The sequence below is a fragment of the Podarcis cretensis genome (genome assembly GCF_951804945.1).
Source record: "Podarcis cretensis genome assembly, chromosome: 13".
Taxonomy (NCBI): Eukaryota; Metazoa; Chordata; class Lepidosauria; order Squamata; family Lacertidae; genus Podarcis; species Podarcis cretensis.
In genome coordinates, this window is record NC_137182.1 from 2,233,737 (window position 1) to 2,361,405 (window position 127,669).

The 127,669-nt window shown below is 44.0% G+C and overlaps 4 protein-coding genes across 10 annotated transcripts; 2 read left to right on the plus strand and 2 right to left on the minus strand.

Moving 5' to 3' along the window:
- Positions 1-2,226: 2,226 nt before the first annotated feature.
- On the minus strand, positions 2,227-11,743 carry HUS1 (HUS1 checkpoint clamp component). 2 transcript variants are annotated; one of them, XM_079950023.1, is made up of 8 exons: positions 11,670-11,743; positions 11,427-11,554; positions 11,179-11,355; positions 10,429-10,536; positions 9,068-9,142; positions 7,462-7,561; positions 3,380-3,499; positions 2,227-2,610 (listed from the first exon to the last, which is right to left on the minus strand). In XM_079950023.1, the coding sequence occupies exons 1-8, from the start codon at positions 11,719-11,721 to the stop codon at positions 2,528-2,530; spliced, it is 843 nt and encodes a 280-aa protein (XP_079806149.1). In that variant the 5' UTR covers positions 11,722-11,743; the 3' UTR covers positions 2,227-2,527. The 2 variants fall into 2 exon arrangements, with proteins under 2 accessions (XP_079806149.1, XP_079806150.1); XM_079950024.1 differs by lacking the exon at positions 9,068-9,142.
- Positions 11,744-11,981: 238 nt separating this feature from the next.
- On the minus strand, positions 11,982-34,939 carry SUN3 (Sad1 and UNC84 domain containing 3). Of its 2 annotated transcripts, none has more exons than XM_079949879.1 (13): positions 34,844-34,939; positions 32,678-32,818; positions 31,785-31,882; positions 26,403-26,493; positions 23,595-23,650; positions 21,510-21,598; positions 18,117-18,145; positions 17,280-17,451; positions 16,728-16,812; positions 15,378-15,493; positions 14,295-14,462; positions 13,671-13,763; positions 11,982-12,217 (listed from the first exon to the last, which is right to left on the minus strand). In XM_079949879.1, exons 2-13 carry the CDS (start codon positions 32,791-32,793, stop codon positions 12,101-12,103), a joined length of 1,230 nt encoding a protein of 409 aa, XP_079806005.1. In that variant the 5' UTR covers positions 32,794-32,818; positions 34,844-34,939; the 3' UTR covers positions 11,982-12,100. The 2 variants fall into 2 exon arrangements, with proteins under 2 accessions (XP_079806005.1, XP_079806006.1); XM_079949880.1 differs by lacking the exon at positions 34,844-34,939 and adding an exon at positions 34,605-34,745.
- Positions 34,940-35,116: 177 nt separating this feature from the next.
- Positions 35,117-55,058, plus strand: LOC307200876 (uncharacterized protein C7orf57). 3 transcript variants are annotated; one of them, XM_079949917.1, is made up of 10 exons: positions 35,117-35,138; positions 35,581-35,637; positions 39,289-39,486; positions 40,530-40,653; positions 40,810-40,966; positions 46,335-46,382; positions 47,694-47,794; positions 49,286-49,401; positions 50,095-50,245; positions 54,275-55,058. In XM_079949917.1, exons 2-10 carry the CDS (start codon positions 35,583-35,585, stop codon positions 54,315-54,317), a joined length of 993 nt encoding a protein of 330 aa, XP_079806043.1. In that variant the 5' UTR covers positions 35,117-35,138; positions 35,581-35,582; the 3' UTR covers positions 54,318-55,058. The 3 variants fall into 3 exon arrangements, with proteins under 3 accessions (XP_079806043.1, XP_079806044.1, XP_079806042.1); XM_079949918.1 differs by lacking the exon at positions 35,117-35,138 and having other exon boundaries at positions 50,095-50,112; XM_079949916.1 differs by lacking the exon at positions 35,117-35,138 and having other exon boundaries at positions 40,530-40,647.
- Positions 55,059-59,177: 4,119 nt separating this feature from the next.
- On the plus strand, positions 59,178-69,354 carry UPP1 (uridine phosphorylase 1). Of its 3 annotated transcripts, none has more exons than XM_079949963.1 (8): positions 59,178-59,248; positions 60,485-60,547; positions 62,666-62,783; positions 63,012-63,170; positions 65,432-65,546; positions 65,636-65,845; positions 66,408-66,554; positions 67,633-69,354. In XM_079949963.1, exons 2-8 carry the CDS (start codon positions 60,501-60,503, stop codon positions 67,770-67,772), a joined length of 936 nt encoding a protein of 311 aa, XP_079806089.1. In that variant the 5' UTR covers positions 59,178-59,248; positions 60,485-60,500; the 3' UTR covers positions 67,773-69,354. The 3 variants fall into 3 exon arrangements, with proteins under 3 accessions (XP_079806089.1, XP_079806090.1, XP_079806091.1); XM_079949964.1 differs by lacking the exon at positions 59,178-59,248 and adding an exon at positions 59,871-59,918 and having other exon boundaries at positions 60,480-60,547; XM_079949965.1 differs by lacking the exon at positions 59,178-59,248 and adding an exon at positions 59,993-60,123 and having other exon boundaries at positions 60,483-60,547.
- Positions 69,355-127,669: the final 58,315 nt, after the last annotated feature.

Genomic DNA, 127,669 nt, shown 5'->3' on the forward strand with positions numbered 1-127,669 from the left:
CAGTTTGCAAAGCCTTCTGGAGACACAGAACAAACAGCATGGACCCACACAGACAGACAGACACACATTCTGCCAGAAAAAGAGAAGGATGTTATTCCAGGGCCCACCTATGACAACATAACAGTTTGCATCAACTCCCAAAGCTTTTAAGTACAGGAGAAAACATGGTCCAGCTATTCACGGAGTGCTAACCAAAATATTGTTTCTCAAAGCACAGACAAAGCACACTTGCATTGCCTTGTAATTCATTCAGCTTAGGGACGCCCCCCCGCTGTGCCTGCCACATCACATAAAGTTGAGGCTGTGTAGCGGTTTAGTGAAATGTATGTTCTGCCTTCTGACGCCATTCTCTACTCCAAGGGAAGGAGGGTGGCTGCATGATTTATTCATGCCTTGAGAGAGACATTGGACTCCTGTCAGTGCCAATTTTTCATTTTTAAAAAAATTGTTATTTCCATGGCTGATTGGTGGCCACTGAATCTTAGCAAGTGTAAGTATAAATGAGAAGAGTTCCTAAAGTTACGGTTCCTATGCCTGAAAGGAAAGAGGATTACAAATACAAACAAGCCTGGTCCTTCTTTTCCTTTCCCCTTTTACTGCTGCAGATATGAGAACAGGAAGAGGGTGGGAGTGTTTGAATTCTGCAGCTTCCTTGTGGTTTAAAGACATAGATCTCGAGTGCATGCTTGCCCCACAAGTTGTTGAAATGGAACACAGAGTGCCAGGGCGCTACAGATAAAATGGTGGGCCCTCTAGGAATTTCATCACGTTTCAAAAAATATTGCATTAAAGAGGCAACATACGATGCCTTGTGAAATTTTAGAATTGTCTAATATCAATATGCAGCACTCCAAATTTTTCAGGTAATCTTCCCAGAAATGTTAAAAATATAGAGACAGTCCAAACCTATTACATAAGTACTTTGAAAGGTGAAAACACAATATTGGTGGGAGTTCCCTTTTAAACTTACAGTAAAGGCTGATGGGTTTCTGATGGCATCTATGCTTCAAGAGGCTAAATTTATTCTGGCCAGCCTGAATCTGTCACAAGACAGACATCTTGGATAACAGCTCCATACAGGATGAGTCAGGAATCCTGGGAACCAGTGTGTTCTAAGAGAGACAAATCCTGTTGCCTCCGAGTGCCTGTCTTGCTCCAACCCTGCCATGCCTAGAGACAGCCAGTCAGCTCATGCATTCATAGCAGTAACCAGAGGGGGAATGACTATTGAGCGGAGCAGAGAAAATAAACGCCCTGGTGCATCTGAATCAGTGCAACCGGATGCCTTCATCTGCCCCAGCTGCAACAAAGCATGTCTCTCCCATATTGGTCTCTACAGCCACAGCAGGCGCTGCAACCTTTCAACCATTTGATTTCACCCCCAAAACACTCTCCTTCATTGTTTCCTAAGACAGCTGGATGCCAGCAATGAAATCCAATGGATTAGCAAGGTGTCTAGGACACAGTTTAGGAGGTTTGTCTAGCTCAGGGGTCAGCAACCTTTTTTAGCCATGGGCCAGTCCACCATCCCTCAGACCTTGTTGGGGGGTGGACTATATGGGGGGGGGAAACAAATTTCTATGCCCCACAAATAACCCAGAGATGCATTTTAAATAAAAGGACACATTCTACTCATGTAAAAACACGCTGATTCCCGGACCGTCTGCGGGCCGGATTGAGAAGGCGATTGGGCCGCATCCGGCCCCCGGGTCTTAGGTTGCCTACCCCTGGTCTAGCTAAATTAGTTCTTTCACACCTTTAATTTCAGAGAATTAAAAGAATCTAACACAGAGCTCAAATACAGGAATGGGTCTAGCTTTCACCTCACATCAGAGACTAGCCTACCTTAATAAGCTTTTGATGCCCAAGCCTGAATTAAATTCTAGCGCCTACAAACCTCTAACAGTATGATACATTTTTAGAATTACTTTACATACCTATAAACTAGTAAACTTCATTTATTGCTTAGAAAAGATGATCCTCTTAATGATAAACATTGTTGCCAAAAATATATATATATTGCCCAGTTAAAGTTTCTGATGTGTGTGCCCTGACCCTAGAGGTCCATAGCTACTTGGAAGTCAGAATCCTAACTGGGATCAATCTGTTGCCTAAATGGAAGCTCTGAGGGTACTGGAGAATTTTAATATGACTGAAGTGACCTATATGCAGTAATGAATGATGGAATGGACAGGAGGCATAGAATATATGGAACTGACAGGTGACTGAGAAACAAGATTTTTTTAAAGAAAAAACCAACAGTTCTTTTGCTGCATGGAGAACCAGAATAACTAAAGATTTAATGGACTGTTTCTTTAAAATATATAGCCCAGTCAAACAGATTTTTTTATTACTTCTTCTATTTACCAAATATAAGGTATTAAATATACAGTTCTCTGCACAGAATCTGATTACAAAAGGGGTTTAAACAAGCATAGCAAGCACTCGTGTCCCCCACCCCGTCTTCCTGTGCCTTTGAGAAGACACTGCAGCATTGAAAACAGGTGAGCTGGAACAACTGTTCAATTCATACAAGGGCTGGAATGAAATATTGAAGAGAAACATCTTCGTGGAGCAAGATGAAGTGAACAATCCTTTTGCTTGCAATATCTGCAAAACACAAGTCCATATTTTAAACTTCAAAGGATGACAGAGGGCCCAAAATATCACGTTCAACAATAGCCAACATTCTCCAGTTTTGAAGGCCAAACAGATGCAGAGGCCAAGCTGCAGGAGGTCTGGAATATTTTGAACATGGCTACCATCAACCTCCAAAAATTTTTAAAACTGTTTTTCCCAACCAGGAGAAAGACAACAAAAAGAAAAGCTGTGTCAGGTCCTCCCTCCTAGACAAAAGGCACTTTCAACAACAGCCACTTGACAGCAGACCTGACTCTGCCTACAGATGCATATGCCCTGCTGGAGCTGGGCAAGGGAGGGCTGAGGTGAGTTACCGTACATAAACATGATTCATACATACATATATAATTTTATTCGTATGCCACCTTTCCACAGTTAAAACCATGCTCAAGGTGGCTTACAACATGGTGTGTGTGTGGGGGGGGAAACAGAACCAAATTACAAATATAACCAAAGTAGTCATAAACAATAAAGAAATATCAAAATATACACAACCAAATTTCCACATAAATCATAACATCTAAAATAAAGATAAGAAAAAATTACTATCAATAACAGCAACAATCCCCCCATGGTGTCCGGTTTGGCCCTAAGAATGCTGTCCAAATACAGTGGTGTGTGGAAATGTTGAAATTTGCTTTTACAGGAAGGATATGGCAATCCCTTCCAAAGACGTGACCATCTTCTTCATAGAGTGGCAAATGACTTGTTCAAACAACAGGCCAAAAGGGTCACTTACTACATAGGGCTTTTGTGGGATTCACTTGCTGTCCTGCAAGTAACTGGAGAAGTCTCTTGATGTCAATGCGGGCCTCGGCCATGGTCTCGAGATCTCTCTCTTGACTCGACTTTTGGGAGCCTACAGAAATTCACAAAAAATAGAAACTTTTATTAACTAGAACAAGTTTTTTAAAGGGTTGTACATAATTTCCATTAACAGTTTAAGGCTGTAATCTGTGCATTTTACTTCCAAGTACAGTGGTACCTCGAGTTACAAGCGTCTCAGGTTACAAACACTTCAGGTTACAAACTCCGCTAATCTGGAAGTTACCTTGAGTTGAGAACTTTGCCCCAGGATAAAAACGGAAATTGTGTGCTGGCAGCGCAGCAGCAGCAAAAGGCCCCATTAGTGAAAGCACGCCTCTAGTTAAGAGAACGGACCTCGGGAATGAATTAAGTTCGTAACTAGAGGTACCACTGTACATATGAACATGATCAAGCAGCCAGTATGTACTCTGTTCTATTCCTCATTGTGACAACCACCTCATACTTCCATTTCAGAGAGAACAAACCAAGGCTAGTAGCTAACTTGTCAGCAGGGCAGTGGCTCTTTTTGGGGGGGTGTTATTGGGTTATTGTTCTTATTTTGTTTTTATATATTGTGATCTTTTCTGTGAACTGCCTTGAGACCTCCAGGTATAGGGGAGCATATAAATTCAATAAATAAAAAATAAAGTAAGTACCACGTGAGACCACATCACAGCTCCAGTCTCAGCCACTGGGGAGGGGTGGACCCAGAGCCAGTTCACACGGATCCCTGCATGAAAGTAAGTCTCTGGTTAGCTGTAGGAGCTACCAAAGCTGCCAGAAGTGGCTGAAGGAAGAGAGGAAGGAACTAGCAGTGGCAGGCACTGATGATGAACGTGTTGGAATGGGGCTCACTGACACTGACTACAGTAATATTCAGACCCTGTACTGCATCCAGCCAGAGGCTTCTGTACGCACAGAGATTTGTTCATAGGCAGAGGTGCTGTATTGGCACACCCACACCCCAGAAAAAAATCACTTCATCACAACAGCCACCAGCTGAGCAAGTACCACACAAGAGCAGCAAGCAGGCAGGCAGGCAGGCAGGCCCCTGAAAAGTGGGGACTTTGAGGGCTGTGTGGGCACATGAAGGCTGGGAGAAGTTAAAAGCCTCCATCGGTAGTGGAAGCGAAGACGGCAGCAGAGACACCAGCTGCCCAGTCATCACCCATCTCAACTTCTTCTGAGGCAATTGTTATCCATACAATCTGCCTCTTGTGTCTCTCACCCCACACAACTCTCTGGAGTAATCTGGGGTGATTTTTGCACCCCCTGGGCCTGGGCAGTGGGGACCAGTTTCGCCAACCCCATGGTATGTCTCTCTTCATAGGCTCCTGTGTGCACTGGTCATCATTGCAATACATTCAGGAAAAGGAGAAGACTAGTGTGTGTTACCAAAATGATTTTTCATAGTGCATCAGGTAATAAGCAGGACCACCAGGAGCCCCCAGTTTTAGTCATCATGTTTACCATGAAGTGTGTGCAACCATCTTCTGTCACACCTAACAAATCCTAGCCACCATCCCAACCTTGGAGCTGTGGTATCTGTCTGTGGAGATTATCTCTGCAAGTTGCACAGAACTTCAGAAACCCATCACAACTATGGAGAGCAATCCCTGCCCCAGCTGCAAGGATGGGAAGGAAACTGGCTTCAATTATGTACTTTCAAGGTGCTCCGAGTATCTCCGAAGCACAGGAGCAAACTGAGAAGCCCCAATCTTCTTCACAGATGCAAGAAAAGGAACTCTAGTACTGTGCCTTAAAAGGGCACCAGCAAATCAAACTAAGCCCAACCCTCCCTTGCCGCCATGGAGATCAGTGGGATATTTTGCTTCTGCGCTACAAACAACCATCTCTGTGTCCATATTGGATCTCTGGAAGAGGTGCAAACTGTTTCGGCAACTGCACCCGACTTCTGAGACCCTTCAAAGGACTGTGCAACTGCACTTACAGTCTCCACCTCTCTCTATACAGTTCAAGCTGCAGAAGAAGACTAGAAGGAATTCCCAAGTCTGGAGCTGGGAAAAGGAACAGGATATTGTGCTATGATCACGGCACTTCTCCTTGCTTCTCTGGTAGTGCACCCCGTCCCTGGCTGGAGACAAGAGGAGCAGGCAGCCGTGAGATCTTGCAGTATAACTCAACGAGAGTTCTGTGAGATCTTGCAGGAAGCTGCCACTTCTTCTCGCTTCTCTGGTGGTGGCGGCAGGGGTGGGGCACCTGCGAGAGTGCTGCCCCTTGGGATTCCACCCCCAAGGCAGCTGGCTTAGTCCCCTTTATGGGTGGCCCAGCTCTGGCTGTGATAGCATATGAGATCAGGAACAACACCTTGCAGGAGCAGCAAGAGCCTGGCAACCACACCCGCGCCCTTCCCGCTGTCTCCCGACTTGGCTAGAAGGCTGGCGGGGGGGGGGGGGGAGAAGCCTGCTCCTCCCCGTCGCCAGCCCCGCAAACTCGGGAGACAGTGGGAGAGGCGCAGCGCGCCCTCCCACTGTCTCCCGACATGGTTTGGAGGCTGGCGGAGGGCTTCCTCCTCCCCCAGCCCCGCAAGCTCCCAGAGCGATGCCAAAGCTGCACGCAGCTTCAGCATGGCTCTGGGTCCCGTTCTGGGGGAGGGGGAAGCTCGGGCTTCCCCCGACCCAGCCCCGCGTCTCCAGCCGGGAGACGGTCGCGGGGGGCTGCTTTAGCCCCGCGCGCGCTCTCCCGGCTGGAGAGGTGATGCTCGGCTATGGAGGCTCCTGCCATATGCGCGCGTCACCTCTCCAGCCGGGAGAGCACGCGCGGGGCTAAAGCAGCCCCCCGCGACCCTCTCCCGGCTGGAGAGGTGAGGCGCGCTTATGGCAGGAGCCTCCATAGGCGCGCATCACCTCTCCAGCTGGGAGAGCACGCACGGGGCTAAAGCAGCCCCCCCGCGACCCTCTCCTGGCTGGAGAGGTGACGCGCGCCTACGGCCGCTGCTCCCTGACCTGCTCTTTGGGGCTGGTGGTGGGCTTCCCCCGCCAGCCCCAAAGAGCAGGTCGAAAGGAACCTGAAGCCTGGAGAGCAAGAGGGGTCGGTGCGCACCGACCCCTCTCGCTCTCCAGGCTTCCAAGGTAGCCGCCTGAACACACCTTAAACGGCACCTTGTTTTAGAGCGGGAAAACAAAAGGGGGAAAATTCTCCCACTCTCTGCGCAGCGCTTCCTGCCGCTTCGCTGAAGGGGCGCTGGGCAGAGAGCAGAAGAATTTTTTTCCCTTGTTCTCCCCCCTCTAAAACAAGGTGCGTCCTATGGTGCGAAAAATACGGTAAGTGAATTCTCATAAAGTGGGGAATGCTCTCTAAGCACCCTCTCTGCCGCTCTCTCTTCAATCCATGCAAAAAAATACTAGAATTGAAGCTCTGGGGCTGGCAGGAGGCTGGAGGACATGTGGGAAAGTGGCTGCTGTTGCTGTGCTACCGTGCGCATCAGCTGTTAGTCAGGGAGGCTGAGCAGTGTAAACAAAGCCCTGCTACGCCTCTGGTCTCTTCTGGGCTTCCTCCGACGTCCTCTTCAGGCTCTGTGGAGGGTCTTCTCACCAGCCACAAGGGCTCTCCAGCTCTCTCCTGCCATTTCCAGGTTTGAATTGATTGATTGATTTCATGGCACTGCACGTATATGTGGTCCCCTGCGAGTCGTAATACACCTGTATTTTCCCCATTCATGATAATTAACTATGTATATTAGTCCATTGTTTGAAGCTACAATGTTATTTCAATTATTTGACCTGCAAATCTGTATTTCCTTCCTTTCACTTTGTTACTGACATCTGAGCGTGTGGAAAGAAAACTATTAAAGACAGACTCAAGCTAGCTCTATTTTACAACAACTATAAAACTGGCTAAAAATTGTTGGTGATTACTTTCAGAGCACTGCAAACCTATGCATGGTTACTCAGAAGCAAGCCCTTACTGCCTGATAAGTGTACACAGGACTGTAGCTTTTGTTGTTTACTTTTGTTAGGATCTGTTATCTGACAAGAAAAGAAAATTGCTTACCCCAGGGAGGATTCCCAAGGTCTTTAAAGTGGGTTGTAACACACACTAGATCAGTTTCTATTTTCAAGTTCATTTCTCCATTTAGATTTGCTTCTATTACCTACAATGTAAACAAAACAGTTCATATGCTTTTCACAACTACTAAATGTATTCTACCAACACCTGTTTGTCAAGAGAATGCACTTATAACAATTAAGGTTCTATTCCTAAATACATGCCTCCAGACACATCTATAAATAAATGGTGACAACTCTGCTTAAGAGCTCTGCATCAACAAATCACTAAGCATCAAAAAGTCAGTTATATAAATTAGGGAGGTGTGTAAAAATATCATCCATGTGATGGTCTCTAGTACTGTGAACAATAGAACAAAAGTGTCCACCGACTCGGACAAATAAGTAAGCCTAGCCTTCTCTGGTGCGGTTAACCAGAAGACTGATCTGCAGATTCGGCAAGTGAAGCTTTCCAGCGCCGAGATAACACCACAATCTACTAATGATTTCAGATCAAGCTGCTGTTAAGACACAAGAGCAGGTAAAATTCTTGATAGCCAAAATTCCATAACTACAAGTTAAACATGCATTTCATAAACATGCAAAAAAGAGGAAAATATTGTACATTCACGAAGTCAGTTTGGCAGGGATAACTAATTTGTATAGTCTTAGGGACCAGACAGTGGCCTGGGAATTATTGGCACCATCTTGCAATGAAGGCTGTACAGGTATGCAGGACATGCAACCAGGTAAAGCATTCTATATAAAGTGTTTATGCTCAGGGCTTTTTTCCAGTTGGCACGTCTTAGGTACTTTGGCTGGGTGATCCCCCCTCTAAAAAGCACAATAACTTTGGGTGGATGCTCCCCTAAAAAAGGTCAAGTTCTGACACCACTTTTTCTAGAAAAAAAAGCGCTGCGTATGCTTACTTATCACTTACAAAGTCTAAAAGAGATGGAATGTTGCAGCGTGGATCCTTTTTCCTTTCATTACTTACTGGCATAGGCCAATGGTTTTCAAGTGGTGCCACGGTGCCCTAGGGTTCTTTGAATGATGGTCAAGTTTTAGTTTTTACCAGGTATCCCACAAGGAACTGAAGAAGTTGGTCAAGGAAGCAGTGGATTCAAAAAGGTTGAAAACCTCTGGGTTGAGGGATCATATAGGTATGATATGCTAGTTATTTCCAGTGGCTCCAATTGCTTACCAGCTGTGTACTCAGAGAGCAACCCTGGATAACTAAACCTTGATGGGAGTCTTACGTGCAAAGTATCAAGTGAGAGCCAAGACCAGACACCATTCACACAATTAGCAACCGCAAGATGGTATTTTCTAAAGTAAATACCCAGCACCGGGTATCCAATCTGGATCAGTACCATAGTGGGGGTAAAGAATTAAAGCCCTCCAGCTTCCCCCAAGGTCCCAAACTAGATTAGCCACACAAGCCTGCTATTTACTATTTTAAAAAGTAAGAAAAAATGCACAATTTCCAGTTGTATGAATGGTGTCTTGTCCAGTTTGATCCAGCGGTTACAATGATTGCATAAAAACTCATTCCAAGTGATGCATCTCTCTCCCCCCACTTCTACTCCCACGTTAAGAATATAATAACTTACTATAGAATTGGAGAGGTTTTTCATTCTCTCCACAACACTCCTCATGGTCTTCAGCGCTGGTAAATAAATGCTGACCTACAAAATCAAATCAACTGCCTTGAAAGTGCAGATGAGCCACGCCTGCCCCACACTGTTACTGGGCAATGACCCCCAGTGTCAATTGAAAAGGGATATAGTCACATGCAAGGGCACAGTTCTATATAGCAACTACGAGAATGTTGAAGGGCGTAAGACTGTGCGAAACTAGATTGATAATGAGAAAGGTTTGCAATAGAATGAATATATCATTATAAGCAGAAAGTGAAGATTCCAGCAAGGCTTACAATGAACTATATAGCACAAAATTATTGTTGTTGTATTGAAGAATGCTAAGCAGCTGGCCACAGGCTTCTGAATAAGGTCCTGTTTCAAAGAACTTCCTCAGATAACTGTAAAAAACATTATTCACAAGGGAATGTTTACTCTCCCTTTCTTCTAGTTAGAATAAGATAATTAAAGTTTTGTTTTATGTTTAGTAACTTATTTGGAGAGAGATACATTTCTGAAGTCCTTGCAGTTGTCAAAACTGTAATCAGGGCCTTAAAACACTTTTGAGGAGATGAGTTTTTGGCTGAAATATGGATGCCTCCTTTAGCAATGAATTGTACGGGTGGTATGTATATTTGTTAACTGCTTGTGGGGAATAAACAATTGCTTCACATTAAGTGCAAACCAAGCCAATGAAAGAAAAAAAAATGAAGTAAACTCAGATTGCATTACGTGAAAACACATTTGCTTCTGGCTGTGAGAGTTTTGGCTCTGAAAATATTTCAACTGCTCCAAGTTCGTGTTGTTTTTAAATGGTCAGCACTCTAGAGCGAGGACCAGTTGGTAGGTATGTTGGCAGCCAAGTGTTAAGCTGAGTATTGTGAAGAGGGTGTGAATGGTACATTAGTTAGGTTTGCAAGTCATATGAATGGGCAGCAGTGCATGAAAGAGTGAATGTGGAATGGACTCAGGAGATACTGTAAAGCACACTGTAAATTTTCACTGGTCTCCAATGGTGAAATACACATTCTCTCTAAAAAGAAGTTTTTGCACTAATTGCAATCCTTGGTAGAATAATGGCTGTAATTCAATTGAATAATGGCTGTAATTCAAACATGAATAATGAAAAACAACTTTATGTAAACTCATCCTCAGTTTACATTATCACAATGTGCTTATTAGCCTACGTCACTTTTAGATTGAATGAAATCAATCATCTTAACTAAAAGGAAATTAATTTTGTTGTTGGAGTGGAATACCTTTGAGATGGGAAGTATTTGGAATACTGTTTAAACAATTTAATTTTGATATTGTGGAAACTGAAAGGGGCTCACATCAAAGTCCGGCACACTTGGTTCCCTGAAGTCATTCCACAGCTTTCTTGGGATAATACCCACAGGAATGTCGTGAGTCACGACACGGCTAGTGCTGGATAAAGAAGGCTAGAGAGAAGAAAACAAAAGGTTACATAACCAAAATTCATGACAGTAAATGCTGTAATCCTATAAACACATATGGAAGAATGCCGCCTTTCTTTAAAAAAAAAAAAAAGGGGGGGGAGGGCTATGGCAGAGAAACTTCAGGTGTTCCAGGATGAGCATGATTATCTGGATCAACTTCAGTTCAGGCCTAGTTTTGGGACTGACTCACCCCCGGGATGAGTGTGGGGACAGGAGGTACTGATCAGCCTGGATACTCCTACTCTCAGCAGCTTTTGATCCCATTGATCATGGTGCCCTCATCCCAACTGCTCAGATGGGGCTCCAAGGCACAGCTACAGGGGTTTCATGTCTACCTGCACAGGGGAGTCTAGAGAACAGCATTGGAGGAGTGTGCTTTGGTCCCCTAGTACAAATGCTATGGGGCTCTGCAGGGCACTATTTGGTCCCCCACACTATTAGAGCCCTGCAGGCAGCCCTGGGGGGCGGGGCGGGGCACTGGGACCTCTTCCCACCCTGGCTTCCACCATCTGGAGCTCCACCTGCCGCCCAGGGGAAGGAATGCAGGCTTTCCTCCTGAAGGGGCTTTTAGCGACCTCACTTTTCACCTTTCCCCCCCCGCCCCCCGCATCCATTTCTCCTCACCAATTCTACGGCTACAGTGAGGCAAGGACAGCGCTTGTTCGTCAACTTGATTTTCACCGCCTTCGCGCTCTGTGCCGTTTTTAAGGCTCTGGACAGGTTTTCCGGCGTCACCTCCAGATAAATTTCATTTTTTTCTGCGGCCACTCCCTCCATCTGGAACTCGTCGAAGACATTCCCCTGGAAGAGCGGGAGCGGGTGAGGCCGGGGCGCCCGGCTTGGGGGTCCCGCCGCCCCCGGCCCCGGCTTACCTGGCGGACCTCGCACCACAGGCGGGCGCCCCCCGCCGCCCCTCGGGCGCCCGCCACGAAGACCAGCTGCTCGGCCGTCAGGCGCAGCGCGCACGCCTTGGCCAGCCTGGCCACCGTCGCCACGGCGCCTGCGGGAGCGAGCGAGGGAGGAGAGCCACGTTAGCCCCGAGGCCGCCCCGCCCGAAAGCGGCGCCCACCCCCCCCCCCGCCCCGGCCCCCCCCCCCCGCCCGCCCGCCACTCACGGCTGAAGTGCGCCAGGCAGCCGGCCTCCGAGATCTTGGCGCGGAAGCGCATGGCGGGCGGCCCTTTCTCCCCGCCTCCCTGGGGGGCCGGAAGTGTAGCCCAGGCCTCGGCAGCCCCGCCCCCCCCCGCAGGTCGCTCGCAGCCACTTCCTTTCGACCCCGAGTGCTCAGAAAAGCCTGAAAAGAAAAGCCATCCTATGGAGGACACCTCCACCCCCTTCCCAATTTTTGTTCCCTCAAGATCTTAACATTCAGCTATGCATTCTCTATGCAGTTATGAAAGTGACAAATAAAGCAACTTTCCACAAGCTGTTAACTGTTGTGGCATATTTCTTTTATAACGGAAAAAGCAGCACAGCAAATTCTCTTGAGTTCAGCGCTCTGAGGCTTGGGCCTTATTTCTGCACCAGCGGGCTCCCTTCGCAGAGCCTCTAGATGTACTGCAGGTTTCCATGCACCCTGAAGCGATAAATGCAGGTGTAGCTTGGGTGTCCCCAATTGCTCAGCACTTTCAGTTTCACATAACTCATAGATTCAGACGATTCATTCTGAAAGTAAAGAAAGTAAGCATATTAATTCTTGCCCTATTGGTGCAGCTGAATGAAATTATCCATCAGTTAAGTTTTCCCTGACATAAAATATAAGATAAACATATAGCCAGGCTTCCAGATACAGACTTCTGTTTTTCTGACTTTTACCCACAAGGTATTGGTGATCATAAAGACACACAGATCACATGGGCCAAGAGTATTCATTACCACCTCTCCTGGTATGCCCCACAGAGGAACCTACTGTAGCAGGAACCCCCCCCCCCCCAATCATTCAGCTTGTACAAACTTCACACGCACTCATACACACTACATACGCTACGCTTCTGTTATAAATTCATAGAAAATCAACCATACATCGGATTTGCACTGTTCCACTTTTATTTTACTCCATGAAGGAAGGACTACAAAATGGGGAAGGTTTGATACAGGGCAGCCATAATCCCTTGAACGTCCCAGCACATCCACAGGAGCCCTGCCCAGTTGCTATGCCAACCCTGATGGTCCTAGACAGAAGACAATCAAGATCACAAAGAACTTGCATATGGGAGTGGATTCAGCATGGACTGGAACAAAGGACAATGATCAGATCTTCCCTCAGGGGGCAGGAAACTGCGACTACCTTTTGTCTTCTGAAAATGACTCATGGGGAGGGAGAGAGAAGGGAACCAGCCAGGTGACCGGACACTCAGGTTACCACCACAACTCCTCCCTCCACCCCTCTTTCTGTAATGTATGCATGATGTTTCTAGGGGTGGGCTTGACCTACAGGATGGGAATTTCAAAAGTTTTTATAAGGTCTTGCACACCATTTTTCTGTGTCTTTCCTCTCTCCTGCAAGTGAGGGGAACACCCTGTTGCAACAGTTCAATAAAGGCCCAGGCCTACAGGCTGCTGATTTGCTCCAATTTACTCTGGTTGGTTGGTGTCTTTACTTTTTGTCCAAGGGAGCCCTCGGATTTTCCCGGTAACACTACGGTCTGCAAATAAAAACATCCTGAAGGTCCCAGGCCTCAGAGAGGTTAGGCTGGCCTCAACTAGAGCCAGGGCTTTCTCGGCTGCAGCTCCAATCTGGTGGAACGCTCTGTCACAAGAGACAAGGGCCCTGCGGGACCTGACATCTTTCCGCAGGGCCTGCAAGACAGAGCTGTTCCACTAGGCCTTTGGTCAGGGCGCAGCCTGACTCCCTCCTCTGGCAACCTGCACAGAATTTTGCTTAACGGTTGCCATTAATTTGATTTTAATTAATTTTTATAATGAAATGTTTTTAGAATGTTGGATTATTTGATTGTTTGATTATTTGATTGTTGTTAGCCGCCCTGAGCCCGGCTTCGGCTGGGGAGGGTGGGATATAAATAAAATTTATTATTATTATTATTATTATTATTACCCAACTAGCTAACAACTGCATTTATTAGAATTTTGTGGCGATTTCCCATCATATTCAACATACCTTCAGTTGGAATGTTTGGATTAAATCTCCTTCAGTGTCATAAAGAAACTGGCCTAGGAAAGTTCCCTGCTCCTCCTTTTCCTCTTTTAGTCCCTTGAGGGGGGACAGTAAAAAGCATACCATCAGCACTCAAGAAATAGGTTAGATCAGAAAACAAATGCACAGTTTCCAATGACAACTATGCTAGCTAGCAGCCCACATATCGGCCACACTTGCTAGGGCTGATGTGATTTGTAAAGCAGCAACATCTGGAGGGCCAAAAGTTCCCCATAACTGGCACAAACCATTTACAGCATGTTTACTCAGAAGTAAGGCCTACCAATGCCCAGGTAAGTAGATCTAGGATTTACTTTTGATACATATGCTTCTGCTGATAATGGGTTAGCAAGAACGTTCAGGATCCCTGAACTGTAGCTGCATGCACATAAGATGTTGAAAACATTGGGAAATTATTTCAGCTAATTTCTTTAAGTTATCAATACAATTAAAAATACTACTGTTTAAATGTTATAGAGAAATGTTAAAGAGAAAAAATCCAAGTTGCATGTTATAATAATCTCATAATTTGCTTTGAAAAATACTCATTCCCTAACTCAAATCTGAAAACTGGAATATTACACTTACATAAATGGCAAAGTCTTTGGGAGCACTAGAAATCTCTCCTGTTGGGGAGACCTTCTTAGAAATATGCTCTATTGTAACAGATTTTGGAATAATTTCCTTGGCTAGCCTGACAACCGCTTCACCTTGATTCCCAGGGAAAGACCAGCAGTTTCCAGGGTGGTAATTGGGCTGCAAGAGAGCAGAGAAATTCTGAATGGGTTATATATTATGTGGCTAAGGTTATAGGTGCTATAATTCAGCCAAAGCAAATGAATTTAAACTTGTAGTTAAACATGTAGTTAAAATTGACATTAAAGGCAATTTACTTCAGGTTACGTTCCAAGGCACTGCGTGTTTAAGTGAAATCATGTATATTTGAAACACCATTGAAAAAGCCAGCAAACAGTCAAAAGTCAGACATTAAGCATCGCTGCCCCAGTCCTGTGGAACTCTCCTGCAGCAGAAATTCACTGGGCTTCCTTGCATTTGACTTTCAAATGTCTCTTGAATACTTTTTTTTATACCAGCAGGCCTATACAGTTCTTTAAATGGTGCTTGAGTCATTCTATATTGCTTCTAAATGGATTTCTATGTTGCTGTACACTACCCCCCATTTACATGCGTTCAATATGTGCATGACTTTAAAAATTAAATATCCAGAGAAAACATCCCACCATTAATTTTCTTTTACCATCAATCTTTTATTTGACTTCATGCTCTGACATTTATCTTATAGCTCCCATTGTCCCTTTTCTTTGCTACTGTCGCACTCATGACTCATTTCTCAGCTTGTCTACAAAACTGCATAGCTCACACTGCACAGTATTCTGTTTTGAACACTAAAAGGCAAGATGAGCCCTGAAAAAGTTGTGACTCGAGGCAATTTTCAAATTAATCATTCCTAAATCCCAGAGAATTTAGCAAATGCTCCTTAGGATTTTACAAGAGCATTGGCCTGCCAGGCATAAGCAGTGACAAAGGTTTTGGACAGAAAATACTGAAAAGGAATAAAATGGTTACCGGTACATAAGTGGAAAAAGTAGTGTAGAAAGAAAATATCCAAAATAAGAAAACATGAATACTTTCTTGAAAGTTGATTTCTACCTCAAGAATTACATCTGGAGACCTCACAAAAGGAAGCATAACGAAGGACATCCAGGAGTATTTCCCTCCATCATGGCGGTAGCTTCTAGTAGTTCTGGACTGAACAATGTTGGCACCTAAAATCAAACACTTGTAGAATAATACTTCTGATATTTCAGGCACACAACAGTAGTATAGCTTGTCACAGAAGACTATGCAGAGAGTCTAGGCTCTGCCAAAGTGCACGTGTGTGTTTACTTTTAGCTGTGCGAGTGGCTAATGGAGGCAGTTTGTCCACAAATGCACTTTCTCATAGTCTAGAGAAGGAAAACACACTGTGGAGATGGGAGACTACTGAAAAGGCCATTTATGCATGGGAGGAATTTTTAAAGGCTATGTCCCCAGTCGGTCTGTTAAAGGTAAAGGTACCCCTGTCCGTATGGGCCAGTCGTGTCCGACTCTAGAGTTGCGCGCTCATCTCGCTCAAGAGGCCGGGAGCCAGCGCTGTCCGGAGACACTTCTGGGTCACGTGGCCAGCGTGACTAAGTGGCATCTGGCGAGGCAGCACCAGCGCCGCACACGGAAACGCCGTTTACCTTCCCGCCGTAGCGGTACCTATTTATCTACTTGCACTTTGACATGCTTTCAAACTGCTAGGTGGGCAGGAGCTGGGACCGAACGACGGGAGCTCACCCCGCCGCGGGGATTCGAATCACTGACCTTGCGATCAGCAAGTCCTAGGCACTGAGGTTTTACCCACAGCGCCACCCGCGTCCATAGTCGGTCTGTTAAGTAAAGGTAAAGGTACCCCTGCCCGTACGGGCCAGTCTTGACAGACTCTGGGGTTGTGCGCCCATCTCACTTAAGAGGCCAGGGGCCAGCGCTGTCCGGAGACACTTCCGGGTCACGTGGCCAGCGTGACATCGCTGCTCTGGCGAGCCAGAGCCGCACACGGAAACGCCGTTTACCTTCCCGCTGGTAAGCGGTCCCTATTTATCTACTTGCACCCGGAGGTGCTTTCAAACTGCTAGGTTGGCAGGCGCTGGGACCGAGCAGCGGGAGCGCACCCCGCCGCAGGGATTCGAACTGCCGACCTTTCGATCGGCAAGCCCTGGGCGCTGAGGCTTTAACCCACAGCGCTACCTGCGTCCCAGTCGGTCTGTTAGTAATGCATAATAATAATAATCAGGAAAATGTCAGCAGGCCTTGCCCTCCCAATTTAAGGGCAGAATACTGCATCTTACTGGTGGAAACTGCTTACCAGAACTAACATCGTAATGATCACAGTGATATTGACAGACTCCTGTGTTTGAATAACAAAAAATGTCCAAAATACCATGGGCAAGTTTGTTTAACAACTGTTTCTAATACCTGCTGATTTGAGGGCATAGTCAGGCATTTGGACGTCATCTTCATCCAGCTTTTCCATTAGTTTTTTAAGCATCTTTTCAATACTCTGTCAATGGATAAGATATAATTCATTTATCATTACCACAATAGGAAAACTTTAAAGAAACAATGGGCAACCTGAAGAATAATATTAAATTGTGACTGCAGTTTTTCAGAAATCAAAAAACTATAATTATTCATTGGGGGGCAGGGGAGGCAACCTGCACCTTAGAAGGTGCAGATAATAAAGGGTTGTCGTTGGCATTTCTGTTATTGTGCCTGACTATAGCATAGGTAGAATGAGGCCGACACTCTTGCCTCCCTCCCTTGGAATGTTGCTTGTTCTTCAGCTTCATGAAGCTAAGAAATCACAAGGCAAAAGGTTGTGCGTATGTGCTGCAGTGTGCAATGGAGTGGCATAGTGTTACCATCCAACTTATGGTACAGTTGTCAAGTAGGTATGGTACAGTTGATTAGAGTAAAATAGATACAAAAGTCTGACAGTTGTTTACAAATCACATTACTTCATCTTACCCATCTTGTAATGCCTTTGCTAGTATATCCTTCCAGTACTTTACTGACAGCATGATGGGCAATGTCCTTCATACCAGATCTCACATCATGAAGCCGCAATTGTAACTTATTCACCTGCTCCTTCAGAGGTGCAATTTCAAGTGCTTTTCTTTCCAAGATGTTATTTGCCTTGCTGGGGGGAAATAATAGAGGAAAGTACCATACAAAGCACTGTTCCTTTAGTTGTGCATATATGTTCTGGAGTGCATGTGTCTGAGGCTGCTTTGCTGCAATTCTAAGAATATTGTTACCTGCATTCTTTTATTGCTCTTGCATAAGCAAAGATGCATGTCTGGGACCTAGAAACTAAAGCATTTTAAACTTACTTTGCAGCCTGTGGTCTGTTTCATTGAAAAGGGGCCGAAATGGTGAATCAGCTGCTTCATATAGCTGAATGGAATAAAGTTAATATTCCTAGGCTTCATTAATCTGTCTAACAATGGGACTTAATACTCAGCTAGTAGGGCTCTCTATGTGCTAGCCCCATGTTTTTAAAACCGGCACCAGCCATTCTTTCGTTGTTAGCCCCCCCCCCCCATTAAAATATAATTAATATATCCTCTTACCAAGTCCCTTCAGACCTGGGTATGGGGAGTGCAGTTGACTAAATGGGACACAGCTGTGGGCAGCCTGAGGGCAGTCTCATAATCTTTGTGAGACTTTTGTGGGTGAGCTGTGAGTTTGTTTAGGCCCTGGGTGGGAGCCAGGGGAGAGGGGGAAGGTGTGTCAGGTGGACAAGGAAATAAGGTACAGGCACTTGCCAAATATTTACATAAATTATTTTAAACTTGTTCTTACATTAGGGATCTCAGATCTTGTGTTTCACCCTGTATATAAAAAAGGGGGGAAGAAGCAAGTTTAATTAGAAACAAGCTTACACCAAAGAGATCATTGCACAAAGGCAAGAAAGTAAAATAATGGAAATAAGAGTCTCATGCTTCTCATTACACCAATATCCTATGCACATTTGGGTCCCAGCAAATGGTCTTGAAGCAACTAATGCAGTAGCTTTGTTGAGGTTAAGAGAAGTTAAACAATCCTTTGGAGGGATAAGCAAACTAACTCTTATTCTGAGTAAACATGTTTAAATTGGATTTTATAATTACCCCCCCCATTTTTAAATAATTCAGCCACTGATGCCAAAGACAAAACACCCAGTGGCTTTTGGGTGGGGTCAGATCTAAGTAGCCCATGCCAGAAAATCTTGGTGCAGGAAAAAATGCTGGGCCATACTAAACAATATGCTAACTGAATTAATCTAGCTGATCTGGTTTGGCCCTTAGAGCAGTGGTGCGTGGTGAAATTTTTTGTAGGGTCACAGAGGCACCAGCTTGCAAGGGTGATGGGGGGGGGGCAGCATCGCATGCCTGCATGAGCCTCGCACCTCCTTCCCTAAGCTGGGCAGAAGCTTCATGGGCTCTGGGAAGGAGGCGCCAGGCCTCTGACAGGATGCAGAAGGGCTCTTGGACCTTGTTGGAGCATCATGCCTCCCCAGGAGGGCTGTGCTATATCATCCGATACCAGGTTTTAGATCAAATTGTGATAATCGTTTTTTAAAAAAATGTGCTTGCAATTTATCGCATATCGTGTTTTTTGTGGTATTAAAAAATCACAATACTGGAAAAACCAGGAAGCCGATGCTTCTTCCTGTGGATGCTAACTCCACCTCGGTCAGCTCTTCCCTGCCTCCCGCAGCAGCAAGAAATTGCTACAAATGACTGCAGCCGGCTGAGTGAAATATTGCCCAGCAGAGCTTTGAGAACCGGTTAGCTCTCCACCTCCCTGCCTGGCCAGCCAGCCAGCCGGCAAGCAGCGACTTCTTCCCGCCAGGCTCCTGCTTCAGGGCGCCAGGCTGGGAGTTGGCTTCAAGCCGGCAGTTCAGACTTCGGGAGCCCCTTTTACTACCCCTTCCTTTGGCATTTGGCCCTCTTCTGCCCCCCCTCCACCTGCCTGTGTGTCCGGGTGTCTGCCCCCCTCCCGATGGCGGGGTGGGGGGCGCAGCCACCAGCCGGGCTAAAAGCACGGCGTTTTTTTATTAACCCAGCCAACAGTTCTCACTTCGTTTTCTGTAAGCTGCAGCCGCCCCCTTGTTAAAACTGCCCTGACTCCCCCAGCGATGCTTCTTTCGGAGCCAGGCCAGGGCTGCGCAGAGGCTGCTTGAGCTCACTCTCTCTCCCCTCCTTGCTCTGTGAATGAGCCCCAATTCGCCTTCCCTGCCCCCCCCCTCTCTGTGTTTTCAGATGTTTCTTCAGAATAAAAGGGGGGGACACCCAGTGTTTGTTGTGTGTGCCTTTCTTTGGGGTAGAAGCAGCCCACGCTGCCAGCCCCAAGTTAACTCTGTGAGTCTTTGGCTCTCCCCTCCCCTGACGCCAACATGAGGGAAATACGCTCTTGAGATGCTTGTTGGCTTGCAAGTTGCTTCAGAGTAAAAGGAAACCCCGCTTTGCGTTTGAGCCTCTTCTGGGTCTCCCCCCCTCCTTATGCTGCTCATTTTCTCCTAGATGGCTACGCCAAGAGTGGACATTGACGAATGCCCTCAGATGGGGTGGAAGGCATATTAGGCATCCTTCCCAATGTTGAAAGAGCTTGCAAATAAGTTTTTGGCTATCCCAAGAACAAGTGTGCAATCTGAAAGTGTGTTCAGCTTGGCTGGCAATGTTCTTCAAATACAAAGGGCATCACTACTGCCACAGAACACCAAAATGCAAATTTCACTTGCAAAAAAAAAAAAATACATTCCATTTAATAATTTTGTTCTGTAAAATTTTATCCATGCTTTCCGGTTTGGCCTGGTTTATAAAAGAAATGCAAATTTTCCTCAGAATTAAAATATAAATTTTGTTTATATTTTGTTCTGCTAAAATTTATCCATTCCATTCTTTCTATTTTGGCCTCGTTTAGAAAAGAAAATTAACAAACAATCAAATAACTGGTGTTGTGCGATGTATACATTCAACTAAGACTCGATAGTGAATTATTTTTGAGTATCTAAAAGTGTGACACTGAATTTGCTTTTTTCTTGTTTAGTAATATAATTAAATTTTTAGGGAACCTTTGGTATCTATGCTACTAATTACTTCCACAGCTTTAATTTTAGAGAAAATGTACTATTATTGGTACAGTAGTACTATAACATGTTGTAACAATATGTTAAGTAAAATTTTATCAGTTTTAGAGTTAGACCCATAAGTAATAGCAGTTGCCAGCACCATGTTCACCCCTACATAGCTCCAGCCTTATTTTAGATATCGTAATGTTGAAAACCAGGTATCGCCCAGCCCTACTCCCTACCTAAGCTGGGCAGAAGTTTCCCGGGCTTTAGGAAGGAGGCTCAAGGGTTTAATACTTTTAATACTCTAATTTACCAGGAACATTTAGTGGACTAGGCTAGTCCCCCTAGTCCATTGACCGCATGCCACTGCCGTGGAGATAGTCCTCATTGCATTCACCCCCTTACTAAGGTATTTCCTCAAAGTTCAAAATCAGAAGGTTCTGCAGCTGACCTATAATCTGCCTTTAGTGCAGGGATCTTGCCAGTACAAACGTGATAAAAAAAAAAGCTAATGGAAGCATCACTGAATGCTCACAAAGGTAAGGTGCTCTGAGGATGAGACTCACTAATATTAGCCAAGCTGGAAATCTTTGGTTTTGCCAAAATTAGGGTCGCCACCTTTTTTACTGGCCCTGCTCTTATGCATTTAAACTGACATAAGCTGGTAAGCTGTCCCTGGCATGAAGTCAGAAAAAGCTTCACTGCAGTGCTATTTTTTGAAAGAAATAGTTGCTGGAGCTCACCATGAACTTTCCTCTTGTTCTTTTAGAACGGCAATGGCACCCACCTGAGAGGTGCCAGAGTTGAGCTCTAGTGAGCTCCGGCTGGAAAAAAAGCCCTGCTTCACTGGCTTAGGTATGCTAAACGCTTTAGTTGAGATTTCTGCATAGCAGGGGGTTGGACTCGATAACTTTGGGGTCCCTTATGGTTCTATGAAACAGATGCAGGATTAGAAAAAGGTGTAATCCTACTCTCAACACAAAAGAGATCATAAGACATTCTATCTGTGAAACCTTCAAGGACAGCATTTGTTCTGGCTGCAAATTGAAATGAGATAATGCATAAACATAATTTGTGCTCTATAATTTCTCATATTTTACCTAGGGAGATTGTTGTAACAAAGCAAAACAAAAAATCACCTGGATGAGATCACAAATAGAGAAGTCCCTCCATTCTTCTCCAAAAATCTGAAATTTATTTCCATCAAATAGTCCCATGTAGGTAGCACCTATTAATAATAGTAATAAAAACCCTCTTTGTATTAACAAGATTGATTATTTTCTTCCTTCTCAGCAGATTAAACATGGCAACAATCTCAGTATGTCATCCTAAATGGCGGTGATTTTTTTCTAGAAAAATAGGTGCCAGCACTAACCATGAAGTTGTTGCAGTACCTCCTGGAAAAAGCGCTGCTACATGGGTAGGTTAACATGGCTTTATCTGTTTCTTTTATTTCACACATTGTGTTCCCAAGTAAAACACTTGGAGCAGTGCAGGGGTTAAGAATGCAGAAGCCAGGCAAGAACAAAGGCTCTCTCATCAGCACTAGCGGAAACCAGAGTTAAGGTAACTAGACTGAGTACTGGGTTAGGACTGTGGAGAATAGAGTTCAAATCCCTTTGCGTAGCCAGGGAGTCAAAGGGGGTTCTTAAGCCAGTTGCTATCTGCACATGCTACTCAGGGTAGCCTTGAACCATAACTCAACTTCTTAACAAAAGTAGACTTTTAGACTTTTCCTTTCATAAGAATAAGGCCATCCTGTCACCCAAATTGTTTTCCACCCAATTCACCATGAGGGAAGGAAATGGCATGCACTGGACATCAGGTGGGGCCTCAGGGTGTACCTGACTTACACAGAGCCCTTAAGAAAATCAGAATCCTTGTCTGCCTCCTTCAAACAGGAGTCCCTGAGTAGGAAGGTACCTTGACACTATCAGCAGGTCAGGCAGGGACTGAATCATGCTTGCATACCAGGCAAAAGCCCAGAGTCCTCCAACAGGCATCAATATCACTTAGTGTGTGGAATCACCACCACAGCTTTACACACCTGCACCCCGCTAGAATCTATATGCAGGGCAATCACCTGGGCTCACCTGTCCACCTTCGCTTAAGTGGACAAATGTGCTTCTGCAGAAGCAGCTTCCGGCAGGAAGATGTTCCAGTGGGTTGTGGCTTAGGTTCTCCTCCCACATGGAGCAGCAGATGAAAACTGGCTTACATCCTGGTCCTGTCAGCTCCACCTTGTACGTATTCCCACCTAGGTCAAACCTAGGATTAGGGGGCAGCTTCTCTCAATCTGCATTTGCACAGTACTCTGGAAAGGTCAGACAACTCTGCTGTCCTCTACCTGCCGCTAGCAGCTTTGCTCATATCTGGCGGTTACAGGAAGGCCACCTCCCATTCTGGCTGGTCTTAGCAATGTTTTATTTTTTAAAAAAATTAGCCTGCCTCTAGAAGATGAGTTAATTCATTCATGTATGTGCCATTCTATGCTGACCAGAAAGACATTTCACAGTAACTCCAACTTTCCATTCCCTGCTCTATAAAATCACATGAGTAATAGCTAATACATAGAAGGACAGGTAACCAAAGTCCTCTTTGTGCCCATCAATTTAAGGTTACTATCCTCAGCATGCTGACAAACCTGCAATCCTAAACACACTTCATAGTGAGTAAGCCCCACTGGGAGTTACTTGCGAACAGACGTGCATAGGCTAGTGAAAGGTAAAGGTAAAGGACCCCAGGATGGTTAAGTCCAGTCAAAGGCGACTAGGGGTTGCGGCGCTCATCTCGCTTTCAGGCTGAAGGAGTTGGCGTTTGTCCAGACAGCTTTCCAGGTCATGTGGCCAGCAGGACTAAACCATTTCTGGCACAATGGAATACTGTGACGGAACCCAGAGCACATGGAAATGCCATTTACCTTTCTGCCACTGCGATACCTATTTATCTACTTGCACTGGCATGCTTTCGAATTGCTAGGTTGGCAAAAGCTAGGCCAGAGCAATGGGAGCTCACTCCATCGTGGGGATTAGAACCACCAACCTTCCGATCGGCAAGCCCAAGAGGCTCAGTGGTTTAGACTACAGTGCCATCCACGTCCAGCATAGACTAGTACAGTAAGTTCCACTGAATTATGTGAATCTTATCTCCTTGTAAACATGGCTAGCCATAATGTACACCAGTGCATACTCAGTGTATACTTAGCCCTGTAGGAAGAAGCGCACCAAAAAACAGTAGGAACAGGGTCACCCAAGACACAACTTTCCGAGCAGAGCTCGCCCTGCAAAGCGACAAAGAGAATTATTTTAAATTACATTCAAGTCATATAAAACTTTGAGCAAACAGCTAAGTTAGCTATTCCATCTTAGACACCCCAGAAAGCCCAGACTGTTGGTTCTATTATGGGCTTGATGCTGTTTACTGCTTTCAGGTATACTGTACAATAATCTGGTTCTAATTTCAATAAGATGGCTCCTCCAGATTTTTTAAGCATTCACTCCGATTTGCTTGAACAAATCTTACTCATCCTGTCTTTATTGAGCTTTCATTTTGATTTGTTTGCAGGGAGGTTATACAACAATGAACATTCATTCTGATTTTCTGGTGGGGTGTTTTTACATTTCCATTTATCATTTATTTATTCTACACTTGTCAATGTATTTCCTCACCACTTTCCTGCTTCTTTTTTAAAAATGTGGAGACAGGAGAAAGTGCTTTAACTGTTCACATCTAAATTTCCTGGTATGCACTTCAATCTCCTGCAAAATAGTGAGTTTAGAGGCATCTAGCTTGATAGTGAAATAGAGTTAGTGGATGCAACCTGGAGAGGTTCCCTTTACCTTTTAAAGCCTGCCTCCTTCTCAACCCCAATTAAGTGTTAGAAAAGCTCATGGAGAAATTGGCAGAACACATTTCCCCTGTTTTGAATGAATCCTGTTTCTGCACAAAAGCATTCATTGGCTGGCACAAGTGCATATATCTGGAGCGACTCTCCAAACTAAGGGTGGCTGGCATCGCTTTGCGGTGGTTCCAGTCCTACTTGGATGGTTGTTCTCAGAGGGTGTGACTTGGGGAGTGCTTTTCAGCCCCGTGGAACCTTCAATGAGGGGTTCCGCAGGGCTCAATCCTATCCCCCATGTTGTTTAACTTCTACATGAAATCGCTGGGTGGGGTTATCCGGAGGTTTGGAGTACTTTGTCAGCAGTATGCTGATGACACTCAGCTCTGTTTCTCCTTTACATCTGCAGTGGAAGTACTGGACCCGTGTCTTGCCTCGGTCATGGACTGGATGAGAGCCAACAAAGGGAAGCTCAATCCAGATAAGACAGAGGCACTGTTAGTGGGTGGTTCCCTAGACCAGATGAGTGGGAGATCGCTTGCTCTTGATGGGGTTACACTTACTCTGAAGGAGCAGGTTTGTAGCTTGGGGGTCCTCCTGAATCCTTGAGACTCAGGTGGCCTCAGTGGCCCGGAGTGCCTTCCATCAGCTTCGGCTGGTGGCCCAGCTACGCCCCTATCTGGACAGGGACAGCCTAACTACTGTTCTCTACGTTCTGGTAACCTCAAGGTTAGATTACTGAAATGTGTTATAAGCAGGGCTGCCTCTGAAGACGGTTCAGAAACTTCAGTTAGTGCAGAATTCAGTGGCCAGGTTGCTCACCAGAGCAAGATGGCTTGAGCATACTACACTGATCCTGGTCCAATTGCATTGGCTACCAATTAGTTTCTGGGCCAATTCAAAGTGCTGGTTTTGACCTATAAAGCCTTAAACGGCTCAGGACCACAATACCTCCAGGACTGCCTGCTTCCATATGAACCTACCCGAACCCTGAGATCATCTTCTGAGGCCCTCCTTCGTGTGCCTCCTCCTCAAGAGGTCCGGAGGGTGGCAACACGAGAATGGGCCTTTCTCTGCAGTGGCTCCCCAGTTGTGGAATGCTCTCCCAAGGGAAGTTCACTTGGTGCCTTCATTGTACACCTTGAGGTGCCTGGCAAAAACGTTTCTTTTTAACCAGGCCTTTGGTTGATCTGATTGGCGTCCGATGCTCTTTTAAATTGTGGTTCTTTTTTGGTGTGTGTGTGTGGGGGGGGTTATTGGGTTGTTGTTTTTATTTTGATTATATATACTGTGGTTTTTATGTTGCTCTTTTCTGTGAACTGCCATGAGACCTCTTTATATACGGTAGTATATAAATTCAATAAATAAGAATAAGCATGCATCATTGTTCGTTCCTGTGGATATCTCTGTGCAGGTGGAGGACTCAAGCTGAGGAACCAGGTATTGCTTACTCCTTTGTCAGTCCCCCTTTGTACTGGTACATCAGTGCAGTGCAATGTATCACCAATATTAATACCTTGCAAAGTACAAAAATGGCACAGCGGCATGGTGCTAACACATGGCAAAATACTTTGCATGCCTCAGAAGGGATTCCACTTGTTACAAAGAACGTGATTTTTCCTTCCAATGCAACAGAAGCCGTAGGGGCCCTAATCTGGATCACGACTGTGGTAAAGGGTTGAAGCATCTCCTGCTCCTGCAACCCTCCTGATCCTGATAAGCATCTCCAGTAATGTAATGTAGTAATGAAAGGGGAGGGGAACCACATGATTAACATCACATCAAATTTGACTGTAGGCTGTACCATAATTTGTTACTCCAGTTATTATGTTATGTTACACCTCACAATGTGGTCCCTAAATATTCCTGGGTGGTCCGCACAATAAGGGATGTATATTCTTCACTGGGCGATCTCAAGTCATCTCAGGCAGCGGGCGGGAGCACGGGCAGCATCTGTGCTGGCCCAGGTGTGAACGAAGTGGAGTTAGTTTACGAGTGGGTCTTGAAAGGATGAGTAGGTTTACTTGTGGGTCTTGCTTAAAAACATGGGAGAGTACTGTGTTACAGTGCAATTCTAACCATTAGAAATAAGTCATATTAAATTCAGTGGGGCATACTCCTGGGAAAATGGGGTTAGGATTGCAGCCTTTTTTCAGTTTGTTATTCAGAAAACATTCCCGCCCCTCATATTTACCTTGATAAAGTGATGCAGACTCTTTTCACTAAGCAAAATGGAGTTATTAGGCTCAGCCCTATCAAATTACAGATGAGTCTAGTGAAACTTTCTGGAAAATACACACAAGAGGACAATTAAACAATGCAATACATCGTTAGAATGACTTTACAAAGCTCATGCTATGCAATTTCATGTTTGCTGTATTGGTCGTATTTATTCAGCAGATGCAGTTAATTTGTTAAGACCATACTTGCTGGCAGTTTTCCAGGAAAATGGGGAGGGGGTACATTGAAATCAATAGGAATTGAATGTGCTTAACTTTCATGAGATCACACCTTATATTACAGACATACTAGTGAAAATTACTGGAACATAATTTACAATTTGTTTTTTATAAATTGAAAAGATATAGCAAAGCTAACCTATAACGGGAGCCAAGTATGGGAAATGTAATTTTCCCACAGCTGAAGAATCTCTTATTTCTGTGAAATTCTAATTGTATTTATTGCCCTTATCCAACACAGATCCATTCTTCAGTATATAACATCAATGCAATTATTTCAAAAGAAGTGTTCTCTATTTTCAATCATGCTATTGTATTGACAAGCTGTTTGAACTAATGTTTATTAGCTTCTTTAATCAAGATTTGAAAAACAAAACAAAATCCAAGATTAAACTCTTTAGACACCAGAAAAAAATATGAAAGTTTATGTCAACCAACTCCCCCACAGAAATGCTGCAAACCCATAGCATTATGAAAATAGACAGTAAATTTGGATTAAAAAAGAAAATATGTAATTGTAGTGGCCCAATATGACTTTAGAACAGAGTCACAAAATGAGCTCTTGAGCTTCCAAAAATATTATTTAGAAATAAAAGGATAAGAGCAAAAAGAAACACTGTTTCAAGGGACAAACTACTTTAATTTAGTCAACCTGACCATTTTGAATCGTTTTTTCTGATTATGCTTTGGTATTTTTTGTTTGTTACACAGGACTGGAAGATGTGAAATAGTGAAGGAAATCTTAGAATCATAGAGTTGGAAGAGACCACAAGGGCCATCGAGTCCAACCCCCTGCCAAGCAGGAAACACCATCAGAGCACTCCTGACATATGGTTGTCAAGCCTCTGCTTAAAGACCTCCAAAGAAGGAGACTCCACCACACTCCTTGGCACCAAATTCCACTGTCGAACAGCTCCTACTGTCAGGAAGTTCTTCCTAATGTTTAGGTGGAATCTTTTTTCTTGTAGTTTGGAGCCATTGCTCCGTGTCCGCTTCTCTGGAGCAGCAGAAAACCTTTCTCCCTCCTCTATGTGACATCCTTTTGTATATTTGAACATGGCTATCATATCACCCCTTAACCTCCTCTTCTCCAGGCTAAACATACCCAGCTACCTTAGCCGTTCCTCATAGGGCATCGTTTCCAGGCCTTTGACCATTTTGGTTGCCCTCCTCTGGACACGTTCCAGTTTGTCAGTGTCCTTCTTGAACTGTGGTGCCCAGAACTGGACACAGTACTCCAGGTGAGGTCTGACCAGAGCAGAATACAGTGGCACTATTACTTCCCTTGATCTAGATGCTATACTCCTATTGATGCAGCCCAGAATTGCATTGGCTTTTTTAGCTGCCGCGTCACACTGTTGGCTCATGTCAAGTCTGTGGTCAACCAAGACTCCTAGATCCTTTTCACATGTACTGCTCTCAAGCCAGGTGTCACCCATCTTGTATTTGTGCCTCTCATTTTTTTTTGCCCAAGTGCAATACTTTACATTTCTCCCTGTTAAAATTCATCTTGTTTGTTTTGGCCCAGTTCTCTAATCTGTCAAGGTCGTTTTGAAGTGTGATCCTGTCCTCTGGGGTGTTAGCCACCCCTCCCAGTTTGGTGTCATCTGCAAATTTGATCAGGATGCCCTTGAGTCCATCATCCAAGTCGTTGATAAAGATGTTGAATAAGACCGGGCCCAAGCAGAACCCTGTGGCACCCCACTAGTCACTCTTCTCCAGGATGAAGAGGAACCATTGATGAGCACCCTTTGGGTTCGGTCAGTCAGCCAGTTACAAATCCACTGAATGGTAGCATAGTCAAATCCGCATTTTACCAGCTTCTTTACAAGAATATCATGGGGCACCTTGTCAAATGCCTTGCTGAAATCAAGGTAGGCTACATCCACTGCGTTCCCTTCATCTACCAGGCTTGTAATTCTGTCAAAAAACGAGATCAGGTTAGTCTGACATGACTTATTTTTCAGAAATCCATGCTGACTATTGGTGATCACAGTATTCCTTTCTAGGTGCTCACAGACAGTTTGCTTAATGATCTGCTCCAGAATCTTCCCTGGTATTGATGTCAGACTGACTGGGCGGTAATTATTTGGGTCCTCTCTTTTCCCCCTTTTGAAAATAGGGACAACATTTGCCCTCCTCCAGTCTGCTGGGACTTTGCCTGTTCTCCAGGAATTCTCAAAGATGACTGCCAGTGGTTCTGAGATCACATCTGCCAGTTCTTTTAATACTCTTGGATGCAGTTCATCTGGCCCTGGAGACTTGAATACATCTAAACTAGCCAAGTATTCTTGTACTATCTCCTTAGTTATTCTGGGCTGTGTTTCCTCTGCTGAATCATTTGCTCCAAATTCTTCAGGTCGGGCATTGTTTTCTTTATCGGAGAAGACTGAGGCAAAGAAGGCATTGAGGGGTTCAGCCCTTTCTGTGTCCCGTTTGCATTTCACCATCTTCTCCTCTGAGTGACCCCATTGTTTCTTTGTTCTTCCTTTTGCTACGAACATACCCATAAAAGCCTTTTTTGTTGCTTTTAAACTCTCTAGCAAGCCTGAGTTCATTCTGTGCTTTAGCTTTTCTGACTTTGTGTCTACACGTGCTGGCTATTTGTTTGAATTCCTCTTTGGTGGTTTCCCCCCTTTTCCATTTTTTGTACACATCCTTTTTTAATCTTAACTCAGTTAAAAGTTCTTTAGATAGCCACCCTGGCTTCTTTAGGCACCTTCCATGTTTCCGTCTCATTGGTATTGCCTGAAGTTGTACTTTTACTATCTCCCTCTTAACAAACTCCCAGCCATCATGAACTCCCTTTCCTTTTAGTATTACTGTCCATGGGATCTCACCCAGCACTTCCGTAAGTTTTATGAAGTCGGCTTTCTTAAAGTCAAGAAATTGTGTCCTAGTATGCTTGGCTGCTCCTTTCCGCTGTATAGTAAACTTCAGAAGAGCATGATCACTCGCGCCTAATGATCCTTCCACTTCTACCCCACTAACCAGGTCATCAACATTGGTTAGGACCAGATCTTAAATGGCTGTTCCTCTTGTTGCTTCTCCCACTTTCTGGACAACGAAGTTGTCTGCAAGGCCAGTGAGGAATCTGTTTGACCTTATGCTCTTGGCTGAGTTTGACATCCAGCAAATATCCGGGTAATTGAAGTCCCCCATTACTACTATCTCCCTTCCTTTTGCATGCTTGGCCATCTGTTCCAGGAAGGCATCATCTATGTCCTCTGTTTGGCTTGGGGATCTATAGTAAACTCCCACAATGAGGTCCCTGTTATTCTTCTCTCCCTTAATTTTGACCCAAATGCTCTCACTTTGGCTTTGAGCTTCTAAATCTTGGATCTCTTCACAGGTATACACATCCCTGACATATAACGCCACTCCTCCTCCTTTCTTGTCTGGTCTGTTTCTCTGAAATAGACTGTATCCCTCCATTATTACATTCCAATCGTGGGACTTATCCCACCAGGTTTCAGTGATGCCTATTATGTCATATTTAGTTTGCTGTACCAAGAGCTCAAGCTCATCTTGTTTATTTCCCATGCTTTGCGCATTAGTGTACAGACATTGAAGTCGATTAATCATTCCCCCGTGTCTCTTATTTAAGGATTTTTTCCTCCCACCACTAGGTCTGCGTGCTGTTTGCTCCATTTGGTCTATGACATTTAGATGATCATCTTCATCAATTGATAGACCCCTACCTTCAGGAGCACTGTCTCCCTTGCCCACATTAGTCAGTTTAAAGCCCTCCTGATGAGGTTTCTGAGATTTTTGGCAAAAACATTCCTCCCAACTGTTGTGAGGTGAAGCCCATCGCTTGCCAGAAGTCCATCTTCAAGAAACTGCAGTCCGTGATCTAAGAATCCAAACCGTTCCTGTTTACACCATTTGCGAAGCCAGCTGTTCACTTCCACTATTTTTCCCTCTCTCCCTGGGCCACGTCGTTCAACTGAGAGGACAGATGAGATGACAGTTTGTGCATTTAATTGCTTCAATTTCCTGCCCAGAGCCTCATAGTCTCTTTTGATCTTCTGGAGGCTATTGCTTGCAGTGTCATTGGTTCCCACATGAACCAAGAGGAAGGGGTATTTGTCAGTGGGTTTTATGATTCCTTGCAGTCGTTCAGTTACATCTTGGATCTTAGCCCCGGGGAGACAGCACACTTCCCGAGACATCTTGTCAGGCCCACAGATCACTGCTTCTGTTCCCCTCAGTAGGGAATCCCCTATCACCACTACACGCCTCCTCTTAGGTTTGGTCGGGGTTCTTCCGTGAGCTGTCCGTTCCAAGGTCACCTGCACATTCCCTGAGGACTGACTTTGCTGCTCGTCTTCATATACCTGATCGACTGTAATGAGGGAGAGATCCTCAAATGGAGTCTGCTCTTCGTCTTCCATGCTAGGGGAGAGGAACTCAAAGCGATTGTGTATTTCTAAACAATCAGAGCGAACCCTGGGCCTCCTACTTCTTTAGAGTCACGTTTCTCCATATATCTGGCTCCTGTGTTGGTGAACTAGCCTCCTTCTCAGGGGAGTCCCCTGTCTCCTCCTTGGTGGAGACGGTGTGCTCTGTTGCTTCCAAGAAGAGCTCCAGCTCTCTAATTCTTTGGAGTGTAGCTACACATTCCTCCAGTTGCTGGACTTTGTCTTTTAAGAGGGCAATCAACATGCAATTGCTGCAGGTAAAGCTGCCTGCAACCTTTGGCAAGATGGCAAACATTGCGCAGGAACCGCAGGCGACTGCAGCTGTTCCCTCACTCTCCATCTTGAGAACGTGTCGTTGGGGGTGGCTACAGAGGTCCTCCATCATAAGAAGCGTGCAGAGAGGACAAATAACTCCCCCCCAAAAAAAACCCTAGGTCTCCCCCAACAAACGTTTGAGACTAGCTCCCCTAAATCTAAAAGATGGATCAAACACAAAGAAACACACACACGAGAAAACCCTTTTTGCTCCTTCTTCAGCTGCTGCCCTGCAAGCTCTGATAAGCTCCTCCCTCACCTGCCTCAACAGAAACCCTGCCCCCTCTTGTCAACATGTTGGTTCAACATCTGGGTTCACAAACCATAAAAAATGCAAAAGCCCCCTTATAAGTGAGTAATAACTACAACTGAACTTACTCTTGGGTGGGCATGGACACTGAACATTTTTCCCTTTATGAGAGAAGAGAGGGTGGCTGTTGGTGCAGCTGCAAGGTGATTTTTTTCCTTGGGACAAACTACAAAATGAAAAAAAGTGTTAGAGCTCAAGAAATGCCCAGGTGGATTTGACCAAAAGTCTTGTGTTCCAATGCTTCTGGAAGAACCTAAGCAGGGCATGAAGGTGATGTCCATCCTCAGTATCTGCTGTTCAGAATATACTGCTTCTATACACACAGATTAATTTAGCTGCTATGGCTGGTACATCCCTGAAAGGCTAAGCTTATTCCGTTCTTTTTAAAATCCATTTAATCTACAGGTCACAATTTCGTCTGTCCTGAACCTGAACGAGCTTCATTGAATGACCCCAGCTTCTAAATTATGAGGAGGTTCTGTTTTATTGTACTAATTTTACCTGTCTTTACCTATGTATTGCTTTTGATATTTCTACATTGTTTCATGGCATCTTGGATGCTAACACAGACATTATAAGAAATATAAATAAATAATTAGAAAGGAAAACAAGTTTTTTATCCACTATCTATAGCAGGGTGGTGCAACCTCTCAGACACAAGAACACGAAAGCCACACACTGAATTAAATTTCCATATTGTAAATTAAAGTGTTTGTGTTATAGTTAATGTTATTTAAAATATTTAATTAAATATATATAAGTAGATACATGTAATAGATTTAATATCCTTAAATAACATGACATACAAAGTAATGTCTGTGCCATGCAGTCCCCAGCCCCAAGCTACTACAGCTGGACAGCTATTTGGGAAGAATAAAGAGAGAACATTTCACCACATTTGTCATATTGTATGTTTCTTGAATACTGAAATAAATTAGTTAATATTCAAAATCATGCATACCTCTCCAAAAGTTGTTGGGTGTCAGCGTCTGAGGTGTCATTGTTACAGCCATTGTTTGCTTCATTAGAGTCTTCTGTTGAATAGATACTCCCTGAGCTCTTTGGGATTCTGTACATATTTTTATGCGCTTACTCCTTGATGCTAAAATAATATGAATAAGGAAATATATAAAAGGGAACTAAAAAGAATTGCAGTGTAAAGGTAAAGGTACCCCTGACCGTTAAGTCCAGTCGTGGACGACTCTGGGGTTGCGGTGCTCATCTTGCTTTACTGGCTGAGAGAGCCGATATTTGTCCGCAGACAGCTTCCGGGTCATGTGGCCAGCAGGACTAAGCCTCTTCTGGCGAACCAGAGCAGCACACAGAAACACCGTCACAGGGATTTGAACCGCTGACCTTCTGATCGGCAAGCCCTAGGCTCTGTGCTTTAGACCACAGCACCACCCGCGTCCCTAATTGCAGGGTATACTGACCTAAAATAGCTAACAATGTGCCATTTTAAATGTGGGTGAAATGTTCATAACTGTATATATAAACCATATGTCTGAAACACCGCAGAAAAGGTCCTGAATAAATTGACCTCAAATACTTCTCTGCAACATCAAAGTGGAAAACCTCCCCATTGTCTCTTTCCTCACAAATCCTGTCCTCACAAATCCGGTGTTAAGGGCACATTCAAGATATGAACAGGGTGTGAGCCTGTGACCTAGGTTCTAGGGCTTGCCAATCAGAAGGTCGGCGGTTCGAATTCCCGTGACGGGGTGAGCTCCCGTTATTTGGTCCCTGCTCCTGCCAACCTAGCAGTTCGAAAGCACCTCAAAGTGCAAGTAGATAAATAGGTACCACTCCAGGTGGGAAGGTAAACGGCATTTCCGTGCGCTGCTCTGGTTCGCCAGAAGCGGCTTAGTCATGCTGGCCACATGACCCGGAAGCTGTCTGCGGACAAATGCCGGCTCCCTCGGCCAATAAAGCGAGATGAGCGCCACAACCCCAGAGTCGTCCGCGACTGGACCTAATTGTCAGGGGTACCTTTACCTTTACTTTAATAACAAAAGAGTGGCCAAAACCCAAATAATGCAATCAGGTAACTTGCCAGACAGGAGATAAACAACACACTCAGGATTCTGTTTTAGACCACCCCTTCTGTGATGTATGTATGATGTTTCTGGGGTTGGTCTAGAGTTTGAAGGTGGGCAATTTAAAAAGTCTATATAAGGGCTTGCATGCTTGTGCTCCCCCCCCCCCATGTGTGTGTGTGGGGAGAACCCTGTTGCAACAGCTTTAATAAAGATCAGGCTTACTAGCTGCCTTGCTTCTCAATATTCTCTGGTTGGCCTCTGTTATTTTCTCGTACCAATAGGGAACCTATAAAAAGTATATGGACTCTTGGGTACCCCAAGGGAAAAGGAGGTTTTTTACTTATATCAGTGTGAATGAAAAACATGTCAAACATGCCATTACTATTATTGGAGGGGCACTTTCTACTTGAAATTAGACTTGCAAAAAGCATTTCTTCACCTTAAGCCGGACCTAAAATTACAACAAAAGTATAATTTCCTGAAACAAGTACAGTAATCAAACAAAAGTAAATTTAAAGGAATCCTGTTGAAGTTTTACATATCAAAACTCCTTGAAAGGATTTGTACAGAACCAAGAAGAGGGGTCGCAAAAAGCCTCAAAGAGACCAAGAGATATATTTAAGGGAACCAGACTTGGTCTTGGTTGATCTTACGGAAATGCAGTGGCAGCATGCTGTCATGAGGGCCGGCCCCTGCGCTCTGGGCCCTGGGCTGGGGCTGCACAGAGGTGGCAGAGAATTTTGTGGGGGCCCCCGGGGTGTGGGGCCAGCGCTTTGTCACTCCTGTTTCCTAGAAGAAGCCGAGCTTTCTTGGTGTGAGAGCTTCTCGTGGGGACAAGATTAAGATCACCTCTCAGCAGTGTGTATATGGGGACACACACGAGTGCTGGCTGTGCACGTGTGAATCCAGGTACACCCTCGTGGTAACGCGCTCCTGTTTGGACAAGCCACCTCAGAGGCTAAGGGAGCTGAGGTGACTTCCATCTGCCTCGGGGCTTTTAACGTCTCTCGCGAGTCCTCCTCGACTCCAGGGCTTCGCCCTTTTGTAACCCGCTTGGAGGCCGGCGGGCGGGCGGCCCGGCGGCTCACCTCGCCGGCTGAGGAAGCCCCCTGCCGCTGGGGTGGCCCTCCGTGGGGCGCCGGCGAGACCCCCTTGCTCCCTTGCTCGCTCGCTCGCTCGCTCGCTCTCCCTCCGGCCGCCTCGCCTCCCTCCCTCCCTCCCCCGCTCGGCCTCCCGCTCCCGGGGCGCGCGAAGCCGCCGTTGCCGGGCGACGGGATTGTTTGCGGCCTCCTCCGCCTCTGGCTCGCTCTCGCGGCGGCGCCGGCGGCCCCCCGTCCCACTGTCTTCCCCGGGGCGAGCTCCCTCGGCTTCGCCCGGAACCAGGCGAGAGAGGGCGACCGGGGAGGAAAGAGTCTCGCGGAGGGAGGGTCTCCAGCCGGGCGAACCGCCTTCGGAGCGGCCCCCCCCCCCGGCAGCCTTAACCGAGGCCCGTCGGAGCGGCCGTCGGAGGAGCCTCCCCGGCTGGGTCGGGGGTGGGCGGCGTCTCCTTCGGGAGGGTCAGCGGGGAATCGGGTTGGCGGACCCGGGGAGTCCGAAGGGAACCCGAGTCGGGCAGCCCCGGAGCCCGTCTCCGCAGCGACGCTGTGGCGAACTGGGCACTTGGCTCAGGATGCTGCTGCGAGCTGGGCGGGAAAGTTCGCGCAAAGCCTTTCGGATTCAGAAATGGGGCGGGGGGGGGGGATCGGCCGGCTTGCCTGGCTTCTTTGGCAGGGATTTGGCCAAATGCTTCCTTTTGAAAACGCCCCCTGTTCTCCCCCTTCCGCAGGTATGAGGAATACCAATAAAGAGCCCCGTGGACCCCCAAATCGATACGCACCATGTGGCAAGTACACAGTTTATAAATGTGATATTTCTCATGTAAAGCCTTTCAGAACTGCACTCTTTTTTATTTTAGTGAAAATAGCTTACATTTGAATTTGATAGGACGCACAGAGCAAAGTATAATGACTGTGGATCAGTGTCTTCAGCGCAAAATAAAGGCAAGAGGCAGGTGCAGAAAATGGTGGTCCAGCCCCAGCCGTCCAGCCCACCCCCAGCTAGAGGCTCATGAACATCCAACTATTCTGCTTTCTATATGCCAATACTTTTTCAGTCTTAAAATCAAGCTATTACAAGTTCATTTTCTGTTTCACACGATTAAGTCCATAAGAACTTTCCAATCCTTAATAAATGTCAGTGATTTTTCTTTAATTAACTTTGCCATCTCAGCTAAGTCGAATAATTGTACCAACCATTTCCCCATAGTAGGTAGGGCTGTATCTTTCCATCTTTGTGCATATATCTTTTCTCAAACTTTAGTTCGGGACTATATAATACCTTTCTCAGAACTAGATCCTGTGGTGTTTACAGTGTTTAGACATCTTCATTTTGTACAGTAAGCTCACTACTTATGCACATTTAACTCGTGTGCATTCAGCTTTACATGCTTGGCAATTTAAAAATAAAAGGGGAGGCAGGCAACCAGGAGAAAAGCTCCTATTCTCTCTTCCATGCAGGGGTGCCAGCTTGAATAAAATACTGGGGGAGCCCAGGTAAGCCACGCCCCACATAAATGTGGTGTGCACACACCATTTGAATGGCAATGCCCATCAACTTTGGGGGGTAGCTGCCCCCTCAAATAACTTATTGGTGTGCCAAAGGGACCTTGACCCCTAGGAGTTGGCTCCTATGCTTGCACACATACACATTCTTGTGCACACTTCTTGTTGTGTCCAGGAGGGAAAAATTGACCAAGATTCTAGTTTGGAGGAGAAGACTAAAAGAGGACCAACAGAAGCAGTCATGGAGCTGCTTGGAGACAAGAAGAAACAATTTGACTGGTGTGTTTTTGCAGTAAAGGGCAGGAAAAGAAGACCAGAAAAGTGGCAGTAAATGATGCCTTTTGGATCAATGAGGAACAGTGTAGAGCTAAAGGAGAAAGCCAGGAGGGTTACAGCAGCAGCCAAGCACCTTGCGGGGTTCACAGAAAGAGCTTGGGGGGTATGTGTGGCCATTGGGCTGCAGGTTGGGCTATCCTGATGTAGAGACATTTCTATCTGACTTGGTATTGAAATGCCCTTGATCTTTCTAACTGATGAACAGTACCAGGAGAGGCAGCCAGGCTTTTAATTGTGTGGGTTCCTGTTATATTAGGTCATTGGTTTTTGTAGTAATGGGGAGTAGAAGTTATATAAATTATTCTTTATAAATGGGGGTTTTTTTATTAAAAAAACTGGAATAGTTTCCCCGTTTTTCATTGTTTTTTATAATTATAATTATTACTTATTGAATATATTTTGTTGTTGTTGTTTAGTCGTTTAGTCGTGTCCAACTCTTCGTGACCCCATGGACCAGAGCACGCCAGGCACTTCTGTCTTCCACTGCCTCCCGCAGTTTGGTCAGACTCATGTTTGTAGCTTCGAAGACACTATCCGACCATCTCGTCCTCTGTCGTCCCCTTCTCCTTGTGCCCTCCATCTTTCCCAACATCAGGGTCTTTTCCAGGCAGTCTTCTCTTCTCATGAGGTGGCCAAAGTATTGGAGCCTCAGCTTCATGATCTGTCCTTCCAGTGAGCATTCAGGGTTGATTTCCTTAAGAATGGATAGGTTTGATCTTCTTGCAGTCCATGGGACTCTCAAGAGTCTCCTCCCGCACCAGAATTCAAAAGCATCAATTCTTCGGCGATCAGCCTTCTTTATGGTCCAGCTCTCACTTCCATACATCACTACTGGGAAAACCATAGCTTTTACTATACGGACCTTTGTTGGTAAGGTGATGTCTCTACTTTTTAAGATGCTGTCTAGGTTTGTCATTGCTTTCCTCCCAAGAAGCAGGTGTCTCTTAATTTCGTGGCTGCTGTCACCATCTGCAGTGATCATGGAGCCCAAGAAAGTAAAATCTCTTACTGCCTCCATTTCCCCCCCTTCTATTTGCCAGGAGGTGATGGGACCAGTGGCCATGATCTTCGTTTTTTTGATGTTGAACTTCAGACCATATTTTGCGCTCTCCTCTTTCACCCTCAATAAAAGGTTCTTTAATTCCTCCTCACTTTCTGCCATCAAGGTTGTGCCATCTGCATATCTGAGGTTGTTGATATTTCTTCCAGCGATCTTAATTCCGGCTAGGGATTCATCCAGCCCAGCCTTTCGCATGATGAATTCTGCATATAAGTTAAATAAGCAGGGAGACAAAATACAGCCTTGTCATACTCCTTTCCCAATTTTGAACCAATCAGTTGTTCCATATCCAGTTCTAACTGTAGCTTCTTGTCCCACATAGAGATTTCTCAGGAGACAGATGAGGTGATCAGGCACTCCCATTTCTTTAAGAACTTGCCATAGTTTGCTGTGGTCGACACAGTCAAAGGCTTTTGCATAGTCAATGAAGCAGAAGTAGATGTCTTTCTGGAACTCTCTAGCTTTCTCCATAATCCAGCGCATGTTTGCAATTTGGTCTCTGGTTCCTCTGCCTCTTCTAAGTCCAGCTTGCACTTCTGGGAGTTCTCTGTCCACATACTGCTTGAGCCTTCCTTGTAGAATTTAAAGCATAACCTTGCTAGCATGTGAAATGAGTGCAATTGTGCGGTAGTTGGAACATTCTTTAGCACTGCCCTTCTTTGGGATTGGGACGTAGACTGATCTTCTCCAATCCTCTGGCCACTGCTGAGTTTTCCAAACTTGTTGGCATATTGAGTGGAGCACCTTAACAGCATCATCTTTTAAAATTTTAAATAGTTCAGCTGGAATACCATCACTTCCACTGGCCTTGTTATTTGCAGTGCTTTCTAAGGCCCATTTGACTTCACTCTCCAGGATGTCTGGCTCAAGGTCAGCAACCACACTACCTGGGGTATACGAGACATCCATTTCTTTCTGGTATAGTTCCTCTGTGTATTCTTGCCACCTCTTCTTGATGTCTTCTGCTTCTGTTAGGTCCTTACCACTTTTGTCTTTTATTATGGTAATCTTTGAACGAAATGTTCCTTTCATATCTCCAATTTTCTTCAACAGATCTCTGGTTCTTCCCATTCTGTTGTTTTCCTCTATTTCTTTGCATTGCTCGTTTAAGAAGGCCTTCTTGTCTCTCCTTGCTATTTTTTTGGAAATCTGCATTCAATTTCCTGTATCTTTCTCTATCTCCCTCGCATTTTGCTTGCCTTCACTCCCCCGCTATTTGTAAGGCCTCATTGGACAGCCACTTTGCTTTCTTGCATTTCCTTTTCATTGGGATGGTTTTTGTTGCTGCCTCTTGTATAATGTTACGAGCCTCCATCCATAGTTCTTCAGGCACTCTGTCCACCAAATCTAAATCCTTAAACCTGTTCCTCACTTCCACTGTGTATTCATAAGAGATTTGAATATATATATATATACTGCCCTATCTATACCTGGAGGTCTTAGGGTGGTTCACAGAACAAAATCAAATTAAGTTTATACCACTTAATATAATACATATCTCAAAATGTGATGTTCATCTTTTTGTTTGTTAATGCAGATTGGTACTATCACGTGCCACTCAAGCGATCAGAGGAGTCTGTTAATTCTGAAGCTCAACAACAGCCAACATCCCAGATCCCAGGTCTCGGTGATTTTGGAGATCCTCACAGTGAGATTACATTTGGGGGGCGAAGGAAGTGGATTAAAGACACTGACTCGGAATATGTAAAGCTGGCAAAACAAGGAGGCCGACCTGGTAGTTAAAATTCATATGAATCTTATGGCGATTTCAGGAGGCTTGTACATATAAATGGTCTGGAAAGTGCTATAAGAAATTTGGGGACATTGGGGAGGATAAAACACACAAAATATGGATGTTCCATGCCACCTTGAAAGCTGTGATGTTGCAGAAATGCAGGTTCTTTTGTTTTGAAAGAACCCACAATTTTAGCAGTATTCTGTAACCTTTTGTGGCAATCTTGGTTGAATTCATACTTAACTAAAAATTGCACATTTACCTTTGAGTAAGGCCAATTGAAATCAGTGGGCTTACTTCAGAGTAAAAGTGCATTGAATCAAGCTGTAAATGCATCACCTTACCTGAAAGCAGCTATCAGAGGAAACTTGCACATTTTTTTCCAAATAAGTAACAGCCTCAGGGAACAATTTTATTTGTAAATCAGCATGGAGGGGAGTTAACCCAGGCATAAATGCAGTTGCTTTTGTGTTTTTATTTCTGTATATTGGTTTGCTCTGTTAGTAAGTAGAGATCTTCTGACAAATGATTGTTTCTCTTGAATTCAAATGAAAAAAAATATGAAATCATTTGATCTGTTTCCCTTCCCTCCTTTTCTGCCTCTATTTGGATATTTTCAGTATTCTTTTTTGTAGTGTAGGGAATTGGGGAAGGCAGGCAGATTTGTGTGTGAGCCATGGTGCATGAGTGTGTGTGAGAGAGAGAAAATAAGTTTCCCTGTCTACTTAAAAAAATTTCATGCTTGAAACATTTGTTGGGAAGGCACATTGGTTAGAGCAGCAGTGGAGACGACCTTCTCAGGGCCAAGGACCACCTTCCCTCAGGGAAATGTGATTACAGGCTGCATACTAGCGGCAGGGCCAGCACCAGGAGATCCTGTCGTAGGTCTCTGCCACCTAGTATAGTTTGCCCCTGAATCTCATGGGGAGGGATAGAATGGAGCATTTTTCATATTGCCCTCTTGTTTTAAGAATGTCCAGAAAACTAGTTATCTACTTGTTTAAAAAACCAAAACTTAAATAACTTTGTCTCCTTCACTTAAGACTTGTTGAGACATTTTACACCTACGCCACGGAAAGTGTCTCTGGGGTCTTATGGTGCACCTGAGTGGTATACGCATCATGGCAAACCAGCAGCAGCAACAGCAGCAGCCGCTGATGAGTCTAAGTAAGTACCCTGTCTTCATGCTAATCTCTTTTGGGTGACTGAGGAAGAGTGGAGTTGAAGAATGTTGAAAGGAAGAAAATGTCACAGCATTTGGAAGCACCTGGAACCTTTCATAACAAAATACTTCACAGTAAATGGTAAAACTGTTTTCCGCAGGCCTCGAGTTTCAGCTATGCCAGACTACATGATCCATGAGGAGTTTAAGGCTGATCAACCTGCCAGCTATGAGCCTAAAAGAGGGCCTTTTGATTTTGATATGAAAAGTGTTTGGCAAAGAGATGCTGAAGACAAAGAGAACAAAGAGAAAAGAGAGGTATGTGAACCTCTCTTGGTTGGTGAGGGGGTCAGGACAGCAGCACCTCACGCAAATCCCAATGAACTAGCACGTCCGGTGTTTTGTATTTCTCTGCCTAATAATGTGGGTCTCTGTCAAATTTGCAGTTGAAAATATCTTCTTCTTCTTCTTCTTCTTCTTCTTCTTATTTGTATACCGCCCTGCATCCATAGATTTCAGGGCAGATCTATATCAGGTATTGCTATGGGTGCCAATCAAAAAATGGCCGCCATGGGGAAATGACATGGCATAACACAACACAGCTGCCATGGAGAGTGCGGCATAAGACAAAATTAGAGAGTACAGTCATGGTGAAGCTTTTCCCATGACTTTATTTCCCCACCAAAAAGGTTTCACTTATTGATTTTCTGTCTGCTACGATGCAGAAATGCCTGTTTCCCCCCAGTGCCAACCCTAAACCAAAGCCTAGGCTGCCATCCTGCATCCACTTACCTGGGAGCAAGCTCCATTAAATAAAAAGAAACTTACTTCTGAGTAGATTACATTATACTGTAAGTTAACTATACAGTGAATTCTTAATGAGTGCTTGATCTTTAACTGCTGTACAGCAAGTGACATGCCTCTTTGCAAATGTTTCAAATTTTCCTTTTGAAGTTTTCTTTTGAAGTTAACATCCACTCAAACATTGTTTTCCTGCTTCTGTCTTATTTTTTAGTTCCTGGAATCTCTGTAGTTTGTCCTCTTGCTTTCCCTAGCAGCCAGGGTGCATTTTGTTTGTGGTGGCTTCATCTGAGATCAGGTAGTTTCTAGAGGTTATTTTCTGCAAATACTGTTAAACAATGTTTGTTGTTGTTTAGTCGTTTATGGGGTCACGAAGAGTCGGACACGACTAAACGACTAAACAACAACAAACATTGTTTAACAGTATTTGCAGAAAATAACCTCTAGAAACTACCTGATCTCAGATGAAGCCACCACAAACAAAATGCACCCTGGCTGCTAGGGAAAGCAAGAGGACAAACTACAGAGATTCCAGGAACTAAAAAATAAGACAGAAGCAGGAAAAGTGCACTAAAGGGCAGGGTGGAAGAGCAGCTCTTTAGGACCCAGCGTTTCCTGTTATCAGCTCACTTATCAGTCACAAATCCGTCTTCACTCATTGGCTAAAAACATTGATAGGCAGGAGCAGCCAGACTGGCTCATTTCATAGAATTTGTGGAAGTGTTTAAAAATGATCATATCCCCTTTGGGGGCCAGGTGCGCGATAAGTTGGTCCAGCTGCAGGCATGCTTGGAGGAAACTGATCACTTGGATCCATTCCACTCTGGTTTCAGGCCTGCCTGTGGCACTGAAACCACATTGGCCACTTGGGTTGATGACATTTGTTGGACATTTCTAAGAAGTAGTTATGGGAGGCTAGCATTTGGTGTCCTGTAGTGTCCCATAGGGTCGCATCTTGTTTCCCATGCTATTTAACATCTATATGAGGTCTCTGGTTCTGTGATCAGGAGATTTGGAGTGGAACGTCATCAGTATGCAGATGACACCCAGTTCTATCTCTCTGTTTCATCTGAATCAGGAGAGGCAGTTGAGGTGTTAGACAAGTGCTTAGAGGCAGTGGTTTGGATGTGGGCCATTAAACTGAAGCTGAATCCTGAAAGTGGTGTTATGTGTCCCAAGTTCTGATGTCCAGGAGGTGAGAAGATGGCTTGTTCTGGTGAGAGCAGGTCCACAGCTTGGGGGTGTTTTTTGAATTCAGCGCTGACACTGGAGGCTCAGGTGGCCTTGGTGACCAGGAGTGCCTTTTCCCCCAACTGTGACTGGTTCACCAGCTATGATACCTTTTAAACAAAACAATTTGGTCACTGTACTCCATGCTGTGATAACTTCCAGATCATATTGTTGCACTCTGTTCCGTGTGGGGCTGCCCTTGAAGTTACAGCAGGAGCTTCAATTAGTCCAAAGTGCAGCGGCCAGATTACTGGCTGGCGTTCTGTTTCGATCTCACATAACCCTTGTTTTAAAACAGCTGCACTAGTTGACAGTTAGTTTCTGAGCCCATGGTGTTCACAGTGTTTATAGCTCTGATTGACTCAGGCCCCAAAGCAGCTTACAATCACAAAAATTAGGTGGGTCCTAAAAATATACCTGTCCGTAGGAAGAGCTCTGCTGGACAAGGCCAATGGCCCGCCCACTCCAGCCTCCTGCTGTCATAGTGGTCAACCAGATGCCTGTGGGAAACCAGTTATTACCCAACTTTCACCCTAAGGTCACATAATAATCACTGCCATGGGGCCTTAGGATGAAAGGTGAGTAATAAATGAAAATAATAATAATATTTTTTTCTATTGAATTACACAAGTTTATTTGCACTTAACATGAAATGTCGCCATATGATGCTGTTTCATTCAGAACCAAGCTGTGTCCTGGAACTGGAAAGAAACTATCAGTGGCTAAATTGATGTTGGCTCTGTATAGACTCCAGAATCCTTAAAACTAGACTAGTTGCAGACCCTTCCTTTACCTTCCAGCCCCAGAATGTGTTGTAGGACTTAACAACACAATCCTCATATATAATGTCTTCCATGAACTGCAGCAGATTTGGGGGCTGGGGTGCAGACACTTGTACTTTTTGTCACTTTTAGAAAAAGTTGGAGTGTGCCTACAGTTTATAGAAATCAACTTTTTTTTGGAAAAAGTATGGTATTTGGGTGCTAAAATCTACCATATATTTTGGATAGTCGTTTTTCTGTATGTCTCTGTTCTCTATGGGTCTGGCTACCTCTCAAGATACTGTATTGTTGCCAAACTCTGTACAAGGGTTCCCGAGGGGGAGATGGCAGTTTTCATCAATGTTTGAATGCCAAGGCACCATTTTGAATCAAGATGGCGGATCAAAGCATGACTTTGGTGTGAATTTGCCTGGTTTTTGACGTAATGGGTCCAGACTACACCAATTTGGATGGTTCTGAAGATACTGTTGTCCCATTTGGCAGGATAGTTCCTACCTGCACCAGTTTGGGTGCCTCTTGAGATATTGTCACCAAACTCTGCATCAGGGTTCCTCATATGGAGGTGGTCTCATATTCATCTGTCTTTGGACACCAGGCACCATTTTGAATCAAGGTGGCAGACCGAAATGTGACTTTGGTGTAACTGCTCAATTTGGTAGGATGGGCTCAAAGTACACAGATTTTTATACCTCTGAAGATATTGCTACCCCATTTTATAGGACTTTGCCCAATTTGGAATGACAGTTCCAACCTGCACCAATTTAGATGCCTCTTGAGATAACATCACCAAACTCAGCAAGACAGTTCCCAAGGTAGAGGTGGTGATCTAATGTTACAGTTGGACACTGGGCACCATGTTGACTCAAGATGACGGATTGATATATGACTTTGCCCAGTATAGCATGACAGGTCCAAATTACGCAGAATTGTACACCTCTAAAGATACTATCACCCTGTTTGGTGGGACTTTGCCAAATGTGATGTGACGTTGCCAACCAGTGCCAAGCTTAGATGCCTTTGAAGAGATAGCGTCAGCACGATCGTTCCCAAGGTGGAGGAGGTGGTCTATGTTTAGATGCCAGATGACACATTGAATCAAGATGACAGGCCAAATTAACGCTAAGTAAACATTAGCTCCCTTTTATTTGGGGCTGGGTCAAGCATTCCCCAGGGAAGGGTGAAGCCCGGGTGGGTAAGTGGATAGCTGTGCACAGCCCTAAAACTCACTAATTACACTATCCTTTGAAAAATCACAATATTTTGGGGTTTCTTCAGATTCCTAGTGAAGAATATAGTGTGAAACAATTCCTTTGAAGGGTGTAAATTTCTTATGTAACTTGGTTGAGGTTCCTGCATTGCAGGGATTTGAACTCGATGACCCGGGGGGGGGGGGTGGCGTTCCAACTCATTCTGTGATCCTGGTTATGACTTAAGATGCTTTTTGTATCATTGTAATTAAGCTGACAAACTAATAAAATTGTTATCAGGTTTGTTGGTTTTCTTTTTATTTCCCTGCTTAATTTATACAAATTTTGTGAAACTAAGACCTTGACTAAATGGGAAAGAGATTTCTCTGTTCAGGGATAGCTTCTTGTGCCCTTTGAGGACATTCGTGGCAACAGCAGGACTGGGGGAAGAAGTGAAGCAGGTGAGATTTTTGCTCTCTGCACCAGCATCCTTGCTTAGTAACATCGAACCATAGTTTGGCTTAGCACCGCATGCAAACCAGGTCATAGTATCTTAATTTGGTGCATTTGTCTCCCAGCTCTTTTAAGGATCCCTCTGAAGTAATATTGGGCACAATTCAGCAAAATTAAGCATAGTAGTTGATTTCAGTAGCAAAGTTGTTTTGATTAAAACCTCTCCCACTTAATTGGGTGAAATTAACTTTGAATGGATAGTGTGGCTTTGGTCCTTCAACAGGAATCACATATACCGTAAACTTAATTTGCCTGATGGCCAACCCTTATGGCTATACCTTGAGAAATAATTGCTGAAATCTTGGATTTAAATTTCATTAGCTTTCTGAAACTTTCATTTTATTTATCTTATCAGAAGCAAGTCCCATTGGGTGCAATGGGCCTAACTCTCAGATAAGTACATTACTGGATTGCAGTCATAAACTATTTTCAGATACCTGCTTATTTAGAGTTATGGGTTTTAATTGTTTTGTCAGGGTATAAGAAATACTAGCCAGGAGTACTGTTTAAAGTTCAGCCTCCTTAGTTTATTCTGTCAGGGAAAAGTGTGTTGGTTCCAGTTAAAGAAATAAGTCCTTAAGGACATATCACAGTACAAAAACATTTTAATCCCAGAGGGTTCTTCTCAGGTCTCATTAAAAACATGGAAGCCTCTTGTGCATTCTAGATCAGGTTATTCAAGTGATTATAGATCCATTCTTTTCAGCTTCCAGAATATATGTTCTTTTTTCTGAACATTATTATTATTTGGGAGTGTTTTCAGGAACACTGGTTATCTTTTTATATTATTATTAAAGCTTCCACACTGTTTCTAAAGAGTATGGAACTAGATGCAAAATGGGATAATCAGGAACAAAGGGATCTGTTGAGGGTTACCTTTTTTAAAAAATTAAAAGCAGTATCAGAATCTTGCTGGAGCTGTGGCTCAGAGAGGAGACATAATATTGTGTACATCATTTTCATGATTTAAATTTTACCTCACCCCCCCCCCCCAGCAGAAAAGTTCTATTCTTTCTGAACTGAAGTTTGTACGGAGGCAAGTCAGGTAGTATACACTTTATGTGACCAAGCTGATCATTTTTGTAAAACATTAAACACTCTTTCCTAATCTCTTTTCTGTTATCTTTAAGATCTATTACTTAAATTGTGTTTTTGTTTTTTAAATCCCAACAGGAAAATGGAGTACAAGTTGAGGGCTCTCCAGGCAGCACAAAAGAAGAGGTGAGTTTTTCTGAAACTAGAATTGGATTTGATAAAAGACAGAGGGAAAATCTCAAATTGACCATTTTAAAGACTAAGCCAAGAAACAGGTATTTGGCGATTCCATCAGCACATCATTGCAAAATCTTTCTCCAAGTTACTGTTGTGGTCTCCCCTCCTTTTAAAAGTCAGTGTTGATTCCTGGATGCATTTGTATTTTTAGTAGTTTTCTAGCCAGCTTCAAAGTTTCAGATTCTGGTAAAGAATAAAACTGGTTAGCATGAAAAGCTTTTTAGTACTGTTCCAATCAGTGTTCTTTTAGTATTCCAATCAGCCTGACTAAGGAGTTCACTCTGTGGTGGAGGGGCTGGGATGGGCACGTGTAAGCTCATGTTCCACTCACGATCTCTTACCTTGGTTAATAAATTCTGAAGTTTCTGTATGCATCACCCTGTGTGTACTCAGGTTTTGTCATTCTGAAGTATGCACCTGCTCGAAAATGTGAGCTTTTTCTCAAAACCTGAGACTAAACTTGACAAGATTTTAAATGTGTTCTTGTATTTAACATGCAGGATGGTAATCGTAACTGTAATCACAGCAGGTTTATAAAGCAATTTTACCTCTCTGCTTTCCTCCCAAGGGAAACCCTTCCTCTGGTATTTGCTTTGTAGGGTGAGGAGGAAATCCTAAATTGTCACCAGTGGGGGATTTCCTTCCAAATCTGCACACAAAATTTAAAGAGGCATATAACAGCACGGGCAGTTTGGCCCTTATATTTTAAGATAAAGCTTACAATTTTAGCATTCAAATGGCACATGCCACTGGTAATCAGAACCTGAATAAACGCAGGTAGTGCAGACACAACATTGCAAATGTGAACTTGCACACATGCTCCTTCCAGCACCTTCTCACTTCAGTGTACATATTTAAAACCTGCATGTTAAAGGTGCACTTAACCTTGCATTAAGCCCTAACAGAAACCAAGCAACCTTAACCACACTTTGGAAGTAATGCTAAGGGTCAATCTACATCTTCTGTTACAACTGATTTGAATTGGGTTTATAGCATATGGGGAACGGGTCCAGTCTTGATCAGCCCAACTCAAAAGTTCTAGGCATCACATATCAAACTTCTTTATTTCTCAGCCTAGACAGATCAGATTACTTTGAGTGACAACATCACAAAAACAGGAGCCTAATACAGGAGCCATGTACAGATTGCTACAGAATATATTGCAGGGAATATTCTTTCTTTTTAGCTGTTATTTCAACCTGTTTTAATCACAGGTATATGTATGTCCATTACTGAATTAGCATTATCTTTTTTACACAGATAAAGCTTCCTGCTATAACGCCAAGATACCCACACAGAACACCACAACCTATTGCAACTAAAGAATTTCATGGAGGAAACCGACTCTACTTCCCTCCAATGTTAGCTAAATATAATTGCTGTGTTTTAAATCCAGACCTTACAGATGGATGTGCAAGTACTCAACTTGCCAGTGTAAAGCTGTGCATAAAATTGTTACCCTTTGCTCCAGTTCAGTTTGCTGTATGAATTAGTGTATTGCATCATAGTGATGGCTATATGCTGATCTTAACAATAAGCATATAATCACAATAAGATATAGTTGGTAGGCATTGGGGAGGCAGTATGCACACTTTTTTAAAAGTGTAGTTTATTAAAAACTACCTTAGATTATCATATGTACACTGTATCAGTTATTTGTCAGTGTACCAGATGAGAAGCCTCGTTGGATGTCATGTTACATGACTGGTAATCTGGAACAGGTGAAAATGGAGACCAGAGTACACCTTGCTTTATTTTGGGAACATATTCAAGGGCGTAGCACAGCTTCTCTGCACCCAGGATGCGTGTGTGTGTGTGTGTGTGTGCGCTGGGGCGGGGGCAGAGTGTGGCTGCGCGAGCCCAAGTCCTCACCGCTCACCAAGCCACAGTGGTCTGAGCCGGCAGCGAGTGAGTCAAGGGGAGGGAGAAAGGCTCAAAGCCAGTTCACAGTGAGGGCAGACCAGCAGCGGTTGCCAGAGGCTCTCACCTCTCCTTGGTGGGTGGTGCTGCTGCTGCCATCCTCCTCCCTCTCAGCCAGCCATGAGGAGAAGGAGGTGCTGCTGCTGCTGCTGCTGCAGCCCTGAAGGCCCAGCCAGGGCACAGCTTGGTGAGGGAGGGAGCCTGTCGTGGGGGTGCCTGGTTGTGCCATCTTGCGCCCTCTCAGCAATGCATGCCCCCCCCCAATGCTATGCTCCTGATATCATTTGGGATTGCTGTAGGCTTGACGTCTTTCGATCACATAAGTTACTTGTCTTAGTCATTCATATTTACCAGTAGTTCCTGTTTTGACTGGGGTTACTTGAAACAACTTTTTCTTCACTGCTGGATGTTGAGAAGGTGTGCATCAATGTATGTTGTCCCTCTGTGAAGATTTGCACGTGGATCTGTTTTACCAGCTGGCATTCAAAGCTGGTTATACAGCTGGCATACTTCTACTAGAGGCCTTTTTGCCACAAAGCCAGAATGCTTCTAATGCCAAAGGAAGCTTCAAAAACACTTTTTAATATAGCACAGAGACCTGGTGTTTAAAAAACCTCACCAGACTTGCTCAAACGTTTGGATCCACCTAATGTAATTCTTTGGCTCTCTGCTTCTCTGTATGTTTGCATTGGGATGCTCTGATGACCATCAGGTTCCCCAGTACATATATTTGTTGTCAACACTAACAGTAAATTACTGTAAGTAACTGTTGAAAAACCATGGCACCAGGTACCATTTGGACTCACGGCACTCTTCTAAAAATGTCAAAGACTTTTATTTGCCTATTTTAAAAAATGGTTATCATAGTAAAGAAAAAGAAAAGATGGGTACCAGTTTTGATAAAAGGCTTCTTGTTTGGTGTTCTCGTATAGGCCTGCTCACAAAAAAAACGAACCTGTAAACTTCAGCAAACTGATCAGCAGTGGTTATGGAGATGAGTGGCTTCAACAGCGTGATGACTGGGAGAAAAAGAACTCGCAGCCTAATGGTAACATTTTAGACTTTAAAAAAAAAGCAGTATTTACTGACCTAAGTCTTTCTTTGTAACGTAGACCTATGCAAATATGTGTATTAATCCCATAAAACATTCCAGTAGATATATGGAAATTGGGCTTCAACTCATAGCTTATTCATTGTATTGCCTACAAACCCGGTATATTGTTTATTCGGGACAAGTTTTGGGGATTTTGTTTCTGTTCAGATAGAGTAGAGCTAACTTAATCTGCATTCATTCTGCAGTATTTGTAGAGCATATAGAAAATAAACTGCTTGAGTGCTGTATGTTATACACTAAACCTTTACACAATTTTATATGCAACTTCTGTAAACTCCAACGGAAATTGCTTCCAGGGAAGCATGTACTGGACTTTAGTCTGACATCATTCCTTATGCCAAATAATAATTCCACTTAAAGATGCAAGGTAGCATGGGATAAATGGCACCCAAATATAATATTTATTTTAAAATGCTCCTTTTGAAAAGACTTGCCTTCTAATAAGATAATAGCATTTACGGAATGAAGCCTGTGCAAATATCCTATTGTATTCAAAAGCTTTTGGACACCTTTTTAGCTCATTTGTCCCCTAACAAATACCTTGTAAGACTATTAAAGCAACCGAGGCTTATTTTATGACATGAATGCATATTAAAGAAGGAATTCCTTTTCTGTTGTTTCTTACAGATTCTCTTCTTCCTCCAAGTGAGTACCAGAAGAAAATAGAAAAGAGGCAGAAAGCTAGGAAACACACATTGTCATACAAAAGAAAACCTAGATCTCAATCTGGACTTGAAATGGGGGCCCAGCCTAAGAAGCCATTCTTCAACCTCAGAATGTATGCCACCCAAAACACTATCCTACCAGCCCATTTCTGCCTTAACAGATCTAAGAATTATTCATTTCCAAACATATACAGTCTTTTTCTTTAATTGTCAGTAGAATTTAACAGTGAAGGAAAGTAACCTTTTTAAACGTAAAGCTTATTACAAATGTTTTTAATATGAATTTTTACTTCTAGCTTAATTAATTAATTGGGGAAAAACCTTTTGCTTTGTATAGAGCAGTGGCTTGTTTCTCTTTTCCACCCATTCGCTGTTATCCGCTGGCAGAGATCTCCTTCGGTGTCCCAGGGGTGGGCGCTCTCATAAATTCTGCAGCAGCCTCTCCTGTCACTCCTCAACACTTCCCTTAAGTTCACTTCCCTCAAGTCTTTGCAATTGGGTATTAGCAGACCTAGAAGAAAATATTTTCTTCTCAATTTTTATTCTTGGGCATATCCAAATAGAGGGCAGTAACACTGCATTTATTTTAAATTGGTTGAAAGTTTTGCTTTGGAAATTCATAATAAAATACAATGATACATTCTACACAAGGTCCCCAATCATGAGAGGGAGATCAGCATATATGCAGTGATGCTTACCTCATTTTTTTCTGCACTGCATCACTGGCTGATTTTAAAAACACTAGAAGCATAGAATTGTAGAGTTGGAAGCGACCCAGGGGATCATCTAGTCCAGGCATGGCAAATTTGGCCCTCCAGCTGTTTTGGGACAACAACTCCCATCATCCCTAGCTACCAGGACCTGTGGTCAGGGATGATGGGAATTGTAGTCCCCAAACAGCTGGAGGGCCAGGTTTGGCCATGCCTGATTCTAGTCCAACCCCCTGAGTAGCTGCTTACAATGCATTGTGGGATGCTGCTGTTTGGAGAAACAAAATTAAAGTCCTACAGCACTTGCTTATTTTCCACTTGTGCCTCACTGGATGAGGCCATTATGCAGAAGGCTGCAAACTCAAGAAGAATCTAGAGTTCATGATGTAATGCACATACACAATAGTAGGGCTGGAAGGCGTATGTAGTTCAAGTGTTTCCATGTATATAGAATTTATCACATCCAAACTGTTTAGTAGAACTTAATTCCACATTTCAGAAGCTCACAGGTAGGAAGGTTATATTTGTGTTGTAGTGTCTGTAGAGAATGGATCAAGCATAGTTACAATATCAACAGTGATTTCCAAAGGGACCATGTATGTGCTATGTTGGAGAAGGTAAGAAAAGGCAAGAAAACTGATTAGCCAGGATGGCTGAGACAAGGGGAGAGTTGTTCTATGGAGTTTATTAAACTTGTTCATGCAGCTGAGGTCTACTAAAGCAAAGCAGAATACTTTTAGAAAAGGACAATAATCCAAATTAGGACAATGAACTCTTGTGTGTCAGAATAACAACTCTGTTATATGCCTCAATTATTACATAAACCCATCATTTTAAAAATTATGCTGCAATCCCATTCAGCCAATGTTTCTTTATATTCCTGAGCAGGCATGCATGGGATTGCACTGTGATGCTCTAGTCCTGTACACTTACCTAGAAGTAGGATCCACTGACAGCAGGGGTTTTTTTTCCAAGTAAAGGTGCACAGCATTACATGCCATGACTAGAATCATACACCCAGCCTAGGAATTTAGTTTAAAGGTATTCATAATCTACCTGCACACATGGGATGCCGTGTGCTTGGCAGGCTAATGGACCCCACATCAGCACCATCTCCATTGGTTCATGTGTGCTGGTTAAACATGGAATTTACTATTCTAGGACAGTATTTCCATAGTTGTTTTTTTTTTGGGGGGGGGGGTAACGTGGAAGTCATCAATGTAATAGAATACTGAGGATATAAAAAAGTGTATTTTTGTTATTTTAAAGAACTTCAGTACTACCACTTAGAACAGACCTCACATGCAATTCATCAAAACCGTTAATAGAAAAATAAACAGAGCAATAAAACCCTATTTCTATCTAACCATAAAACTCACTAAAACAAGCCCTGCTCAAAGAGCCCCAATTATCTAGCATTCCAATTTAAACTCCAAATGCCTTTCTAAACAGATGTGACTTTGAAGCTAGTTTAAGTGAAATTGGGGAGGGCATCTCCCCAAGGATTGAATTCCATAGGTAAGGGGCCAGGGCAGAGAAGACCCTGTTTCTTATGACCACCAAACTAATACATTTTACTGTAGGCATCTCAACAGGGTCTCCATATTGCTGCAGGTGGTCCCTAAGGTAACCTGGTCCCATGCCATTTAAAGCAGGGGCGGTTAACCCTTTTCGGGCCAAGGACCACATTGGCCCATGGTCATCCTTCCAGGGGCAAAAGTTGGTGTGGTGAGCACTGGATTTCTCAGTACTGCCTTCCAAAAGACTTTCCCGCCAACTCTGCACTATTTTAAAGCATTTTTAATCATGCATTATTACATACAGATACAGGCTGCAGGTTTGCCACCACTATTTTAGAGCTTCCTTGGCAATCACCAGCACTTTGATTTGGACTGGGAACAAACTAGCAGCCACTGTAGCTGGCACAATATTGATGTCACATAACTGATTGCTTGGCCCCCACAAATAGATGGGTAGCCACATCTAAAACAGTGCTTGAATAACAATAGGAGGTTATCCAGAAAGGGTAACAACAGGCTTATCAACCTAAGCTGGTTAAAGGCTCTTCTGGATACCACATCTAATTCCCTGTGTTAGCAGAGAGCCCAGAAACACACCCAAGGTTGCACACCTGACCCTTCAGGGGAAGAAGTGCAATTCTAGTATCTGAAGCTGCAACCAAAAGCGCTTGCATTTCATTTCTTTTATTGATTTGGTTGCATTTATGAATTGCTTCCTATGTAACCTCTTGAAGTGGTTTAACACTAAAAGCACCAACAAGAAAAACATACAAAAAAATCATATACGGTATGGTTGCATCTTATGAGGGGGCAGGGTATGTTCTGGGGTGGTGCATATATGCAAAAATGGGCTGGCTGCCCCACCAGCCTTACCTTCCAGAGCTGGTGTGCCGAGCAGGTTGATGTTTTGTTGTGTTCTTTAGATTTTGTTGGAGTGGCAACCCAGTCAGATGGGCATCATATGTTGTTATTTTGTGACCCCTGGGGCCCCTTCCAACCCTACAATTCTATGCTTCTACCTCCCTCCCCTCAAGCAAAGCAGATTACTTTTAAACTCTCCAGGTTGCTTAACAGACAAGTCCTCCTCAGCATGAAGGCTCTGGGATGCTCTCAGGGCCTTCCAGGTTTCCATGCAAGAGCTCCCCATATTTCATTTGACAGTCATTTAGATATTTGAAGCTGGCTGTCATATCTTCTCTCAGTCTCCTCTTTCCCAGGCTAAACATATCCAACTTGCTCAACTATTCCTCAGCCGGTTTGGCTTCTAGACCCTTGATCATATTGGTTGCCCTCCTCTGCACACCTTCCAGCTTGTCAATATCCTTCTTAAATTGTAGCACCCAGAACTGGACACCGTATTCCTGGTGTGGTCTGACCAAGGCAAAATAGAGCTGGACTCTTACTTCCCTTGATCTGGACACTATACTTCTGTTGATGCAGCCTGGAAGAGCATTGGCTTTTTTGTTGCTGCATCACATTTTAGGCTTATGGTCATCTAAGACCCCTTGTTGTTGTTTAGTCGTGTCCGACTGTTCGTGACCCCATGGACCAGAGCACGCCAGGCCATCCTGTCTTCAACTGCCTCCTGCAGTTTGGTCAAACTCATGTTAGTGGCTTCAAGAACACTGTCCAACCATCTCGTCCTCTGTCGTCCCCTCCTCCTAAGACCCCTAGAATGTACTATTAAAGCAACACTGTTCACACTGAAAAGGAAATTAGAAAGAGGAAAGGCAGTCCAAATGTACAAGGAGCAACCCAATTTCATTGCTGTTAGTTCATTTCAATATTACACAAGCAGGGCCATCCTTCATTGACCTCAGAGAATCTTTTTTGTACAAGAAAAAAATTGATATTTAATGTCTTTGAGTGAGAAAAAAAAATGCTCATTTTTCTGTCACCTCTTGTTTTTCAGATTCAGAGACATCCCAGCCAGAATCAACACAAACAGACAATGAGTAAAAGCAGATACTTCATAGAATTGTCAAAATTCTCACTATTTCAAAACAGCACTGAGTGCAGAAGACTATAATAGAGCTTAGGAAGCAGGCTTCAATAATTATATGTTGATGTGTTAGATATTTAAACAATGGACCACATTCATTCCTGTTGGTTTTTCTGTTTGTTTCAGTAAGTTTGCAACTGACATGAGTTTGGTCCAATAATCTACCCCAGTAAGTTTTTAAAGCCTGGATGCTTGCTTCTGCTATTAATGCCTCCGCCTGTATCTGAACCTGCTTTCTGCTTCTACTTTTCACCCACTTCTACCAAGGTTTGCCTTGTAACCTCATGTTCTAAAGCTACGTGGGCTGCTTGAGAGTTGGTGAACAGTAGCATCCCTGCAGTCCCGGGACCTGGTTAATGGATGCTTTGCTATGGGGTTGCACTACTGAAGAGAGTCTGTAGTGGAACAAAACACTTGAGACCAGTTTGAGCAACATAACCTTTGCAAAGCTGAGTCTTTATTTTTCTGCTTCCAAGTGTTGAATGGGGTAAGTAAAAAGCCAGATTGTTGTGATGTTTTATATATTTTGAACTTGTATGTATATTGGCATTGAGATTATTATTCAGGAGGTTGGATTGAAATGATCGTTTTCAACACCATTCTCATTTTGTTCTGTTGTATACCTCACATCATATAAACTTGCATATATACTTGGAATTCTGTTTGAATAAACATCATAAGAGAATGATAACAATTGCCTTTTAACTATTTCTTAAAACATTAAAGTGGTTTTTTTATCGACTAGGCACATTAGCCAAGACAATTTATGTTACAACATCAAAGGACAAAATTATGATGTAAAATCTACTCAAAAGTTACATTTCACCTAAAACAAAGAGCATATCAAATGAGAATATCACATAGCTTCTGGAGTACTTGAGTCCTGTGTCCAGTTCTGGGAGACACACTTTAAGCTAGAATGTGTGCAGAGGAGGCAACCAGGAGTCTGGAAACCAAGCCCTATGAGGAACAGTTGAGGAGTTGGGCATGTTGAGCCTAGAGAAGAGAGGAGATATGGTAGCCATCGTTAAACATCCAAAAAGTTGCCCCATGGAAGATGGAGCAAGCTTTGTTTATGTTGCTCTGGAGAGTAGGACCTGACCCAGTGGATTCAGGTTACAAGAAAAGATTCTGACTAAACATCGGAAAGAACTTTCTGATGGGAATAACTGTTTGACAATGAAACAGACACCCTCAGAAGACGGTGGACTCTCCTTCATTGGAGGTTTTTATGCAGAGGTTGGATTGTCATCTTTTGCAGATGCTTCAGTTGCAATTTGATGACTCAAGTTCTCTTTCAATTCTACAATTTGATGTTTCGCTAATAGCTGGTGCAGTAGTGAGTGACACAACTGGTTTTATATATCCAGTCCATTTTGCAATGGTCAGCAACCTGGCTGTCACATTCTGCACAAGCTCTAGCTTCTTAACAGGGTCAGATTTAGGAGTGTGAGTGTGCATGCACTGGGCGCTGAGCCGAGGGGGGCACCATCTCAAAGCCAGGTAAGCGAGGCACTGGGATTTGGGAAGGAGGCATGAGCCCTCAGGCCTTCTTCCCCAAGCCGTTAGTGCTTTCCCAGCCAGGTGCCTCCTTACTCACCTTTTCAGTACCTCCTTCCCAAAGCTAGGCGCTTCCTTACCTGCCTTTTGGAAGGCTGGGCAGGGGCACCAGTTTTTGGCCTCGCACAGGGTGCCATAGTACCCAAGTCCACCACTGTTCTTCATCTTCAAAGGCAGCCCTATGTATAATGCATTGGAATAATCTAGCCTGGAGGTTACTAAAGCACAGCTAGCAGATGTCAGGCTGTCCCTGTCCAGAGAAGGGTGAAGCAGAGCTGCCAGTAGCAGCTGATGGAAGGTGCACTGTACCACTGAGGCCACTTGAGGCCCAAATTGCAGCAATGGACCTGGGAGTGCCCCCAAGCTATGCAGCTGCTCCTTCAGAGGGAGTGTAACCCCATTCAGAGCAGGGCTTATCCCACTCATCTGGTTTAGGGAACTGCCCACTAACAATCTTGTTTGGACCAGGCTTCAGTTTATTGGCTCTTATGTGATTCATTACTAAGGCAAGACATTGGTCCAAAATATCCACTGCTGCACCTGCAGGTGTAAAAGAAGAGTAGAGTTGTGTGTTACCAGATGATTGCTGGCAGCATGCTTCAAATCTCTGGTTGGCCGCCATTCAGTGGTTTCATGTAGATATTGAACATCATGGGGGATAAAATTGAACACTGCAGAACCCCACACTGAAGGCTCTACGGGGCTGAAAAGCACTTTCAGAGCATCAGCCTCTGAAAATGACCTTCCAAGCAGGATTGGAACTACCAGTGTTGCCATCCACCCCCAGTTCAGGCAGCTACAATAGGAGGATACCATGTTCAAGGAGACTGGAAGCCACTGAGTGACACACTCCTGACAAAAGTCATTATATGAAGCAGCCAAGGCAGTTTCAAGGTCAAAACTGGACTAAACCCACGATTGAAATGGAAAATGGAATGCAACATGGAATAACTCAATAGTTTTTTTCTTACTTAGTAACTGGTTTGTTGCTATTGCTTTATCATACGATGGCTATGCATCATAGCTGATTATACAATTTAATTTAAAATTTATAATGAAATATTAAACTGGAGGCACTTGTTCCTTTCTCCAAAACCTTCATCTCCAGGACCATTTTTACATAGCTTGCCATTTAAGAACTGAGTTGTGCTGCAGGATGGTGTATCAGCCACTAGCATATGAACATTTCTAAGATAAGAAAATGTCTTTATAGTATCTGCTCACCAGACATGCAAAGACTGAAAAAGCAAAGCTAGTCTTGACACAGCTCGGACTACGCCTCAGGGCCATGTGGAGAGTGGCAGGTGATGGGGGCAGCAGCAAACAAATGTTAGGACCTCTGCAGTCAGAGGAGCTGGCTGAGCTCCTCTGTTTGCAGATGTTCATTTAGCTTCTTCTCAAACAATGCTTTATTCTAAACCAGCTTCAGTCTGATTTGAGAACTAGCTATGTTCAACTGGCAGTTGAAGCCCGAATTTCCTGCAGGTGGGTGGTCTTTCATATCCCCCGCATTGCCTATGGCAAAATTGGGGGGAGGGGAGAGATGGTAATAATGATGATGATGTTTCTGTCTCTACACAGCTCTCTCTGCCAGTAAAAAGACAATCCAAGATACTTGCTTGCACCCACAAAGGGAGGGAGTCAATGTGTCTCTGTGCCCCTCTGTAAAATGCTTTCCCATTAAAAACAGACATCCCAGTTCAAGAGCATTCTAGGGCTGCTTTGCAGCATATGCAACGGTGAGTTTTTCAGTGTGATCCTAACCATGTCCTACTCAAACACAAAGCCTATTAAATTCAGTTGGACTTTCTCCCAGATAAATGGGAATAGGATTGCTTACCTCCATTACTTGAGAAGAAAGCCTGTTAACTCATTGAAACTTACTTCTGCACCATGGGCTGTGATCTTATGCATTCACATTTACTTGGAAGGAAGATGACAGCCATATGGAGTTTGGGATGAGTTTGGGGCAGGGAAACCAGTCAGTCAATTCACCTCAGGTTAAGACATGATCCCCACTTCCTCGCCACCCACAGGTGTCGGCAGACAGCGTGGAAACGTGAAAAAGCAGGTGAGGAACCCAACAATGTTCAAACTCAAGCTGAAACACGGCGGGGGGCGGGGGAAGAAACCTGATCTCCCTGTTTTAAGCTGGTAATGCCAGCCTCTATCTCTTTCTCCGACCAAATTAAAATCCGATTGCCTCTTTTTGGACGCTCACTCAGAGGCAGCCTGTAAAAGTGTCCTGCATGCCTACTTGACCTTCATTTCCCTGCCAGAGGACGAGGTGGTTGTGCTTCGAGAGAGCGCGTTGGAAGGGGCTTTCACACAAGTACACTGATGAATGTGATGTAAGGAGAGGTGACCTCCGCAAGGCGACAAGGACACTCGACCCTTTCCAGCAAGGCAGGGTGTGTGTGTGTGTGTGTGTGTGCTGGGTACACTGGCTGACCCACACCTGTCCCCCCCCCCCCCATGTGTTCTTTCAGTGCCTGGGGGTTGTCTGAATGCCTGGTATGTTTCTAACTGCTTGCCACCGAACTGGAAAATGTCCAGCCACTTATGCTGGGGCCGGACATTGTCTGCCCAAAATAATCCAGCTAGCCTTTTCACAAGTAAATTATAGGAGTGTAGTTTCGCAATTGTCTAGGAAGTTTATTCCGCTGATCATCTTACATTTTGCCTAATCTCTAGATCGCTACTTAATATTTGTGATCACAGCTGATAGTTCAACGTTTTTTTCTGTTGATGAAATTTTTGTTTCTTTAGAGGATGTTTGCTAGTTAAAGGAATTGCGGTGATCTCAGGCGTCACTTTGTGTGATGTCATTTCAGAATTTCCCCCGCTGCCTCCTGCAGTGCTTCCGGCATATTGTGTCCAACTACCAGCTAGATTCTGAAGGAAACTTCAGGAAAGTCCACGCCCTGAACAAGGAGACATTTCTGCTGGCCTTGAGAGCACCTTCCCCTGCATCTTTGGGCTTGCAAGTTTAGAGCAGGTCTCAGAGAGAGAGGCGCTGTTCCCCCAGGCCGGATCCTGCCCTCCCCGAGTGCTCTAAATAGGGAAGCGCGGACCATTTTCCTCGGGCTTCGCAAGAGAACTGCCTCGCGCTCTTCGGAAAGCTCAGCCTGTGGGGCCTCGCCGGCCCAGGAAGCGCTCCTGCCAAGTAGCCGCGGCGGCGGCGGCGGCGGCGGGAGGATCCCTTTCCCGAGCGCTTGGCAGCGCGGCTGGCCGTGTCTCCGCCGCCCGGGAGGAAGGGAGGAAGGGTCGGGTCGGGTCGGCATCTCTGCTGGGCTCCCGGCTGCTGGCCTCGCTCCTCCTCAGGTAGGCGCCTCTCGGGTCTCCTTTCCCGGCCAGAGGCCTCCGCGGGGCGAAGGGCGGGCGAAGGGCGGCGAGGCGGCGGCGGCCCGAGGGCTTGTCCGCGCCGGCGCACCTGCCGCCCCCCCCCCCGGCCGTGCTCCTTCCCCGGCTTCCGACGAGCCCGAGCCGGGCAGGGGCTTGGAGGGGGCTTCTTGCTTGGCTCTGGGATCCGCCCAAAGCCCCCGCAACTCCCCGCCCCGCGTTCAAGAAGGGAGGAAATGCAATAGGAAGGCCCAGGTTGCGTCATGGGAAGCGGGCTAGCCGGGTGTTTTGTGCTTTGCTGGATGCGGCTGTTGCCCCACTCCTCTCATTCCACTTTGCTTTCAGCAGCCCAGAGGGAAAAGATGCAGCCCCACGGATGGTTGCTGAAAAAGCATGCTCACTGCATTTCAATTAAAATAACTTGTGGACAAAGCACCTCTATTAAAACAGGCCTCTCACGGACTGGAGCAGGAAAGGAAAAGCAGAGGAAGGGAAGGGAAGGGAAGCGGACACCTTTTCTGCAATGGAGCAACTCCCACTGGGGACAATTCGGAAACTTCCATTGGTCCAAAGTGCAGCAGCCAGATTACTGGCAGACCCCCTGGAACTCCTGTTTTGGTTGCTATTTTGTTTCAAAGCCCAATTCAAGGTGCTCAGATTAGTGTTTAAAGCCCTAAACCACGCAGCCCCCAAACATCCGAAAGACCACTTCCTTCCCTACTGCAAACCCTCTTGGGTGCTAAGACCGGCCGGGGGAGCCCTCTTGGTAGTTCCTGCGCTCCAGACTCTCAGCCGGCTGGCTTGGGAGAGGGCCTTCTCTGTGGCAGCCCCCAAGTTGTGGAGCTCCCTCCCTACAAAGCTACATCTGGCAACCTCATTATACAGGTTTCTGTGAATGCTGAATGCTTACCCATTGACACCAGAGATGTATATCTGCAGGCCCCATCTAATTTTTTGTAGTTGCATTTTTAATTGTAAGTTTTTAAACTGCATTTTAAATTGTAACTTGCCCTGGGGCATTACAGTGAAGGATGGGTAAGAAAGTAAAATAATGAGAGCAATCATAATACTGATAGTAACCAGTAATAATAATAATAATCTATTTCTGTCCATTTCTGTCTATTTCTGTAGCTGGCAAACCATCTTGTTCCTTATACAATTTTTCACAGTGCTGACCATGTGATGTATATGTCCCATTTCTTAAATTTCCTTCCTCAGAGTCTGACTGAATATCATGGCTTCTGGGGATGTTGTGGAGAAGACCATGAACACATCTTCCACGTAAGAAGTGAATCAAGTGCTATTTAAAAGGTTTAGGTATAAATTGCCTCATAAATGTGGGAGGGGGAGTAGGGGGACATTGCTTTCAAACTTCCATTATATTGCTATCACAGAAGTGGGAGTGGATAAGACAGGATGTGGGACAGGGACATCTGCTTGTCATTGTGCCTTTTCTTCAATTGCTCCACCTGTTCTTATACTTACACTTACTTGACTTTCAAGTAACCTTTAAGAACATGATTTATTGCTGTGAAACCTTTGTTTTTAAGAAATCTTGTCTTGATTGCCTTCTAAATAACAATCATGCAGTTGTGCCCATAGAAATGTAATTCTGTAAACAGCAGATCAATGAATTAGGGAATTTTGCACATGAGGGCTAGAAAGTATTCAGGCCTTTGTTTGAATGGATGTGGAAGAAGCTGTGGGATTGTGCCTGCTAGCCTTACACCTTAGTGCAATCCGTGTAATGTCTGAAAGCACCTACATGCATATTAACTATGTACACAGAAACCTCCCATACATCACGTTGTGTATGCATAGAGAGCATGGTCAGCGGGCGTGACGGGTATAATCCTGCTCCCTCATCACTGCATTCTGAAGGGTAGCTACAGTGGCGTAGTGTGGGGGGTGCAGGGGGGGCCAGCCGCACCGGGCGCAACATTTGGGGGGCGCGCGCTCGCACTCGCAGCTCTCTGCCCCTACCTGGCTCACTCACTCTCTCTCACTGCAGTGCTGGCTGTGCGAATCCGATCCGAGCTGCCAGGTCGCTGCCCACTGTGGAGGGGGAGGGTGCCAGGCATGCGTTGCGTTGCGGAGCGGAGAGAGAGCGAAGGAGGGACTATCTGGGGGAGGGACAGTGCAGCGGCCACCCAGCGCAGCGCTGAGCGCGGGAGAGAACCACACCTGACCAGCCCAGGCAGCAGCAAGAAGAAGCTGGCAGCGGTGGCAGGTTAGGGGTTAGGGGCGCAAATTACTTGCCTTGCCCTGGGTTAGGGGGCGCAAATTACTTGCCTTGCCCCGGGTGCTGACAACCCACGCTACGCCGCTGGGTAGCTACAAGAAAGGAGATCCCAACCAAACCACCCCACAACACACGATGCCTCTGAAAGGAAAATAAGCAATCTTTACTAATTTTGAGATGCTGAACGCAAAAAACAAGGGGGGTGGGTGGGATCTGTTGATTGGTTCCTGTTTAGAAGATACAAAGATGGCCATGCACAAGCAGCCCAGGCCACACTGAGTACAGAATTTCATTTGGTAACACTGCATTTCAGGCTTCTGGTTGCGACATGCGGTGCCATCTTGCACCAGCTCATCAGGTACACCAGGACCAATGGCATGCAGTTGAGTAGTGCAGTTGAGTCATGACATTGTGGCTTTATGATTGCAGTGTGGCATAACGGTTAGAGTGTTGGACTAGGAGCTGAGAAAGCTGGCTTCGAGTCCCTACTCAGCCATGAAGCTCCCTCGGTGACCTTGGAGTCAGTCACCATCTTTTAGCCAAACCTACCTCACAGGGTTGTTGTGAGGAGGAAATGGGGAGGAGGAGGAGAAGCATGGACACCATAACAACAACAACAATAATAGTGGTAAATAAATAAATAACTAAGCAATCATTAGTATAAAGCAAAGTATCAACTGGTGAGCAAGTCATCTGTGTGACTTTGTGGGCTACTCTCCCACTTAGCCTGCGTCCTGAGTTCTACACAAGGGATCCCTGCAGTGTAAATCCCCCCGTCGTGATGCCTCGTAAATGTGTTAATAGTGCAGATAACTCTTGTTACATTTGCGGGGAAGTGACACCTGCAAGCCGGATAAAAGGCCATCACTCCAGTGGTGAAAAATGCATATCAGCTTTATTCTGGATGGCGACAGAACCAACTCCAGCCCATCTCCTTCCCTTCTCCCTGGTTCCTTCACTGAGTCCCTGGGCAGGCACAGCTGAGTTAGGTGGGCCCAACTCCACTCTTGGTAATACGATATGTGAGACAATTCTAAACATTCAAGGCTGTGATCCAGAAGAATCCTAATTGTCCAGATGTTATACTTGTTGCCTTGTTTAAAGATGCTCGTTCTACTGCTATAAATTCATACTAAGTTTCTCCCTTCTTTTGACAGGGAAACCCCCATTCGTGTCCCAAATCAACATCTTGAGAAGATGAGCGATGACATCCTGTACCATTTTGCTCTGGGGACTGGCACCCATGACTTCCCTGCCTTGTTTGGAGATGTAAAGGTTTGGAGATGTAAATGGTGCTGGTGACAACAAGGTCGCAGGGTTGATTCCCATGTGGGGCAGCTGCACATTCCTGCATTGTCTAGTGTGAATTGTTAAAAGGTGTCTTTGTAGCATGAACAGGCTTTTCATATTTCTGTTTTTTAAATGCTTTTAAAAATGCATTGTTAAATATTTCCATAGTTAGCGTTAATATTCTTACAGTTTCCTCTCTTTGATCTTGCCTAGTTTGTGTGTGTTGGAGGAAGTCCTTCGCGAATGAAAGCTTTTATTACCTACATAGCTGAAGAGCTGGGAGTTGGCAGCCCAGGCCAGGACTACCCCAATATCTGCGCAGGAACTGATCGTTACGCGATGTACAAAGCAGGGCCTGTGCTATCCATCAGTGTGAGTGGGCCAGATATTTGTGGGCATGCAATACATTGTCTATCAATTAAAACTGAATTTTCTCTTTTAAAAATATCTCTAAATGATCATTAATGCATTATTAGATTAGATTTGTATATATACAACCTGCATATGTACAATTGACAAAGGACACAAAACTGTGGGCTAATGGGGGCTTTGGGCTTGTGCTTTGTGTTCCTCTGTAGCACTGAACTACAACTCCCATCACCCCTAGCTAGCAAGGCCAGAGCTCAGAGATGATGGGAGTTGTAGTCCAACAACATCTGGAGACCCACAGGTTGAGAACCACTGCAGAGGCTCCAGGACAGGGCAGCCTCTCACAGTGGAGAGGTTCCTTCTTTTGGCTTCCAGGCAGAAACTAAAACCATCCGAGGGAGCTTTCTGGCATGCCCAAACTCAGCACTAAGCAGGAACACTCCTCCCCTGTCAGGAGATGGGTGATCCTTAGCACTAGGCTCAGGAAAGCATTCAGATGTGCCAACCAGCTCCTTGCAGAATGCTGTTGCACCCAAACTCAGCGCTGAATAACAGAGAGAAATCTCTTCCCTTCCCTTTTAAGCACAATCAGTCTTAAAGAGGAAGAGGAAAAATGTAACTGTGTTACAATGATCACAATAAATTTTGCATGTAAAACACATATTAGTTACTATCTCATCACATTTTCTTAATGGTAAAAATGGTAAAAAGAAAAGAATAAAGTTAAAGAAAATAGATTTTTCTTTTCATTTGTTGAGATGGAAAAAAGCACATGTTTTGTGGTCAACATTACACACTAAACCAATGTACATTTTATTGTCCTAAGCTCACCTGATTTTCCTCCTAACATAAAATGTCTTGTCAGTTCACCAGATGAGAAGGCAAAGCTATCACACTAAAGGGTCATTAACCTGTTCTTTCTTTTCTTGCAGAGGTGCTTAACTGAGCTTCAGGGGGCGAAATAGAGAAACCCTGAGTCACCTTGCATGTCATACTTCTGATTGTTTTTATCCACATGTAAAATGCCATTGTGAAAACCTGTTGCCAAATGATAAAATTTGGGGAAATAACTTTAAAATTTTATAGAACATGCTAACAATATAATGGGACGCGGGTGGCGCTGTAGGTAAAGCTCCCGTCTTTCGGTCCCAGCTCCTGCCCACCTAGCAGTTCGAAAGCACCTTAAGTGCAAGTAGATAAATAGGTACCGCTTTATAGCGGGAAGGTAAACGGCGTTTCCATGTGCTGCGCTGGTGCTGGCTCACCAGAGCAGCTTCGTCACACTGGCCACGTGACCCGGAAGTGTCTCCGGACAGCTCTGGCCCCCGGCCTCTTAAGTGAGATCGGCGCACAACCCTAGAGTCGGACACGACTGGCCCATACGGGCAGGGGTACCTTTACCTTTAACAATATAATAAAATGAAAAATGAGTCTATTTGTTGACATTTTCATGGAATTACCCAGGAATCCATGAAAATATTCCCAAATTAATTTACAGGTGGCATGTTACACCCATTAAATTGAGTGATATACGGATTATAGAACAAGGAATGCTGGAGAGGCTATAACACAAAAGGAACTTTCTACCACTTGTGGTGGGATTTCTCTACAGTCAATCAATTTTTGCGAAAGGTATTTGAGGAAATTGGCAAAGCTGAAAGCTTCCATAGTTGTTGCTATTTCTGTTTGATAATCAATATGCTGATGCAAGGTTTTTGATAACTTTCATGTTAGTGACGGTTTACCAACTGATTGCTAAACACTGGGGAAATGGCCTATTTCTAGATGGTGCACTAACCTTTGGCAAATGGTCCTGGCTGAGAAATTAACAGGTAGTTTAAAAGCTCTGGAGGGTTTAAATAAAATTGCCTTTGATGATGTGTGATGTTGCTTTCTTGCTGGTGTGAATAAATGTATCCACACTATAGTTCCTCCACTTTTTGGAGAGACTCTTTTAGTTAATATACCGTACTTGACTTCACATTGTACACTCTTGCAACCGCAAGTCTCTTTATCATTAATATTTGCTACTATGGTTATCTGCAGACCGTATTTTGAAAATTTCCGAATAAAAAATGGCTTTAGTGCAATATTTTCTTTCAGGATAAATGCTTTGCTGGCTTCCTGCTTCAATGCTTCAATATAATAGAAGGTTGTAACCATCCAAATAGTTATTTTCTTCCTTTCCCACATCCCCACAATAACCTAGAACAGAATGATTTATTCACTATGAATTTTCCCCACCCCCACTTTTTTCATTTCAGCATGGAATGGGGATTCCTTCCATTGCTATCATGCTGCATGAACTCTTCAAGCTGCTGTGTCATTCCAAGTGTTCCAATGTAACCATTATTCGTATCGGCACATCTGGGGGAATAGGTATTTCTCATGCCCTTACTACTTTAAAGCAAAAAATGAAATGAAATCACAGTTATTGGTTTATGAAACATATAATATTTGAAATGTAGGTTTGGCACCAGGGTCTGTGGTGATCACCAAGCAATCTGTAGATGCCACCTTCAAACCTCAGTTTGAACAGTTTGTTCTGGGAAAGCCTGTATATCGTAGCACAAACTTAGACGAGGAACTGGCTCAAGACTTGATGGAGTGTGCCAAGGAACTGGATCAATTCAAAACATTCATTGGGAACACCATGTGCACTCTGGATTTCTATGAAGGTAAGGCTGAAAGGGTGCAAGCATATTCATGAACAACAAAGCAAAGGAAACAGAAGAGCAAAACATTTAAAACATTCGCTAAACGTGTGCATTTAAAAACAAAACGGAATAATATTGAAACAATAAAATCAGAATATTTGGATAATTAAACCAATAGTCCCCCACAAGTCTGACCTAGTTTACACAAGCAGAATCTTGATAGGTTAAAGGAACAGCTTCACCGCTTCACCTTACATTTTAGACTACATGTGAGGGGATTATTCTCATAGTTGAATGCTTGCCCATGAAAAATAACACATATAACTGATGGTGTGGCCTAATTCTCAGAACTATGTTCTGATCTGCATATTGGTCCAAGTAGGGTGGAGGGAAATGGGATGGTTTGGTCCCAAATGCAGAGTGAGCTGAAATCTTCCCCAGCCATACAGTAGCTCTGGTTCCATCCATTGGCCAAAGTTCAGGCGGTGAGCCAGGTATAGCTGATCAGGCAATTCAACTCCATGGGGTATTATTGTAGAGATTTCATTGCATGTATTAAAATCTGCATTTCATACATTTGTAGGCCAAGCTCGTCTTGATGGTGCAATCTGCTCATACACTGAGGAAGAGAAGGCACAATATTTAATGGCAGCTTACAAGGCTGGAGTCAGGAATATTGAGATGGAATCTTCTGTTTTTGCAGCCATGTGCAATATTATTGGTATCAAAGGTAAGCAGCGCATGTGTCCAGTCTTACATAATTCACTAGTTTCAACAGTCAATAGTTTATCATGTAATTCATAGCCACAGAAGAGTTTTAATATTGATCATACATGCTGAGTATCTTAATGCTTTAGTATAATTTTTAATCAATAATTCCAGGTGCAATCCATAATAGCTTATCTAAGGCTGGAGACAGACAATAGTTTGAAAAGTTAGGCCTTAAAATCTTGGGCTCACTTTTTCTTTCAAAGCTCTAAGCCTCTTGCCCTACATTCCGAATCCAGAATAACAACATATTTCATAACTATTGCTGTGTCCATTAGACCTTCTCTTATTTTGACCAAAACATGCATCACATTTCATGTTTGATGTTTGTCTGATGTTTCCAACTGATTTGATGCCACTTTCAGTTTATACTGCTTCCTTCTCTTGCCTGATTTATGATTTGGCCCTTTTCTGGTCCTAAGCAGCTCATGTGGGATGCTTGATAGTCTCCCGTTACCCCTAATTTGATCTCAGTCAAACATACGTCCGCAGTGCAGAATTTCCACTAATTAGCCATGACATGATTAAGAATGCTTTTAGGTTTGAAGGTGAAGAACCTTTAACTAGATCCAAACTTCAGAACCACAGAAAGAAAGCTTTAAAGTATCCTATTTTTTTAAAAAAATATAAGAACAAATCACAAGAGCTGGTTCTGTGGGGAAAAGTGAGGTAGCAGCAAATACACCACAGCAAAGATCTGATGAGTTATATCCTGCTGACCGCAGCTCCCTGAGGAACAAAATAATCACCCGGTGTGCGCAGAGGAACTTCCTTGCTCTTCTGTTTTTTGAAGGTGGAGGTAAAACAGCCTATGGGCTAGTTAACAAATGCCCAATTCCAGCTGAAGGTTTTGTTTCCATTGTGAATTGGCTTTATCTGTCACTTTTCCCAGTGTTTGACTGTTCCTTTGTTTGCTGGGTTAATTCATCAGTTTCAGTTCATCTTATCCTGGGTAAAGTGTCCTTTCCCCCACATGGTTCATAGTGTTATTTTCAAGTAACCTCTGTGTATTGGTCTTGGGTTTTGTTTTCTAAACGCAGGTGCTGTGGTCTGTGTAACACTCCTGAACCGACTGGAGGGTGACCAAATCTCCACCCCCCACGATGTGCTGGGTGAATACCAGAAGAGGCCGCAGATATTGGTGGGGCACTGGATTAAGAAACGTCTTGGGAAAAAGTGACATTGCCATTTTTAGTTAGCTTTATACTGTAAATAAATACAAAACTCAACATTTCTTCATTTTTAATTCATGATAAATAACCTTGTAACTCAGGGGTGACAAGCTTTTTTGGGGCTGAGAGCACATTTACCCCTGCTCAGGCTCCTGGGGATCACATTTCAACGTAGGCATGGTTGAGGTGTAAACGGGGACATGTGATTTTTTTTTTTTAATGGGCAATGTTAGAAAGCTTGGAAGGGCCAGAAAAAAACCTTTTAGAATCACAGCAAGGAAGCCAATGAGAACAGTAAAGGGAAAATAATTTTAATCAATTAATTTATTGATTATAAATGGGAAAATAGCTTGGTTTTACAGAGTTCTAACCCCAGCAGATGTTTCTTAATGGTGCATGAGGGTAAGCTCTACTATAAAAATGGATATACAGGCAAGGACCAATTAGAGTGTGTTCAGTTTTTACCCAACTGCACACATGTGCATCTTGGTGACCTGGAAGTGGCCAGAAAAGGGGTCAGAACGGGCTTATACACACTCCGCCGTCATGTGTGATGAGCCAGAATGCAACCCCCACACAAATCAGGGGTTGCCTGTATAAACTGAGAGCCTCTGGAGGTTAAAAAAGAACAGAATTTCCTTTCTGTTTGGTATGATTTTATTGTTTACATTAATAATGCAGAACATAACCAGTCTTCGCCAACCTCCAGCCTGTGGATAATACAATATAGAAGGAACACATCCAGAGCTTCACAAACTACGGTTTGCTGGAAATGCAGCTGACTCCCCTTGCAAAATAAGGAGTATCCATGCTTATTGTGTTTTTAGAATGTTCTTCTGAGTAACGCATTGAGCATCAAACCAGCCATGGTTAAGTTGTTTAACTAAACAGTTGGGTACACACTTCAGATGTGTATCTGAAGAAGTGTGCATGCACACGAAAGCTCATACCAAGAACTAACTTAGTTGGTCTTTAAGGTGCTACTGGAAGGAATTTTTTTATTTTGTTTTGACTATGGCAGACCAACACGTCTACCTATCTGTAAATAGTTGGGTTTAGAGTTGACCATGAAAGGTCTAATTTCCAGGACTAATTACCAAAGATTTTTATGGGATCAGGATGAGTCAAGAGTTGGTTGGGAGAAGTGGAGGACATTCAACACTATTTGTTACGATGCCCTTTATATATATCCCCTAGACAAAAATTCCTCAATTGCACCCTTTGCTCTCTTTCCAACCGACCTCCCCTTGAGCAAATCTATTTTGCTTGCCGGCAATAATGTATTTATTACTGCACTGGTTCCAAAATTTGTCTTGGCTGCAAGTAAGTTGAGAGCTAGGCACCAAGACAAGTATCATAAGGGGGAGTGTGAGACGTGGAGTAAACTTAGGCAAGAGTGATTTTTACATTTTTGTAAGTTTGCTTTGCTGTTGCTGTTGTTCAGCTTTAAATCAATTATTTGTATTCTACGCATTGTGACCAATTGTGACGGCTTGTAGCTTTTAGTAATAAAGATCCATTCATTCATTGTGTTTTTAATTTTTTTATAGGCTTGTTGTAATTTCTATTAAATTAAATGTCTGGAATGTATTGCTGATGTCTCTGGCCCTCTTTTTGTCTCTTGCTCTGATTTTTCATGCCTCTTTTTGTGATGGTTTTTTTCTATGAGTGATTTTTCATTTTAATTTTAAAAAAGCATGTTAAAAATGTGGAAAAATTGGGAGGGGGGGGTCCCTTTTGAGTACCACAGTATCCCATTGGGGGTTCCATAGGAGTAGTCAGTAATATTTTGTGTTTTATTTTGCTTAAAGAATTACTAGTCATTTAAATAACAGATTTTCCTGCAGTGGAGGAGCGTTGTCCTTCTTGCTGACTCCACTTGGCAGGACTGCGCAAATTAAGCAACTCTTACCTTGATGGGCGGCGGGGGGGGGGGGCAGCTGCTCCAGTTTTGATCCTGCTAGGCTCCCTGTGCAGGTCGTGGGACAGACTCTGCCTTCACCTCTCTTTTGCCTTTGTGTTGCTTGGTCTGCGAGCAAGAGAGAGATCCTGTCAGAGAGGACCTTTGGGGTAGTAACCAGCTTTATTCTGGGCACGGCACAAATCCCTTGTGGACTCCCAGCCTTCTTTTTTCAGCCAGTGCCTCCAGTGGGCAGGCTGGGGCAGCAAAGGCGGCTTCCTGTGGCCACAGCCCTGTCTCCTTACCGGGCGCCTTTGCACCCTGGCTGGTTGCTTCAGGGGTCGGCCCAGGGAACAGGGCTGGGAGAGGGGGCTATCCAAATGGGGTGGGGGCAGCAGATTGGTTCAGGGAGCTTGTTTCGCTTTCCCTCTCATCAATGCCAAGGCTCTCAACTCTGAGTTTTGCCAGTGGATTTGGCAGATTTTGATCCCGGAGGTCAAGCGGGGAACTTTGCCCATTCTACCTTTAAAATAAAGAAATAAATGAATAAATGTTTTAACTGGTTGTATAGTTTGGGGAAAATAAGTTCTCAGTTTGGAAGGCTTCTGTTGTGTCTGTGTGTGTGCGTTTGTGTGTGTGTGTGTGTGTGTGAGAGAGAGAGAGAGAGAGAGAGAGAGCGCACACCCAATGGTCCACTCCTGCCATATTCCTGTTTCTCTTGCCAGTGCACTAATCTGGCTTGGAAAGGCATTGCCTTCCCTGCAAAATGTTCCCATCTAGGCTACACCACACAGCAGGCATCAGTGGAGTTCTGAGTTTCTTCTCATAGCTTTAGCTAGTTTGTTTGTTTCTGTGTTTATTGGAGATAACAGGAATTTAGTGGCCACTGGATGTCGCTGGTGCTCCACAAAGCAAAGAAAGGAACAAGAGTTTTTTCTCCACCATTATTTGGCTTGTTTATTCATTTGGCTTGCAAATTATCTTTTAACTGTCCCAAAACTTTTTTGTGTGAAATTTATGCAGCTGACTTCAAACCGTTTGTTCTGAGGACCATTTGCACAACTAACAGCAGAAACTGCTGCTTGCCTTCTATCACTGTGCCATTGAGAGCCTGCTCACTTATGGCTTATGTGTGTGGTACGGAAGCTGCACTACCCAGGACAGGATGGGGTTGGGCAGAGTTGTGAAGGCAGCAGAGAGCATCGTTGGCTGCCCACTCTCCACCTTAGAGCAGATTTATGCCACAAGGTGCCATAGGAAGGCACTGGACATAGTAAAAGATCCATCGCATCCTGGTCACTGTCTCTTCGAGCTCCTGCCGTCGGGACGGAGATACAGGACGATGAAGACAAGAACGAGCCGTCTCAAGAACAGCTTCTTCTCCAGAGCGATCTCGGCCCTGAATGGGAAACCTGGACTTTGAAAGTCATCAAATCTCCCTGGGCATCTTGCAGCAATGGGGTTCTCGGTTAAGCAGAGGTTTTCCTTCAGCTCATCTGATACTTCCATAAACAACCACGCCTTCCTGCAATTTGTTTTCTCCTCTTGGATCCTGCATTCTTGCCATCTTTTGCTGGTTCAGGTTTAATGGTCCCTTGTGGTGGTGCTGGTGGGGAGTTCCTTTTACTATTATTATTATTATTTTACAAATTGGTGGTCTTTTCCATTTTTTTTCTTTAACTGTATTTCTGCATGTAACCACAGCGGCATGAAATCTTTATGCTCATGAGTAAAAGAAGGAAGAGTTTTTGACAAAAAACATGGATTGTGCAGAGATGGCTAAAGTGACAGCACTTGATAAGAGACTCAAGTTTAGATTCTTTCAAGGTGGACTGGAAATACTTTTTTAGTCTATTTAAAAAGTAACAGGGCCATCTTTAGCAGATGCAGTGCCGGGGTGCAAATATCTGCCCAGTGCCCCCAAATTACCACGGGTAGTGTTGGGGTGGCCGTAGCTGCGCACTGCCAGCCACCCGGGGTGTGTGTGTGTGTGTGTGGGTGGGTGGGTGTGTGTGCAACTCTCCCCCATGCCACTGGGGGAGAGCAATCCCTGCAGAGGCTTGGGAGGGAAGCTGTGCGCCCGCCAGCCTTATGGTTGGTGGGGTGCAGCTGGGGGGCATGCCGGGAAACGGGAGGCCGCTGGCAAAGCCGCACAGCTCCCCCACTTGCTGGGACACCCCTAAGAGGCCGGCGCCCTGGCGCAACGCACCACAAAGCTCTATGGGAAAGACGGCTCTGTTTATATATGAAGTCCACATTGGGGTTTGAAGTTTAAGGGGGGGGGGAAGTAGTAGATTATATTAAGTGACCTGTTAACGAGGATGAAACTTCGTATGAGGGAACTTTAAAATGCAACTATATGTAATTACAGGTAAAACAGGATTATAATTATTGAGTGTTAAAATGTAATTTTGAATCTTGAAACCAAATAAAATATTAATATAAAAATCTTAATGAAAAATCAGTATCACCATCTAATTGCGCCCCCAGTCCTCTCCATCAGTCCCTGATTGCTGGGTCCCAAATTTACTGGGGGCAAAGAGAGCACCTTCACTTATGTATTATATGATCCTGTGCATGTATAGGATGGTCTGAACCCATGTGGCGGAGAAGAAGAGTAAGCCACACTTCAAAGAGCATCAAAGGGCCTTAATGAGAGAGCCCCTTTGAACTCTAGCTTATTTATTCTAGGGCTCTGCAACAAAACACCTCTATCCCCATCGGTTTCTACAGCCACAGCAGGTCCTGCAACCTGCCAACAGTTGGACCTCCCCTCCTCCATTGTCTCCCAAGGTAGAAGGATGCCAACCTAGGCAAGTACTAGCAGAACACACACAAACACCTGGCTTTCCTGCAGCAGACAGGAGTTGAAAGATAATGAAGAACGTTACTGGCTGCCATGAAAAGAGTAAATGGAGACACTTCAAAGGGAAAAACAAATCAGACATGCAAAATAATTGCACAATTGGAATTGACAGATATTTGTTGTGTAGTTTGCACAACTGTGTTTCCTGCATTTGCTGAAATGGAGTCTGACTCATTCCTTCTGCAGTGGTTACAGGAATAGAAGCCAGTAAATTGCAAAAAAGGACACAGAGCACTGGACTGTCCCACCAGCTGCCATGGGTGTTGGTGATCAAGAAATCCCACCATCTCCATCTCTCTCTCTCTCTCTCTCTCTCTCTCTCTCTCTCTCTCTCTCTCTCTCTCTGTGTGTGTGTGTGTGTGAGAGAATGAGTACATCCACACTCTTCAGATGAATTGTAAAGTTTCTTCCATTGCAGCAGTTCTTCTCTCGTGTCCTCTCAGCTGCCTTGCCTGGAAGATGGTACGTGGAAGTGTTTTAGACCTCAGCAAGCAGAGGACCAGCCTCTTTGAACAGCTCTATCACCTGGACATATAGTAATCAATATTTGTCTGCCTTTCAGCACCTAGTCAATTTATATGACTGACGACCATAAACAGCCCGTGGGCACATGTGCATTTTATTCTTCCAAAATGCTTTCCATTTCCCTTCTGTGTTCTTGCTGCTGGGATTTAATCTACTGGCAGCCAGGAGCAAATGTCCTATTTCGTAGATGCCCAAGTAGAGCCCCCCCCCCGCATAAAAGGAGTTAAATTGATGGACTACAATAAATCTCCTGGGCCAGTTCTAATGATTCAGGCCATTGGCTGCTGCCCTGTTTGAGGACTGTATGTCACTTTCTTAGAGATATCCTGACATTTGGCTACTTTTGAGTTTTGGATTGAAATGGATGGATCTGAGAAGCTGAAGCCTGTGCTGAAATCTTGACACAGATGTCTGGAATTCAGCTTTACTTTGACAAAACAAGAAAATGGGACTAAGTTCTTTTGCGCCTTTGATTTGTGTGTTTTCTTTGTATCGTGGGTACCTATGGTCTTTCCCCACTCATCCTTACAAGCACCTGATCAATATGCCATTGTCAGCTTGCGGTGGAATCATCCAGCAACTTTCCCTGTGAACAGGGCCATAGTCTGACATGTTCTGGTGGAGGAGGGACTGAAGGGCACAGTAGTGTAGGGAAAACAGCAAAAACCTATAGGAATGTAGCCTTAGATTTACATTATAAAAAATATTTCATATATGAAATTAATTTAATTAACTAAAAAATAAGTGTCGAAGTGCTGCATTTGTACTAACTCACTCTTCCCCAACTTAGTGCCTTCTAGGTGTTTTGGGTACAACTCCCATTATCTCCAGTCAGCATGGCTGATGGTCAGAGATGATAGGACTGTAGTCCACAAAATATAGGGGGCACCAGGTTGGGCAAGGCAGCTCCCCATTTACACAGGTCCAATTGATGCTCAACTGTGTGCATTATGCCAAACCTGGAAGTGACTTTTAAAAAGGCAAAAGCAGCCCTAAAAGAGCCCAGAAAGGGCAAAAAATCAGCAAAAACAGCTCCTAGCAATCCTGTTGAGGCCTATGAAGAGTTGGAGTTTCAGCAAGGAGGTTTGGAGGAAGTGATTGTGGTGGAGTTTGGCATCTGGTAAGTGCTACTGGCTTTGTAAAGGGTTTTTGGAAGAGATCCAAGGATCATCTAGCCCAATCCCCTACAATGCAGGAATCTCAGCTAAAACATCCATGACAGATGGACATCCAGCCTCTGTTTAAAAATCTCCAAGGAAGGAGAGTCCACCACCTCTGATGGGAGTCTGTTTCACTGCCAAACAGTTCTTACGATTAGAAAGTTTTTCTAAATGTTTAGTCGGAATCTCCTTTCTTGTAATTTGAAGCCATTGGTTTGAGTCCTATCCTCAAGAGCAGGAGAAAACAAGCCTGCTCCCTCTCCCATGTGACAAGCCTTAAGATATTTGAAGATGGCTATCGTATCTCCTCTCAGTCTCTTCTTTTCCAGACTAAAAAAATCTAGCTCCTTCAAACGCTCCTTTGTTTGCAGACCCATGCTCTCCTTAGTTGCTCTCCTCTGCACACGTTCCAGCTTGTCAACATCCTCCTTAAACTGTGGTTCCCAGAATGGGACACAGGACTCCAGGTGTGCTTTGACCAAGACAGAAGAGAGTGGGACTATGACTTCCCTTGATCTGGACACTGGACTTCCGCTGATGCAGCCTAGAGTAGCATTAGCTTTTTTGCTGCTGCTGCATCACACTGTTATGTTAAGTTTGTGGTCTACCAAGACCCCTAGATCCTTTCCACATGTACTGTTAGTAAGCCAGGTGTTCCCCATCCTCTATTTGTGCACCTGGTTCTTCCTGCCTAAGTGTAGAAACCTTACATTTGTCCCTATTGAAATTTACTTTGTTAGCTTGTGCCCAGTTCTCCAATCTGTTAAGGTCATTTTGAATTGTGATTCTGTCTGCGGTATTAGCTCCCCCTCCCAGTTTGTTGTCACCTGCAAATTTGATGAGCATCCCCTCAATTCCTTCATCCAAGTCATTTATAAAGACGCTGAACAACAACAGGCTCAGGACAGAACCCTGCAGAACCCCACTGGTCACTTTCCCCCAGGATGACGAGGAACCTTGAATGAGTACTGCTTGGATTTGGTCAGTCAACCAATCAAAGGCTCTGAAATTACAAGGGCTTCCAGAGGTTTAGAGGTTGTTTGCAGACTTTTCCAATGTCGTTTCAAATATTCACTATTTCGCTTAAACATGTGGTGCCTTGTAACCCCTGTGTAAATGGAGAGTTGCCTGTATGCTGAAAACCATACAAAAAGGGAGACATGGCAAATAATACCTAGCAATAACAGCTGCTTAAATTAAAGCTAAGTAGTAATCAATCATATTCACTTCAAAGATGAGAAGGGAGAACTGGATGAATTAGAAAGTATAATTTAATTGTAGATGTAATTGCATTTGTTACATGTAATTACATTCATACGTCAAGCATGACAACTTTTAACAGTTGGGTCAGATTTTTGATTTTTGATCAGCTAAATTATTAATGTAAATATTACAGTGGTTCAGAAATTTAAATAACTATGTGTTTGGTGGGTCCCTTTTAAACAGTGACTTTTTAAAGTTGCAAAACCTGTATCCTCTGTTATGAGAATTGTCTGAATGCCTAGTCAATCCAGTGGTGATTTGTACAGCTGTATGTCAACACAGCAGGTGGCGCTGTGGTCTAAACCACTGAGCCTCTTGGGCTTGCCGATCAGAAGGTCAGCAGTTTGAATCCCTGTGATGGGGTGAGCTCCTGTTGCTCGGTCCCAGCTTCTGCCAACCTAGCAGTTCGAAAGCACGCCAAAAGTGCCAGTAGATAAATAGGTACCGCTCCGGCGGAAAGGTAAACGGCGTTTCCGTGCGCTGCTCTGGTTCGCCAGAAGCAGCTTGATCATGCTGGCCACGTGACCCAGAAAAACTGTCTGCGGACAAACGCCAGCTCCCTTGGCCTGTAAAGCGAGATGAGCGCCACAACCCCAGAGTTGTCTGCAACTGGACTTAACTGTCAGGGGTCCTTTACCTTTTTTTTTATGTTGACACAACTTGCCATAAGGGTTAGAAATCTGGAGGTGATTTTCATTTGTCTCGGCATCATGGTGCAGAGGCCCAGCACAGCCGCCTCCTCCTCCCTGGGGCTGGGAGTCAGTGGGCAGCTGGTCCTTGCAGAGTGGGGCTGCCAAGGCCACGCTCCGCATGCCTGTGGTCACCCGCTGCTACTCCCTCAGTGCTCGGAGCTTTGACCTGGGCTATGGGGGCCTAAGTAGGAACCGACCTTCTCCACTGGCAGATCGTTGACTTTTCAAGTTGGGGGTGCTGGCTGCAGCAGACGGGCAGCAGCGGTTGCTGGTTGCTGACCCCAACCCCAATAAGATAAAGAGGGAACACATAAATGGCTAAACTTATGTGCAGCTCTGTAAATTATATGTTTGCAGCCACCCCAATCTCTCTCTTTTTATATAATTAATTTTTATTCAATTTCCAATATGCATTCCATCCATGTTTAACATCCACTTCTAACATATACATCTTTTAGATTTCCCTCAGCCTGTCTGACAATTTTCCATATTATCACAATTACTCACATTTCTTAAATTTATATTGCGGTTTAACAATCTTAATCTCATCATATCTTTTAAGCAGCATTTCTATCAATCATTTTCGCAGAGCTTCTTGAAAGCCAACAAGTGTTAATTGCTCCTCACATACATTTTTGATATACTCTGTAAATTTATTCCAGTCCTCGGTGAATCTCTGATCGTGTTGGTTCCGAATTTTCCCCGTTAATTTATCCATTTCTGCGTATTCCATCAGTTTCATTCTCCATTCTTCCCTCGTCGGCATTTCTTCCTGTTTCCATTTCTGGGCCATCAAAATTCTAGCTGCTGTCACTGCATACCTAAATAACTTCACATCCTTCTTATTAATTTCATTCCCTAATATTCCTAATAAAAAATCCACCTATGCAGAGTGTCAAAGAGGTGTTAGAAGAGATAGAACATTTTGGTCAGGTGTCCGGCTTTAAGTTAAATAGGAAAAAAACTAAAATAATTGCTAAGAATATGGATCAAGAGACAATAGAAAGAATACAGCAACAAACAGAGATGAATGTGGTTAAGAAAGTTAAGTATTTAGGGATTACGTTAACTCCCAGGAGTATTGAGCTGTTTCAAAACAATTATGTACCAATATGGAATAAAATTAAACGTGACCTAGAGGTGTGGGGAAGAATGAAACTATCATTACGGGGAAGAATTGCAACGATAAAGATGAGCGTGCTACCGAAAATGTTGTTTCTGTTTCAAACAATTCCAATAATTAAAGGTGTGACAATATTTAAAGAATGGCAAAGAATAACATCAAGATATATCTGGCAGGGCAAGAAGCCAAGAATAAAATTTAAGATATTAACAGATGCAAAAGATAGAGGAGGCTTTGCCCTGCCAGATTTATAGTTATATTATGAAGCTTCGTGTCTTTGCTGGGTGAAAGAATGGATAAAGTTAGAAAACACAGAATTGTTGGATTTAGAAGGTTATAATAATAGATTCGGTTGGCATGCGTATTTATGGTGTGAAAAGAATAGAGTGCATAAAGGTTTTGAAAACCACATCTTTAGAGGATCATTGATTGAAGTCTGGAATAGGTATAAAAATTTATTAGAGTTTAAAACTCCATATTGGCTATCACCATTGGAGATAATGAGTGTGAAAAAGATCAATATGACAGGGAGATGGATTACATATGAGAATTTGATAATCAAAGAAGGTAATAAATGGAAATTGAAACCACATGAAGAAGTTAAAGAAAATGTGAATGATTGGTTGCACTATTTTCAGTTGAATGCAATGTTCAAAAAAGAGATGTCAGAAAGATTTTCAGGAAAAGAAATCTAGGTTTCATCAAGAAATCTTGAATAGTGATGTTAAAATTTTATCAAAAATGTATAAATTATTACTTGAGTGGCATACAAAGGACGAAGAAGTAAAATCAGTTATGATTCAGTGGGCCAAAGATTTTGGTTATAATATACAATTTGATGAGTGGATAAAATTGTGGAAAGAAGGAATGAAATTCACTGCATGCACTACAATAAAAGAAAATGTTATGAAAATGATGTATAGGTGCCTGGCGTTCTCTGGTCCATGGGGTCACGAAGAGTCGGACACGACTAAACGACTAAACAACAACAACAACAACAACACCAGTGAAACTTGGTAAGATGTATAAAGTCAGTAATAAATGTTGGAAATGTTAGGAAAAAGAAGGAACATTTTATCACATGTGGTGGGAGTGTAAGAAAGTAAAAGGTTTCTGGGAAATGATTTATAATGAGATGAAGAAAATGTTGAAATATACTTTTGTTAAGACACCCCAATCTATAAGCAGTGTGAGATTCCAGGGGTCGCAAGTGCTTAGCTAGGGTTTGTGTTTCCTTTTGGGAATGAGGCACAGCGAAGACTGGGGTGTCTTTGTGATACACATATATACACCCAGAGCCTAGGATGGGGGGTTCACAGCATTAGCACCCCAAGAGGGTCTTGCTTTCCCCCATAGCCACAGCCTCAGATTCAAACAGAAATCAAACGTCATTCTGACTCTCCTGCTTGCTGATTTTCTTCTAGCTTACATCACTCCAAACTATCAACTCTGGCTTTGTCGCTCTAACTACCCATAAGTTGTGGGAGGGCCACCCACCTGCCGACTTGCAGAGAGCCACTTTCCTCTATTCCCCATAATGGCTTATTCCACCTCAATAGGAAGTTAGCCTGGCTTATATTTGACACTTACTGGCAGGAGTGCTAACTTAAAAAATATATGAGGGGGGCAGGTAAGCCGTGCCCTGCATAATCAATCACAAGATTCAGCACACACTCAACATTTGAATGGCAATGCTCACCAACTTTTGGGGGTCCAGACTCCAGCCCCACTGAATATTTTATGGGGGGTGAAGGGACCTCAGCACCTAGGTGGAGCTGGCTCCTATGCTTGCTGGATCCAGTACTGAGGAGAGTCTTGGCCTACAGCTTACTCTCCACCAAAAAAACACTCATAACAATACTGAAGGTGGGAAATTGCTGTCAGCTGATGAACAGCTGCTTAATTCCCTAATTTCATCAGTCCTTTGGTATACAAACTCCTCCTGCAATAGCAGAAAAACTTATTTTACTCACAGTTCATCAGTGGAGTATTAGGGCATGCTGCCTGAACACTGGGGATCAAAGAAGGGGATTTGACTAAAACTGACAGCCCAACCTGCTAAACACAGCAAGGACAAAAATATTTCAGGGATGACTTCTTTGGAGCCAGAAGCACTCAGTCTCAGTGGCGTAGTGTGGGGGGTGCAGGGGGGGCCGGCCGCACCGGGCGCAACATCTGGGGGTTAGGGTTAGGGGGCGCAAATCCACAGGTTAGGGGGCACAAATTACTTGCCTTGCCCCGGGTGCTGACAACCCACGCTACGCCACTGCTCAGTCTCAAGGATGACTGGACAGCTCAGCTCCAAAGCTTCGAAGCAGAGCTAGCCAAAAGCTGGAGCACATTTCTAAAGCCACTAGAAAGCAAGCTCACTGACTTAGGTGTGCATTTGGAAGACATCACAAATTTGGCGGTAGACACAGGATCTCAGCCTAAACAACTCCGAAGAACTACTTAAGCTTAAAGAGAATACAGTAGTACCTCGGTTTTTGAACAGCTTAGTGCACAAACAACTTGAAACCCGATGCTGCAAAACCAGAAGAGAAATAAAAAATTCAGCAGACTGGCTGAAGTCAGATTTTCCATTTCACATTGAATGCCAAAGACAAGCCTTTTGGGACACTGGGAGATGTGTGGATAAAATAAACTATTCTTAGGGTTTTTGTCTCATACACATAGCATGAAAACTGAGACTGCAGTAATCTTTAAGAAACTGGGTCCTCCCTTAAAGAGGGCGCGTATTGCGGTGAGACCTGGAAAACCGACTCCCTGTGTTGTGGGTGGGTACGACTGGTCAGTCACAACACCTGATTGGTAGGTCCCTCGTAGCTGGGTGCAATCTGGCCAATGGGACGCAGTCCAAATGGTTTGAGGGACCTATTTATGCCCATGCACGTGACCCAGAGCTTTCTCTTTCGGTGCATGCATCGGAACACCCACCCACCTCTCCCTACTTTTAGGGCTTTGTGCTTGACCTTGCTATGCCGTCGTGTGTCCTTGAGAAAGGGGCACGGCAGGAATTTCCCCCACTTGGCTGATTGGCTGTTGCCATTTGGGTTTTGCCTGCCGCGTAGCAAATCATCACAACTTGTAAGGTTGCAGATAGGCTCTGGTTCAGGTGATAGGGATGGGAGAATGCTCTCGCCATCCCTATGTGAAGGGTATTCCGGTAAAGGAACCCAGGGCCTCGATGGTTTGGTCAACCCCTGAGAGGGGGTTGTGCCCGTGCCTGAGTCCAGGGGGACATTTGGGTGGTGGAGATAGCCTGTTCCCAGCTTTCCGCTTATCCAGGTGTTCACCCTAGGCTGACCTATGTTGGAACCCTGGGTCAGCGCTACCTGCATGGCAGGGAGCTAGTCAAACCAGAGCCTATGCAACCAGTCACTTTCTGTATTCAATAAAGCTATGGCCTAAATTCTGCCAAAAACCAAATCCAAAATTTGAGTCAAGTGTGAATTTATTTAGGGGGGAGGTTTCTGGGTCTGAACACGCAGTTAAAGCGGGCTTAGATTCACCAGCCCAGTTCTGTCTTAACTGCTCCTTGGCGGCTGAGGAACTCACTGCCATGGCCCAAAATCTGTTTCTTCATTCTCTGCTTTACATACAGGGCAAGGACTCCCACCAATTATCTGGAATAGGGCTGGAAGAAGATCTCATTTATATAACTGAGCTGTCTGGAGCATGGTTATATCACTTTAGAGTTTGTTAGGCTTGCTTCTTGCTGATCCTTACAATCTAAAGTGACAGGCTAGGAAGGAAATAGATGCCTTTCAGGAGAAACGATCCTGGGGCAATGAGCTGAAAAGGGGTTTTGCTGCTTTTCCTTTTCACATTTTGTGTGTATGGCAGTTTATGAATGCAGATATACTGCAAATGTTAAACTTCTTCAATTCTATCCCTTTGCAGATCAAAAGCCAGGGAACATCCATCCCCTTATTTATATTTCATGGTAAATATGAGGTGTGGATGGCTAGAGATTTTTGTACAAAATATTAACATTTTGATTGCAAAAGAGGACACTATTATTGTTCAAAATAGCTAGGAAAACTTCTTAAATAGGCCTATAGTGCTACTACAACCTTTTATTTTTTTAAAAAAATGATTAACCATCTGGCTTATAAATGATCAGAGCACTATCTGGCCAAAATTAAGCATTTTGAATGCAAATATATTGCAAATGATAAACCTCTTCAGTTCTCTCCCCTTGCAATTCAAGAGCCAGGGTGCATCCACGCCCCTAACTATAAAAAGGTAAAGGGACCCCTGACCATTAGGTCCAGTCGTTGCCGACTCTGGGGTTGCGGCGCTCATCTCGCTTTATTGGCGTACAGCTTCTGGGTCATGTGGCCAGCAGGACTAAGCCGCTTCTGGCGAACCAGAGCAGCGCACGGAAACACCGTTTACCTTCCTGCCGTGCTTTCGAACTAATTATAATTCACTGTAAGTATAAGGCGTGCATGGCCAGAGATTTTTGTACAAAATATTATGCAGACTGAAGGTGCAGATAAGTGAATAAACCACATTTCTTAAAGCTACAGCAGTCTCCTCCAGACTCCATTCTCCAAAGGAACCCAGACCCCGGGAGAGTGCCTGGATCCCGTCCCCCCCCGCCGCCCCCCCCCGGGATCTTGCTACTGCTCAGCAGAGAGAGTCTGGAGTGACACCCGACTTTTGTAAGACAGTGAAACAAGAAGAGGCAGCAAGGGGAACATGGAAAGAAGCAGACCTGGAAAAAAGAATGTGAGATAATTTGGGATGTAGATTTGGGAATAAATATAAGAGGATTGAAAGAAGCACCAGGTTTGGAAGCCTTTTCGGAAGAGCTGCTTGGTGCAATGTTAGAAGCAAGAGAGGGGTAAAAGCAGCACAACTGGAGCACACAGATAGGCAGAATTCAAAAAGGGCCAAGAATAAATTAAAAGTGAATTCTACTGCAATTTAGGTGAAGGAAACGTTGATGTCAGTGATGAGGCAGAATCCGCTGGCAATGGCAGATGGCCATGAATTCCTGTTTCCCCCAGATATTTCACCAATAACCCACATAAAAGAAAAAGTGGAGCTTCCTTACGACAATGCTAAGGAAGAAAGGTTTAACTCATAGATGGGAATTAGCTTTTATTTATTTATAATATCAAGCAAAACTAGTAACAGGACTGTGGAAGGGAGGAAATGGCTAAGGAGCTAGAAGGGGAGAATGGAAAAGAGAAAACTATGGATAAACTGCAAAAGGAAGGAAGATGATAAAGAAAAGGCAGAGGGCGAGGGAAAGAATTACAAGGACAACTTCCGGGTTAGCGCGATCGGCTAATGGCGGATTCCCTCCGAGCTCCGGAGGGAATCGGCTCTGCTGAAGACGGGTCCTACCGCGCCGACGACGCGGGGACCCTCAGAAACCGCAGGCGCGGAAGCCTGTGGACTTGGTGACTCGGTGGGCACCTTTAAGCGCCCTCCCTGACCCACGAAGAGCCTTTTTAAAGGCTACGGAGAGGGTACGGGGAGCGGCGTGGTGCTGAGAGTAGACCGCTACTTCAGTGGAGCGAAGCCGCGTGCCATGGCCGGACAGCGCTGACTTTTTTCCCAAAATTCGGACTGGAAACAAATAACCCGTGAGTAGAATGTAATTTGGACTTTAAAATCTATATCTTTGAATTCGGTACAACCGGGGGATGTGCTAAAGGGAAGTCCGCACCCCCCTATCTACAAACGATCTAAAGCAAGGATCGGTGGACTAAGGTGGAGAGTACTGTTTTTGGTGTTAGATAAAAAATATTTCCATGAGTTTGACAGAAGAAGTCTTTGTGCTGGAGAGAAAGTGAGGAGTTTTGGAAGCTTTTGTGTAACCCCCCCCCTCCCGAACCCGGGAGCGTCCTGTGTGTGAGCCGGAGGAAAAAGAACAAGGAGTTTGACAGCTGTCAAAGGAGCTGTCAAACGGGCGGCTAAAATTTAAGAACTTTGTTATTTAATAACTTTCTGAACTAAAAGTGTTGCTTTTGAACTGAGGTGGCTGGAAACAACATAGTCATAAACAACAAAGTAACGGGCTGTTGGAAAAGGACTATCAAGCAACTGTAATCCCCCTAGGGGGAACTAGAGACATTACAATGGCTGCAGAGGGGAAATTACTGGTAGAGATAGAAAGAATGTTTTTTCTCGTGGGAATCCTGCAAGAGCAGAGTACGGCTATGAACAAAGAACTTATGACCTTGAATTCCAAAACAAACGACTCTGCTGAATGCATAAAGGATTTGCCTGATAAGGAATCTGCAGCTGAACCAGAAAAAACTTTTTTGGAACCGGTGGAGAGAAAAGAAGGAATGGAAAAAGTGCAGGAAAATATCAATCAGAAGCCCATATTGTCAGGAAATAAAGAAGAAGATCTTTGGATTACAAATCTGCGAAAGATGAGAAAGATGAAGGAGGAAGTCCCGGGAGCACTTGGAATATTGGAATTCAAAAGAGTAAAGAAATATGATTGGGACTTCCTCCTTGAGTATGGGAGATCAACTGACTTTTTGCAGCAACTGCTATTAAGTATCTTGGATGGAAGAAAATATGATGTGACTGAGATAGAATTCCTTCGAGACCTGAGGACCAACAAAAAGGGCTACCAACAAAATTGGCAGAGAGAGACTGACAGAGACTTGAAGGCCTCTGATGTGAGGAATCCGGGCTAGGATAATTGCTTGGGAAGGGATGGAAACTGGGGTAGGGAGGGAGGGGAGAACAGAATTTCAAAATTTTATGATTTTTGTATTTGGCCTTTATGACATATAATTAACAAAAATACAAAGGGAGAAATTCGTGGAAGGGTAATTAGGTCGACCTTAGGAAAAAAAAAAGATTTAATGTTTAAAAGAGAATTGGATAAATTAAATTTGGATAAGTAAAAAGGATTAAGTTTAAAAAAAACAATAATATGTTAAAGATGGGAGATAAGAACTTGCTGAACTAATTTTTGGAATTGGGATGTATGAAGAGGGGGTGGGGGGAAGTCAGGGAAAGGGGGTAATGAAAATAAGAGTTTAAAAATATATATGTTTTGTTTTTGTTTTTGTTTTTGTTTTATAAAATGTGAAAACCTAATAAAAATTTTATATAAAAAAAAAAGAATTACAAGGACTGTAGCTTTTCCTTTTGGTTTTGTTTCTCTGTGTCTCTCCTCCATCCTTGCATTTCACTTACGGTAACTTACTACGCTTCATTTCATAGGATTTCCAGGATCTCCCTTTCTGCAACATGCTCTTGCTAGTCTGGATACATTTTTTGAGCCTTAAAATGTCACTTGTCCTTGATCTACTTAATGGGAAATGAAATTGGTGCAGTTAGCAATATGTCGTAGCTTGTGATTGTAAATACAGACATAAAATCATATAAATAATTTAGGCATGTTTTGGAGTAACCCAGAAAATCAGCCTTTGTCTTTCTTTCTAACATCTTTGGCACACACTCTTGAATCACCCATTCAGCAATAAATCACAGCCAAACTGTTATTGAGAAAGCTTCCTTCCTCGCCCTGAACAGTTGTATATTAGAGTTTAAAAGGGCACATTATAATGTAAATTATTGTCAGAGAGTGCCTTTTGACTGATGTTGTATCAAATTATTGCATTAACCTTTCACTAATTAATGGACACATTTCTACTTTGACCTTTTAGGGCCTGTTAATCTGACAGTAAATGTTATAATTTATCCATAATTTTATGAAGAAGAATGGTAAATTAGGGTATGAGGAAATTGCTCTATGAGTCATTGTAATCTTGTACACCTCTGTGCAGTGTTTTACAAAATACTTTTCTTCTGCTGCAAAACAAATCACTCAGTAAATCACAGTGTGTGTTTATATAAGTGTGTGTGTGTGTGTGTGAGAGAGAGAGCGAGAGAGAGAGAGAAGCCTAGTTGCCTGCATGCAAGATACTTTTTTGTAAGTAGATTCTCACAAAATGCCTTTCAACGCAGCCCAGCTTAGGGACTCCAGAAGCATCTCTTCAAGCTGGGGAAACGAGCAGTAAAATAGCAAGTTCAATTCACTGTAAACAATTGCAAAATGATGCACACTGGAACCCAAAATTTTAATCTCACATGTATACGATTGGGGTTTGTGTTAAATAGTGGGTAGACATAGCAGACGACGCAGCAATTTCTCCAAAGCAGCACTTTATTTGTAAGCTGGAACAGAACAGAACAGCAAACAGCTCAGCTGGCCTGCTTTTATTAGGCAGCCGGCTATCAACATTGTAGCAACAACAACCCAGGGTTTCCCGCCTAAAGTAACTGATGTGGACCTGAGTGAAAACTACATACACAATACCCCTGCTGGCCCAGGGTGAGAACTTCAGTACATAACAGTCTGAACTGGCAGGGATTCACCAGGAATGTGACCTTAGGGTCAGAATGGATAATTCAATGATTTGCCAGCTCTTCCCTGCGTCATGCCGGCCGCGTTGTTGTTGCTGGGGTTCTTATGGGACAGCCCCAGCCAATCAGCTCTCTGGGTGGGTGTGGCCACTTGTGTGGCCGGCTGGCCCCCTCTCTCTACCCATTGCCGGACCCCCCACCCCACCCCACCCACCCACCCTCTTTTCATGCTTTGCTCAGATATGACCTTGCTTTGGACAATTGTCAGTCGCCATATTGTTGGGATGGGGAGGAATTTTTCCACTTGGCAAATTGTCACTGGCCATTTGGTTTTCGCCTACCTAGTAGCAAATGTCACAACTTTGTGTGAGGTCAGGCACTGGGTAAGCCATTGTTTGGATGGAGGGGAGGTTGTAGCCTTCGCCTGCCCCTCCTCAGTAAGGGCATCCTGTTAAAGGGATCCAGGGTGTGAATCCTGTCCGAAGCCTGGGCATGGGCCATGTCACAGCCCCTATGGGGACCCCTCGGGGTGCCCCTATTTGATGTAAGGCATAGGGCACCCCTATGGGTGGTCTACCCTTCCGTGGACTCCCTGCAGACGGGCAGGAGTCAAGATATAGCCTGGCGTCACCCCAATGCCTAAGCCAAACCACTCACATCTGTAACCAATAAAGTTGTGGCCTATTTGTTTTTTTTAAAAAATAATATTTATTACTTTTAAAGCTTACAAAAAAGAAAGAAGAGAAAGAAAACAAAAAAGAAAACAATACAATACAATATATAAACAATACAAAACACAACCTTAACACATTAAACTAAACACAATAAACAAAACAAAACAAAACAAAAACAATTTAAAAGCATACATCATACCTTTTCCATACTCCATCTTTCATTCCCTTGTTTCGACCTCCTCTCACCTCCCTCTTTGTATTCCACTTCCATTAATTGTTTCAGCAATTCCTTTCCATCTTTCTCTATTTTCTATCATATAAATGTCTTAACGTATTTTTAATCTTATTTCCATTAAAACTAGTATACTTATTTAAGCTTAACTCCTTATAACATTTCTACTAAGGCCATAAAATTTCATTCCAACATTTTTCTATCACTCATTAATTTTACAATATTTCTATATATAGACTTTAAATTTCCCAATCTTCTTCCACCATCTCCTCTCCCTGGTCTCGGACTCTGCTAGTCACTTCCATCAACTCCATACAGTCCATCAACCTTATGTCCTTATGTCCTTATGTCCGAGGCTCTTAACTCTTTTCCAAGTCCCTTCTGCAGGTCTTCTTCATATTCTTTGATGCTATAGAGCAGATCTCGGGGAAACTCCGACCTAACAATACTTTTGTTCCTTCTCGACAGGTCAGCCAAATTTCCATAGTTAAAGCTAAAATCCATGAAGTATTTCAGGACATGTTTCAAGATTCCTCCAAATCCAAAGGCCCCCAGAACTCCAGTCTCCTCCTGACCCAAGTCCATGTCCCAAAAGTCAGTTAATCCCTGCATGGAGGGATCTTTCCAGCTTTCCTTCTCCAGTCCAGGCCGGGCTCCGATCCTCAAAATCTGACTTTTTCTAGATTCAATCATAAAAGGCCTCAATTTATAGTCCTCAATTTGCCTCTGTAAGGCTGAGGCTCCCACTTGTATTACTTTAGGTTCGACAACAACAACTTTCTCCTTCTCCTTCTCCACATTTTGTTCTGCTAAAGTAGATTCCTGTAGCAAATCCTGAATAATTTCTGTATTGGTGCTCACTTTTTGTCCCAAATTAATCACTTTTTGTCCCAAGTTATCAATTTTAGTAGCCATAACATCCATCTTCTTGTGAAGCTGTTCCAACGAATAGCTTATCTTGCATAATGCAGTCACTAAGGCTTCTCCTGTCGACATTCTTAAATGGTCCAAGGTCAATCCTTGATTCTCACAGTTCTTATCCTGCAGCTGGAGATTCCCCAGCTCCACTCTTGTAGCAGTTTCAAAAGCTCCCTCTAGAGGGAAACAGTCTCCACTTGTATCAATCCTTTCAAGCACAGTTCCAAAAGTAAAGTTAGTTTCAATTTTCAGTTACTTTTCCTCCTTTTTAAACGCAGAAGAGGGCAATGGAAACAATATATTTCTCTTATTTATTCACAGTCAATGAACTCTCCCAAAACGTCAATCTACTGGCAGCCCGTTTCCAGGTTCAGAGCAGTGGTAATTTAATTTTTATCACTCTCTCCTGCAGGCTTACACAATCCAAAATTTCCCCCCTCTTCTCCTGCTTCCAAGGGGGGTTTAATGATTTTAATTGATGGAAGTTTAATCCTTTACATAAGGCTTTCCAAGACCTTAGCTTGCAGCTTCTTTGCTTCAATCTATTTACAAAAGGGGAAGGCGGACTTCCTGTTTGAAACCTTCCCATTTTGGTACCAAATTAAGACGTTTGTAAATCCAATTTTCCGTTCTACTCACGGGTAGTTGTTTAGAGTCAAATTGTCCACAGAAAAAAGTCAGCGCTCTCCGGCAACAGCAATGTGAAAAAAGCAGTCATTTCGAAGCACCACGCCACTCACCCCATGTCGCTCCGGATCCCCAAAACTGGGTTTCCCCACAAGCAGGGGAGACGCAAAGGGTGCCAGCCGAATCCCACGTTCACAAGCTTCTCCCGCCTGTGATTTTAGTGGGTCTCCGCCTTCGCTGTGGCGGTCAGACCCTGATTTCCACAGAGCAAATTCCTCCCGATCGGAGGAACTCCGCCATTGCCGGAGGTGCCAACCCAGAAGTCCAAGTTGTGGCCTATTTGAACCCATAAACCAAAATACTCTGTGTCTGTGTGCTTTATTGTTCTCCTGGGAACTTTGTGGCTCAGGTGCCTCGGCACGCAAATGTGGGTCAAGGGGAAAACCACTAAGACCCGTCTAGGACAAAACAAATGGAAGTGTGGGGAAGCCCTGGGGCTATCAGTGGAAGCCAGGAAAGAACTCTGGAGAAGTTAGGTGTGTTTACTGTTCTAGGATATGACTGTGTTGTATGACAAAGTGAAACAGCATTCAGCTGAATTGATAGCATATGCATAAGGGTGCCAACATTAATGCTGTGCTTTATTTTTATTTTTTATTTTTGCAGCTTTTGTACCTGGTTCCATCCAGCCTTTGCAACTGGCATTATTGCTGCTTTCCAGCTACCAGCCTTCATTTTCCACAAGAACCTGGCAGCTGCTGCTCTCCTGTGGATTCTCTTTGGGTAGGTGATTGGAAACGCTGCTCCAAAACCAGGGCTGGTGTTACAGAAGCAGAATCCTCAAAGGCTGCCATACCCCACTGCTTAGGAACATGATATTCTCGCTTTGAAGATGATTACTGCATCACAGCACAGGCTGAGAGAACAAGTTGCTGCACGGGGCCTAATGCACAGTGCAGGCGGGGGGTGGGGGGAGCAGGTGGGGAAGATGTTCCACTCTCATTAGAAGAAAAGCTTCAAAAGATCCACACACACATATGGATATTATTTCATTATTAGAAACAGAGTGCGTGCTATCTTTGCTAAAGGTCTCCTCAAAATGCCCCCCCACAACACCCCGGCCGATCCATGGCCAAAATAACTTCAGTTCAGCTTATGGGAGAGAGAGAGTCAGGGTGGTGCAAATTATTACAATAATATATAGATAGATAGATTCTTTATTGTCATTACACAAGTGCAACATTGCACAGTGCAACGAAATTGGATGTCATCCCTTAAAAAAAAAAAAAAAAAAAAACAACAAAAGCAAAACAGCAACAACAACCAAACAAACCACATTCCAGCCACACCCACACCCACACCCATCAAACTCCCAGGTCACACTATCGAGTTACAGCATTCAAAAAGGCCACAGCTCTTGGATAGAAACTATTTTTCAGTCTATTTGTCCTTGACTTGATGTTTCTATATCTCCTGCCAGAAGGCAGTAGTGCAAACAGACTGTATCCCGGGTGAGATGCATCCTGCAGGATGTTGTTTGCTTTCCTAAGACAACGGGAACCGTACAGTTCTTCCAAAGATGGGAGAGGATGACCAATAATCCTTTGGGCTGTGGTTATGACCTTCTGGAGCACCTTCTTCTCCCTAGCTGTACAACTGGAGAACCAAGCACAAATACAGTATGTGAGAATGCTCTCTATGGAGCCTCGGTAGAAGGACACCAGCAGTTTCTCACTCAGATTGTTCTTCTTTAAAAGTCTGAGGAAATAAATTCTCTGCTGAGCCTTCTTCACCAGAGCAGTGGTATTTGCGCTCCAAGTCATGCCCTGATCGATAGTCACTCCCAAAAACCTGAATTCCGCCACCCTCTCCACCCGTTCCCCGTTGATATACAAGGGCTGAATGACCGCCTTTTTTGTCCTGTAATCCATCACCAATTCCTTGGTCTTAGCTGTATTAAGAGCCAGATTGTTCTCTCCACACCAAACACAGAGCCGCTCCACCTCGTCCCGATAGGCGGACTCATCCCCTCCTGAAATGAGCCCCACCACCGTAGTGTCATCAGCAAACTTGATGATTTTGTTGCTGGAATAGATGGCTGTACAGTCATACGTATAGAGAGTAAAGAGCAGGGGACTCAACACACAACCCTGTGGTGAGCCGGTGTTAAGGCTAAGGGCTTTGGACATATGTGACCCTACTCTAACCCTCTGAGAACGTTCTGACAAAAAATCCAAAACCCAGAGACAGGTGGAGTTGGAGAGTCCAATCGCCTCTAGCTTGGACACCAGTCTATGGGGGAGGATAGTGTTAAAAGCAGAGCTAAAATCCACAAACAGCAGCCTCACATAACTCCCCGGCTGCTCCAGATGGGACAGAGCAGCATGGAGAGTGGTGGTGATAGCGTCTTCTGTGGATCTATTTGCCCTGTATGCAAACTGGTAGTTGTCAAAAATTGGTGGAAGACAGGAAATAATGTGACGGCGCACCAGTTTCTCAAAGCACTTCATGATGATTGGAGTCAGTGCAACTGGTCTGTGGTCATTCAAACTACTGATTGTGGGTTTTTTAGGCAGAGGAACAATAGTTGACGACTTCAGGCAGGGTGGGACAATAGACTGGTGTAAGGACTTGTTGAAGATCTTAGTAAAGACCCTCGCCAGCTGATCCGCACAGCCCTTCAACACCTTTCCAGTGATGCCATCAGGTCCAGCAGCCTTCCTCGGATTCACCATCCTCAATACCTGTCTCACCTCGTGCTCCTCTACAGTGAATGAGGGGCCCCTATGGGCTGGTGGCTGTAATACCGACGTCTCAGGTGGCTCCCTCTCGAAGCGAGCAAAGAAGAGGTTAAGCTCCTCCGCCAGCAAAGGGTCACCGTCGACAGCACCAAGGTTAGGTTTATAGTTGGTAATATGCTGAATCCCCTGCCACATCTGTCTTGTGTTGTTGCTCCTTAAATTATCCTCAATCCTCTGTCTATAATCCAGTTTCGCCCGTCGAATACCCCTCTTCAAGTTTGCTCTTGCCACACTGTAAAGCTGCACCTCGCCCGACCTGAAAGCCCTGTTTCTTTCCCGCAACAGGCATTGGACCTCTCTATTCATCCAGGGTTTCTGATTGGGGTAAAACCGGATGGATTTATTTACTGTGACAGTGTCTGTGCAGTGATTGATATAGCACAGAACTGCCGCCGTGTGCTCCTCCAGGTCTGAACGATCGAAAATATCCCAATTGGTTCTCTCAAAACAGTCCTGCAGCTGGTGAATAGCACCTTCAGGCCAGATTTTAACAGTCCTTGATATTGTGGGAGCCCGTTTCCTGAGTGGGATATATGCTGGTACCAGGAACAGAGACATATGGTCGGACTGGCCCAAATGTGGCAACTGTAAAGCCCTATAGCCGTGATTTACATTCGAATAAACTTTATCCAGTGTCTTGTCCCCTCTTGTGGGACATTTCACATGCTGATAGAGCGTTGGGAGCACTGTTTTAAGTTCAACATGGTTGAAGTCTCCCGCAATGATGTGCACAGCTTCAGGATACTTGTCTTGCTGGCTGCTGATAAGGCTCTGCAGGCATCCCAAAGCCAAGTTGGCATTAGCATCTGGTGGCACGTACACACCAGTTAGCATAACAGCTGTGAACTCCCTAGGGAGATAGGCTGGTCTACATTTAACAGCTACAAATTCCAAATCTGGTGAACAGTGACTGCCCACAGTCTTAGAATTTTTAGACCAGCACTTGTTCACATATACACACAGCCCCCCTCCTTTGGTTTTTCCGAAGTCCATGCTTCGGTCATGACGATGTACCGCACAGCCTTCCAACTGAATAGCTATGTCTGGTATGGACGGTTGAAGCCATGTTTCAATGACAAATAAAACGCAGCAATCTTTTACAAGGCTGTTCTTTGCTGCCTGCAGCCTCAATTCATCCATTTTGTTGGCAAGAGATCTCACATTAGCAAGAAATATGCTAGGGAGTGGTGGTTTAGATGGACTCCTCTGCAATCTTACCAGGACGCCGGCCCGACAACCCCTCCTTTGCCTCCTGTCTCTACGCCGCCTTCGCCTCCTCCCTGGAGGCATAGTAATCCATGGAGAGCCCGGTGGCCTGGCTACTCCCACAAGAACGGTATCTGGGCGAAAATAATCAGCTCTTACAGCTTGTTCACACTGTAACCCGACCTTCAGAAGTTCCTGCCCGCTGTAAATCTTTCTTGCCCGGCCAGACATACTCAGAACAAGTAAAAATAAACAAAAACAAAACGCTGAAAAACAAAGGGAGAGCACTAAGCCACAGCGTCTGTGCGCACCGCCATCTTGGCTGACAGTTGATGACAGTTGATAGATGATAGATCTAAATAATCAGCTCTTACAGCTTGTACACACTGTAACCCGACCTTCAGAAGTTCCTGCCTGCTGTAAATCTTTCTTGCCCGACCAGACATACTCAGAACAAGTAAAAATAATAAAAAACAAAACAAAACGCTGAAAAACAAGGGAGAGTACTAAGCCGCAGCGTCTATGCGCGCCGCCATCTTGACACATTATATATTTGTTTATATCCCAGCTTTTTCCATGACAGGGCTCAATATGCTTTAGAGATAAAAACAAGAACTGCTAAAAACATAGAAAAAGCAATAATTAAAAAGCAATTAAGCATAGATAGAGTTAAAACACTCACTCCTGTTTAAAACATACCAATGATTACAATTAAAAGAGCATGGCACCAGCCCTTTCATTAAAAGCAGGCAGTTCCCAAAACTCTGCTGGAACAAGAAGATCAGTGGAAGGACAGCAAGGAAGGAGCCATTCTAGTTTCTCTAGGGAGGGAATCCCAACGCTGCCTGGGAGCAATCACCGAGAAGGCCCTCTCCCGCAGCCCCACCAAATGTGCCTGTGAGGGAGGCGAGACTGAGAGGATTTCGTCTTTCAGCTAGCTTGGACCTAAGCTGTGACTGGTAGCAGGAACCATCCCCTCAGGCAATGAAGCAGTAGCCAGGCTCTGGACGCAACCAGTCAGACCCCCTCTGCAATATCTTAGAAGCCAGGAAGGAGAGGGGTTGAGAGGCCACGAGGTTGTTTGGGTGGCACGCATATTTATGGTATGATAAAACGAAAGCACAAAAAGGATTCCTGAACCACTTGATAAGAAAATCAGTCTACGAGGTATTGGGATAAGTATAAGAATACTTGGCTAGTTTAGATGTATTCAAGTCTCCAGGGCCAGATGAACTGCATCCAAGAGTATTAAAAGAACTGGCAGATGTGATCTCAGAACCACTGGCAGTCATCTTTGAGAATTCCTGGAGAACAGGCGAAGTCCTGGCAGACTGGAGGAGGGCAAATGTTGTCCCTATTTTCAAAAAGGGGAAAAGAGAGGACCCAAATAATTACCGCCCAGTCAGTCTGACATCAATACCAGGGAAGATTCTGGAGCAGATCATTAAGCAAACAGTCTGTGAGCACCTAGAAAGGAATGCTGTGATCACCAATAGTCAGCATGGATTTTTGAAAAATAAGTCATGTCAGACTAACCTGATCTCGTTTTTTGACAGAATTACAAGCCTGGTAGATGAAGGGAACGCAGTGGATGTAGCCTACCTTGATTTCAGCAAGGCATTTGACAAGGTGCCCCATGATATTCTTGTAAAGAAGCTGGTAAAATGCGGTCTTGACTATGCTACCACTCAATGGATTTGTAACTGGCTGACTGACCGAACCCAAAGGGTGTTCATCAATGGTTCCTCTTCATCCTGGAGAAGAGTGACTAGTGGGGTGCCACAGGGTTCTGTCTTGGGCCTGGTCTTATTCAACATCTTTATCAACGACTTGGATGATGGACTCAAGGGCATCCTGATCAAATTTGCAGATGACACCAAACTGGGAGGGGTGGCTAACACCCCAGAGGAAAGGATCACACTTCAAAACGACCTTGACAGATTAGAGAACTGGGCCAAAACAAACAAGATGAATTTTAACAGGGAGAAATGTAAAGTATTGCACTTGGGCAAAAAAAATGAGAGGCACAAGTACAAGATGGGTGACACCTGGCTTGAGAGCAGTACATGTGAAAAGGATCTAGGAGTCTTGGTTGACCACAAACTTGACATGAGCCAACAGTGTGACGCGGCAGCTAAAAAAGCCAATGCAATTCTGGGCTGCATCAATAGGAGTATAGCATCTAGATCAAGGGAAGTAATAGTGCCACTGTATTCTGCTCTGGTCAGAGCTCACCTGGAGTACTGTGTCCAGTTCTGGGCACCACAGTTCAAGAAGGACACTGACAAACTGGAACGTGTCCAGAGGAGGGCAACCAAAATGGTCAAAGGCCTGGAAACGATGCCTTATGAAGAACGGCTAAGGGAGCTGGGCATGTTTAGCCTGGAGAAGAGGAGGTTAAGGGGTGATATGATAGCCATGTTCAAATATATAAAAGGATGTCACAAAGAGGAGGGAGAAAGGTTGTTTTCTGCTGCTCCAGAGAAGCGGACACGGAGCAATGGTTCCAAACTACAAGAAAGAAGATTCCACCTAAACATTAGGAAGAACTTCCTGACAGTAAGAGCTGTTTGACAGTGGAATTTGCTGCCAAGGAGTGTGGTGGAGTCTCCTTCTTTGGAGGTCTTTAAGCAGAGGCTTGACAACCATATGTCAGGAGTGCTCTGATGGTGTTTCCTGCTTGGCAGGGGGTTGGACTCGATGGCCCTTGTGGTCTCTTCCAACTCTATGATTCTATGATTCTAAGTAAAAAAACTTATTAGAATGGAGGACACCATGGTGTGTCTCTCTATTGGAAGCAATTTCAGTTAAAAAATTAAATCTGAGAGGTGACTGAGCCACCTATAAAGACTTGTTAATAGAGGCAGGAGACCGACTAAAACTGAGAAAATTTGAAGATATTAGAGAATTATTAATGGATTGGCTACAGCATCACCAATTAAATGATTGATTAAAAAAGAAAGGTTTTGATACAGTGAGATCGAGGTTTGAAAAAGAACTGCTGGAAAATAATGTGAAAGTGTTATAAAAATGTACAAATTACTTTTAGAATGGTATACAAAAGATGAAGAAGTTAAGGCAGTGATGATACATTGGGCTAGAGATTTTGGGTACAATATTCAACTTTCATCTTGGGAAAAGTTATGGAAAGAGGAAATAAAGTTTACTGCATGCTGTTTGTTGAAAGAAAACTATATGAAAATGATGTATCTAACACCGAGTAAAATTGCAAAAATGTACAAAACAAGTTCAAATCTGTGTTGGAAATGTAATGGGAGGGAGGGTCCTTTTCACCATATGTGGTGGACATGTACATTGGTAAAGGCTTTCTGGGAAATGATATATAAGGAACTAAAGAAAATGTTTAAAAATACATTTGTTAAAAAAAAACCAGAAGCCTTTTTATTAGGTATAATAGGTGAAGCGTTACCAAGAGAGGATAAAAGACTTTTTATGTATGCAACAACAGCAGCACGAATGCTACTAGCCCAGAGATGGAAGGAAGGAGAAGGACCAACCAAAGAAGAGTGGCAGGTGAATCTGATGGAGTAGGCAGAGATGGCAAAACTGATGGGGAAGATCCGAAACCAGGAAGATCAAGTATTTTCCAAAGACTGGAGTAAATTTGTAATTTATTTAAAAGACAGTTAAAATCACTGGCAGGGATTTAATGACACTTGCAATGTGGAATTTTTAAATGTTAATTATGGATATTTAACAGATGGATAATGGTAAAAGATGCAGTAAATTTAATCTTAAACATGGAACCCAGGGAGGGAGAGAAGGAGGTCTGAAGGTTCAAAAGAACCTTGTACAGTACTTGAATGTTTGACATGGTTATGTTAAAATGTATAAAATTGTGAAAAAACCTATAAAAAATATATATATATAAAAAGAGAGGGCAAGTGGCATTGGTGCCAGTACTTTGTCCACACCAGCATAATGAAACTGATCCCACAACACATCCTCCATAATGAAACTGATCCCACAACACATCCTCCATGTGGGCACTGGCCGCAGGTGCAGAATCTCCGAAGCTGAGCCACTTTATTCTAGTTGGTCCCAGGGGGCCTCAAGAGGGCTCAAGAGGTCCCTCCCTGCAGTGGGAGGCTGTAACCTCTGGACTGTCTGAAATAACTCCGCTGGCCGGCTACTAGGGGATGCAATGCAAGCTGTAAAATGAGCCCTTTTTGTAGCCCGCATGGTGGGCAAGATTATGCGCTCCAGCCAGTGCTTGGTCACTTCACAGGGAGGCTTGCACAGCTCGTGCTCCAGCCTTCACCGGGCTTTTTTCAAAGCCTGGAGCCCCTCAGATGACCAAGCCCCCACCCCACCCCAGGCTACACGACACCACATATGATCCTTTGGAGAGTGAAGCAGATTTGAAGGCTTAGCTCAACTTTATCTGGTCCTTCTGCTTCCTTTATTAATGGGCAAAGGAGCAAGTCAAATTCTCTTTCAGTTCACTATGTTAAATTGCACTGGTTTAAAAGAAAGATGAATGGCAAGTAATTAAAATGATATCTAATAAATAATGCTGCTGATTCAAAATGCTAGCTGGGGGTGTCAGACTCTTTACACAACTGTAGGCCTATACAAGTCCAGGACGTCTGTTATCAGCAATGGAGGGGAGGTGGGTATTCGCAGGTGAAGCCCAACTTTAGAGGCCACAAAAGCAGCATGGAGGTTCACTGAGTCGTGAAAATGTTTCTGTTCTTCTAATCTGCTATGCAGTACAAGCTGCCGTCTGGGGATTCTACGTGAGTGTAGAAGGTTCTGTTATATTAGGAAAGCCAGTTAGAAATTTAAGAAAACCTATTTGTAGAAGCTGAAATGGCTAGGCTCATTTTTATGTTGAATTGTCACTTTAAAAATGAAAACGTACAACAGGTGCACAGTTAAACATTACCTGCAATCTTAGGCACAGGCTACCCAAATCCCTTGGACATCAATGGACCTTCTTAAACAACCTAACTGTGTACAGGATTGCAGCCACATGCTGAAGATGTGCATTTATTGTATAATAGGATTAGAAACTCTACCAAATGTTCTCCTATTTCCTGTTTTTCAGAAGAGGGGGAGAGATATTTCCCCTCAAACCACCTTACTGGTGCAGGTATTCACCTTTCGTGAATTTCCATTGACTCCCTTTTCTGACATTTATCTACTGATTATTCTTTTGATGCTATTTATTTATTGATGCTTAACCTTAGTATTATTAGTTTTGAAAACGGATAGAATAAACACATAAGTGTATACTGAACTAGAGAGAGTACAAATACATATGCACAAAACAGACTTCATCATACTTCAAAGTGTGTTTTTTTTTTTTAAAAAAATCTTTTTCTCTCTCTAATACATTACAGTATAAAGACTTTCTATTTAACAATGAAATCATTATATAACTCTCTTCATTCTCTGACTCTGACCATGTTAATTTGATCAAACTTACAAACTTCCATACTTTTATTATCCAATCATTGAGTCCTGGATTTCTTATATTTTTCCAGTTATGAGAAATGGTCAAATGAGCTACAATTAATTAATTTAGGACAATTTCTCTATTATCTGTCAAGACCAAATCTTTAATATAGCCAAATGAAAGTATGAAGTAATGAGTATGTTGTTTCCATTTTATCATTCCAGATGCAGAAGATCTAATGTAAAGCAAACGTCCTCCTATTACTTCTCCAACATAAAGAAGACAGTTGAACTGCTGGGCGGCTGGTGGCACAGCAGCAGAATCTTTCCTGGGCAACTGCTCAAACCCAGCATGATTGTGGGACAGGGACAGATCACTGCAGTGCCCCCTCCCTGCAGGCAGCATCCCCCACCTGCCTCCACCACTAGGTCTCACCTGCACCTGCTGCAGAGAGGAGAGGGATTAATCCAGGCTTCACCCAGCCAGGTCTCTGTAATGCAAACCAAATTGCATTGATCTTGACAAAAGAGCGCTAATGAAAGGGTGCAGCAGGAGGAATCCCCCCTCCCACTTTAGGATATTGCAGCCCAGCTGCCTCTGTGTGGAGAGGGACTGCGGTTTAGGATTGTTACCAGCCACGCTAGTCCCGGCCAAGCTGTGAGCAGCCCTCAACCAGGATCTGTGCTCCTTTTGGAGAACTGAAAACCTGGCAGAGGCTGTCACAGCTTTAAGAAATAGGATTTATTCACATATTTACACCTGAGTTTAGAGGGAGGGAGTCCAGCTTTCACAGCATGGTCAACTCCACAACTTTTCTGTCTGGATTTTCACATTTTGAAATAGGGCACCCTAGCTAAAGACAGTCTTCCCCCGTCACCTCATACCCAGTGACCTTCGAGATCCTCAGCCTCTGTTCACACCTGGGGTGGACACTTCTTAATGGCCCTGGCTTGGCCAGGTTCTTTTACATAGGCTAGCTCAGAAATTCCTCTGCCGTACTTCTCCCTTCACATCCCAAATAATCAAAACCCTACCATTGTTAAATTTATAGGGTTTAGGGGTCCCCCAACTTATAATATTGTCAGTGGCGGAGCATATGCCTGCGCTAACCAGGGCAGACATGCTCCCGAGGGGGGGGGGGTGGAGCATGGGATAGCTGCTCAGGGGCGGAGTGAGCCGCCAATGGCGGACATTTGTCGTGTTGCCCGCCCGCAACTCCCAAGTGTATCCATTTGCAGCGCATTGAATGTCACCCCCCCCCCCAGGGATGACACCCAGGGCAGACCCACTTCACCTCCCTTCCTCCGTGACTGTCCATTGTCAAGACTGGAGAAGAGAAGGACGTCTTTTGAAAAGACCTGTTTTATGCTGTCCGATGTGGAGAGGTATATATCCTTTAGAACACCCAATTTTCTTGCAAAGGCTTTACAGATTTGTGTAATAAAGCTTAAAAGGGGGAATGGGAAATGATTTATCCTCTCAAGGTCAGGGAGTAGAAATTTTAAACCACTATTCATAGTTGTATTCTTGTCATTATTATTTTCACGTGTGTAGTGGCTGTTTGCTAGACACAATAAATTGAACTGAACTGAACTTACAACAGTATGAAAGATGGAAAACTCTGTAAGCTCTGTGAGCTTAAAACACGAGGTGCTTGCTATTCCTCTCTAGAGATAAGAGGCGGAAGCAGTGAACTCTGCCTGGGCCAGTCTGTTGAAGTGTTTATGCAGGGCCTCCATCGATGCTCAAGTCGAGATGGGAGAATGGACTCAGACATTACAAAACGCCTGTGGCTTCCCACCAGAGGAAACTGGGCCTGGCTAAGTGCGGCACCCCTGGAACGTCTCAAGCTTGGAGACATGAGGTGGACATAATACTAAAATATTTTGCCAATGTGTCCTGCCTAATTATTTCAATGGATCACACTGAAATTTTTCATCTCCACAATTGTCTGACTGCCAAAAGATGACTTTCTAACCAGTAATATTTCTTCTTAGATGTGAAAGCTGTTGGCAAGTGATGACCTTTCCAATTATAGTTGTAATTAATATATCAAGTAATGGTGCTCCAGTAGGAGAATTAAAGCAAATTTATTATAATGAACATCAAACATCCCCACCGTATTCATTCTGTCACTGTTCTTTTTAAAAAAATCTATGCACCTCATTAATAGCATGGAACAATTCAATTAGTGGCATTGAATATTTTGGCATTAATTCCTTTACAACGTTGATCTGAACTCTGGCAATTTTACTGAGAAGTTTTATTTAATTAACTTCCACTTCATTTGTTTAATTTCCCTTTTCACTTCAGTATTTGGTTTCTGCAGGCTTTGTCTTCTTTTTCTCTCCCTATAGACTCCTGCCTGGCTGGACTGGTCGGACAGATGCGGAGATCAGAAGCCTCCGACCTGATAGACCCCCCCCTCAAACGAAGAAGCCACGGCACTTGGATTTCCCAGGGACAGAAAGGCCCCATTGCTTTGACGAGTAAGAAAAAAGAGGTGTTTCTTCCCTATTTTCAATCTTTTATTTTAATATATATTCACACCTATACTAATAAAACAGGATGAATCGGAAGGGTCAACTGTAAGGAAGGATGGATAGAAGTCCTTAGCCCATACAAACAGATTTTAAAAAATAATTTCCCTTCTCTTAGTCCCAATCCTAATACTAAAGCAGGCAGGCAAGGTTTGGACATGCATGTGTTTTCCATACCTTTGTTCACACTGGAAGCTATTGTTAATCACAACCCTGTCAAGAGCAGATGTGAATATAACCAGCCCTGAATCCTCCCCAGAAGTCCGATAACTACATCCTTCTTGATTATGATATGGCAATACACAAATGTTGGTGAAGAAAATAACATTAGTACAAAATTTGAGAGCTATTTCCTTTTCACGTGCAGAAGTCTTTGTATTTAGTTGATTTTGAGAAGGCTAGAGATGAGCTTTTCTCTAAAGCCAAGAGCTGGATTAAGCAGCAGGAATAAATAGGATGCATTTACTGTCATTATGTTTAATGACTCACCATTGCAATCAAGCCTTGGCAATGAATTCTATTTAAAGAAACTGTTCAGCTACAAAATTATGGTAAAAATGATGGCGTCAGAAGGAAAGTGTGAAACCCATTTTGGGAGCCCATTGCAAAGGGTCAGTTTTTTTATCACAATACTTAGGCAAGTTGGAAAATCTGCCTGGTGAGGAGTGCAAGGCAAGATTCCCCAGGAAAGAGAACGGGGCGAGTTGGGAGTAAGCTCACAGGTTAGCAAAAGAGAAGCACAGCAGACAAAAACTGAAAGCTGACAGTTAAAGTTATGTCTCAGTGCCACATTATTCAGATATGAATCAGATATGTTAAATCCAAAACTCTGCCCCCCGCAACTGACTGATCATAACCTTCCCCCCCCCCCTATTCAGGTAAGCTGGATGGAATTTGGCAGGCACAGGAGCTCCTCCAGACTATAATAATATAATAATAATTTATTATTTATATCCTGCCCATCTGGCTGGGTTTCCCCAGCCACTCTAAGCATGCCAACCTGCAGGCAAATCAACTCAGTGGATTTTATATGCAGGGAAAGTTTTTTTTTTTAAAAAAGTAATCCTCTAATTTAATTATTTTCTGCCAGAGTTGGAGGCAATTTGTCTGCATGGTTGTGCTTTCTGAGGGGATGCTCATGCCAATCTTCAGAACAATAGGTGCAGAGATTTTTCCAGAAGAGCAAACTAAAGAGAGGAGGATCAAACTTTGAAAACAACTAGAAAAAAACAGGAGGAAAACAACTGGAAATGAGTAAGCAGCAAGAAACACACACACACACACAGAGCAGTGGGTGAATGGGACAGTAAGAGAGGTTTGCACAAGCAAAGGGAGAAAGAAGAGAAAGCAAAAGGCATGAAAAGCAAGTCCGGCTTCTTTTGGATGCAGCAGATTAGCCAGGTCCCGGCTTTGGACCCAGAGACCGGGGGGGGGGGGGCGGAGGACAAGCCAGGTTCCTCACCTTGATCTTTCTGCAGTGTCTGATCCCATTGGCCACGAAATCTTTCTGCTCAACCCTGGAATGGGAGTTGGGGCCACAGTGAAAAGATGGTTCCTCTCCTAACTGAAGGTGAGTTTCAGATAGTAGCATTTCAGGGTTTTTTCCTGATTCCATGGCATGCGCTGTGGAATCCTGCAAGGATCTATTTTGCCTAGCATGATTTTAAACAATTGTATGAAGGTGAGGTCACCTGAGAGTTTGAAAGTGAGTAGAAGTGGGGCAGGCTAGAGGTGTATGAAGCTACACCTGGAGTGGCGAAGTGGGTGCATAATCCCTCCTAACACTAGAATTTGAGTCCATCCAGTGAAGCCGAATGTCGGAAGATTCAGAAAAAAGAAAGTACTTCACAGTTAAACTGCAGAATTTGCTCCCACAAAGGCAAGCAAAAGACAACGTGGAGGGTTTCCCATTTCCTTCCTCCTTGCAGAGTGTATATATATGAGCTCTTAGAATTCCTATAATATTGTTATAGGAATTCTAAGGTCTCATATATATATAAATCATATGTTCATAAATATGCAAGGCAAACACATATATAAACCCCGTGTCTGAAATAGTACAGGAGAGCAACCCTGAAGCCATTTTGACTCTCCCAAATTGGCCTCAAGTGTTTCTCTGCAAGGAGGAAGGAAATGGGAAGGCCTCTCCATTGTCTTTTGCTTAAGGGCATAAAAGGGGTAAAGGGGTAAAGGGGACCCCTGACCATTAGGTCCAGTCATGGCCGACTCTGGGGTTGCGGCGCTCATCTCGCTTTACTGGCCGAGGGAGCCGGCGTACAGCTTCCGGGTCATGTGGCCAGCATGACTAAGCCACTTCTGGCGAACCAGAGCAGCGCACAGAAACGCCGTTTACCTTCCCCCCGGAGCGGTACCTATTTATCTACTTGCACTTTGACGTGCTTTTGAACTGCTAGGTTGACAGGAGCAGGGACCGAGCAACGGGAGCTCACCCCGTCTCAGGGATTCGAACCGCCGACCTTCTGATCAGCAAGCCCAAGAGGCTCAGTGGTTTAACCCACAGCACCACCCGTGTCCCTCGTCTTAAGGGCATATGTGTGTATGAATAGGGTGAGCCTGTGACCTGGATTCAGGAATTAAAGTATTTACCTTCACAAAAGAATGGCCAGACTGCCCAGTTTGAGCAATGATTGACCTTTATGAGGTATCCTGGCAGACAGGATTTCAGCTGTAGACCACCTATTTCTGTGATGTATGTATGATGTTTTGGGGGTGGTATCTGGCTACAGGGTGGGCAGTTTCAGAAGTCTATATAAGGGCTTGTGCACTATTGTTCTGGGTTCCTCCTCCCTCTGGCACGTGGTGTGTGAGGTCCCTGTTGCAACAGCTTTAATAAAGATCAGGCTTACTAGCTGCTTTGCTTCTCAATATTCTCTGGTTGGCCTGTTATTTTCTCCTACTGATAGGGAACCCAAAAAGCCAATGCAATGCAGCCCAAAAAGCCAATGCAATTCTGGGCTGCATCAATAGGAGTATAGCATCTAGATCAAGGGAAGTAATAGTGCCACTGTATTCTGCTCTGGTCAGACCTCACCTGGAGTACTGTGTCCAGTTCTGGGCACCACAGTTCAAGAAGGACACTGACAAACTGGAACGTGTCCAGAGGAGGGCAACCAAAATGGTCAAAGGCCTGGAAACGAAGCCTTATGAGGAACGGCTAAGGGAGCTGGGTATGTTTAGCCTGGAGAAGAGGAGGTTAAGGGGTGATATGATAGCCATGTTCAAATATATAAAAGGATGTCACATAGAGGAGGGAGATAGGTTGTTTTCTGCTGCTCCAGAGAAGCGGACACGGAGCAATGGATCCAAACTACAAGAAAGAAGATTCCACCTAAACATTAGGAAGAACTTCCTGACAGTAAGAGCTGTTTGACAGTGGAATTTGCTGCCAAGGAGTGTGGTGGAGTCTCCTTCTTTGGAGGTCTTTAAGCAGAGGCTTGACAACCATATGTCAGGAGTGCTCTGATGGTGTTTCCTGCTTGGCAGGGGGTTGGACTCGATGGCCCTTGCGGTCTCTTCCAACTTTATGATTCTATGATTCTATGATTCTAACCGTATAGGACTCTATACGGGCTCTTGGATCGCCCATAAGGGAAAAGGAGCAGTTTTTTCCTATAACAATAGTGATGGCCCTCAACTTGCATGACTTTAAAAAGAGGATTAGACAAATTCATGGAGGACAGTGGCTGCCAGCTATATTTTCCCTCCACTGTTGGAGGCAGTGTTCCTCTGAATACCAGTTGCCGCCCATTACAGGGGAGGAGAGTGCTGTTGCACTTGGGTCCTGCTTCTGGGCTTTCCGTATGCATCTGGCTGGCCCCTGTGAGACCAGAGTAGTGTCACAAAAGCGCCTGTCCCACTCTCTGCCAAGCTGCAGCAAGAGTGCTTGGGATCCCAGATGCCCACGCAGGGTCTGTGTCACTTTGGAGAAAAGGAAACATGGTGGAGGCTGTTGTGCTTTAAGGAAGAGGGTTTATTCACCTATTTACACCCTCAGTCTGTACGGAGGGGGTCCAGATCTTACACCTTGGCTCAGAGCATTGCAGGCAGTCCTTCCTTCACCCTTGCCAAGATGGATTTCAGCCTTTCTTCCTCGTTCTTCTTCCCAGAGGCCCCTTGCCCTTGCCCAGAGCAGCTACCCTGCCAGCCTTCCATATCTCCAGTCTCTGGTCACACCTGGGACAGGGAGTTGCGGAGCAGCCTCAATGGCTCTCCATTGTAATGCTAACAGCTCTGCTGTTCCCTCTGCCAGCCAAGTGCCCCTGGCAAGTGTCTGCTGGGCTGGGCTGGGCTTGGAGGCCACCAATTGTATAACAATAGATATAGTTCAGTGTCTGATCCATTTTAATTATATGACATTACAGTAATGTATTTGTGAACAACTTGTGACCCACAAAGCTGAATAAAGTTTTGCAGGGTGGTTATAAAATAACCTTGTATCTATGTTTTAAGCGCCTTCACTCTGAACATGGGTTAATACATTCAAAGTGGCATTAACCATCATGGGGTGAGTTACCACCCAGACTTTCCCCACTGGCACCTCCCAATTTAGCTCCCAAGTTTTTCCCTTATGGCAACAAGCAGTAATCATCCAGGATGACTCAACTTGTGATGAGTGATGCTATCAGCTTCAAAATTTTAGGTAATCAAGTGGATAATTGCAAGTATCACATGAATCGTGTTGTGCGTACCGTTGAGTTTATCAGCAAAATGATACTGTCTCTGCCATGGAGGTAAAATGGCTTGAATTCAAAGTGAAGAGTAAGGAAGGGGGTGTCATTTTTGTTCCCCTTTCTCAGTGCATTTGTCAACCTGGCAGGTGACTTGTTTTTCTGAGTGGAATCCATAATTGTTGTTGTTTAGTCGTTTAGTCGTGTCCGACTCTTCGTGACCCCCTGGACCAGAGCACGCCAGGCACTTCTGTCTTCCACTGCCGTCCGCAGTTTGGTCAAACTCATGTTTGTAGCTTCGAGAACACTGTCCAACCATCTCGTCCTCTGTCGTCCCCTTCTCCTTGTGCCCTCCATCTTTCCCAACATCAGGGTCTTTTCCAGGGAGTCTTCTCTTCTCATGAGGTGGCCAAAGTACTGGAGCCTCAGCTTCACAATCTGTCCTTCCAGTGAGCACTCAGGGCTGATTTCCTTAAGAATGGATACGTTTGATCTTCTTGCAGTCCATGGGACTCTCAAGAGTCTCCTCCAGCACCATAATTCAAAAGCATCAATTCTTCGGCGATCAGCCTTCTTTATGGTCCAGCTCTCCAGCTGGAATCCATAATTAGATTTAATTTATTAAAGTTATAACTTCAGAGTTTAGAACTTTCCTGAGTAGATGATAAAATACACAAGATGAAAGTTAGGTGTGTCTCATACTTCTGAAGAGTAACTAATTGGGATGAATTAAAAAAGAGCAATTCTTATCAAGAGTATTTTTATCAGAGTTATATTTTGATGTAAGAAAAGTAAAGAAAATAGACTGGAAGCCGGTGTGTATCATGGATGATATTTTGCACTTGCTGTGAAGCATTAAGCAAGTCAAATAATCCACCACAAGTATATGGACTGAGCATCGGGTGAAGGAGACTGTAGTGCCAAAGCCCACCTGGGGCCTAGGAAAGGCGCTCAGAATTCATAGAATTGCAGAGAGGGAACAGACCTTCTATGAATTAGAAGCACCTTTCATATGATTCAGGGACGCGGGTGGCGCTGTGGGTAAAACCTCAGCGCCTTAGGGCTTGCCGATCGCATGGTTGGCAGTTTGAATCCCCGCGGCGGGGTGAGCTCCCGTCTTTCGGTCCCAGCTCCTGCCCACCTAGCAGTTCAAAAGCACCCCTAAATGCAAGTAGATAAATAGGTACCGCTTTATAGCAGGAAGGTAAACGGCGTTTCCGTGTGCTGCGCTGGTGCCGGCTTGCCAGAGCAGCTTCGTCACGCTGGCCACGTGACCCGGAAGTGTCTCCGGACAGCGCTGGCCCCCGGCCTCTAGAGTGAGATGGGTGCACAACCCTAGAGTTGGACACGACTGGCCCGTACGGGCAGGGGTCCCTTTCCCTTCATATGATTCATCTCACTTAAAGCATTCATGGAAGATGGCCATCCAACCTCTGCTTAAAAACCTACCACCTTCTGAGGTATCCGTTGAAAGGCTTTTACCGGCAGAAAGTTCTTCTTCGTTCTAAGTTACAGAGCTGGTGTGAAGGTGAAATGAGGCTTCCTAGAAGTTCTTTGAAGGATGGCTGAAATACATGAAACACAGTCTGGGGCCCAGGCTGGCACGGCTGCTCAAAGGCGTCCACAGAATCTTTTGGGCCCAGCTCACTTTGTGTGCATTGGGCCCCCTGACCTACCTGAGGGCTGCATATGCTAAGTGCCATATAAATATATGCATCTGCCTTTGCAGGAGAAGTGGAGGACGCCCAAGTAAAACAGGGGTTCTCATACAGAACAAAAAATCTGACAGAAAGAATGTGAGCAGGTGAAGGTTTCCCCATAATTGTATTTCCATATTAGAAAAGGTTAACCTGTTGAAATTTTGCATGATAACACAGCTGTTAGGATGGCAAGAACCCTGCTTTCCAACCCTATACGAAAGCCTAGGATACAATTCTGTACTCACTTAGGGCTTTTCCACACTTCCTCTTGTCCTGCTCCCCACCACTAACCTCTCTTTAGCACCTAATTGCAGCGAATTATGGCAGACAGGTTTTCTGCAGATTTCCATTTCTTCTTATTTAATGCTAAAGTACAGGTTTTCCCTGGGAAGGGAGTGAGGCAAGGAGGAAACCGCTCATAGCCAAGCTTTCTATGAATCAGTTGCCAAATTAGTCCTGTATGAAACTGAATACGAATAGGACTTATTCATTGATAAAACATGCCAAAATCAGCTTGTGTCAAGACTAGTTAAAGCTTTGGAGCTGTAAGAATTTACAGGGGTGGAAGTACGCAGAAAAATATGGAACCGAGCCAATTCCAAATCACCACGGGGTGATGTTCACAGATCACTGGAAAAGATTCTGTCCATGTCTTCAGAATTCCAAATAAGAATAAACAGAGCAGAACTCTTTAATACACATATTAGATAGCTAACTTTTTTGAAAGTAGGCTGAATTGGTAACTGATGTCACATATCTTTGACTGTCAGGGGTCACTTTTTTGTCATTCCACCCTGTATTGCTGACTCACTTGAGAACTTAGATGATTTTTATATTATTAGTCCCAACGGACCCAGATGAAACAGCCTCAGGTGAGGAGATCCTGTTAAATCAAAGTCTGCCTTGATCTGAGATGATGCTTCAACTGCCTACTAATCTCCTCGACAGCTTGTGACACAGCAGGTAGCTAATTAAATTTGCCTCTTGAGGGACAGCTACCACCATAACCATGTTTGAAACAGGTCCTCTAAATTGTTTAAACATATTGGTTTGTTGGATAGGTTGAAAACTGTGTTTTCTGGGATGGTATGCTTATAAAAGACTTTAAAGGGCACCCTTTCTTAGTAGCAGCAGCAAATACACCTTGACTCTCGGGAAGGGAGGAGGTAATGTGACCAGATTAGCTCCTGTGTAGATGCTCCACAAGGCCTCTCAGGCATCATGGAGCTTGTAGTTTTCTACTTGTGGGAGACTAGAAGAGAGGATTAGACAAAGGTGGGGAGAAGATGTGAGTCCCATTTCAAACGCATTTTGAAGGAGGCTGCAAACCCAATTCTAAGCACCTAGGAAACATGGCTGATGGGCTGCATTTTCCTTGTGATCTAAAGGTTGCGTTGCTATATCCTATGGTGCAATCCAAATCCAAGATCCACTGGAATGAGTGAGTTAGGAATAGGTTGGGCTACTTGGGCTACTTGAGGCTGGGCCTGCATAATTCCCTTATTCCAGCTCAGCTGGAGATAGGGAGTTCACACCAGCCTATCTGGCCAAACCTTGTTGGCATATTATTTAGCTACATGCCAAGATCTAGGATTGGGGTAAGGATTCTTTGGTGAGAGAAACCCAGCAAAGATTTAAAATCACAAAATGTGCAGCAAAGTAAAGCGTGGGAATATAGGCTGATAGACCTTTAAAATATCCCCTTCTACGTTCCTTCTAATGTTTCCCTCTTCCCCAGCACAGAAAAAGACTGCATTTGGGAAGTTAAAAACAGTTTATTTACAAACTCTCCAAAGAGTGCTTTTCCATATAGCAGTAAAAACAAAACAAAAACAAAACAAAAATTAGGCAATGACTTGACTTAGTTGCAGTGGTGAAAGTTCCTAAATTATTGGTATAGGAACACAAGAAAGGCTTGTTAGAGCCATGCGGTCTAAGCCTGGAGCAACCAGCTCAGTGCTGCTCCTTCACATGCAGCTTCCCTGAACACAAGGGACTTGAAAAATAATTTGCAACTACAGTAGCTCACCTTACCCCCCATCCAGGTTCACAGAAAGGTTCTAAGCATAAAGGATGAGTGGCATTTACAGTTGCGCCTGCTGCTGCAAACATTGCTGCAGATGCTAGAGTTGTTTTTCCTGCCCAAGAACACTTGCATTTAAAAGCACATAGTAGTGGCCATTGTGGAACCAGTTGGAAGTATGGCTGTGCGTGTATTGGGTCTCCAGTCCTAAATACCTCCCAGTCTCCAGACTCATGTAAGACTAAAGCAATGTTTTGTTTAAAGTGTCTTTCACAGGCTCCCACGTTGGTCAGGTATATTTTGATTGACTAATTGATTTATTTTCTTTAGCGCTTTATATCATAACACACCATCCCAGTCTCCATGAGATCCCAAGAGATGCCAGGTGCGCTTACCAGATAATCTGCTGCTGTATGCAAAATCTCAAAATGGCACTCTGGATTTCTGTTGATGGTAAAAGCAGGATTTTTCTTTTTCTTTGTGTTAATGCCTGGAAATAACTGTTTAAATTGAAAGCATACATCCCCATAATTGTTCGTACTAAAAAGCCTCACTAAGTCCTTTTCTTAACGGTCTCCGGTTCCTTTCCTATCATCTCAATTATTCTGGTCTGAAATTACAAACATTAAATCCTTCTTGTAAAAGATGGAATTGCACCTCTAAGGTATCTTTTTATGAGAGCAGCATGAAAAAGAAAATACTTTTTTATATTAAAACCCCTCACTACAGAATAGGCCATTTAATCATTTGTTGAAGTAAGGCTCTTTGGTGCTATAGACTCCTTTATTGTTTAGTGAGCTCCTGGGTTATTTGCAGTACCTTATTTTCTGTATTGATTTTCAGAAATATTACATTATGGGTTAAAAAAATCTGAGTGTGTACATTAAGTTTCAGGAGGTGCAGAAAAAAATTGGGAGAAACTTTCATGTTTCATAAATTAAGCAAGGTGAGACTTAAATCTCAAGCAGTTTAAATGAGAGTAGTGCTTAAAATATTATCAAACTTGGGTACATGGAGAAAGGGAGGGCAATGTTATAAAATCAAGTACCAATTCTGCAAGTCAAAATAAAGCCACATTTTTAAAATAGCAGTGAATTTGTTCATGCATACCCATCACTCGTTTACTGCAAGATCATAATGACAGTGACATGCAGATGTGAAACAGCTGCCATAGATGTAACTCTGAATCTACACAAAATGCCTGGACTGCACCACTTCAGGCTGCAGGTGGGGGAATTACTTGACTAATTCAGTTTTTCCACAATAGGTCATTGTGGAAGAAAAGGTACTGAAAAACACATTCTATTAAATAAAACTGTGTACATATGAAGCTGCCTTAGATCAGGTTAAACTGTTTGTCTATACAGTCTAACGTTGTCAACTTTATATAATAATAATAATTTATTATTTATACCCCGCCCATCTTGCTGGGTTTCCCCAGCCACTCTGGGCAGCTTCCAACAAAATATTAAAATACAATAGTGCGTCAAACCTCAAAAGATTCCCTAAACAGGGCTGCCTTCAGATGTCTTCTAAAAGTCTGGTGGTGGCGTTCCACAGGGCGGGTGCCACCACCGAAAAGGCCCTCTGCCTGGTTCCCTGTAACTTGGCTTCTCGCAGTGAGGGAACTGCCAGAAGGCCCTTGGAGCTGGACCTCAGTGTCCGGGCAGGACGATGGGGGTGACTTTGGCTGCCAGTGAAACTCAGCAGAGGTCCTTCTTCCTAATCCTTTTATATTTTTCTCTTTATCTGGTGATTGAACCTGGGACATTTTGCATGCAAAACACATGGTCTCCACTAAACCATGATTCCTCCCTAAAATAGGTTTGGGTTTATTAGGTTTTTCAGAATTGTTCATTGCTTCCCACTATGAAGGTCTTGAAGCGACTTACAGTAAAATAATAAAAGAAAAATACCATAATAAAATGATGTTGGCTGTTGCTTGTTGGCATCCATCTGTCTCAAGAGACAATAGTGTGTGCCCAAATGCTGGGGGTGGCTGGGCTGGGGCAGGGGGCAGAGTCTTGGGTGCCTGGCGGGCCTCACTATAGGCTTCATTAGATTTATTAAAGGTATTTATAGTGGAGAATGAATCTGTTGAAAGAACTGAATAAATGCAGCATGTGTTAAGAGTCCCCCCCCCGAATCTGCTGTATACTTTAGGAAGGGGAAGGGTTGTGAGTTCAGTGGCAGAGCCCCTGCTTTGCAGGCAGAAGATCCCGGGTTCAACCCTGTTGGCATCTCCATATAGGTGTTGGGGCATGTGCAGAGCGCAAAAGACCAGAGAAATGCCACTTCTAAGAAGAGTCAGTTGCTTTTACTGACAGTAATGCAATTCCAGGTATGTGCAAACAGCATACGGTTGTAGACACAGAATGCAGTCTCCTTACAGGAGAGATTTTCAACCTTTTTGAGCCCATGGCTCCTGTGACACCCCCTGTGCCTGTTCAATTTTATTTTCCTAGATGTGGAACAAAAGCCACTGGCAACTTGCAAGACATTAAGACGTTGTTATTGGAAGCACCAGAAAACACCAGCACCTTTCAGTGCTCCAATTCATGCTGTTTTCTTCCCACATCACTTTAGCAGAGCATGTATGGATTAAATGAGTTGTTGGCATCTGTCTGTCTCGAGGGACAACGGAGTGCGCCCCTCAGGGTGAAGTCAGAGTGCTGGAGAATTGCAGCACCTGCTCGGCTGCAGAGACCAGGTAACTTGCAGTTGCCCCCCCCCCCACCAGAGGTACGCACTTCCCCTCCCCAAGTGCCCCGGAGAGTAGTAGACTGGGCCAATGGTTCCCACCTTTATCAACTGTGCTGTAGATTTTCACAGTTTTTGAGCTGTGTAGTACAGAGAAAGCTACCTAACGCTGGAGACTCCACGGCAGTGGCCAGCAATAGATTGCTCACTCATGCATGATCTCTAATGAAACATTTTAAATACATAACCATTTGTCTCTACAGAAATACAGGTGATGTATTGAAGTTGCAAAGATGGATAGAGTTAACAAGGATGTTTAATTTAGGTGAGAACCAAGCTGAGGCAGCCTTTGCAAGAGATCATTAATTATTTCCGTATTCTGGCATCCACATACAGAGCCCTTGTTAAGCTGCAGTTTGCAAAAATGCTGGCTGACGTGGATGGCTTCAGCAGTCTCATAAAATGAGGCTGCTGTATGTGGTGGAGTTCCAGTGCAAATAAATCAAAATCCTGATGAGCAGAAGACAAGAGATGTCTCTGTGGCTTTTGAAATGACCCTCAAAACAAACAAGGGGACATACAAAAGCTTTTCAAACCAAGAGCCATTTTCTGACCAGTGAAATTTAATCTTCATGGCACTTTGAATGTACTGTTCCCCTTCTCCCCATTCAAAGCCTTTTCACATGTGTGGATTAAATTTCTCCTTTTTATGATTACCTTAAACTTACCATGTTCCCACCTTTTAAATATTTTTCCTATCTAACTCAGTTGAGGTAGTTACTGAAAGGGGTCAAAATGAAATTACACACAAACATGTTTTTTATTTGTATTGCTGGAATAGTCTTCAAATACATTGCAGTTGGACGAGAAGGAAAACACTCTTGGTAGAGCAACATAAGCTGAATCCCAATTCTTCACCACCCATCTGCTACAAAAAAAACCCCATTGTACATGAACTAAAAGGGTAGGGGGAGGACATGCAGCTCAAGATAAATAAAAATAATGATGTAAGATATATAAATAATAGATCAAACGACATATGTGGAGAAAATTTTTTTATTACTCAAAAAATTAAGTCAGTTGCTCAAATACTAAATGCATAGAATACTCTCAAAGAGAATGGAACATGAAAAGACTGCAAGAATTTAGTAAATGGCTGAAAAGTTATTTCTCCACCCAGACGTCCTTCCTTGTGGTCAGGGTCTACAGGGATTTTGGTGCTGGCTTTCCCTCCCAGGTCCTTCATATCCCTTGTACAAGCTCATGACTCCAAGTCTGCCAAGTCCTGTTTCAAGGAAACTAGAATCCAACAGGCTGCATCCAATGATATTCTCAAGAATATGGAGCTGGTCAAAAGAACACTAATATCATTTGCCACCTATAACCACCAGAGAGCTCCCAAAGATGTTTGGCAAGAATATCTGGGCACCCATTTTTAAAAACCTGGATCCATGCATGCAGCAATTTTCCTTAAGTAAGTGATGACTTCATATACACAAAAGTGTACAAAAGTTTAATGTCCTGTTATGAGTCCAGAAGAGTTCAGGGATCCAGTAAACCAGTCACAATGGTGGGCCAAAAAAATGACCCAGGCATCATATTCTGTTCCACAGGAAACTGGTGAGGAGTTTAAACAAGGAGATCTTCTTCTAGAAAGTGAACTTGTAAGAGAAACTAAAAGTCTGACAGCAGCACTCAAACTAAAAATCACTGAAAATGAGCTTCCAAGACCAAAGTTCAAAGATTACTGTAGAGTGGCAACATGCTTTACCTGATCATGGAGATTTTCTTTGTAGACATTCAGAAAATCACACCATCTTCTGAAATCCTTTTTTATTTGTGGCAGTTCTCTCTTTAAGGAGTAAACAATGTGCTTCTGCCAGACCACAAGGAATGGACCTACTTTATATTGTGAAGAAAATGACTATTGCAGGCATCCTGTAGACAACAAGGAATTACTTTAGACTCCTTTACCAACAATTCATCCTGCAGATGTGTGTCCCAGGTAGTCAGGAAAAGTCCTCAATTTCTTTTTCTGTGACCCTCTTTGTAAACTAGCTTGACATACATGTTCTGCTTAATCTATTGCAAATTGATTAGCTGTTATTTGCAAGGATTTTCTTGTTACATGCAGAAAACTTCAAAAAACTTTCCATGTGGGCCATGAAGTTCATGTTTGGTATTGCAAGGGTTGAATCAATAAAATTAATCAAGTACGGATTTAGAGAAGAACATTTGTTCCAGCCCAGCTTGACAAGGTGCATTTTGCTACATCAACACCATATGGGATTTCTCACCTTCGCAGCAACGTGCCAACATTTCTAACCCCTAGCCATATGCTGTGTGCAAAAATTGTGGCAATATATCAGTGCCAATAATAATAAGAGGTTCAGAAGCAATAGTAGCACCATTGTGCTTCTTATGGTGTATGTTATCCCTGAAAAATTAACAACCGACTAGTTTGATTTTAAGTTTATATTATGAAGATGTCAGTTTTTGTAATGGTCATGAACTCTTTTGTGATGTATGAATAAATGTTAAGGTAGTTGGAGAACGTTTCTTATCAACAGGATAATCTTACCGATCAAATGATTATTATTATTAATATTTGTTTATTGGAGGGAAACTCTGAACAGCCCCAATTTGCAGTTTCCATCAGCAAAATGCAGACATACAATTTTGTGGAAAAGTGGCCCTTATAACCCTTAAAAGGTAAAGGTAAAGGGACCCCTGACCATTAGGTCCAGTCGTGACCGACTCTGGGGTTGCGGCGCACATCTCGCTTTATTGACTGAGGGAGCCAGTGTACAGCTTCCGGGTCATGTGGCCAGCATGACTAAGCCGCTTCTGGGGAACCAGAGCAGCGCACAGAAACACAATTTACCTTCCCGCTGGAGCAGTACCTATTTATCTACTTGCACTTTGACGTGCTTTTGAACTGCTAGGTGGGCAGGAGCAGGGACCGAGCAACGGGAGCTCATCCCGTCGCAGGGATTCGAACCACCGACCTTCTGATCAGCAAGTCCTAGGCTCTGTGGTTTAACCCACAGCGCCACCTGCATCCCTTATAACCCTTACCCTAACTCTAATCAGCAGGTTTAGGATGATCAGCAACGATTTCAATTTTTATTCTTTTCAGATGACTCAAAGCACAAGCTCTTGCACTTATCTGTTTATCTCTATGTATTTATAAGCCACTTAATATTTTAAAAATTATTAAGTGGTTCTAGAAATGCTACAATAGTCACCTGCAGGAAATGGGTCCCCTCCCAAATACCCCCACTGAGTATATTTCAGATGACAGCGCATGTGTTTCTCTTTGCGGAATATGAAGCATTTTCACAAATAAACATCAATGTTTTGTAGTGGAACTCTGCTTATATTGCTTAAGGCAGGGGTTGCCTGGTGCGCAAGAAGGTTTTCATTGATAACCTGTTTTTGTTTTGTTGTTGTTTGTTTTTTTAAAAAGAGGAAAGGGGCTAAGTCTCTAGGCATCCTACAAAAAAGATATGGAACAAAATATGTGGGTACCCTTCTAAGTGATTTCTGTGAAATGAGGAAGCCTGTCTGCTCCTGCTTCTCCGTGATTTATAGTATTAGACCAACAAATGAAGCCAGAGTTGAAGTTAATTTGGACACCAAGTGATAGGATCTCTGAGGTTCTCAAGAGCTACAGTTTCTCCTTCCTCTTTAATGCACTTTTCCTGCTTCGGTCTTATTCCCTGTATTGGGAAGTGCTCTATACTGGAAAGCTTTTAATATTTGACATATTATTATGTTTTTATATTTTGCTAGAAGCCGCCTAGAGTGGCTGGGTATAAATAATAAAATTATCATTATTATTTCTAAAGAGAAATTAAACAGATTAAACCTTTTCTCATTTGGAAAGACATTATGGGGAAAGCTTCACCATGGTTATTTGGGTGGTGCACTGGATTTAGCCAGGTCCCAAGCCAAATCTGGCACATTCAGAGGGGCTGGGGAGTTGTATGAATTTGGTACAGACAGCTGTGGATCACTGCAGGTCGGGCCGAATGACCCAGAGCAATCCATGTCTGTTGGGGGGCAGGGCATCAGGCAGGAAGGAGAGGCAGGCAACAGGGGGGGAAACCATGTTCTAGATTCACAGAGAGGAAGCCCACCTTATGGATCTGTTTTCTCCAGAATGAGTTAGTAGTACGCCAGCCCTAAGTGGCACAAGATTGGACCTCCAGGAACAAAAGAATTCTGCTCCATGGCATTTGCAACCTGACTTGACCTGCCGGGGGAGGGAACTGGCACTTGTCCCACCGATTCCATGTTTAAGCCTCACAGCACCTGACACACACAGTTAGCATGCCATTGTGCATTCAACCCACGCACAGGAACAAAACAAAAATGTCATCACAGAATGAAAGATGCATCATTGCACCACCCCATGTATTGCAATTTTAATTGAGGAGATAAAATTATCAGAAATAGAGCACAGGACTCAGAACATTAAAGAAAAGTCCCAATACTTTTAGACCAAGCAATTGTACAAAAGGGCTACATTGTCTTGGGATCTTCATCAACCATCAAAGTAAAACTTGCTAAGAATCAGACCAAGAAGAGCTCTGGAGAGCTTCCTTTTATCATAGCAATAGTCTCCCTTAAGCGCTTGAGTTAAGGCTTAGTCTGTGCTTTGAAATTCCTAGTTTGATGGGGTTTTAGATCTCCATAGTTAAGAGTTAGCTTGAGGGTCAGACTTGGCCTACTCTACAAGGTATTGCTAATGGACAGATAAGATACATTTTATATCTAGTTTTAGATCTTAGCCTTTTGAATTTGTTGTCTTCTGCTCACCCAACATCTATATTCCAAGTACAGTAATGGGGATTTAGATGTTATAACAATTTAAACATATTTAAACAGGATATTGTCCACTTCCTTGTACTCCCTTCTTGAGAATCAGGTTAGGAGTAACAATCTGAAATTAAATTTGGTTTCCAAGGATCTCCTGATATCATGATGTTCACACATCATTTAATTCCTGCAATATCAGGTGATGACTTGTGTGCATAAAAGTAGTTATCACAGATATAACACAAAAAGAATTATTTCAGTAAAGGCAGTTCACACATTCAGCTGCATTAAGTTGTGTATCGGTTCAGGAACTTGAGACCTATGAAAGGAATGCCACACTTAAAGGTAAAGGTACCCCTGCCCGTACGGGCCAGTCTTGACAGACTCTGGGGTTGTGCGCCCATCTCACTCAAGAGGCCAGGGGCCAGCGCTGTCCGGAGACACTTCCGGGTCACGTGGCCAGCGTGACATCGCTGCTCTGGCGAGCCAGAGTCGCACATGAAAACGCCGTTTACCTTCCCGCTGGTAAGCGGTCCCTATTTATCTACTTGCACCCGGAGGTGCTTTCAAACTGCTAGGTTGGCAGGCGCTGGGACCGAGCAGCGGGAGCACACCCCGTCGCAGGGATTCGAACCGCCAACCTTTCGATCGGCAAGCCCTAGGTGCTGAGGCTTTAACCCACATAAAAACGGTTCCTGGACACCTGCATTCCTGGACATCAGTGGAGGTCAGGGATGGTATAGCTTTGCCTGCACACCATTGGAGGGATCAGGCATGCAGGCAAAGTGGCTGTCTAATCCTCACGGAGCCCAGACAACTGGAGCAAGAAGTTATGAACACACATGCTTCCATTCAGCCTTGGTTCGTGAGGCGGGCCCAACTTGTCAAACAGAGCCAAATAAGATGCAGGAGTGAGGGGGTTCAAAATAATACAAAATAGAGCTGATAGGGATAATTATGTGACAATTGACAAGGCGAAGGTGGTTTCTGTGGAACTCTGTAACTGGCCTTAAGGTGATCATCCTTGAGCAAAGGAACTTCAAAGGGAGGCTGCTGTGTGGAACCACTGAGTTAGGATTCATCAGGAAGTTCTGTTTTGTCACCTGTGGCTGGAATAGAGTTTAGAGGTGGGCTCCCCCCCCCCCAGTATGTATTCATTATAATTAAATTATTAATGTCAGAATGCTAGAGTTTTGCTGAAATGTTGTTCGGCAGGATGCACTGTGTATGACTTGCCAACAACAAAAAAGACTTTTATTGTTGGGGGAGGTCTTGTGGGGTGTGTGTAAATAATTATTTATTCTATTTTTACTTATTGCATTTCTCAACCTTTGCAATAACGTAACTAAAATATAAGAAATATCTATCTGTACTTCTAAAGACATTTTTATTATTCTTCAAGATAAATAAAAATATACAAAAAAATTAATACCACGATGCTTGTATTATAGCCACATGTTATTCTCCCTCATGTTCCCAGCTACTGTTTGCCTTCAAAGCTGCTATTTCTGCACCTTTGAGGATCTCAAGGACAAGATTCAAAGATGTGACTAGAAACAGATGTAATTGGATCCTGTTATCGACTCTGGAGTTTGGGTGGAACAGAATGAGCTCATTCCACCTATTATTAAAACTCAGCTAAGGAGATCCTGTTTAGCTGAAATCGGGGAAATGACCAGTGGAAGCTCTTAATAATGACTAATTGTAACAATACTGTATATAGAGGAAGAGCATGGTTGTATGCCTTCTCCAGCGTTAGCTTTCTGCAACCCATTTTATGCTCTGGGTTCTTTCAATTGCTCATTCAGTAGTTGCTGCATGACACCAACAGTTGGTGGTGTGTTTTTAATATTTTCAACATACTGAGTACCTTCTCTGAGATCCACACATTCTTTGCTTATCAGAAATACATTCCTAGAATTCCTCTCTTACAGCAAGCAGCCATGTAGCTGCACATTACCACCAGCACATTCGATGGAGTCTAGAAAGGAGATGTCTCCCCAGAAGTCTAGAGCAAGCAGTTTGCATTCTCTCTTTCTCCCCACCCCCCTCTCTCTGCTCCAGTCACAAGAGCCACAAGAAAGGATGTCAGAGGTTTTTGCCCAATCCCAGCTCTCTTGCCATCCAGCAACCCTTTACAAGTTCATTTACAGGGCTTGTTGGGAAATGCAACCGTGGAAAAGAAAGAAATATAGCAATGCTCATCAACTTTTTAGAGGGGAGGACCCTAAAATAAAGGGGGGGGGAAGGTGACCAAAGGGACCTGGGCCCCTAGGAGTGGGGTGATATAGAATCATAGAATCATAGAGTTGGAAGAGACCACAAGGGCCATCGAGTCCAACCCCCTGCCAAGCAGGAAACAGTGTGAAAGAGTGTGGCTTTTTCAATATGAACAATATGAAAGAGTGTGGCTTTGAGATTTGGCTGATTTTTTTGGGGGGGGGTATTTTTTTAAATTGCTTGCAAATCTTCCTGGCAGGGCTGTGCCCTAATAAAGCAGCCCCAAGGAAATCAGTGGAACAAGGACTTAGTAATGACTTGCTCTTGCTATATTGCACTTAGGTAGAGTTAGACATGTATTGACTAAGTCTTATTGATCTTAGGTGTCTTAAGTGCTGGCTTTTTTCTTCAACCATGGTGATTTTCTCCATTTTCTGTCCCCTAACTTGGTCACATATGTCATTTTCCATTGACTTGTTCTCTGTTATTGCTCCAATTAGAAACCTGAAAGGCAGTCTAGAGTGAGTTTAGAAGTTCTTAATTCCCAAACACAATGAACAGATCTTGCAGCGATCAGCAACGCACAATCCAGGGAACTGCTTTCATTAAAGACTCTTCTGGCAGCCACAAATAATGCCTCAGGCACTCACTGTCCCTGGTGTGCTCCTTGATACTTTCAGTTGCTCTGTTAGACCATATACTTCCTCCACCATTAAATTGATTTAGTAGCAGCAAGCGAATTCACACCCTGCCTTTGTTGCCTTGCATTTTGGAGATTCCCATTCATTTCTTTAAAGTCAACATCTAAAGCTTAGCATTTCTTCTTCCTAATATTATCATGCCGTTTTAAGAACTTTGAGGATTATTGAAAGAAATGAAAGATACACATGTGCAGATGAGCCTAGCTCTTCATAGCAATGTGGTTAGTGTCATAGCTGTCAACTTACGGATTTGAAAATAAGGACCAGCAGCCTCAAAAATAAGGGATTTTGCTTCGCTTATGCAGAAATCTGGCACTGATGGAGCCGTGCTGCTTTTGCTGCCACTGACTGTGTTTTGCAGGGGGTTGGACTAGATGATCCTAAGGGTCTACAACTCCAACCATAGAAGAGTGGCAGACAAAACTGATGAACGATGTCGAGATGGCAAAGCTTACAGGCAGAATTAGAAACCAGGAAGAAGACCTCTTTAATAAAGAATGGGGAAAGTTTATAATTTATTTGAAAAGTAAAGAGTTACATACATTGGTAGGATTGACAGAAAACTTGTAGTAAAAATTTTGAACTATGGATGGACAAATATTTATAAAAATGAAGTTATGAAAGGGATGCAGAGGGGGAAATCACTACATTAAAATGCTGCACTGGTTGGAGGGGATGCTAAGCAGCACGTGGGGGCTGCCGTCGTCCTGGCGCCAGGAGTTCCATCGGCCCTTCCCCGCCCGAGAGGGAGAGAGATTCTCTTCCATGCTGCCCGTGAGCCCGGCACGAGGCGGTTGCGGCGCTGTGGCAGCTGCTGAAGCGCTGCCCTGCTGCGTCCCTCCTCATCCCCTCCTCTTCCTCCTCAGGCCACCTCCGCAGCCGCCGCCTCCGGCTTCCCCTGGCAGGGCTGCGGAAGTCTCGCAAGAGAGGGGCTGCCTGCCCGCCCGCCCGCCCCTACCCGTCTCCTCACGACTCGCCCCGAGGGGGAAAGAGGAGAGACGGAGACACAGCAGCTCATGGGCACGCTCTCTCTCTCTCTCTCTCTCTCGCGGGGGAGGACCCTGAGCCAGGCCAGCATGAAACCCGGGAAATATAAGGGACATCATCAAGAAGGGACAGCAGCGGGACACGACACTGGGATAAGGGAGTTTCCCACCAAATAAGGGAAGGTTGACAGCTATGGTTAGTGTTTGTTGTTGTCACCCAGTGCTGCACAATTTTTGACCGAGGAACTTGTACAGAAAAATTTAGGCTGAGGAGGGCTGTGTCCATGCTGTGTCCATGAGACCACTGAACAGCCTGCGGAATGCAAGGCTGCTGCCAGGTTGCCTGGTGCTGTGGAAAATAATGTCTGGAGCAAAGTTGGATTGGGAATGCCTGCAGGAAATCCTGGCATTTCCCAATCACCTGAGGACCCACAAAGTCCTCCAGAGAAAGGGGGCAGCCTGCCCTGTCCCACACGGCTTGCTCCAGGTGTGTATTGAATCCTCAGAATGTCACACAAGTAGCTTAGCAGTCTACTGGCATAGCAGAGTCCAGAATCATAGAGTTGAGTTGGAAGGTACCTTGAAGGTCATCCAGTCCAACCTGCCGCAATGCAGAAAGGAGAAATATAGTAGTCATGGGAGATTTCAACCACCCCAATATCTGTTGTAATTCAAACTCTGCCAGTAAATCCCTCAATTGCCTCACTGACAATTTCATTTCCCAGAAGATGGAAGAAGCCAGAATGGGATCACCTGTCATAAACCTGGTCCTCACCAACAGGGAGGAACTGGTCAATGAGGTGGAAGTGCTAGGAACTTGAGGGAAAGTGGCCATGCCCTCTTGGAAGGGGAAACTGAGTGTAGTCAGACATGAGAACAGGCCTTTTCTGCAGTGCCCCCCTCCCATTTGTGGGACACTCTCCCCAGGAAGGCTCCTCTGTCATCTTCATGACAGATCTTTAGGCACCAGGTGAAAATCTATGGCTGTTTAAACTGTTGCGTGTGTGTGTGTGTGTGTTACTGTGTTATGTATTTCTGTGTTTTTATATAGTAAACCACCCTGTGATTCTTGGATGAAGGGCAGTTCAGAAATTTGATATATAATACTACTACAAATAATAATAATAGTAATAATAATGATAATATAATAATAATAATAATAATAATAATAATAATAATAATAATAATAGTAATAATAATAATATACTTTGGAGCAAGAGCTGCAAGTGGCTGAGGCAGCAGGCAGTGGGTGCTGGGCCTGTGAGTGGGTTGTGTGCCCTGATTGCCTGCACCTTAAAGGGTCAGTTCCCTTCCGCCTCCCATCCCCGTGGCCTCCCTTCCGCCCAGTCTGCCTCAAGTCCACGGATTCAAGCAGCCTTGCTCGGGTGTGCCCTGCAGGCTTCCACAGCCCCAAGCATCAATTCATGCCTCTGTACCCTGGGACCATTCTGGCAGGTGGGTGTGCCTCAGCCGAAGTTGCCCATAGCACACTCCCTTTATGTGGCAGGTGGGGGGGAGGGCTGAGTTTGGCAGGTGGGTGCCTTTCCTCCAGTGGCTCTCCGTATCAGAGCCCTTTCCTTTGCCTCCTCTAATGGCATTGTGTTTTGCAAGCTTGCTGCTTCTTTCCTTGTCCTGGTAGCTGGCTATTGCCTAGCAACTGTGGCGCTTTTGTGCCATTCTTCACTGCACCAAGTAGCAGATTGCAGGGTTTTTCTCTTCTTTTGTCAGTTCAGCTTTTAGCCCTTTTTCTTGTTGAGACTGGAAGGCCTGCTAACCCGGCTGGTGTGAGTTGTAACTGTGCTGCACTTTCTTACAGTTTCAGAGTTCTCACTCCTGTTGATTAAAAAAGGCCAGGCAAAAGGAGGGAGTAGGAGCTGTGAAGCAGACCCCCGAGCACCCCCCAGTTCAGCCGCTTGCCTCAGATGAGGACTTGGGCATTTTGCAAGAGGAAGGAGCAAAAGGCTTCTGGGGACCTGGAAGCACGGCCAGGGAAGAAGGTCCCCGCCAGGAAATCCACCAAGCCGACCTCCAAGTCTAATCTGGCTGCCACAGTAATGGTGGTGGTGAAGGAAGCAGCTAGCTAGTTAGCCAGTGCAGATCCCAGTAGGCACAGCGGCTGCAACAAGCACCATGCTTCAGATGCCAAGACTGGTCCCAGCTTCAGAGGTCTTGGTCACCCCCTCTACCATGGTGCTAGCCACCCCCCAAAGTGGCCCCCATCATCCCGAGTGCTCCTGGCCATTGCTCCAATGTCAACGGAGATACGCAGAAGCAACATTTGACCATTGATTCCCCCACCCCAGTCAGATCCATTAATGATCTAGGTTTCCCCCCCGAATATCTTCTGATGACACCATAAAAAGAAAAACCTTGGGGAATGGAAGATTCTTGTTAAAACAGCACATGTTGCCTTTTATCCTCTATCCAGAGCAAATCTGGTTCAGAGCAGAAGAAAAGCACCTTGTATTGTGGCGATGTGCTTTGTTTGCCCCATGACAGTACTGTACTGTAACGCTGGGTAATTAGGACTGTGGGAGAGAGTCCACTTTGAGCCAGCAGCCAAACTTCTCTTTCTTGGGTGTCCTGTAAAAAGAAAGAGAAGAACAAGGAGTGTATTTGACCCTTGTGTAAAACATGTTGGTCTTCTTTAGCACGATCAATGGATTTAGGAACACTAAAGCAAAGTAAAATGTAATCAATACAGAGCTGCAATATTTCTGGAAATATAGATCCCATTTAAAAAAATCCAGTCGCCTCTCTCCCAAGGCTTTTCTTCCTAGAATAAATGGCCCTTTGGCAGTGGTAGGGTGGAGTGAGGAGTGATATAGATATGTTCCAAAAGAAATCTGATCCAAACTTAAAAAGCATGAAATGTTTTATTTTTTCTGTTATTTATTAATTTAACAAAATTCATTATATCTCTTGATTGTAATAAAACATTTAAGTAGATTATAAGAAATGCATTATAAATAACTTAGCAATCAAAACTGCATTAGTATTTAGAAGATAGTGTTTAGAATAGATGTATTTGTTTTATTAAACACATATATAGGAACAAATGTACCCAGAATTAGAGCTGGACTGACCCAGGCATGCCATTTCTGTGGTTGTGCTATGCTGGGCAGCAGTGGCAGCAGTGCACTGGAGTTGTGATCCTGCACCCTCCCAATTGCAAAATCAAAAACATTAGAAATCAAAAGCTGCCGTAGGCATGTCAATCGCTGTCCTCCCAGTCCCACTGATGCTCAGCGAGGGTCCTCCCATATGAGCTGCTCATAGAAGGATGGCAGGAGTGTTGTGGTGGCACATGGGACTTCTCTCCCCCCCCCACCCGAAGCACAAGAAGAGGCAAGCAAGAAAGAAGGAATTACGATGATGGCGCCAAGTAATAATATCTTCACTTTCTTCTTTTTGTCATGAAAAAGTGTAAAATTTGTGTCTCAATTACTCAGTTTGGGGAAGGGCAGCACAAAATGTGGGGTTTGTGGCACAAAACCTTGGCACCTGTTTGGAGCCATTCAGACAATATTGCAATTTTTGCCATTAACTTGTGAGCCTGATTTGCTTTGTCAGTTTCTCAGTTTGAGGGATGGCACAAAATGCAGGGTTCGCAGCACAAAATGGCACAAAACTAGCACAAAACTTTGGCATCAGTTTTTTTTTTGGGTGGGATCCAGAATTTCAAGGTCCCATGTTAATGAAGTTGAATTGAAGGCATTGTGACAGAACTGTTATTACACTATACTGCACACACACATTTTCGGACAGCACGATGATCTCTGATGGTTCTAGAGGTGTCTGAGGCCTGAAGCGTTGGGAGCAACTCTTGAGTGTGCACATAGTGAACAACTAGTTTTTAAAATCATATTCCTTTCTCCTCTCTGAAAGAAACAACAGCTCTGCGCAAATGAGAGCAGTTAGACTGCAGTTACAAAACAGACTGTTTAGCACGTTCATATGCTGCATAATGCTTTAGTGCTTCATTTCAGAGGCAGAAGGAGAATGGATACCTATGGGGTCCGTGACAACTAGCCAATGAGAAATCTGAAATGTGTCTATTCAAGCATGTTTAGACCTTTGGAGAATCCCCAGAAGGAATCTTTGCCTCATTGCTTTTAAGCCCTCCTTAAGTTTTAGAGTCTGCCCCGGGTTACTGCCTCTGACACAAGTTCATTTCATCTTGAGCATCTGTCCCTTTCCTTCCCTTTAGCATTTTGGAAATGAGGTCACCGTCTTTTCTTTTTTAAGAGCGCAGAGTTCTAATGTTTCAAGTCTCCCTTTTAAATTGGGTTCACTGAGTCTTTTAATCTTTCTGGCTGCACCTCTTTACATTTTATAGGTTTTATAGGCAAATCCTCAGTAGGTAGAAATCTGAAAAATTCTATGGAGCTTAGTGGAGTGTCACAAAGGAGACCCTCAATGGTTTGGTCTCACCAGTCTAAAATAGGCTGAAAAAGGAAAGGACTGTGCAGCCTATTAAGGGAGTTTGTGGCGTCACTTGCAATTTGCACCTCCAGGATTTGATAGCTGTGAGTCACGCTCCTAAAAGGGCTCCTCTGCCAACTGAGTGTCCCTCACTTTCAGCTGAATTTGCATTCAGAGCCATTTCCATTTGGGGGCTGCAGCCCGGTGACCCCCAGACTCATCTTCTTTGCTCCCTTTATTTTGATGCCATCCCTATTTCTCATGTTTTAGTTATCCCACACATGGGGTGGTATTCAGCTAAGTTATACTCAGAGTATACGCATTTAAATTCATGAACATGACTAAGTCAACACCATCAATCTCAGTGGGTCTATTCTGAGTAACACTTAGTTGAATGCCACGCACATTCTCCAGTCTTGTCTTCCAGGCCTCCAGTTTCTCAAAAGTGCTGTTCCCCCATGAAAGGAGCTTCCACTATGGGGCCTCTTTCTCAGGACACCTCAGAATTTCCCTCTAATGCTGGTGGTGGGAGCTTGAGGTTACCTTGAGATTGCAGTGGGGTGAATTTGCTTTCCATTGGACATTTCTCCAGCACTCCTTGGCCTGGCAGGCAGCCCAAACTTCCTGATCTGGGAGAAATTATCTCATGACATCTCTCCCTAGGAAGCTGCCTTATACCAAGTCTTATCATCAAATCACAGAAGTGTAGAGTTGGAAGGGACCCAGGGGGTCATCCAGTCCAACCCCCTGCAAAGCATGTTTCGCAACTAAAGGGTCTACCTAGCTTGGTACTGACTGGTATCTGACTGGCACCAGCTTTCCAAGTTTCCGACAGGGGGCTTCCTTAGCCCCACGTGGTGCTCCCCACCCTCGGGCATGCCTCAACTGAAGCACAGGAAGCTGGGGGGAGACCGGCTACCTTGCCTCTGAGATCAATGCGCTTGCTGCTTTTGTTTGGATGATAAACCCTTCAGTTTTACAAAGAAGATTTCATGTCAATTACATTTTTTAAAGTAAATTTCAAAAGTCAGTTTGATAATGTTATAATTCCACATGGATCATTCACCATTTATGATTTCCCTGACATCTCAGCTCCCCAATGTTCCATGTTGCCTGAAAAGGTGAGCCGGCAAGGACTTCACTGCATGTGACAAATCAAGGTGCAGCTTTCCTGCTGAAACCTTTTCTTGACACGGACACAAGGGCAGCTCCAGCTGCAATTCAGTGTGGGACCTTCTGGATTCACAAACAGGGTTTTTTTATATGAAAGAGACTGCTTGGAGGGCTCTGTAGTAGCAGTGAAGAAATTTCAAAAGTGTCAGCAGTTGCGGGGGGGGGGATGTTTTGAAACCTTTACACAGGAACCCATCAAAATCATGTCATCTGACTCTGTGTGTATGCAAAATTCTTGAATAATTTCACAATCAGTGAGTCAGAAATATTTAGTAATTGAACACAAATGAAAGACACTGAATCTCCATAAGTAGGTGCAATTACTCCAGGCTTCTGTTTAAAAGGCTGCGTGGAATAAATCTTCCAGACCGCTGGCAGGGATTGCGGAGGAAGGCTGTCAGGCTGAAGAAGGGATCCAATAGGATGGTGCCTATAATTATATGGATAGATCATCCCATATCCTTCCAAAGGGCTTCCCTCTTTCAGTCTGAGGCAAATGACACTACTAGCTGAACGCCTTCTGAGGGGTTCTGCCTGACAGAGAATCCTGCAAAGTGTTGGATTTAATATTGGGTGGGAAGGTATAAAGCACAGCCAGAAATAAAATCTTCTGGACTAGGAGTTGAAGCATTGTTAGAGAACCACAAACAGAAGGAGCAAAACTGTTCCCCAACTGGGGAATGAGAACTCGATTAGTTTATTTCTGGTAGGCGTCACTCTCACATGCATTCATCTGTAAATCCCTCTTCTGCATATGTCTGAAGGGCTTTTAAAAATTTGCACTAAAATTCACACACACAAAGTTTCTAAACAAAATAAAAAAATTCCTTCCAGTAGCACCTTAAAGACCAACTAAGTTAGTTCTTGGTATGAGCTTTCGTGTGCATGCACACTTCTTCAAATACACTGAAACAGAAGTCACCAGACCCTTCTATATAGTGAGAAGGTGGGGAGGGGTATTACTCAGAAGGGTGGTGGGATTGGGTGATTGGCAGATAGCTGTGATGAGCCTGTTGACGACTCTTAACGACTGCAATAGGTCTTACAGGAAAAAGCAAGGGGTGAGAAGGTGAAAAATGGCTTTGTCATGTATAATGAGATAAGAATCCAATGTCTTTGTTCAGACCAGGTCTCTCCATGGTTTTAAGTTTGGTGATAAGTTGCAATTCAGCAGCTTCTCTTTCCAGTCTATTTCTGAAATTCCTTTGTAATAGAACAGCTACTTTGAGATCTTGTATAGAATGTCCTGGGAGATTGAAGTGTTCTCCTACTGGTTTCTCTGTCTTGTGGTTCCTGATGTCGGATTTATGTCCGTTTATTCTTTGGCGTAAGGTTTGGCCTGTTTGTCCAATATAGAGAGCTGAAGGACACTGTTGGCATTTGATGGCATACACAATGTTAGACGATGAGCAATTAAATAGTCCCGAGATGGTATGTGTGATGTTGTTGGGGCCAGTAATGGTGTTGTCCGGGTGTATGTGGCAGCAAAGTTGGCATCTGGGTTTATTGCAGGCATCTGGGTTTATTGCAGGCTCTGGTGCCAGTGTCCGTGTTGAGTCTGGTTGTAGTATTATTGTGGGTTAGGAGTTGTTTAAGATTGGGTGGCTGTCTGTAGGCAATGAAAGGTCTTCCTTCCAGAGCTTGAGAAAGAGAACTGTCATTGTCCAGGAGAGGTTGTAGATCTCTGATGATGCGTTGTACTGTTTTAACTTGGGAGCTGTATGTGATGACTAGAGGTATTCTGTTATTTTCTTTTTTGGGGCCACAGGAGGGCCACAGGAACTGGCTGCTATAGAAATGACAGCTGCCTCTCAGAAAAGAGAAATAAAGTATTTTTCTGCCTCTTTCAAAAATATCCCTTCCACCTACCCCAGGTGACTCGTTTATTTCTTCCAAACATTAAAGGGGCAAGCATCTGTATAAGCAGCATCCCATGATCCTCAGTTCATCCTTTCAAACAGTGTAACTTTCATCACTGCAACAGATGTTTCCCTTCTAATTAGAGTTTGAGGACCAAATTTTCCTCCACTATCTTTCAGTTTCTTCCATCACCACCTGTTTTTGTTTTCAGGTTCACAGCAGGACATCTTTAAATGATGAAATGACTTTCACTAAATCATAGAAAATTATCAGCATTTTAATGTGGATTTCTACTCCTAAACAA

What these genes read in the sequence shown, in the direction of transcription:
- HUS1 (XM_079950023.1), bottom strand. Translation starts at nt 11,721, where the DNA reads ATGCGCTTCCGCGCCAAGATCTCGGAGGCCGGCTGCCTGGCGCACTTC. An exon ending in CTGCCTGGCGCACTTCAGCC is followed by an intron (nt 11,555 to 11,669) that starts GTGAGTGGCGGG and finishes TCGCTCCCGCAG; the next exon opens with GCGCCGTGGCGACGGTGGCC. An exon ending in CCTTGGGAATCCTCCCTGGG is followed by an intron (nt 3,500 to 7,461) that starts GTAAGCAATTTT and finishes GAATTTCTGTAG; the next exon opens with GCTCCCAAAAGTCGAGTCAA.
- SUN3 (XM_079949879.1), bottom strand. Translation starts at nt 32,793, where the DNA reads ATGTACAGAATCCCAAAGAGCTCAGGGAGTATCTATTCAACAGAAGAC. An exon ending in CCTGTTCCTACTGTTTTTTG is followed by an intron (nt 21,599 to 23,594) that starts GTGCGCTTCTTC and finishes TATTATTAATAG; the next exon opens with GTGCTACCTACATGGGACTA. An exon ending in CTATGCCCTCAAATCAGCAG is followed by an intron (nt 15,494 to 16,727) that starts GTATTAGAAACA and finishes GTTTGATTTTAG; the next exon opens with GTGCCAACATTGTTCAGTCC.
- LOC307200876 (XM_079949917.1), top strand. Translation starts at nt 35,583, where the DNA reads ATGAGGAATACCAATAAAGAGCCCCGTGGACCCCCAAATCGATACGCA. An exon ending in GCAGCCGCTGATGAGTCTAA is followed by an intron (nt 40,654 to 40,809) that starts GTAAGTACCCTG and finishes TGTTTTCCGCAG; the next exon opens with GCCTCGAGTTTCAGCTATGC. An exon ending in CCATTCTTCAACCTCAGAAT is followed by an intron (nt 50,246 to 54,274) that starts GTATGCCACCCA and finishes CTTGTTTTTCAG; the next exon opens with ATTCAGAGACATCCCAGCCA.
- UPP1 (XM_079949963.1), top strand. Translation starts at nt 60,501, where the DNA reads ATGGCTTCTGGGGATGTTGTGGAGAAGACCATGAACACATCTTCCAC. An exon ending in CCTTGTTTGGAGATGTAAAG is followed by an intron (nt 62,784 to 63,011) that starts GTTTGGAGATGT and finishes GATCTTGCCTAG; the next exon opens with TTTGTGTGTGTTGGAGGAAG. An exon ending in CGGCACATCTGGGGGAATAG is followed by an intron (nt 65,547 to 65,635) that starts GTATTTCTCATG and finishes TTTGAAATGTAG; the next exon opens with GTTTGGCACCAGGGTCTGTG.